This window comes from Balaenoptera physalus, assembly GCF_965194825.1.
Source record: "Balaenoptera physalus genome assembly, chromosome: 19".
In the NCBI taxonomy this organism is placed as follows: Eukaryota; Metazoa; Chordata; class Mammalia; order Artiodactyla; family Balaenopteridae; genus Balaenoptera; species Balaenoptera physalus.
Window position 1 is genome coordinate 7,658,045 of NC_138900.1, and position 101,400 is coordinate 7,759,444.

General features: G+C 49.0%; 7 protein-coding genes and 1 long non-coding RNA gene across 20 annotated transcripts in view; 4 read left to right on the forward strand and 4 right to left on the reverse strand.

The window, feature by feature from the left end:
• NUCB1 (nucleobindin 1) overlaps positions 1-5,352 on the reverse strand; it is a 20,004-nt gene extending 14,652 nt beyond the window's left edge. The window contains exons 1-3 of the mRNA XM_082439798.1: positions 5,124-5,352; positions 4,599-4,735; positions 1,784-1,891 (exon numbers count right to left, since the gene is read on the reverse strand). Coding sequence (XP_082295924.1) covers positions 1,784-1,891; positions 4,599-4,724 — 234 coding nt within the window. The 5' untranslated portion in view covers positions 4,725-4,735; positions 5,124-5,352. The remainder of the gene's footprint in view (positions 1-1,783; positions 1,892-4,598; positions 4,736-5,123) is intronic.
• Positions 5,353-6,935: 1,583 nt separating this feature from the next.
• TULP2 (TUB like protein 2) lies at positions 6,936-16,432 on the forward strand (the record flags this gene model as incomplete). 3 transcript variants are annotated; one of them, XM_082437421.1, is made up of 10 exons in its annotated part: positions 6,959-7,341; positions 8,025-8,162; positions 8,406-8,522; positions 12,679-12,800; positions 13,448-13,759; positions 14,672-14,784; positions 15,308-15,422; positions 15,508-15,606; positions 15,844-16,015; positions 16,299-16,432. In XM_082437421.1, exons 1-10 carry the CDS (start codon positions 7,230-7,232, stop codon positions 16,430-16,432), a joined length of 1,434 nt encoding a protein of 477 aa, XP_082293547.1. In that variant the 5' UTR covers positions 6,959-7,229. The 3 variants fall into 3 exon arrangements, 2 of the variants coding, with proteins under 2 accessions (XP_082293548.1, XP_082293547.1); XR_014256736.1 differs by lacking the exons at positions 15,844-16,015; positions 16,299-16,432 and adding an exon at positions 14,317-14,519 and having other exon boundaries at positions 6,942-7,341; XM_082437422.1 differs by lacking the exons at positions 15,508-15,606; positions 15,844-16,015; positions 16,299-16,432 and adding an exon at positions 14,317-14,519 and having other exon boundaries at positions 6,936-7,341; positions 15,308-15,494.
• On the forward strand, positions 16,306-48,159 carry PLEKHA4 (pleckstrin homology domain containing A4). Of its 5 annotated transcripts, none has more exons than XM_082437370.1 (20): positions 16,306-16,424; positions 23,939-24,028; positions 25,289-25,396; positions 27,122-27,194; positions 27,309-27,409; positions 27,559-27,668; positions 28,252-28,461; positions 28,821-29,100; positions 29,725-29,811; positions 30,788-30,835; positions 30,957-31,037; positions 31,208-31,357; positions 32,959-33,057; positions 34,935-35,075; positions 36,360-36,459; positions 36,531-36,607; positions 44,596-44,757; positions 46,813-46,871; positions 47,281-47,393; positions 47,695-48,159. In XM_082437370.1, the coding sequence occupies exons 1-20, from the start codon at positions 16,410-16,412 to the stop codon at positions 47,955-47,957; spliced, it is 2,367 nt and encodes a 788-aa protein (XP_082293496.1). In that variant the 5' UTR covers positions 16,306-16,409; the 3' UTR covers positions 47,958-48,159. The 5 variants fall into 5 exon arrangements, with proteins under 5 accessions (XP_082293496.1, XP_082293500.1, XP_082293498.1 ...); XM_082437372.1 differs by lacking the exon at positions 16,306-16,424 and adding an exon at positions 22,813-23,355 and having other exon boundaries at positions 36,360-36,465; XM_082437371.1 differs by lacking the exon at positions 16,306-16,424 and adding an exon at positions 22,815-23,476 and having other exon boundaries at positions 36,360-36,465.
• On the reverse strand, positions 18,290-21,494 carry PPP1R15A (protein phosphatase 1 regulatory subunit 15A). 2 transcript variants are annotated; one of them, XM_082437392.1, is made up of 3 exons: positions 21,256-21,494; positions 19,142-20,522; positions 18,290-18,709 (listed from the first exon to the last, which is right to left on the reverse strand). In XM_082437392.1, the coding sequence occupies exons 2-3, from the start codon at positions 20,516-20,518 to the stop codon at positions 18,365-18,367; spliced, it is 1,722 nt and encodes a 573-aa protein (XP_082293518.1). In that variant the 5' UTR covers positions 20,519-20,522; positions 21,256-21,494; the 3' UTR covers positions 18,290-18,364. The 2 variants fall into 2 exon arrangements, with proteins under 2 accessions (XP_082293518.1, XP_082293517.1); XM_082437391.1 differs by having other exon boundaries at positions 19,142-20,527.
• Positions 48,160-48,170: 11 nt separating the features above from the next.
• On the forward strand, positions 48,171-65,206 carry HSD17B14 (hydroxysteroid 17-beta dehydrogenase 14). Its single transcript, XM_082437464.1, has 9 exons — positions 48,171-48,725; positions 49,235-49,273; positions 49,464-49,546; positions 50,066-50,132; positions 53,500-53,591; positions 64,146-64,250; positions 64,503-64,570; positions 64,687-64,783; positions 64,874-65,206. Exons 1-9 carry the CDS (start codon positions 48,638-48,640, stop codon positions 65,045-65,047), a joined length of 813 nt encoding a protein of 270 aa, XP_082293590.1. The 5' UTR covers positions 48,171-48,637; the 3' UTR covers positions 65,048-65,206.
• On the reverse strand, positions 55,557-65,752 carry LOC309648629 (uncharacterized protein). 4 transcript variants are annotated; one of them, XM_082437470.1, is made up of 4 exons: positions 65,525-65,752; positions 65,155-65,194; positions 62,666-62,707; positions 55,557-60,969 (listed from the first exon to the last, which is right to left on the reverse strand). In XM_082437470.1, exon 4 carries the CDS (start codon positions 58,775-58,777, stop codon positions 58,118-58,120), a length of 660 nt encoding a protein of 219 aa, XP_082293596.1. In that variant the 5' UTR covers positions 58,778-60,969; positions 62,666-62,707; positions 65,155-65,194; positions 65,525-65,752; the 3' UTR covers positions 55,557-58,117. The 4 variants fall into 4 exon arrangements, with proteins under 4 accessions (XP_082293596.1, XP_082293598.1, XP_082293599.1 ...); XM_082437472.1 differs by lacking the exon at positions 62,666-62,707 and having other exon boundaries at positions 55,557-58,993; XM_082437473.1 differs by lacking the exons at positions 62,666-62,707; positions 65,155-65,194; positions 65,525-65,752 and having other exon boundaries at positions 55,557-57,908; positions 58,081-61,271.
• Positions 65,753-66,179: 427 nt separating this feature from the next.
• On the forward strand, positions 66,180-81,159 carry BCAT2 (branched chain amino acid transaminase 2). 3 transcript variants are annotated; one of them, XM_082437444.1, is made up of 11 exons: positions 66,180-66,203; positions 70,491-70,565; positions 70,893-71,096; positions 76,981-77,091; positions 77,169-77,288; positions 77,445-77,608; positions 79,031-79,173; positions 79,343-79,428; positions 79,673-79,813; positions 79,889-79,963; positions 80,747-81,159. In XM_082437444.1, exons 3-11 carry the CDS (start codon positions 70,914-70,916, stop codon positions 80,783-80,785), a joined length of 1,062 nt encoding a protein of 353 aa, XP_082293570.1. In that variant the 5' UTR covers positions 66,180-66,203; positions 70,491-70,565; positions 70,893-70,913; the 3' UTR covers positions 80,786-81,159. The 3 variants fall into 3 exon arrangements, with proteins under 3 accessions (XP_082293570.1, XP_082293569.1, XP_082293571.1); XM_082437443.1 differs by lacking the exon at positions 66,180-66,203 and adding an exon at positions 66,450-67,028; XM_082437445.1 differs by lacking the exon at positions 66,180-66,203 and adding an exon at positions 67,141-67,216.
• On the reverse strand, positions 67,223-70,483 carry LOC309648640. The gene is made up of 3 exons (XR_014256739.1): positions 70,108-70,483; positions 68,959-69,079; positions 67,223-67,620 (listed from the first exon to the last, which is right to left on the reverse strand). It is a non-coding gene; the product is annotated as an uncharacterized lncRNA (long non-coding RNA).
• Positions 81,160-101,400: the final 20,241 nt, after the last annotated feature.

Here is a 101,400-nt window from a genome sequence, read left to right on the forward strand (position 1 = left end):
CTGTCAGACGGACTGGGTCCCTCCTCCGGGCTACCCCAGCACCCTGCACTGTCTCAGATGGCTTTCTCAGCCACTCATTTGGGTCTCTCCAGCCTGCAGGGGGCGTGGCCTTTGCAGAAGCAGCAGGACAAAGGGACTGCAGTGCCAGTCATGTTAACCTCAACCAGTCAGGCACCTACGATGAGTCAAGTCCTGCACTGGACTCACTGAGTCCGTCCTCTAATCTTGCCCACAACCCCATTTTATAGATGAACAAACTGAGGCTCAGGAGGAGAAGCCCCTGGCCCAAGGTTCCTCAGACAGTGAGGATACGAGGCCAGTTTCCAGCCTGGTGACATAGGTGGGGTCATGTCTCCCCAGAGTGAGAGTCCTGGGGCCTGGGTTCAAATCCCAGTCCTGTCACCACTGCACTACGTGACCCCAGCACACTGTTTCCCTATCCTGGACCTCAAAAATGGGGCTGAGATTATCACCACCAGTGACAAGGACAACTGACATTTATTGAAGGCTGATGACAGGCTGGACCAAAGTCTCAAAGTGGGGATTATCGCTGATTCACACAACCCCACCCCCATCTCTCCCCAACAGTGAAAGTGCTGCATGAGCCTCCCCGTTTTCTGAGAAGGAAACCAAGGCACAGAGGGGTGTGACCACTTGCACAGAAGAGTGTGAGGTGGAGCTGGGACTGGAACCTGCCACTGTCCCACTCCAGAACCTGCCTGCCTACGTGGCCACCGTTTCTGATGTCATTTCCCACTTGTATGACCTTGGACAAGCTGGGTGGCCTCTAGGGCCTCCGTTTCCTCAGCTGGGCAGTGGGATGGGCTGGGCTCAGCAGTCTCTAGTTATGCCCGTCCATTGTCAGGGGCCAGGTGGATGGGGATGGACAAGAGCCCAAGGAATGCTGGGAGGTTTTGGGGAGAGCAGGGCTGCCCTCCCCCCATCAGTCCCAGGCCCTGGGGCCTCCTCTGGGCCAAGGTGTTTGGAGCACTCAGGGTGGATCCCCCAGGTGGGATGTTCCAACATGCACCCGAATGGGGAGGGGAGTCTAGGTGGGGTGGGGTGGTGGCAGGCAGTGTTGTCTCCTCATGGCGTGTGTGTGTGTGTGTGTGTGTGTGTGTGTGTGTGTGTGTGTGCGCGCGCGCGCGCATCCTTTCCGAGGAACACTGCTTGGGGGATGGGGTGGGATATGGGCTCTGGGCTCAGTCAGTCCAGGGATTGAGACCCAGGCCTCCAGGAAGGAAAAACACTGCTACTAGGGCCTCAGTGTCCACCTCTGTAAAATGGGGAGAATCACAGCTCCTCTAGAGGCCTAACATGAGAGTTAGAGGTGATGTGAGTGATGACAGCATCTCCCGTGTTTTGAATTCTTCCTGTGTAGAGAGCACTATGCTGAGAATTCGCAGAACCAGCCCTCACATTGCGCTTACTGAGAATGGCCACTGTGCACATCCATGCCTTTTACACGTCTCACCTCGGATAGTCCTATGATGCAGGTTCTATTATTACCCCATTTTACAGACGGGGAAACTGAGGCACAGTGAAGGGAGGCCACACAGCTGGTAGAGCTGATACTGGGAGGCATGTACCATCCACAAACACACTTAACCACACATTCTGTCTTCCCCAGATCCCTTCCCAGCTATGTGACCCCGAGAAGTGACTTCTCCCCAGTCTCAGTTTTGTGATGGCTGGAAGGTTCCCCTTTAGGGAACCTGGTCCATTCTGGAATTCTGCCCTCTGAGCATGCATGCCCTCCCAGTGTGTTCGCACCCAGCCTCACCTTGATGTCCTCAGCATTGGCGGCCTGCAGCTTTTCCCGGAAGTGTCCGTCTGTCTCCAGCACGTTGATGACTTCCTGGAGGTACCGGTGGTAGTACAGGCCTGTGTCCTGAGGCAACAAGAATGAACATAGTAGCCTCAGCCCTGGTCCCTCTCTGGTTCTTCCCTGCAGGTAGGACCCAGGCTCTGCTCCCCTGGGCACCTGCTGAGGGACCCAGAGATCAGCCCCCAACCCTGAGCAGGAGCCCTGTACCATGGGATAAAGGCTCTAGAGCCAGCAGACTCTGGTTGCTCTGTCACCCCAGGCAAATTGCCTGATCCTCCGGGCCACAGCTCTTACCTCTTCCCAGGTCTGTCTGCAGTGGAGATGAAATTAAAATCACAAGGGTAAACACCCAGCCCAACACTGCCCGTAGAGTGGACACACTGGTATTTGTTGGAAAGCAGTGAAACGTACATTCATTCATTCAACAAGCATGCAGCGAGCCCCTACCATGTGCCAGGCACTGTTCTATGGGGCACAGCAAGTAAACAAGACAGACAAAAATCCCTGGGCTCCTGGTCCTAGCCCTGCCACGTGTAGGTGGCTGGCACTTTCCTCTTCCTGGGCCTCACTCTTCCATTTGTAAAATAGGCAATAAATTTCTTACCTCTCAGAGCTGTGGTGAAAAGTAAGAGATAAAAAGCCTGGCACCAAAAAAACCCCACAAAAGCCTGGCACCATGGTAAGTCTTTAGAAGATACTCAGTCTACTATAGCTATCATTACATTTGCTGAGGAACACACCATAGGTGATAAATGGGAGCAGATCACCCAGCTATGGCACTGTGGGTGTACTAATCGCCTATTGCTGCTGTAACAAAGTATCACAAACTAAGTGGCTTAGAGCAATAAAAATTTATTCTCTGAGAGTACTGGAGGTCAGAAGTCCAAAATGGTTCAGCAGAGCTTAGCTTATTTTGGAGACTTTAGGGAACAATCTGCTTTCTTGCCTTTTCCAGCTTCTAGAGGCTGCCTACACTCCTGGGCTTGTGGCCTTGCATCACTCTGACCTCTGCTTACATCATCACATCACTTCTGACCCTGACTTTCTTGCCTGGCTCTTATATGGAACCCTTGTGATTACATTGGGCTCACCTGGATAAGCCAGGATAATTTCTCCACCTAACTCAATCATACCTGCAAACACTCTTTTGCCATATACTCACAGGTTCTGGGGATTAGGGCATGGACATCTTTGGGGGCCATCATTCAGCCAAACACAGTGGGCTGGAATCCCAAATCTGCCGATTACTAGCTATGTGACCTTGTTAGGACCGCTAGGATGCCTAGTTAAATTTAAATTTCAGATAAAACAATGAATAACTTTCAGTATATTATACTAATGATTATTCATTGTTTATCTGAAACCCACTCAATTTTAACTGAGTGTCCTGTGTCTTTATGAGCTAAGTCTGGCAATCTTAGTCCTTGGGCAAGTTACTTAACGTCTCTGTGCCTCAGTTTCCGCACCTGTAAAGTAAGGTTAGTGAGCATCCACCTCATAGGGACTGTTGTGAGGATTAGAGCAGTTAATATCTTTAAATATTTAACTCGGCACTTAGTAAGCGCTATCAATGTTATTATGATTGTTGTTACGGACACTTATAACCCTCTAGTAGCCTCAGAATAAAGAAAATCTCCACCATGGCCCACAAGGTCCCATGGGATCTCCCCCTGTTCCTCCTCTGACCTCATCTCCCCCTCGCTCACTCTGTTTCAGCCACACTGGCCTCCTGTAAGTCCTACTCTCTGTGCTCTCCTCCACCACGCAGCCTTTGCCCAGGCTGTTCCTTTTGCCTGGAATATTCTTCCCGGCACTTCAGATCTTAGCTCAAATGACCCTTCCTTCCTCTCTGACCATCATCCCTGGTGTCCATTCTCAGAGGGCCCTGCCGTTTGTCTTCCCAGCGAACTAAGCTGGTCTGTGAGGGCAGGGGGCTTGCTCTAGCACTGTGCCTGGATCCTAGAAGATGCTCAAGAAATGTGTGGAATGAATGAAAGGCAAGGGGACTCAAGCTGCCTTTCTGTGTCTGCAAAGATTTCACGGAGCAAAGGCCTCACTTGCTGGGTGGGGACCTGTCATACAGGAGCATGGGATGATTTGTTCCAGAGACAGTGGTGTGTCCATTCCTAGTGGGAGCTGTAGGATTCGGGCCACAAATCAGGGCACTGGCCTTGAGGATCTTTTCAAGTTCCAAATTCCCTAAGACCAAAGGTTTCATAGTGTTCGATAAACACACGTTGGAATAAATGAGCAACTCCCATGAGCTCCATGATGTGAGAACACCCCAGTTAGCTAACACCACCTGCTCAAGATGCTACTGGGAAATGTAGTTCTTTTTTTTCCAGAGTCCTTCTTGAGGGGAGGGCGTCTTAAAAGAGCAGAGAGGTTGGGGGGCGGGTGATGCAGATTTTTCATCTAAAATCTGACCTGATTTTCCATATCTCAAAGTCAGGGGCTTAGAAATCTCTCTCTCCCTCTCTCACTCACACACACACACACACACACACACACACACACACACACACACACACACACACACACACACACACACACACACACACACACACACACACACACACACACACACACACACACACACACACACACACACACACACACCCCAAGTTTTCCACCACGTCAAAACCCTGGGACGGCAAAGAATGGCAGGCAAACTCCAAGCCGCATCCGTAGCCAGCCAGGGGCCACGGGGGCACGGGAATTGTAGTACCACTGCAAACACCTGGCTGGCGAGCAGGGCAGGGCCACTTACGGGGCTTTCGGTCGCGGGATTCTCCTTCTTGGGCGCCCCCCGCTCCAGGGGCACGGTCAGAATAGCGCGCAGCAGCAGCAGAAGTGACAGGAGAAGGAGGGCTGCACGGGGCCCAGCGGGAGACATGGCGGCGTGGTCTGTGGGGTCGGAGAGGTGGAATAAGTCTGTCCCAAGCCGCCTTCTCCCCTGGACCCAGGAGTCTGGACTCCCGGCGCCGCTCCCTGCCCCCTTCCAAGAATCAAGACGCAAAGCGTCTCGTTTCCCGGGAGCCAGGATTCCGAGCCTCCAGCCTTTCCTTCCTCAGACCCAGGAGTCCTGACTTCCAGCACCCTCTTCGCTTAGACTAGGAATCCGGGATCTCGACCCCCTCTTTCCCCAGGCCCAAAGGTCCAGGGCCCCAGCCTCCTCTTTTCCCAGGATCTGGAGGTACCGGTGTCCTCCACCGAGACTCAGTTTTCCAGCCCTCTCGTGCCCCGCTTCCCTTCTCCCCAGGACACAAGAGTCCAGAACCCTCCAGCCCCTTACCTCTCCTTCACCGCAGAGGGCGTTTTCCGGGGCTAGGACCTCCGGTGTGTTCTCTGCGATTTCCCCCCTAGGCCACGCCCACTTTCCCCGCAGAGGATCCGCTCTCAGCAGCCTGATTGGTCCACGCTGGCGCCAGGTTTCGGGACCCTGTGTAGCGGCCCCGCCCCTTGTCGGAGTCGCTGGCCTTTTCTCGAAAGCCGAGCCTCCTTCCTCGGAAGCCCTACCTTTTGACGCCGCATATCCTGCTTTTTAGGCGAAAGAACGGAGACTTTCAAAGAGAATTACAACTCCCTGTTGGGCCGGGGGAAAATTAGTCAACTTCCGCGGGCATCTTGGCCTCTTCGCCTCATGGGAGTTGTAGTTTTCCTATTTATTTTCTCTCCTAGAAGTGGCTGTAAATTACAGATCGGTAGTAGTTGGCACAGGTCACGTTATAAGTTTCTTATATAAGAGAGAGGTGTAGAGCGAGCCTGCGATGCGGCCTCTGTCAGGTCCCTTTAAGGAACACCTGCATGCTCTTCCAATTCAGAACCCCTGGAGCAGGGTTGCCTGGCTGCAGCAGAGGCCAGGGGTCATTGCTTTGTTGGAAGTGGAACGTGGGGAGCCAGGAGGGAGGGGCTTAGGGCAGGTCCCAGTGGGAATCCCCCCTCCCTCTAAGTCCTCTTTTTCCCCCCTGCTTACTTCCCAGAGACCCAGAGATTACGTCACTGGTTCCCAAAGATAGGGTGCGGTATGTTGAGAAATTGGCCAGAGAGGCAAGGAACTGAGGTGTGAATGTGAAAAGCCTCTCCAGGCACGAGAGGAGGAGAGGGAGTCTCCAGGATCCTAGGTAGGTGGGTGCTGGGGGGTCTAGGATCACTGGTGATGGGGTGTTTGGGGTCCAGAGTCCTGAGTTCTCATGCCTGGGCGAAGGAGAGAGTTAGGTATTTGGGGAAGAGAGAGCTGGACTCCTGGGCTCCTGATAGTGATGAAAGCTGGAAACAGGCTGCTGGATCCCTAGCAAGTGTTGGTGCTGGAATTCGGGCTGCCTGGGTCAGGGGAAAGTTTAAAGCTTAAGATCAGGTGTTGAAGGGAAGAGTCCATTGGGATGTTGGGTCTGGGTCCTGACTCCTCATTTTGCTTCTCCAGGATGTCTCAGGAGAATGACGCATGGAAGAAAGAGTGAGTGGGGGAAATGAGATGGGCAGGGGTGGAGATGGAGGTGCAAGGGGGAACTCAAAGTTTGATTATGCCCACACCTACTCAGCTCTGGTCTCATAATGATGTTTGCAGGTTCAGCACCATTGGCCTTGCAGGAAGGGCCTGGGGGCTTGGATTTCTGGGTCCTACCTAAAGGGAGGGAGCTACAAATGAGGACTCCTGGGTCTGAAAGAGGAAGGGATGGGGGGTTTGAGTCCTGGGACAGGAGGGGCCTGGGATCTCTGCCTCCTGGATTCTAGACAGGCCAGTGCTGTGAGAAAGAGCTTCAGAACTGGTGGAGCAGGCTGGGGTTCTGCCTCTTCTGTGTCCTCACAAATGTTCAGAACCCTAAGGTGGGCAGGGGGAAGAAGGGGAGGGGCTCTTGGGCAACCAGGGTGCCCTGCTTGCTGTCACTATGAACCTGCACCTCTCTCAGGGCCCTGGGGGATGTGCTTGCCGCCATGAGGCTGCAGAAGCTGGAACAGCAGGTACTGTGCCCAGGAATCCTGCCACCCCCGACTCTTCCATCTTCCATACCTCCCCAGAAGCCCCACCCCCAGGACTTGCTCTGGGACTCCTGGTCCTCGTTGGCTCTCTCGGAGCCTCAAGTGTTGCAATTGGGAAATGAGAAAATAGGAATTTGGGATCCTCAAGAAGCAAACCTTGGTGATGAGACTCCAAAATTTCTAAGGAACAAGGGTTCTGGAGAGCAGGACTCCTAGGTCCTGAGGGAGGAGGGGCCTGGGAGCCAGGACTCCTGGATCTAAGGAAGGAATTGCTGAGGGACTGAAGGCCTGGAACTCTCCCACCGATGCAGGACGCCCCTTGCCCCAGGCCCCCTTTCACCCATGTCTTCTGGTCCGGTTCCAACCCTCCCATTCCCGCCCATACACCCTTTTCCCGCTCCCGCAGCGGCGGCTGTTTGAGATGAAGCAGCGACGGAAGCGCCAAGAGCCCCTCATGGTTCAGGCCAATCCTGACGCTTCCCTGCGGCCCCGGCGACCGCGGCAGCGGGAGGAGCGCTTCTCGGGTGACAGCGGTGAGGAAAGGTTCCCAGGGTCGGGCAGGAGCACAGCCCTGGAGGGAGGGGTCTGTGGGAGTGCGGGGCCTAAAGGGCTTAGAGGGGAAGGGCCTGCCGGAGCCCTGGGGTGGGGACTTTTAGAGCACGGGAGCGGGGCCTGACAGAACCCTTGGGTGGAGCCCAGGAGAGCCTGAGTGCAAGGCCTGTGAGGGCCCAGGGGCAGAACCTGTGAGAGTTCGGGGGCGGGGTCAGGGAGAGCGCGGGTGCGGGGTGTGGTGCAACTAGAGGTGGGGCCCGAAAGAGTCCTGTGATTGGGCTTGTTAGAGCTCCGGGGCGGAGCCTGGGGGAGCCGGGGACCGCCCAGAGAGTGCTAGGCCGGGGCCTGGAAAAGCTCCGGGTTGCAGTTAGGCAGAAACCTCACTGCTGAAGTAGGCAAAGCCCGAGGGCCGGGACTGGGTTATTTAGAGCCGAGGTACTGGAGAGCCCGCGTGGGATTGTTTACTCGCGGAATCGAGACAATTTAGCGGTAGGGCTGTGCTTGTTTGAGTCTTGGGATGGAGTTAGGGTTCTGAGTGGGTCTCGAGGGTTTGGGTGGTCAGTCAATCAGGGACGATGTCTCGGAGACCAGTGAGGAGGCGGATCTTCTCAGATGACCGGAATTTGTACATCGTGTTAATGGGCCTCGCCGCACCTTCTCCCAGGCCCCGGGAACCCTTTCCTTCAGGAGAAGGTGCCAGAGGCACATCTGCACCCTGGTGCCCGCAGTGTCCTGAGCACCGTGAGCTGCGGTGGAGATGGCAGTGGCGAGCGTGGACCCCTGGTATCGCCGACAGAAGCAGGTAATCTCAAATCCTTGGGCCGCCTATACACTAGAACTCCACTCCCACTAGAGCCCAGGAGTCTGGAACCTCAGTCCTTGCTCTCCAAAGGACCCCCAGGGGCCCCGTTATCCTTCACACCAAGGAGTCCAGGTCCCGAACCTTCTCCTTCTCCAACACGCAAGAATCTGTATCTCCAGCCCTCTCCTCCCCCAGTGTTCAGAAATCCCAGTCTCCAGACCCCCTCCCTATCCTGATTACCAGACAGTTCCGATCTCGAGTTGGAGGAAGTCTCCGTGGAGTATGTTCCTTCCTCACCACCTCCTTATGAAGAGCCTCCGGGGACTCGACGCAGGGGTTGGCCAGCCCGCCAACGACCTGGTAATTTCTGGGACATTGGGTGAAATCTGGCCCCCTGGTCTATGTGGCAAATCCTCCCCCTTTTTGGTAACAGCTTTGTTGAGATATATTTCATATACTATACAATTCACTCATTTAAAGTTTACAATTCCATGGTTTTCAGTATATTTACCAAGATGTGCAACAATCACCACAGTGAATTCTAGAACATTATCATCACCCACAAAAGAAAGCCCTATACCTTTTATCAGTCAACTCCCCGCCCCCCCCAGTTTCTCCCAGACCTAAGTAACCACTAATCTAATTTCTGTATCTTTAGATTTGCCTATTTTGGATATTTCTATCTTCATATATAGAATAATACAGTATATAATCGTTTGTGATTGGCTTCTTTTGCTTAGCATGCTTTCAATGTTCATCTATGTTGTAGCATTATCAGTATTTCATTCCTTTTTTTTTTTTTAAATATGTCATTTGTGATAATATTTCTAGTTTGTTTTGGGGTTTTTTTTGTTTCAATTTGCCTCAAGACAATTTTACACTATAATAATATAATCTTTTTTTTTTTTTCCATATACCCCCTGCCTTCACACAGGCATAGCCTCCTTTATTACCAACATCCCAGTCCAGAATGGTATTTTTGTTACAGTTGATGAACCTACAGTCACACATCCTTATCAAAGTCTGTAGTTTACATGAGGGTTCATTCTTGGTGCTGTACATTCTGTGGGTTTGAATGAAAGTCTAGTATAGTAACCATTATACTATCATCCAGAGTATTTTCAGTGCCTTAAAAATCCTTTGTGGTTTGCCTACTCATCCCTCCCTTCCCCATACTTTTTTTTTTCTTCACACACACACACACACACACACTGTATTTTATTTTTACAAGAGATAAATAGACTGACACCAAGCATTGTACATGGATGACCACAACAAAAGCAACAATGATTGCAATTACCAAACATGAAACACACTCATACTATGTCATAATATTGACATTCAGTCCGGTAATCCTCCACTGTAACAGCTCCTTTAATTTGCAGTGAAAATTGATTTGTATATTCTTTGCCTCTGAGTCCTTGTGGGATTTTTTTTTTTTTAATTCAAACAGAAAGTCACAAATATTATACTCATCCTCATCAGTTCACTCAGTCCCATGTAATTAATTTTTTTTTCATCTTGATCTTTTGTTAGCACTTTTATGAGTTCATCAGTTTTTCATTAGAGTTCTGAAAATGCTTATTCATTCAGTTCAGCAGTACAGTCAGTTACCAGAAACCTGTACTTGTCAGAATCTTTTCCATGAATTTCTTGAAGATGAAACCCTTTTATAGGAACATATTTGCAAAAGCATCAGAGTACACCCAGAACTGTCTGTAAATGACAAAAGACTTAAAAATGACCACGGTTAAAGATTTGATGAAAGTTCATAATAATGCAGTTGAAAAGAAAATTAGTTACTTCTGAGATATACATTTTAAAGTAATAACTAGGATTATGACTTATAACATTATACCAGAACATATAAGATTTTTAGAAATTTCATGTAATGTCTGAAACATTTATATTAACATATTTCCATACAAATAACCCAATGAAAGTTTAGTATTAGTTGCTTTGTTTGTTTGTTTTTTTATACTGCAGGTTCTTATTAGTCATCAATTTTACACACATCAGTGTATACATGTCAATCCCAATCGCCCAATTCAGTACACCACCATCCCCAACCCACCACAGTTTTCCCCCCTTGGTGTCCATATGTCTGTTCTCTATATCTGTGTCTCAACTTCTGCCCTGCAAACCGGCTCATCTGTACCATTTTTCTAGGTTCCACATACATGCGTTAATATACGATATTTGTTTTTCTCTTTCTGACTTACTTCACTCTGTATGACAGTCTCTAGATCCATCCACGTCTCAACAAATGACTCAATTTCGTTCCTTTTTATGGCTGAGTAATAATCCATTGTATATATGTACCACAACTTCTTTATCCATTCATCTGTTGATGGGCATTTAGGTTGCTTCCATGACCTGGCTATTGTAAATAGTGCTGCAATGAACATTCGGGTGCATGTGTCTTTTTGAATTACGGTTTTCTCTGGGTATATGCCCAGTAGTGGGATTGCTGGGTCATATGGTAATTCTATTTTTAGTTTTTTTAAGGAACCTCCATATTGTTCTCCATAGTGGCTGTGTCAACTTACATTCCCACCAACAGTGCAAGAGGGTTCCCTTTTCTCCACACCCTCTCCAGCATTTGTTGTTTGTAGATTTTCTGATGATGCCCATTCTAACTGGTGTGAGGTGACACCTCATTGTAGTTTTGATTTGCATTTCTCTAATAATTAGTGATGTTGAGCATCTTTTCATGTGCTTCATGGCCATCTGTATGTCTTCTTTGGAGAAATGTCTATTCAGGTCTTCTGCCCATTTTTGGATTGAGGTGTTTGTTTCTTTAATATTGAGCTGCATGAGCTGTTTATATATTTTGGAGATTAATCCTTTGTCCGTTGATTCGTTTGCAAATATTTTCTCCCATTCTGAGGGTTGTCTTTTCGTCTTGTTTATGGTTTCCTTTGCTGTGCAAAAGCTTTGAAGTTTCATTAGGCCCCATTTGTTTATTTTTGGTTTTATTTCCATTACTCTAGGAGGTGGATCAAAAAAGATCTTGCTGTGATTTATGTCAAAGAGTGTTCTTCCTATGTTTTCCTCCAAGAGTTTTATAGTGTCCAGTCTTACATTTAGGTCTCTAATCCATTTTGAGTTTATTTTTGTGTATGGTGTTAGGGAGTATTCTAATTTCATTCTTTTACATGTAGCTGTCCAGTTTTCCCAGCACCACTTATTGAAGAGACTGTCTTTTCTCCATTGTATATCTTTGACTCCTTTGTCATAGATTAGTTGACCATAGGTGCATGGGTTTATCTCTGGGCTTTCTATCTTGTTCCATTGATCTATGTTTCTGTTTTTGTGCCAGTACCATATTGTCTTGATTACTGTAGCTTTGTAGTATAGTCTGAAGTCAGGGAGTCTGATTCCTTCAGCTCCGTTTTTTTCCCTCAAGACTGCTTTGGCTATTTGGGGTCTTTTGTGTCTCCATACAAATTGTAAGATGATTTGTTCTAGCTCCATAAAAAATGCCATTGGTAATTTGATAGGGATTGCATTGAATCTATAGATTGCTTTGGGTAGTATAGTCATTTTCACAATGTTGATTCTTCCAATCCAAGAACATGGTATATCTCTCCATCTGTTGGTATCATCTTTAATTTCTTTCATCAGTGTCTTATAGTTTTCTGCATACAGGTCTTTTGTCTCCCTAGGTAGGTTTATTCCTAGGTATTTTATTCTTTTTGTTGCAGTGGTAAATGGGAGTGTTTCCATAATTTCTCTTTGAGATTTTTCATCATTAGTGAATAGGAATGCAAGAGATTTCTGTGCATTAACTTTGTATCCTGCAACTTTACCATATTCATTAATTAGCTCTAGCAGTTTTCTGGTGGCAGTTTTAGGATTCTCTATGTATAATATCATGTCATCTGCAAACAGTGACAGTTTTACTTCTTCTTTTCCAATTTGTATTCCTTTTATTTCTTTTTCTTCTCTGAATGCCGTGGCTAGGACTTCCCGAACTATGTTGAATAATAGTGGTGAGAGTGGACATCCTTGTCTCGTTCCTGATCTTAGAGGAAATGCTTTCAGTTTTTCACCGTTGAGAATGATGTTTGTTGTGGGTTTGTCATATATGGCCTTTATTATGTTGAAGTAGTTTTATTTCTTAATATTCTATTGTGGTGACATTTCCTTTTATTCTCACGACATGACCAACGATTTCAATAACAGGACTCTGGGTTATCACCCCAAACTCCGCTCCCTCCTCCCATTTTAGTTCCCCAGTCTCCCGGATGCTCTCTCTGGGACAAGGGAAAGAGAGGACTCTAACCCCTCCCTGTCCTTAGATCCAGAGCAGTCAGAGACTTCTCAGCTTGTATAGACCCCTGTGCACATGGGGGAGGAGGAGGACCTGGCAAGTGAGGTTGATGAGAAATAAGTAGGGGTCAGAAACCCAAGAGTTCTGGCCTTTTCCAGCTAGCACTGATGACCTTGTCCCGAGCTCCTGGGACCCAGGTGTCCTGAGCTCAGTCTTCTTCGGGCTTCTTCCACCCCTTAGGGGGCAGTGCTGAGGACGAGAGCGAATCCCAGGATGTTGGAGATGAATACGAGGTGCCCACTCCGAGACCAAACCCTGGAATGGATGTTGTCGGGGGCCATGGAGTCTTGGCCTCCAGCAAGGTGGGAGGTGGCACAGGCAATAAGGATATAGGAGGAGGAGGGCTAGTTTCGGACTCTAGGGGGGACGGGACTCTAAAATTCTGCAGCCCAGTCAAGGGCCCTTTTTACTGGTGAGTGGAACCTGTTATGTTTGTGCTAGCAGAGGCTCTATGGGTGCACCATTTATTGAGTCAATCTAGAGGATTTGAATTGATGTGAGCATATACATTAAAACCCAGCCCCTCGAAAGGCAGCGAGCTTTGGAGAGGGTGAGAAAGGGGCAAATGACACTCACTTTGCTACTGCTGAAAGTGAGATAGTTTCAGTTGAGTAGCTCTGGGCGGTACTATATGTTATCTAGACCCAATGAACATTGGTATTAGAGGAATGGGCAGTGCTTTCAAAGGGATTCTCCAATCGGTAGGTGGAATGGGTGTGGCTGCAGAGGGAGGCTAATGGTGCTGGCCAATCAACACATGAAGAGGGCTTGGCGGGGTGGGCCCCTTGAACGTACTGGCCAATCAGCAGGTGGCTGAGATGCTTGACCAATAGAAAACTGGGTCGGGAGAGGGCGTAACCCTGAGCTGGGGTGGCCAATCGCTAGTTGGCAAGGCGGGGGGAGGGCGGGTCTCGGCTGTCCCTCAACTTGAACTTGGCGCGTGGGCTAGGGCGAAGACCTGGAAGAGAAGAAAGAGGAGTTGGAGTCTACAGTGAGGAACTCCCCATGGGCGGCCGACGAGGAGGTGTCCGAGGCCCCGGAAGGCGCGGGCGGCGCGGGCAACAGCGATGTGGGGAGCTCGCTCCGCTCGCCTCCCTGCGCCCCAGGCCCTCGGCTGGGCGAGGACATGGAAGCGTATGTGCTGCGGCCAGCGCTGCGCGGTCTCACGGTGCAGTGTCGCATCAGCCGCGACAAGCGCGGGGTAGACAAGGGCATGTTCCCTTTCTACTATCTCTACCTGGAGGCGGCCGACGGCCGAAAGGTGCGGTCTGGCAGCCTCGGAAGCAAGTCCCACCTCCCAAGGGCAAGTCCCGCCCCTTTCTGAGCGAGGTCAAGACTTAGGCGAATCCAGGCCTTGCTCGTCATTGAACTAGGAATAGTCAGCTCCAGCGCCAAGTCCTGCCCTTCACAGCACTAGGCTTCTTTCCTCTCAGAGCCCGATAGGCCCTCCCCATCCCATAATATAGCCCTGTCCACTCTCGAGTTGGGCCCGCCTTTCTCAAAGCTAGGCCACGCCCTGTTGGGAGGTCCCAAGCCCCACCCCTTACAGACCCTCGTGAGGTACTGGCCCCATCTTTGTCGATCCAAGTCTGGCCCCTCAATGAGCCTTCTGTGTTATCAGGCCCCACCCAATCCTGGGACAGGCCCCGCCTCTCAGGAGCCAAGCCCCTTCCTTCGTGGATTTTCCACCCATAGCCAAGCGACTCCCCTCTCAGTCTGGCCATTCCTCTCTCAAGTGTGGCCGCTTCTCCTCAATTACTCATTCTCTCCCAGAAAGAGGCTTTTCCCCTACTCAGTGCCAGACCTGGTTTTTCCCAGATGAAACACGTACTGAAGTCCTGCTGCGATGTTCCAAGTGAGGCTCTTCCCTATTCTCCAAAGCCAGGCCCTGCCTGCCAGTCAGGCTGGCCCCTGCCTGGGCTCAGCCCCAACCCTGCACCCAATGGCCGAAGGAATAAGGGGGAGATACTAAGATGTGAAATGAAGCTCCCCATTCAGGACCCAGCTGATGACTTCTTTCAGTGAGAACCGCATCTCCCAGCAAGCCTTGGGACGCTTATTGCTCCATTACCCTTTCTTCTGTCTTGGGGACATGGTGTTTCCTTGCTTTGGACCCCTCACCCTAGCCAAATACCAGAAATCGATTCTAATGGGCTGTTTCTCACATCCACAGTACTTCCTTCTGGCTGGGCGCAAGAGAAAAAGGAGCAAAACCTCTAATTACCTCGTCTCCCTGGACCCCACAGACCTATCTCGGGATGGGGACAATTTTGTGGGCAAAGTCAGGTGGGCAGAGTCCTGATGTGTGTGATAAAACAGGTGGCAGAGGGCCAGGGGTTGCGGGGGGGAGGGGACAATTGAACTACATTTCCCAGCGGGCTGTAGAGTACAAGTTCCACCTTCCCTAGAACTTTTTCTCTTGGGGACTGATGGGTTTTGTAGTTCTTCAAGTTGCAACCCCGGGGTGGTTGGGAATAGAACTGAAGGCTTTGGAGCAGGGGCTGGCATTTAAGACATTTGACTTCTTGAGAGACACGGGGCTGGCATTCCTAAGTTCCTGTGGGAGAAGAGAGCTGGGATATGTGAGTTCTTTTGTCTTGGAAGAGCGTTCCTAAAGGGCCAAGGCAGGAGGCTAAAATCATGGCTCACCAAAGAAAGAGAGGGGGCTGGGACTGGATACATGGAACATAGAACATGAGTCTTTTGTAGAGGATTGATAGGAAGAGTTCATGAGATGACATGGGAAAGCAGTTAATGTAAAACAGGAATAATTATTATTTTTATTCTGACCACTTCCCTCCTGGAGCAGATCTAATGTCTTGGGCACCAAATTCACCATCTTCGACAATGGGGTGAATCCAGAAAGGAAGAATTTTGTCCCAGAGACTGCTCGGATCAGGGAGGAGCTGGGGGCTGTGTGTTATGTGAGTGTCCGGGAGACGAGAGAGAGTGGAGCAGGACGGTGGGGAGGGAGAAAGAAGCAGGCCAAATGGAGCATACTACCCTCAGGAGACCAACGTCTTGGGATTCCGAGGGCCCCGGAAAATGACTGTGATCATTCCAGAAATCGACGCCCAGAACCAGAGAATCAGTGTCCAGCCACAAAATGTGAGTCCGCCAAGGTTGAGTGTCTCTGGGTCAATGGGGAGGAAGGGCTGGGGGACCGGCCATAGGTCCTAAGGGGAGAGGGAGCCGATGGATTGCATAAGGTCATATATGAAGCCGGGAGGAGTTTGTCAGACTTATGTTTCTCAGGAAGGAGAGCCTAGGGACTCAAAATTCTGCGTCTGGAGGAAAAAAGCTGGTTGGTAGTTGGTTAACCACGTCCCCTACTTTACCCTCTAGGAACAGGAGTCGCTACTGAGTCGCCTCCAACGGGGGGCCAGCCAGGGGCTGGTCCTGCTGCAAAATAAAGCCCCATCGTGGAGCGACGAGAGCGGCGCCTACGTGCTCAATTTTCATGGTCGCGTCACGAGAACCTCGGTCAAGAACTTCCAGATCATGCATCCGGATGACCGTGAGCTCCTAGGAACTGGTTTACCTGGGCAAGGGAGCAGGACGAGAACTACTTCTCCCATTAGCACTTGAGCGATTTTCTAGGCAGGGCCGACTCCACGCTATTGCAAAGCCTATTGGGAAGTGTAGTTTACGAGGCCCTCTGCATGTAAACTGCACTTCCGGAGGATTCCGCGCATAGTGAGGGCGCCGCACAGCCTCTCGGGAGTCGTAGTTCTCGCGGCTCAGAGGCCCGCGGCAGGGAAATGACACCCGCTCCTCTTAGTTCCTGACTTCCTTCTCAGCGGACTACCTGGTGCTCCAGTTCGGTCGCGTAGCCCCAGACACGTTCACCATGGACTTCCGCTTCCCACTTTGTCCGCTCCAAGCCTTCGCCATCTGCTTGTCCAGTTTCGATGGGAAGCTGGCATGTGAGTAATTCAATGAAATACTCTCATCAGCTTGTGTGCCTGCTCATTTGGAGAAAGGGCCCCAGTGTGCCTTCTTTTGCACCAGTTTACTAATAACCAACACTTATTAGACGCCGCCTGGGTGCCCCGTCCTGTGCTCTAGGCAGTGGGCTGTTCGGCAGCACTTGCTCTCCTGAAATCACAGTCCGATCATGGGGAATGGGTCTTAAACAACAAAAAAATCAAAATGCTCATCTGCTATGAACGAGGAAGGCACACAAGTTGGCTGGGTCAGAGCAAGATATCTCTTTAAAAAAAATTTTTTTTCATCTACATCTGAAGAATCACAAGGAACTAGCTGAGCCAGAGGGGTCAGGGACGGGAACAGACAGTAGCCACAGCTCATACAGAGGTGTTAAGGTGGAAGGGGGCTTGGTCGGTTTGGGAATGAAAGGATAGTGTAGCAGGAGCCTGGGGAACCAATGGGGAGGGGCAAGGTATGAGGCTGGATAGGGTGCAGGACATTTGGGCCACTTTTTAAAAAAATTAACTAATTAATTAATTTTATTTATTTATTTTATTTTTTATTTTTGGCTGCGTTGGGTCTTCGTTGCTGTGCGCCGGCTTTCTCTAGTTGTGGCGAGCAGGGGCTATTCTTTGTTGCGGTGCGTGGGCTTCTCATCCCGGTGGCTTCTCTTGTTGCGGAGCATGGGCTCTAGCCACATGGGCTTCAGTAGTTGTGGCACGCAGGCTCAAGAGTTGTGGCGCACGGGCTTAGTTGCTCCATGGCATGTGGGATCTTCCTGGACCAGGGCTCGAACCTGTGTTCCCTGCACTGGCAGGCGGATTCTTAACCACTGCGCCACCAGGGAAGCCTGGGCCTTTTTTTTTTTTTTCCAAGCCTCTGTTGTTGTTTTTTTACTCTTTAGTTCTTCTTAATATCTTTTTATTATTATTTATTTTTTGGCTGTGTTGGGTCTTCGTTGCTGCGCACGGGCTTTCTCTAGTTGCGGCGAGCGGGGGCTACTCTTTGTTGCGGTGCGCAGGCTTCTCATTGCAGTGGCTTCTCTTATTGCGGAGCACGGGCTCTAGGTGCGCGGGCTTCAGTAGTTGTGGCACGTGGGCTCTAGAGCACAGGCTCAGTAGTTGTGGCGCATGGACTTAATTGCTCCACAGCATGTGGGATCTTCCTGGACCAGGGCTCGTACCGTGACCCCTGCATTGGCAGGCAGATTCTTAACCACTGAGCCACCAGGGAAGCCCCCCGGGCCACTTTTGTTTGAACTGCTGTGAAGAGTTCTAAGCTGGTGAGGTAAAGTAGGATTGGTAGTTGAAGACACCCCTGAGAGTGAGAATAAATACTAGCCAACGCTTATATGTTATTTGACAAACATTGTTTTAATTATGACTTCCTTTGGGGCCTTACAAACTTATAAGGTATGTGCAATTGTTAGCCGCATTTTACAGATAAGGAAACTGAGTCTATGGACACAGGATTTATAAATGTGAAATCAGGCCCACTCATAAATGCGAAAGCCTTGAGGAACTCAGCACATCTGCCAGTAGGAGGATGAGTCTTTGTATTACAGGGACACACAGAAAACTGGAGCTTAACCCTTTTTTGGTGAGTCCAGTTCCCAGCCGCCTTGGGGAGATAACTGTCCGGGGTTTAATCAAATTTAGGTGGAAGCCAAAGAAAAACGACAAAACCCACCCGTCCTTAGTTCAAAAGAAGCCTCGGAATGGGAAGAGGCAAATTCAAGGGATGATGGGAAATGTAGTTTATCCTCTATTGAGAGGCTCGCCTTTATGCTGTTCCCCCGCAACTGTTTTGGGGACCCAGGACTAGTGGATGGTGTCAGTTCAGACACACACGGAGACGCTGCTCACTATGAAAAGCTTTATTCCTTATATAAACCAACACTTAAAAAAATAGTTAATAACACGAAAACTACTTCATCTTAGCCACGCCCCCCACTGAAGTCCAGGCAAGGAGACACACAGGGAGGAGACGGAGAGGCCAGAATGTGGCTCAAAGGCGTGGTCTGCATGGGCGACATGGGTAAGGTCGGGGTAGGGGCAGGTATGGTGGCCAGAGAAGTGGGAGGGTTCCCGAGGCGTGCCCAGGCCCTGGCCCGGGCGGCAGGGGTAAGGTAGGGACCCAGCTCCTCTTGGGCTTGGGCGATGCGTCGGGCAAAGCGGCTGCGATCCCGGGCGAACTGCTCCCAGGGGCCTCTGCGGGCAGCCTGGGCGGGTCCCGCCCAGACAGCCAGGAGATGGACGGAGACCTTCTCAGAGAAGCGCACCTGGAGATGGACCGGCACAGACATGGGGAGACACAGAGATACAGACACAAGATACAAACGGCCACAGGTTGGGGGGTGTGGGGAGAGAGAGGGAGAGAGAGAGAACCAAACAAAAATTAGTTGCACAACAACGCTTGTTATCTGGCTAGTCATTCACCTGCCATTGGATCCTCCGTCTGACTCACTGAAGATGGAGGTAGTTCCCTGGGGTTGACATCAGCGCAGCTGCTCCTCCCTCCCACAAGGGCCCAGCCTCTTGCGAAGGATTGCATTACAGTGAACACAGCCGTCCCAACGGAGCTCACATGCAACCCTCTGCAACACGGGGGACCCAGGAATCGGGGCCTCCAGCCCTTTGGCCCCCAGGCCCAGGAGTTCCAGTTCCCAGCCCTCTCCTCGCTAACCTCACGAATCTGAGCCCTCAGCACCCACCTTTCTGGTCTTTAGGGGAGGCTCAGGGTCCCGATGCCTGGTGGGGGTTTCTGCAGACTTTAGCCGCGTTTGCAGACGGAGGGGCAGCGGAGGAGGAGCCCAAGGAGGTGGGGCCTTCTCTCCAGGTAAATAGATGGCCACTCGGAAGGGGCAGGGCTCAGCTTCTCCCCACTCTGTGGCAGCTTCCCCTCCCTCTGTTTCCTCTCCAGGCTGATATATCCGGTCCCTGAAGAGGGCACTCTGGGCCTGAAGGGAGGGACTTGGTTCGAAGTCAGCCGCTTCTGATTCACCGTCTTCATCCTCATTCTCATCCTCACACTCACTTTCCTCCTCTGTGTCCTCTCCTGGTCGGTACACCCAGGCCCTCAGGAAGGCACTTGTGGGTGGGATGGAAGAGGAGGCCTCAGCCTCTCCTGCATCACGGTCCTCCTCCTCCTCTTCTTCCTCTGTGATCGCACTGGATTGATGCTGCCAGGTCCTGAGCGGGGGCCTCTGGGCTAGAATTGAGGAGTGTGGCTCTGGGTCAGCCTCTCCTTTCTCAGCTTTTTTGGCCTTCTCCTCCTCAGGCTCCCCTCCTGAAGAGCACTCCCGGGCCCTGAGGTGGGAGCCTGCAGATGAGGGGCAAATGGAGGTCTTCGTGGCCGCTTTAGTCTCTGTTCTTTCTTCCTCTGTGGCTCCATCCACGGGGCAGCACACCCAAGCTCTGGGCTTGGATCCCAGAGCTAAGGGAGAGGTAGATGTTCTAGGAGCTTCTTTATTTACAGCTTCTTCATCCTCCCCCTCCCCCTCCTCTTCCTCTTCCTCCACCCCTGGACAACACTCCCAGTGTGATGGAGGAAAAGAGAAGGTGATCACTTCTTTATCTTCAGTAACCCCTTCTTCCTTAGATTCCTCCTCCCCAGGAAGGTCTTGCAGGGATGTTACCAGAAGGCTGGGGGACAGGGGAGCAGGCTGGCCATCCCTAAATTCACTTCCCTGCTCTCTAGGGACACTGGTTGCTTCTTCCCTGCCATACTCTTCGTCATCATCATCTGAAAGTCCCCAGCCTTCAAGAAGAGAACACTTGGTTTCCAGGTCAGGGCAGGCCCCCCGGGATGCTTCTCCATCCTCCTCAGCTGCTCCACTGTCTCCAGTCTCCTCTTGAGGGTGCCTGACCTTGGGGACATGGGGAGTGGCCAGAGAAGCCTTAGCTTCTCCCTCCGGGACAGCTCTCTGATCTGTTCTGGTTACTGCTTCCACCAACCAGGTCTCTGGAGATCCTGGGCCTCTCAGGTGGCTCCAGGCCCGGCTGAGAAGGCCCACCAGCGGGGACAGGAGATAGAAGGGGTGGGTATCCCTCCAGGGGGCAGGCTGATGGGGCACTTGGCCTGGGGCCATCTGTCTAGACTGGGAAAAAGGGAAAAAAAAAAAAAGGAATCAAGTTTAGAAGCCATTTAGGAGATAGTATCAGAGGATGACCTTGAGTCATAGCAACGGAAATAGTAACAAATAGCAAAGTAACAAATAGCAACAGGAGAGTCCCCGCCCCACATTCCTTTCCGATCCCAGCCACTCCCATCTCTGTCCCTTGTTTCGCCACCTCCTCTCTCAATACCCAAGAGTTTGGGTCCCCATTCTCTCTGTCCTTAGCTCAACAAGCCCCTAGCCCCATCTGCTCTCAGACCCATAAGTCCTAGTCCCAAGAAGAGAGAACACAGGTCCTCTACTTGCTTCTCTTGGGGACAAAGTCCTGGTCCCTGCTTCTCACACCCTCCTGAGGATTGACAAATCAGACCCCCATCACCCTCCTCCCTCGGAGACTCAAAAATTCCGATCCCCAGATGGTTCCTTCATTGGGGACCCAAGAGCCTGGCTCCCAGACCCCTCCTCCGTCTGGCTCAGAACTCCAAGTTCCCAATTCCTTCTGCTTCCTAAGTCCGAGCCCTGGGGTCCGTCCCACCCCTCCATACACAAGAGTTCAGGTTCCCAGGCCCTCCTTAGGACCCAGGAGTCCGGGCCCCGAACCCTCCTATTTCGGAACCCAGAAGTCTGAGCTCCCTCCTCATAACTGACCAGCAGTCTGATCCCAGCTCCCAAATCCCTGGGGACCTAGGTGTTCCGACCCCCCAACTCACCGGCTCGGGACCGTGAGTCACCCCGGGGGGAGGAGCGCCTGCTGGGGTTGCCACAAGCGATCACAGGTTCGGACGGCTCGGGAGGCCAGCGCGTTCATCTCGCTCTCCGGCGTTGGGCTCGGGGACTCAAGTTGTCACCGACTGCTGCAAGTGCTATCGCGACAAAAGGCCGCGGGATCGTGCCGGGAGACGCATAAAGACAAACAAGTGGGCTACTGAACGGGTTTGCGCTGACGCTACCCGCAGGGTTTTTATAGGCCAACGCAGCCGGACGTGCTAACGTCAAGAGGGGAGGCGGGGTTTCGAAACGTAAACGTGAGGATCTGAGCGGAAAACAAGGTTGGACTTCTCGCGGAGATTCCAGGCTTTGTGACGTCATGGCGGCGGCGGCGTTTCCAAGCGTGGCCACGCCCCAAGCAAGCGAGCTGTCACTCAAACACGTGAACTGCTTAAGCAGTGAGGGAGCTCGCTTAACCCCTGTTCCAGGCAAATGCCTCTCCCCTATTTAACCAGCAGGCCCCAGTCTAGCGTCTCCCACTTTCCCATCCGGTCGGCTTCTTACCCGGTGTGGGAGAGTATTATTGTTTCCATTTCACAGATGGAGAAACTGAGGCTTGGGAATGAAATCACTTGCTCAAGGTGGTCACAGCAGAGTCTAGATTCATTGTAAAAGACACAGAATGTGTAAGCCCCCTGAAGGCGGGCACCTTGCATTGCTCACTGCCTGGCACATAGTAAGTGCTCAACAAATATGTGGTGAGGGGCTACTAAACCAAAAACTCAGACCCCTTCCCTGTCTCAGGCACAAGGTTCCACTCTTAGGTTTCACCTGCTTCAAATTTGTACAAAACCTCTGCTTACACAAACTGAAATTCTGGCTGGGGAGCACCAACGGAACCTCATGGGAGAGTGGGGTCTTCTGCCACAAATTCCAGGCCCAGGGACACAATCCCAGTCAAGCCGCACCACCCACCCCTGACCTGGTCCGTAATGTTTTCCCTCAAAATACACCCAGAACCCATGTCTCCCTCCTGAGGGGGTCAACCTCAGTCTAGAAGAGAATTCTCATCTGAAACTGAGGTGGAGATTGGCACTGGCCATTTGACCATTCTCTCGCCAGCACCCAGGAATCCGGGGCCACTCTCTCCTCACTGGAGGACTTGGACCCATCCACTTAAAGCCACACTTCCAGACCCCCAGCTCTATTCACAGCTCCGGAGTCCTGACTCCTAGCTCACACCTTCCCAGGTACCCAGGAGTCTCAGCCCCCACCCCTTCCAAGATCCTAGCCATCTCCTTTCGGGGGAGGGGCGTGGTGCCCATGACTTAGGCCCCTGACTACCACCAGCCCACTGAGGCCCTGGAGTCCAGGCCCAGCTCCTACTCTCCAAACATTTAGGAATCCCAGCTTCAGCCTTTATGGGACCCTGGCTCCCCAGGCTCCAGTCCAGCAGGGACCTAGGGATCGGGGAAGGGGGTGTGTGTGGCCCCTCAGCATGGGGTCAGCTGAACCAGAGGTCAGGCTGTGGTGGGGAGGCCAAGAGGGGCGGGGTCAGCCGGGATTGGGAGGGGAGGCAGCCGCGTGGGCGGCTGGCAGACGGAGGGAAGGACCCGCAGAGAGGAAAGAGAAACTGGGAGAGCGGGGAAGAGAGAAAGTGAGAAGGGAAATCTGAGCGAGGAGGAAACAGTAGACGTGGAGGGCCACGGAGAAAGAGAAAGAGATTGAGTGTACGGGAGAGAGAGAGACAAGGGGGAACAGAGAGGGAGAGAGCGAGAGGGAGAGAGAGCGAGAGAGAGCGAGAGAGAGCGAGAGCGAGAGAGAGAGAGAGAGAGAGAACGGGATGGAGACTTAAAGAAGAGACTCCATGAGTCGCAGAAAAAGATTTGGACAGAAACAGAAAGATTGGGAGAGAAAGTGATGTGGGGGTGGGGATGCTGCCGAGGAGGGAATGAGTAAGAGAGAGACTGGAAGAGACAGAGATTAGAGAGTGAGAGAGACAGAAGGTGAGACTGGAGAGAGAGACAGTATAAGAGGAAGGTAGAGCGTGAGAGGAAGACTCACTATCAGAGACAAAGAGACCAAAGGGTGTGAATGAGCAGGTGAGAACTGAGGGCTATGAGAGGCATCCCCTAAGGGGCAGAGGAGGAGGGGCACTGTGCCTGGGTGTCCCAGCATCCGCGCTGCCCTCTTGTGCTCTCTGCCCTTGGGACCCCAGAGCTGGTAAGTTCCCTGGCTGGGCTGGGAGGGAGGAGCTGCCTGGGTGCACATTCCTGGTGCCCGGGTCTCAGTGGGGATGTTCTGGGGGTGCACGTGGGAGGGCAGGAGACAGGTAGCTGGGGGGACAACTGGAAAGAGACAGGGAATGGGGGGTCGTGAGCACAGAGAGGGTCAAATTCCTGGCCAGTGTGTGGGGGCGGGGGTCAAGAATAAAGGGGCTCCTATTCTCTGTCTCTGGCTGCAGACAGCTGCCCCCTCCCCGCAGCTGCCAGTGCCGCCCACCTCTCTTGGCATCACTCTTGGTATGCGGTCCCGGGCCGGAGCCTCCCCCGGTCCCCCCAGGCCCCAAACAACAGGCTCTTTCTCCTCCGCCTCCTCCGACCTGCAAGCCCCTGACCCTGTCTCTGTCCCCGGCCGGGTCATCTGCAGAGAGGCACACACAGCCCCTTTTTTTCTCTCCCCAAGCCCTTGATGGAGGAAGGCAGACCTCGGAGCAGCCTCAGCCTGGCCAGCAGCGCCTCTACCATCTCCTCGCTCGGCAGCCTGAGCACCAAGGTTCGAGCTTCTTGGTGGGGCTGGGGAGGAGGGGGTGCTCTGGGCTGCCCCATCCTCCTGTTTCCGAACCCTGGTTTCGGTGCCACCCGAGGGACTCTGGTTGTCAAAAGCAAGGATCTTTAGCAACGGGGTGTGCCGAACCTAGCAAGGTCCCAAATTTCCCACCCGCCACAGCTAGGAATTCAGAGGCACTCCCAGCTGTCCCCACCCCTTGTATTTTCCTAATTCGAAGCCAGAGTAACAACCCTGCTTAACTCTGGTTGCTAAGATAAGGCCACTCCCCAGCCGTGACCTCCCCTCTCCCCAGCCAGGAACTCAGTGGCTACTCTTATTAGGAATGAGAAATCCGTGTCCTGTCTCTAGCCATCCCATCTACCCAATTCTGAAATCTGATAAAGGAAAGACCCTTCTCCAACAATAAATATGCCCCATGTGGCCTGAGATTCTTGCATCGTAAATCATCACCCCAGCCCAAAGTTCAGTCATGACATTCATTTTCTTGTCCTCCAGACATCCCCTCAGTCATTTCTAGCTTCCCAAGTTCAGATTCTGGAGATTTGATCCTGACCTGTATCAGCATCATCACCAAGGAGGGGCATCCTGTGGGAATCTGGCCGTGGGTGCCTGGGATATCTGTGTGGACAGGAGAGGGAGGCCCATCTACTGGGATGAAGGGATTTGGAGCTCCCACCGCCACCCTGGACATGATCGCTAAGGAATGTCATTCCTTGGCACTGAGGTATCCTTTGATTCCAGCTGACCCACCACCAGGGACTCAGCACAGAGGTCCTTCCTGATTATGGGGACCTCCCAGGCAGTATTGCCATCTCGGGTCCCAAAGGCTCTACTACATCTCTGGCTCTGGTGGCCAAGAGCATCTTCTCCTTGGCAGTGGACCCTTGATTCCCAAATTCCCTCCGCAGTGGCCAGTAGCCTCTTCCTTGCCTCCAGACACTTCCCTCCACGCATGAAAAGTGTCTGTCAACTCTGCACTATGCACATGCAATTCTCATCCCCAAACTCAGATCCCTCTTTATTTATTTTTTAATCTCAGTTCCCCGACCAGGGATTGAACCCGGACCACGGCAGTGAAAGCGCCGAATCCTAACCACTAGGCCACCAGGGAACTCCCTCAGCTCCCTCCTTGACCCAGTTTATAAAGGAAGCTGAGGAGGGCCTCGGGTTGCCTGAGTCCCACTGCACCGCCTCCCCAAGCCCATCCCAAGGCCATGTTCACTTCTGTCCTCCTTGTCTCTTCAGAAGTCCACCCGGGCGGTAAGCAAGGTGCATGCCTTCGGGAAGAGGGGCAATGCGCTCAGAAGGGACCCTAACCTCCCCGTGCACATCCGAGGCTGGCTTCATAAGCAGGTAGAGTGAGCGGGAGAGGGGAAAGGACACTCCAAGTGATGTTAGAGGCTGTGCCCCTGGCTGTCCACTGTTTCTCTCCTTCCAAGTCTTCTCCAAATATTTTTTTTTTGATCACTGCTTCCTCCCTTATTCTGTCGTTTCTTTCATTCATTCATTCATTCAATGACCACTGTTTTTTTTCATAAATTTATTTATGCTTTATTTTATTTTTGGCTGCATTGGGTCTTCGTTGCTGGGTGCGGGCTTTCTCTAGTTGCGGCGAGTGGGGGCTACTCTTCGTTGCGGTGCACGGGCTTCTCACTGCGGTGGCTTCTCTTGTTGCAGAGCACGGGCTCTAGGCGCGCGGGCTTCAGTAGTTGTGGCTCGCGGGCTCAGTAGTTGTGGCGCACGGGCTTAGTTGCTCTGCGGCATGTGGGATCTTCCCAGACCAGGGCTCGAACCCGTGTCCCCTGCATTGGCAGGCGGATTCTTAACCACTGTGCCACCAAGGAAGTCCAATGACCACTTCTTGAACATTTACAATGTGCCAAGCCCTGGGTCACATACCATGCAAATAAGACAAATAAGTATCTATCTACATTCAAGATGGGGGTGGGACAGGGATGGATAATAAATTAGTATAAAACAAGTGGACTAAATGATTTCAGGTGGTGGGAAATGAAGCACTGTGAAGAAATAACGCAGGAGAATGTGCTGGAAAGTGGCTGAGGGAAGAGAGCTACTTTTGACTGTTGGTCGGGGAAGGCGTCTCTGAGGAGATGACATTTGAGCTGAGAATTATATGTCAAGAAGGAGCCCATTGTGTTACGATCTGGGGGGCAGAGGGAATCTGAAAGCAAAGGGCCCTGCAGCAGGCCAAAGTTTGGTGTTTGGAGCAAGCCAAGGTGAGAGAGAGGAGGGACGGCAGGGCGACAGGGCGAGTTTCTCTAAGTGTGGTCCCAGACCAGCAGCACCAGCATCACCCGGGAACTTTCTAGAAATGCAAATTGTCAGCTCCCACCTCAGATCTACTGACTGGAGAACTCTGGGGATGGGACCCAGGAATCTGTGTTTTAATGAGCCCTCCTGGTGATTCTTATGTGCACCCAAGTTTTAGATTCCCTGTAGGCCAGCAAATTAGGGTAAGGAACTTGAGATTCATTCTAAGTGTGACGGGAAGCTCTGTTTTGAGCAGGGGACTCACATGGGCTGATTTATAATTTTAAAAGATCATGCTGCTTCTGTGGGAATGGATTGAAGAGGAGAAGAGGGGCACCAGGTTAGAGATGGAGCAGTTCTGGAGGAGGAGATGGGGAGATGCAGGACTCAGGCTATGGCTCCGCACCACCTTCCTGGCCTCTCTGTGTCTCACACTCCGTAATGATCGGGCCACGTCTTCCTATATAAAGCCGCTGCCCGTGTGTGGTACAGTATCTGTCCCAATCTTCCTGTAACTTCTCAATCCCCAACTGACACGTGAGGAAAAAATGAGCTTCCTAGTGGGGAAATGACTTGCTTAAGGGCACAGTTTGAAAGTGGTGGAGCTAAGAGTCAAACTCAGGTCCACCTGTGTCCAGAATCTATGTCCTCTCAACTGCAACCCACTGGTTTCCAGTTCTCCATCTGAATCTATTGCACCAAACATGTGTCTCTGCTCCTCTCCTTTCTTTGGGTCTTTGGCCCCAAGTGTCACTGTCTCCATCTCCTTTTTTCCCTCCCCCCTCTACTCCCACTCTGTCTCTCCAGGACAGCTCCGGGCTCCGGCTCTGGAAACGCCGCTGGTTCGTCCTCTCTGGCCATTGCCTCTTCTATTACAAGGGTCAGTGCCCCAGCTGGCATGGGGTGGGCGGGCCCCCCTCCCACCCTCCCTTTCCTCTAGCCTCTTGGCCTCTAGATCCCTGTGTGACACTTGACCCCAGCCTGTCTTTTGCAGACAGCCGCGAGGAGAGCGTCCTGGGAAGCGTCCTGCTCCCCAGCTACAGTATCAGGCCAGATGGTCCAGGAGCCCCCCGAGGGCGGCGCTTCACCTTCACCGTGAGTCCATCCAACCCCCATGGGCACTAAGGCACTAGGCGAAGGGGCAGGCATGGAGCATCCATTATTGGAGATAAAGACCAGGGTCCACGGCATCCTTCTTCTTAGAGGACCCGGCGGCCGGGCCCTCCAGCTCTCTCTTCCCGCAGGCGGAGCACCCGGGCATGAGGACCTACGTTCTGGCGGCTGACACGCTCGAGGACCTGAGGGGCTGGCTACGGGCGCTGGGGCGGGCCTCCCGCGCGGAGGGGGACGATTGGTGAGCATAAGTACAGGCCACGCCCCTGACGCTCTACCTCCAGTCTGGATCCTGCAAATTATCCGGCTAACCCCTCCCCTTGAGGCCCTGCCCTCTTCAGTGTCCAATCACTATTCTTCTAGCTATGAAACTCCGCCCTTCAGGCCCCACGTCCAGGGGACTTCATCTCCAATCAGCAAAGAGTCTATCTCTTGTAAGCTCCGCCCACCACTTGGTCCATCAGTATTGCTCATTCTCTAACTGGCTCCCGCAGAAGTCTCCACCCCCTGAGGCTGCCACCTAAAAAATGTCAGATTCAAAAAAAAAGGAAGGCTCCAGGCTCTGTCTGCCTGACCGAATTTTCAGGCTGGAGACGCATAGCCTAGGGCATTGGGCCCAGCGACCTGGATGGACCTTGTGGCCATGCACAAGTCACTGCCAACTCGGGCCTCAGTTTCCCCATCTGCAAAATGGGGAAAACAATTTACAATGCACTACCTCCCCTTTTTTCTTTGTAGGTTCCTGTGTCCTTATCTGTGAAATGGGAATAAGGGCTGTTATAAAGTTCAAAGGAGTGATGTCTTTTTCTGTGTCCACTCGTTAGTGGGCAACCCAGGTTATCTGCACGTCCCCAGACTGGGGAGGGCCCTGGCGGCCCCGGTGGTCCCCCAGAGGTGAGCAGAGGGGAAGAGGGGCGTGGCTCAGAATCACCGGAGGTGGCTCGTCTCTCCAGAGGTCGTGGCCGGCTGCTCACTCCCAGCCCCATGGCTGACCTCCAATCTGGACCCCGAATTCGGAGGACAAGGAGCCCAGAGTGAGTTGGACGAGGGAGTCTGGGACGAGAAGGTTCTATAGGGCTGAGCTTCAGAGGAAATGCTGTGGGCGTGGCCGAAGGGCGGGGCTGGGACTGATTAGAGGAGTGACTTAGTGCTTTCTCACTGATGTGTGTGACTTGCTGGGTTCTTGTGGGGTCAGTGCCTGTCGGGGAGAAGTCTCAAGGAAGGGATGCCACAAAGAGGGAAATTATTCAGGATCTGGCTACTAGAGGAGGGTTCTACTCCAGAGGGATAGTGAGACACCCTGAAGGGAGACACATCTTTGAGGCTGGCTTGATAGGTAGTGGGATGAGGGGGCTCTAGTTGACGCAGTTCACCTATTCTCTCTTCCCTACAGCCTGTTCACACCCTTCTCTCGCTCTCCCTCCCCTCTGAGCCTCCCCCGGCCCCGTTCTGCTCCTGCGCGCAGACCCCCTCTCTCCTCTGGAGACACAGCACCTTCTGCCAGACCCCATACCCCCCTGAGTCGCATCGATGTCCGGCCTCCCCTGGATTGGGGCCCCCAGCGCCAGACACTCTCCAGGCCCCCCACTCCCCGACGAGGACCCTCCTCCGAGGCTGGGGGAGGAAGGGACCCTAGGAGTCCCCAGCACTGGAGTCAGGAGGCCAGAACACCGGTGAGCAGAGGTGATGGGGAGAGGGACTAAATCTCCCATTTGGCCATGGGGCTGTCTTTCCAGGCTGGTCTCTAGGCCACTGGCCCCTGGGTATCATGGGGATTGTAGTTCAGCATAATCACAGCTGGGTTCAGATATGAAAAGGAGAGTGAACTTTACCTCCCATGAGTTTTCAGGGCTCTCTTCAGGCTGGTCTTTGGCCATTACCCATTAAGCATTATGGAGATTGTAGTCCAGAATACTCTCTTCTAGGACAATGCTGTGAGCGGTAGCGTCGATTGCATCTGCCTTGTGTCTCCAGTTTATCTTTCCAAGTTGGTCACCTACTATTTCCTCTGAACATCATGGGACTGTAGTCCAGAAAAATCCACAGCTAACCATGAATGTGAGAGTGAGAGTAGACTGCAACTTCCATTGGTCCCTGGGACTGTTTTGCCAGGCTTTCCATTTATTATCATTCTCTGTGTCCCCACAATGGCACACAGCTGGAGAGCAGATAGTTGAGGAAGTTCTGGGGGCCCAGTTCTGAACCTCAAAGAGTCTCCTAAGGCACTGCAATTCAGGACACAGCCATTCTAATATTTGTTACTAAGACATGCCAATTTCTAAACATCTCTATTTCAGTATTCCTCCCAGGCCCCCTCTGGTTCCTCCACATATCTCCAGCTCCCTCCGAGGCCTCCTGGGACCCGGGCTTCCATGGTTTTATTGGTAGGTATCCTGGGGTACCTCGAATCTGCCAGAGCCCCCTCCCTTGCTTTCTTTGCTATGGTGAATGTCATCTCCTGGATTAGTGTGCCTAGAGAAGACTGGGTATTTCAAGGTGCCTGGATATATATTAGTTTCCTAGGGCTGCTGAAAACTGGGTGGCATATATGTATAGAATATCTCTCCATTCATTCATATAATTTTCTAGGTCTGTCATTTGAGTTTTTCCATAGAGATTTTGTGTGCTATTAGTTAAGGTAATTCCTAAATTCCTGATAGTTTTTTGGGTTTTTTTGGCCACGCTGTGTGACTTGAGGGATCTTAGTTTCCTGACCAGGGTTTGAACCCAGGCCACTGGCAGTGAGAGCACCGAGTCCTAACCACTGGACCACCAGGGAATTCCCTCCTGATAGTTTTTATAGTTATTTGAATGGTATATTCTTCTTTTTTAAAAAATATTTTCTAGTTATTGATGGTGTAGAGATATGCTATTAAAGTTTGTAACTTCATTTTACACCTGGCATCCTTGCTGAATTCTCTTATTTATTCTAATAATTTTTTTATGCTATTGTTATTTGGGGGGTAGATGAGCACATCATCTATAAATAATGATGGTTTTATCATTCCCCTTCCTATCCTTACACTTTTATTCTTTTTCCTATCTTATAGCATTGGTCAAGATCTCTAATACTGTGTTAAACTGTAACAGTGGTAGTGAGCATCCTTATTATATTCTCAGTCATAAAGGAACTCTCTAAGTTTTCTCCATTAATTATTTATTTACTATAGCTATTTGGTAGCAAAGACCACTTCCTAAAGCCAAAAGTCTGGCAATTGGTCTACTGAGGTTTGCTAAAGCTTGGAACAAATCTAATAAGGACAGGGGTGTCTGTTAGTAGAAACAGGGCTCAGCTCAGTGCTGAGCTACAATAAGGACCTGTTTGGGCATGTGACCTCCAACTTTTCTCTTTCTCCTCAGCCGGGTCCCCCTCTAGACTCAACCTTCCACCAAAGCTTGGAGACAGATGTAAGTTCTCCTGATCGAACCCTTGCTGAGTTCCCAGAGCTGGGGAGAGAATGTTTAAATTGTGGGGCAGGGGGAAGAGCCAGATCTGGTCCGTAAATAGCTCCTGTCCTCCTTTCTCCAGACTCTGTTGACCAAGTTGTGTGGGCAGGACCGGCTCCTGAGGAGGCTGCAGGAGGAGATAGATCAGAGGCAGGAGGAGAAGGTACAGGGCTCTGGGACAGGGGAGGAACATCTGGCCTCTCCACCTGCCCTGGGGATCAGGATCAACCATCCTGATCCCCAGCATACCCAAGGATATGGGAAGACACCTTTTCTCTTTTCCTGAGGCTGGGGGTGGTTTCAGAAGTCTAACCATCTTTCCTTTCGGTGCAGGAGCAGCTAGAAGCAGCCCTGGAATTGACTCGACAGCAGCTGGGCCAAACAACCAGGGAGACTGCAGCTCCTGGGAGGGCTTGGGGGCGCCAGCGCCTCCTGCAGGACCGACTGGTCAGTGTAAGGGCCGCTCTTTGTCACCTGACCCAGGTGAGCATCTGGGAAGGGGCATACCTCCAAGGAGACCCCAGGATTCTACAGGTTGTTACTAAAGGGCACTTGCCCCCAAAGGCTCTTGGGAAGGTGGTTCTTGAGAATCCCCCCAATTTTAAGCCAATGAGCTTGACATTCCTAGAGGGTGAAGGGCAAGCAGCCAAGAAACAGTAGTATTTAATTTAGCCATTTAAGGGGGAGATTTTTTTTTTGAGATAGATTTAGTTTCCAGTCTAGTAAGTTCTTTTTTATTTATTTATTTATTTGTGGCTGCGTTGGGTCTTCATTGTTGCGCGAGGGCTTTCACTAGTTGCGGCGAGCGGGGGCTACTCTTTTTTTTTTTTTTAATTTTTATTTATTATTATTTATTTTTGGCTGTGTTGGGTCCTCGCTTCTGTGCGAGGACTTTCTCTAGTTGTGGCAAGCGGGGGCCACTCTTCATCGCGATGTGCGGGCCTCTCACTATTGTGGCCTCTCTTGTTGCGGAGCGCAGGCTCCAGACACGCAGGCTCAGTAGTTGTGGCTCACGGGCCCAGTTGCTCCGCGGCATGTGGGATCTTCCCAGACCAGGGCTCGAACCCGTGTCCCCTGCATTGGCAAGCAGATTCTCAACCACTGCGCCACCAGGGAAGCCCACGGGGGCTACTCTTCGTTGTGGTGCACGGGCTTCTCGTTGCGGTGGCTTCTCTTGTTGCAGAACATGGGCTGTAGGCGCACGGGCTTCGGTAGTTGTGGCATGCAGGCTCAGTAGTTGTGGCACACGGGCTTAGTTGCTCCACGGCATGTGGGATCTTCCCGGACCAGGGCTCGAACCCGTGTTCCCTCCATTGGCAGGTGGAGTCTTAACCACTGCGCCACCAGGGAAGTCCCAAGGGGGTGATTTTGATACAGACTTCCTGGCTTTGAATCTCAGTTTCCACTCATAGTTGCTGTGTGACCTTAGAGAATTTACTTAATCCCTCTGGGCCTTAGATGCCTCTCATATAAACTTGAGATAATAAAAATAATATTTACTTCATAGGGCTATTGTGAAGTTTTCATAAATATATGTAAATGAATGAATGCTTAACACTTTTGTACCTAGTATATGGTAAGCAATACTTGTGTTAGCTGTAATTATTACCATCTGTAAAATGGAGACATTAATAGTACCTACCTCAAAAGAATTAAATGAGAGCTAAGAACAGTGCCTGGCACATAGTAAGTGCCAAGTAAATGTTAGCTGCTATTGTTATTGGTATTGGCAAGGAAGTTTCTGCTGCCCAGGGGTGTATAGGTCTCGTGGTCTTGTCTGTTTCAAGAATTCATTAGATCTGTAGACTCTGCCATCCTAGAGGAGTGCAGAGGTAATCCAGAAGATTCAGGGAAAGCTGTTATTTGTCTACACTAGCAGTTCATTGGAATGGCAGGTTCAGTACAGACTCTGGGGTTCCCAGTAGTCTGAGCAAAGAGGCCCTTGGGAATTGCAGTCCATATACCCCCCAGGGCACCTGGGGCCAGGCCACCCTTCCTCCTGCTAATCTAGGAAAAGATGGGATTGGGAAAGATCTGGTGGGAGGGCATGCTAACTCTGTGTCTCCCCCTTTCTGGGACCTGAGGAGCGAGAGCGGGTTTGGGACACGTACAACAGCCTGGAGCAGGAGCTGAGCACCTTGAGAGAGACCCTTGAGTACCTGCTGCACCTCGGGTCCCCCCAGGTACACCCCTGCCCCAAGCCCCCAAGCCCCACCCTGCACTCCAAGATCACTCTGAAACCCTTTTGGCATTTAAGCCCCTCCCATAGAATCAAAGCCCCTCCCATGTTATCTTTAGCCCCTCCCCCTCTGCCTTTTCCTTTCATTTAAAACCCAATAATTAAGACAGTGCTCTTAATTTCAAGACCTATCTTCAGATTCGGAACCACTGCCCTGTCTGGTTCTAAATCTCTCCTCTTACTTTGAAGCCGTACCCTTGGGGTCAAAACTCTGCCCTTCAGCCCTGTCCCATCCTGCAAGTTCATCTCTTGCATTCTGCATCCTGACTTTCACTTTTAAATTTATCCTCTGGAGGCTCCAGTTCTAAATCCAATCCCTTAGTTCAAGCCCTACTCCTGAAGCCCCATTGCTTGGCCTCAGACCCATGTCTTCATTCTAAGCCTAGCAATAGAGTTTCTAAATCATATACCTTCAATTAAAAATTCTGGCTTCTAGTATTAAATGCGTACTCACAGGTTTAAGCCCCACCCTCTTCATACTAACCCCCTCCCCCTTCCTCCTAAAATCCACCCCTCAACGCTAATCCCCCACCTACTGGTGTTAGATATTCCTCAGCACCAGCAATATATGAAAAGAACAATACATCACAACCAAATTAGGCTTATTACAAGAATGCAAGGTTAATTTAACACTTGAAAATAAGTTCATGTAGTTCACTACATTTAATAAAATAAAGAAAAAAACCCACATAGTCATCTCAATAAATGCAGGAAAAACATTTTAAAAATTTAATATCCATTCATGATAAAATCTCTCAGCAAAGTAGGAATATAAATCAACTTCCTTAATCTGATAAGGCATCTATAAGAAACTTAAACTTACAGCAAACATTATTGTTGGCAGTGAAATGTTGAAAACTTTTCCCCAATATTTGGAATAAGACAAGAATGTCTGCTATGGCCAGTTCTAGTCAGCATTGTCCCAGGGATCCTAGGCAGTACAAGGGAGTCTGAGACATAAATCAAAGGTATAAGGACCAAAGAGGAAGACATAAAGCTGTTTTTATTTAAAGATGACAAAACTGTGTATGTAGAAAATCCAAAATAATCTCCAGAAAGATTGGTAGCATAAGCCAATCCAGCAAGGTAACTGAATGCAAGGATAACATGCAAAAATCAATTGTCTTCCTGTATGCTAATAACAAACAATTAGAAAATAAATATTAATAAACAATAGTGTTTACAATTAACATAAACAGATTAAATATCTAGGGAGAAATATAATGAAAGATATGCACAACATCTACTCTGAATGCCACAAAATGTCATTGAGAGAAATTGAAGACCGATATAAATGGAGAGATGTACCATGTTCGTGGATAGGAAAGACACTAATGTAAAGATGTGGTCTCCCCTAATTGATTTCCCCAGTGGGGATATTCGATCCCAATACAAATCCAGAAGGCTTTTATGTGGAGTTTGACAAGCTGACTCTAAATTCTATCTGGAAGTGCAAAAGGCCAAATGTAGACAAGGCAACCTGCAAAAACAAAGCTGGAGGACTAACACAACTGGATATCAATCAAGTCTGACTGTAAAGCTATAGTTAATAAGAGGGCAGTATAGTATTGACACATTAGACAAATGGAACAAAGGAAAGAATAGAATATTCAGAAACAGACTCACATATATTTCTATGGTCACCTATTTATAACAGAGGTAACACAACAGAGCCATACAGAAAAAACAATGTTTATGATAAATGATAATGGGTAAGGTGGATATCTAAATGGAAATTTCAGACCGTTTCCAAGGCCTATCAACTTTAACCCTCCTTGCATTTTCCCACCTGTGAGTAACAAATTCCTTTCCTCTCCCCAGGACAGAGCGTCTGCTCAACAGCAACTGTGGATGGTGGAAGACACACTGGCAGGTCTGGGGGGCCCCCAGAAACCACCCCACCACACTGACCCTGACTCCCCATCCCCTGCACTCCAAGGCGAGGAGTCCTTAGAGAGGGAGGTGAGACTCACCTTTTTCTCACCCCCAGCTTCCTGTTCCATCTGCCCCTGGCCCAACTCATTACCTACTCACCTCTTTCTCTCTCCCTTGAGCAGCTAACCAACCTCAGGCACGTATCCTAAGCTCTGGAAGCCTTTGTTATCTTATTCGTTATACTATGATAATTGTCCAGTGGTGTGCTGGACCCAGTTCCCAACACCTCCCAAGGTCCAATTGCCTGCATCTCTTCTCAACTCCACATTCAGTGATGTCATGTTGGTAGCTTGAAATTGACCATGGTGGGAGTATTTACACCATGGAAATTGGCAAATGCTACAAACCAGGGCTCTTTTCTCCCAGAGGGCATTTGTTAAACATTTACCAGACACCGCTGATCTTAACCCCTACCTTGCAGGGTACTGTAAGAAGGAGAAACTGACTAGAATGTGCCTGACATAGAGTAAGCCGACAGGAATCAGGAGCCACAATGGTCATAGCTGATCATCAGATCATGTATCCGGGAGACCTGGGTTTAGATCTCAGCTTTGCTATCTTTGTGATATCAGTCATTGACCTCATTCTCTGAGCCTCAGTTTCCCCATATATCAAATAGGGATAATAATAGCTGTCTCGTAGATTTACTGAGGGGATTCAATGAAATAATGCTGGTAAAGTACTTAGCAGATGCGTAATCATTATAAAACCTCACATGTATAATGCCCTGCCATGTTCCAGGCACTGTTCTAAGTGCCTTACTTGTATCGATTCAATCCTCAAATCAGGGACTCCCCTGGTGGTCTAGAGGTAAAGAATCAGCCTTACAATGCAGGGGACGCAGGTTTGATCCCTGGTCAGGGAACTAAGATCCCACATGCCACGGTGCAGCTAAGCCCTCGCGCCACAACTACAGAGCCCACGTGCCCTGGAGCCTGTGCGCCACAGCTAGAGAGTAGCCTGTGCACTGCAATGAAGAGCCCACGTGCCACAAGGAAAGATCCCGCATGCCTCAAAGAAGATCCTGTGTGCTGCAACTAAGACCTGATGCAGCCAAAAAAAAAAAAAAAAAAAAAAAAAGCCGTAGGTTAAAATCCTCATATCAAAAGGTGAAATATGGCACAGAGTGGTAAAGTAACTTGCCCAAGGTCACACAGCAAAAAAAATGGCAGAGCTGAGGTTTGGAAACCAGATCTGGCTCCTGGTTTTCAATCTTAATCCTACTTATGCAGTGTCTCAATTGTTAAGTGCTTGAAAATGGTAATAATAGTGGTAATGATAATTATTATTCCCCTTTCCTGACCTCTCCAGAGCCTGCCTGAGTCCTTGGAACTGAGCCTACCCCGGTCCCCTGAGGCTGACTGGGGGCGGCCCCCAGGGGGCGACAGAGAGCTGGCCAGCCCTCGCTCAGGTGAGCGTCTGGAGTCGGGAGGGACTTGCTCGGCATTCCTGGTCCTCACCAGTCCCATTCTGCTCCTCCAGGTCTTGGATCGCCAAGGGTCTCCCGGGCTTCCAGCCCTGAGGGTCGCCGCCCCCCTTCGCCACAGCCAGGAACCAAGGTAGGCAGTCCATCTGGCCTCCTCAGGTCCACTGTAACCCTTTGACCACCACAGGAAGGACCCCCTGTCCCCACTCTTGGGGAAACATCTGGGAGAGAAGAGTTTTAAGGCCACACCCCAGAGCAGAGACAGCGAGATTTGTTAAGAGCGTTGGGACTGAATTTTGTCTCTGCCACTTCCAAGCTGTGTGACTTTGGGTCAGTTATAAAATCTCTCTGCCTCCATTTTCTCATCTGCAAAATGGAGCTAATAGTGGTGTCTACCACCTAGGGCTGATGTGAAGAGTCAAATTAGATGAATGCCCATAAAGCTTGAAAGTAGTGCCTTAGAGCAAGCACTTCATTCATTCATTTATCAATCATTCATTCAATATATACTTATTAAATACCCTCTTCACTGTCTAATAAGGTAGCCAGTAGTCACATGGGGCTATTTAAATTTAAATGAATTTAAATGAAATAAAATAAAAAATTCACTCTCACTCGCTAAATTTCAAGTGTTCAGGAGACACAAGTGGCCAGTGGCTACCCTGTTGGACAGTGAAAATAGAGAACATTTCCGTCATTCAGGAAAGTTCTGTCACATAGAGCTGTTTAGGTGCTCAGGACCCAAACGTGAACAAGATGAGAAAAAAAATCCTTCTCTCATGAATCTGACATTCTAGTGGGAAGAGGCAGGTAATAAATAATTTACTATAAATTATTTTATATGTTCTAAGTGCTAAATAAATAAAAACAGCACGGTGAGGGGATTTGGGATACTTGGAGAAGAGGTGCAATTGTCAATGGCTTGGTCTGGGGAGGCTTCTGGAGAGGTGATGCTTGTGCAGATACCCGGAGGAGGTAAGGGAGCAAGCCTTGGGGGTGTCTGGTGGAAGAGCATTAGCGGCAAAGGGAACAGTGTTTGCAAAGGTTCCGAGGCAGAAGACTCTGGCGTGTTGGAGGAGCAGCTAGAAAGCCAGTGTGGCCGTAACCGAGTAACCGAGCAAGAGGGAGAGGGGTGCTGATGAGGAGAGAGGGGTAATAGGGGCAGATCGTGCTGGGCCTTGTGGTCCAAGGTGAGGACTTAGCTTTGACACTGGGTGAGCCCAGAGCCATGGAGATCTGAGCAGGCACTGAGATGCTGTAAATGGGAACTAACGCCCTCTGGCGGCCACATGGGGGAACAGACAGTGAACAAGGGCTGAGGTAGGGAGCCAGTGAGAAGGTGAGTAGGCTAGTCCAGGGGGGAGAGAACAGTTGTTTGCACTAGGTTAGAAAAAGTGGAGATGTCGAGACAGAGTCGGATTCTAGATATACCGGTTTTCAAACCTTGTTCAAAACCCTTGGGACCAGATGTTGTTTAAAATGCAAAGATTTGCAGATTCTAGTAATTCGGTGCCTATACTGTGTACTCTGCGTTCTATAACACCGCCTGCCATGTCTGGAGCAGCACACTTAAGCAAACACATTACCATTTCTCCAATAAAATGTATGAATATACATATGAAATGGGATAAAAGCTATAAATAACATCACCATTTAAATGTCAAGTTTAAAAAAATAGCAATGAATTACTTAAATGGAGTCAGGGGAATAAAAATAGCTTATAAATATCAGGCGCTTTTTATTCTTTTATTTTTTGGAGAGTTATTTATCTTTTTGAATTTTTGAATTTTATTTTATTGATTTTTTTATACAGCAGGTTCTTATTAGTTATCCATTTTATACATATTAGTGTATATATGTCAATCCCATTCTCCCAATTCATCCCACCACCACCACACACCCATGCCACTTTCCCCCCTTGGTGTCCATACGTTTGTTCTCTACATCTGTGTCTCAATTTCTTCCCCAGGCGCTTTTTATTTCTAAGGAAAAGGTCCTGGGTTCCAGATGCCTGCAGCCAGCACGCAGTTATTGTTTTTTGATTTTTTTAAGGCGGTGGGTGGTTTATCCTTGCTCTTCACGGAGTGTGAAATTCTATTGTTACAAGCTGTATGTAGAGAAGCCACAATTTCTTTTTTAAACTTAAAAATTTTTTTCTATCGAAGTATAGTTGATTTACAATGTTGTGTTAGTTTCAGGTGTACAGCAAAGTGATTCTTTTCCATTACAGGTTATTACAAGATATTGACTATAGTTCCTTGTGCTATACAGTAGGTCCTTGTTGTTTATCTCTTTTATATACAGCAGCGTGCATCTGTTAATCCCCAATTCCTAATTTATCCCTCCCTCCCTTTTCCCCTTTGGTAACCATAATTTTGTTTTCTATGTCCGTGAGTCTGTTTCTATTTTGTAAATAAGTTCATTTATGTCATTTTTCAGATTCCACATATAAGTGATATCATATGGTATTTCTCTTACTTCACTTAGTATGGTAATCTCTAGGTCCATCCTTGTTGCTGCAAATGGCTTTATTTCATTCTTTTTTTTTAAATAGCACTTTTATTTTTTAAAATAATTAATTAATTAATTTAGTTTTGGCTGCTTTGGGTCTTTGCTGCTGCGCGTGGGCTTTTCTCTAGTTGCGGTGAGCGGGGGCTACTCTTCATTGCGGTGCACGGGCTTCTCATTGCGGTGGCTTCTCTTGTTGCGGAGCACGGGCTCTAGGCGCACGGGCTCTAGGCGCACGGGCTTCAGTAGTGGTGACACGTGGGCTCAATAGTTGTGGCTCGCGGGCTCTAGAGCGCAGGCTCAGTAGTTGTGGCACGTGGGCTTAGTTGCTCCGCAGCATGTGGGATCTTCCCGGAGCAGGGCTCGAAACCGTGTCCCCTGCACTGGCAGGCAGATTCCTAACCACTGTGCCACCAGGGAAGCCCCTATTTCATTCTTTTTATGGCTGAGTAATATTCCATTGTATATATGTACCACCTCTTCTTTATCCATTCATCTGTCGATGGACATTTAGGTTGCTTCCATGTCTTGGCTATTGTGAATAGTGCTGCCATGAACATTGACGGGGGGGATGCCACAATTTCTTGTTTGCATAATAATAATGCCCAGGAAAATCGTAGACATGTTCCAAACATTTCGGATGTCGGCTTTTTCCAGGCACTGCCACCTGTGTCTTGTGTGTGTGCCTGTGGCTCCAGCACGCCCATGAGCAGGCCACCTGAGCCTGGCATCCTTCAAGCCTGTCATTGTTATCTCTCATTGCTGTTGGCGATTATTATTATTATTTTTGGCTGCACCGTGCAGCTTGTGGATCTTAGTTCCCTGGCAAGGGATTGAACCCGGGCCCTCGGAGTCCTAACCACTGGACTGCCAAAGAATTCCCTCGGTGACATTTTTATAGGAGCGCAGTGACATTATGGAGCTCTTTGATCCACCATATACATTTTTTTCAGAACTCAGTTTTCATCAGCTGTTATCTTAGCAAACTCATCAATTGTAATTTCTGACCTGCAGATGCTCTGCCACCCAGGTATTAAAATATTTGACATCATATCCTTCTTTAGTGTTGCCAGCTGATGCTCAGGATCAATGTTCTGGTCTTCATGGAATGTTCTAGCTTGTTTCATAACCAAAGGCCATTCAGGGGGCATCCAGTTACTTCCTCATGAACACAGGGTCCGGGTCTTCAGGTTTTGCCCTCTGCAGAGTTTCTCTACTTGTCATCAGTTCCTGCTGTCACTGTCCCAGTAAAACTTCTGCAACGTGTCTTTCTGTTTGTGTCACATCACATCTTGAGGGTCCTATTTAGTGAGATGTCCCTGCAGAGGCTCCACAATCCTGTTCCTGGCGTGATTCTACTTTCTGAGCTCTTGGAAGTGACAGGTGCTTCTGTTTCTTTCCACTCTCTTTGGGGCGATCTTTGGCTCTTTTTGACACCTTCAGAGAGCAATTAAACTAGAAGTCATAAGTAACAAAACAAAACACAAAGCAAGAAAATTGCAGTTGATGGCAGAAGCCCGATGGGTGTGATTCAGGCGATGCCTCACATCACGAACACTGGGTGCATATTGGCACCGATTTAGAAAAACAAATGTCAGTTTCAGATTTTTTTTTTTTTTTTTTTTGGAAATGACAGATAAGAGATTTGGGGAACTGACTTTGAAGGTGGAGCCAACAAGTTTGCCATTCTCATTGGTGCTGGGGTGGTCCTTGGCCTCTTGTGGACTGGGTTTTGTCCGGCCACTGGGGTTCCTGAACTGAATCAGGCCAGATCCCAGGCACCAGGAACCTCAGACACAAGTACTATCAGAACAGGCGGAGGCGTGTGCTGAGATGGGGAAAGCACGAGGCATTGGGGGACTTCAGGGGACAGTTCCCAGGCAGCCTGGGCATGTTGGGGATGGTTTCCTGGAGGCAGACAGACCTTGAAGATTGAGTTAGAATTTATCCCTGGCAAAGCAGGGAAACAGCTAGTGCAAATGTCCAGACTGAGGTGGGGAGTTAGGAAGCCAGGGCTTCTGCTAGCCTACAGAATGCCTTTTTGTGAATTAGAGACAGGCGCCCCCTTCTGCGTGGACGGAACCTGGCGTGGTCAATGGAGGGCTTAGCCCTTGGGCAGTGAGCAACCCATGCAACCACACGTGGTCAGTTGGGAGCACAGAGCTCTGACCTCTGGAATGCCATCTGCCAACGGCAGGGTTGTTCAGTCCAGGTCCACGAATTCCTCAGACCCTTCTTGACTGCCAGGCTCTACAAGGCGAGGTCCCCAGACCAGTCCCTGTTTTCAAGGACCTACTCTTCCGAGTTTGCCGTGTAGTGAATCTCTGCACCACAACCCCTATTTTTCTGTGGCTTCCCCCATCCTGAAACTGGCAAAGGGCTCCGGCAGGAAAAGTATGGCTGATGGACTTGGCAGGACTACTCCGATGCCCACTAAGCCATCAGCAGATGACCAATCCAAGTAGAGTGACAGGAGCAGTTGCTATGTCTCCCCTTCTCCCTAAACTTTGGCCAGTGCCGGAAGAAATCCCGAATTCCCTTATTTGCTCGTCATACTGGTCTTCTAGGGACCAGCCCCTGTGGAAGGTGTTGGGGGGCGCCCTGCCATGAATTAGTCCTGGTGCTGGAGTCTGATGGGGGAGAGGCATGAATGCAATCCTCATACACATCCGACAGGGATGAGCAATTTCATAGGCGGGCTCAGAGCATTGGGAAGCCTTTTAAAGGTTAGGTAAGGTGAGTCTGGATGAATGAAAAAAGTTTGGCCATGCAGGAAACAGTACTCCAAACAGGGAACAGGCTATGTACGCAAAGGCATGGAGGGGATAAAGAAGCTGCAGCTCTGTATCGGAAACAAAGCTGAATTTATTACTTGCTTAAGCAAGACAGACCTCTTGTAAGAGACAGTCGCTCTGAGCAAAGCGGAGAGCTGACGTCATATGGCGTAGAGCTCGGAAACCGGTGGACTTTCGGGTTTAGGAGTTGTTCGACCTTAAGATGCGGAAGCTTTGTGTCTTTTGTTGATTGGCTGATTTTCAGAAACGCGGGGCCATCGCTGATTGTCTGGCTTTCAGGAGCGCGGTTCCGGGGATGCCAGTTACGATTGCTTGTTCGAATAGGTGGTGTTGTTCCCCCCTCCCCCCACCTCCCTTGGCAGTGCCACGCAGCATGCAGGATCTTAGCTCCCCGACCGGGGATGAAACCTGTGCCCCCTGCAGTGGAAGCGCTGAGTCTTAACCGATGGACAGCCAGGGAAATCCCCTCGAATGAGTTTAAAAGCATTTTTGGTGCTTCCTTATTATCCGTGGAAACCAAGTAATCAATCTGTCCTTTCTTAGGAGGAGAGGAACTTTATTCTCAGTGGTGTGTATAAAGGACGTGGATTGTAGGAGCTGCGCCGAATAACACTTAATCTTGGGACTGGCTCCTGCCTCAGCCGTACCGCGGCCAGCATCCAGGGGTGGTGTAAGGTTCTAGGTATTTCACAGCTGATCAAGGAAAAAGATATGACCACTAGGTGGCAGTAGCACACAGAGCTTTAGTTGGTCCACACTGACAGATTTGCCTGTGGGAAAAGTCCCTCACAGCATGAGACCCTCCAGAGGTTACTGCTTGGGGGCCACTGCCCAGGAGGGGGTGGGGGGGCGGGACAAGGGAACACCCAGGAGAGAAGGAGATTAGAGAAGGGGCTTAAGGGTCTAGGTGATGTGCTTAGTAGCACAGAGGGGAGTCTCTGGGTCAGAGAGCTCCTAAGGGCAGCAGCCTGTTGGGGGCTTTTTTTGTTTGTTTGTTTTGGTCCCGCCGCGAGGCATGCGGGATCTTAGCTCCCCGACCAGGGATGAAACCCGTGCCCCCTGCAGTGGAAGCGCGGAGCCCTTAAAACCACTGAACCGCCAGGGAATTCCCCGGTTGGGGGCTTTTATAGCTACAGGTTGATCTTACCTATGGCTAGCAGATGCTGGGTACAGCTTCACGGAGTATTCAAAGCAGGCAGGCTCTAAATGGCTAAAAATATCCGTCTGCTTGAGCTATCTTTGAAACAAGAGATGTGTAAAAGTTTCAGTTTGGCCCTAGCACGCTTTCGGGTCAGTGGTCTGGCCTGCCATGAAGAAATAAATGACATAGGGTCAATTTACAGGGACCATGATGTATCTAACAGGTGGGCATGTGACTCAGGATCGACCAAATCAGAGTCAAGTAGAGTAAACTGCAGTGATTGGTCCTACAATAGCAACAGATCTAAGCTGTCTGCCTAGAATGTTCTAGTTGGAGACTGCAGTGGAGAGTTCTCTCCCCACCCCCATCCCCTTTGTTTTTTGCTTAAACAATAAATTTATTGTCTTACTGTTCTGTAGGCTAAAAGTCTGAATCAAGGTGTTGTCAGGGCCATGCTCCTTCTTTTTTTTTTTAATTTAATTAATTTATTTATTTGGCCGTGCTGCACGGCATGTGGGAATCTTAGTTCTCTGACCAGGGATCCAACCCGCACCCCCTGCAGTGGAAGCTTGGAGCCTTAACCACTGGACCGCCAGGGAAGTCCTGGGCGATGCTCCTTCTGAAGCAGCTAGGGAGGGATCCGTTCCTTGGCTTGTGGCATTATAACTTCAGTTGTCACGTGGCGTTCTCCCTAGGTGCATGTTTGTGTCCAAATTACCCCCTTTCCGGAAGGATAACACGTTTGCAGCTCTATTGGCCAGTTTCCTGCCTGTAGCATCCCAGATGTCTGACAGCCTTCCTTCATTTTGTCCCATCTCTGTCCCCTTCAGTTTGACTTGGCAGCTTTTCTGCTGAGTTGGTTTACTGGGTCCACACATCATCACATGCCTAATCTCTCAGCAAATGGTTTTCTGGACACACCCTTGGTGTTCTCTTCAGAACAAGCTTCCTTGCAATACACATAGGCTGCGAATGTTCCAAATGTTCAAGTTCAAGTTCCCCCTTGATTTATCTCCATCCTCTTGCATTTTAAGTTCTTAAGGCTATAAGTAAGTGATCGTGATCAAGGTGTCATCAGAACCATATTTCTGATAGCTTCTGGTAAAGTTCCTTGGCTTGTGGCAGCATAACTGCAATTGTCACATGACAGTCTCCCTGTGTGTCTCTTCCCTCTGGTTTTGAGGGCGAGAGAGAGCCTGTAAAGTCCTCCCTCAGACAAACCCAAAGTGATCCTCCTGACGATCTAGTTACACGATAAATCTCATTCTTCCTTTTAATGTTTTCAAAGCTGATTCAGAGTATTTTTTTGTTTTTTTTTAATCACAAGCAACCCGGAGTCCTGACTACCACTGCAAAGAGACTTGATCTGTCCAGGGAAGTGCGGGTGTTTGTCAGTCTGGGGCTTCGGGTTTGAACAGGGCAGCTGATGGAGTTGAGGCTGGAGAGGTGGGTAGGGACCAGGCCACAAGGGGCCTCCAATGCCTTTGTCCTGAAAGCGCTTGGGGGCCATGGAAGGACTTGAGCAGCAGAGGGACAGCCTGTGCTCTGGGTGTAGAAGTAGCCCTCGAGATCCGGGGTGAACTTATTGGGAAGGGCAAGGCAGGGGGCTGAGAGGTTTAGGGAAGAGAGAAAACAGAGGCCAAGGTTGGAGTATCGCGGTGTTTCTCATCTCCCCAGGTCCCCCTGGCCCGGCCCCGGATGAGTGCTCAGGAGCAACTGGAGAGAATGCGCAGACACCAGGAGTACGGACGGCCTCTCCCTCGCCCAGCCTCCCCCCGGCTCCTCACTCTGGGGAGGACACTGTCCCCAGCCGGACGCCAGCCTGAGGCAGAACAAAAAGTGAGGGAAACGGGTGGGGCGGTGAAGCAGCAGTGGGTTCTTAGTTCCTAGTTGGAGCCTCAGTTTCCCTCTCTGTAAAATGGGGATGTTTCCTTCCTCCGTACCCAGAACAGGTTTCCAGATTTTACCCCGCTTGTACCTGTGCTGAAATCAGCATCCTGGCTCCCTTATCGGTGGAAGACAGGGTGGGCCAGAGACAACATCTCCACCTCACCAGCGTTCTCCCTCCTCGGGGAGGGGGTGGGGGGTCACAGGTCTGGATTGGAAGCCCAATTTTCCTTTTCAGTTACTATGAGTTTTCAAAGGCAAAAAAAGAAAAGAAGAAAAATTGATCAAGTAAGGAAATAGATTTTATTCACGTTATGGTGATGGGGAGAGGACTCCAGATCCAAAGATCAGAGTGGTCGGGGCAGGATGGTATTTTTTGTTTGTTTGGTTGGTTTGTTGTTGGTGGTTTTTTTGTTTGTTTGTTTGTTTTTGGCCACGCCATTGCGCAGTGGCTTGTGGGATTTTAGTTTCCCCACCAGGGATTGAACCCGGGCCCTCTGCAGTGAGAGCGCAGAGTCCTAACCACTGGACCGCCAGGGAGTTCCCCATGGATGGTTTCATCTTAGACTTTTCTAGGGAGGAATTAGACAAGTGGGATGATTTTACAGTTGGGATTGTTTTTGTAAACAGGGAGCATCTCAAGTCAGCTGAACACCAAACATTTATCTCTATGTCTAGCTAGTCTGGGGGCGACAAAGAGTTCAGCTAATCATTTATGACAAAAGGAATGTGAATGTGGAGGGTCTGTTTCTGGCCTTGTCACAGGTAAACGGGGTGGGGGGGTCATCTGTGAATCTTGTCGATGAAAATTCTATTAAAAACAAGTTAACAAGAAAAAAAGGGAATTTTATTTGAGCCAAACAGCATTGTAACCTGGGAGACTCTCAGAAAGCTCTGAGAACTGTTCCATGTGTTAGAAGTCAAAAGGCACACTCATATCCATTTTTCAGACAAAGGATCGTACATCAAAATGACATACTGATGGGCTTCCCTGGTGGCGCAGTGGTTGGGAAGTCGCCTACCAATGCAGGGGACACGGGTTTGAGCCCTGGTCTGGGAGGATCCCACATGCCGTGGAGCAACTAGGCCCGTGCACCACAGCTACTGACCCTGCGCTCTAGAGCCCGCATGCCACAGCTACTGAGCCCACATGCCACGCCTACTGAGCCTGCGTGCCACGGCTACTGAGCCTGCGTGCCACGGCTACTGAGCCTGCGTGCCATGGCTACTGAAACCCACGCACCTAGAGCCCGTGCTCCGCAGCAGGAGAGGCCATAGCAGTGAGAGGCCTGCGCACCGTAACAGGAGTGGCCCCTGCTCACCCCAACCGGAGAAAAGCCCAGCACAGCAGCGAAGACCCAATGCAGCCAAAAAACTTAAGATAAATAAAATAAATAAATGTAAAAAAATAATAATAACTTAAAAAAAAAGACATACTGATATTTTTACATAAAAAGTTCACCAAGGATACATAGTCTAGGGAAGAACATACAAAGCCAGCAGCAAGTCACCATGATCTTCTACAGAGTTGGGAAAGAATACTGTTCCTTTAAGAAGTTACGTTGGTAGTGTCGAAAGAAAGGGGGAAAAAAATGATCTTTACGATAGAGCAGGCACTGCCATCTCTGAGGAGCTCTGGTTAATGTGTAATGCAGATGCACACTGCACGTTAGGGAGGGAGGGAGGAGACTCAAGCACACAGAGAGAATTTTATGTTTAATTTTTCTTGTCCTGTCTTAAAATAGCAATTTTACTTCATCAGTCTTATCTAAGTCATATAGAGAAGAGGGGTTCTTTGCAGTAAGCCTTTTACCAGAATGCAAAAGGGCTGGAGGGGTGGCGGGCGGTGATTTTCCGAACTCCCCTTGTTTTCCAGGAGCTCAGGTAAAGTTAAAAATTGGCAGTGTCTTTGGGGCAGTTTTATTCCCTTTCTGAGCCCCTTCACCCTCAAAATGAGAACATGAGGACTTCCAGATGAGGAATTCTAATGCCCCAATTCCTTTGCAGCCTGTCTTGGGACACTCAGGAGCCCAGAAATGGCTTAGAAGCTCGGGGTCCTGGAGCAGGTAAGGAATTGGAGATCGGGGCAAGGAGCAGGGAAATCAGCAAAGGGGAGGAGAGTAGCATTGCTATTAATGTCTCCTGAGTACTCGTGAGTACTAAAGTACAGATCGCAGAGTCTTTTAGAGACGCTTGAGTTCCTGAGGAATCAGAAAGCCCTAGTTCGCAGTGAGACCTGCAGTTCCTTGGTCGATATCAAACTCCGCCCCTCCGTCAGGAAATCAGAGAAAATTTCCGGCAACCGGACTACAAATCCCACAATGCACGCGGGCTTTTTAAAAGAGGGTCGCGCCCAGTTTAAAACCCTTTAGAGACACGTGCTAGGGACTACAACTCCCAGAAGGACACGCGGGGCACTGTGGTCCTTACTGTACTGGCTAACTATACAAGTTCCCCAAATCTCTTTCTTTCTAGTCCAAGGAACACCACCCCTTATTTGCCGACATCCGAAGGGCACCGGGAGCGAGTTCTCAGCCTCTCTCAAGCCCTGGCCACTGAGGCGTCGCAGTGGCACAGAATGATGACAGGTGAGAATGGGCTGGGGACTTTGGGCTCCTGGGTTTTAGGGAAGAGGGAGTCGGAGGCCTGGAATCGTAGGTGCTGATGGGTAGGAGTCTGAGGAATCCTTTATCTTTATGAGGAAAGAGCTGGACAGGGCTTGGGAGTTCTAGATCCCAGGAAGGAGGGGCCCAGGGTCCAGGAATTCTGGGTCTGGGAGAGGAGGGAGCTGGGAGGTCGGACTCCTAGGTCTGAGAGGAAAGGCCTGGGGGAGTCTGGACTTCTGGGTCCCAGAGTTTGCCATTCTCATACCCCATTCGTCCTCTCCAGGTGGAAATTTGGAGTCTCGAGGAGACCCTCTTCCCCCTGCCCCGCCGCCTCCGTCAGAGCCCCCGCCCCAGGTGTCCTCCCCCCCAAGATCTCCTCCAGCTGCCAATTCCCGCTCCTCGGGGTTCTCCCGCAGAGGTAGTGGGCGCGGCGCAGGCCCCGCCTCCTGGGAGCCGACGTGGGGTTCCGGGATCGCCCCTCCCGCCCTAACCCAAGACGAGGGGGCGTGGCCTCTTCGAGTCACTCTGCTGCAGTCCAGCTTCTGACCCGCCTAAAAGTGGCAAACAATCAGAGAGTGAGGGCGTGGCCTGGAGGTACCTCCCGGAGATCTGGAGCCTCTCCGGGAACCTGGGGGCGTGATCTGGTCCCCTCAGGTGGCCTAGAAGGGGAGGGGTTTCTATGGCCAAAGTTTGGTTTTCCCAACACTTGTCCAGATTTGGATTAAAACTTTGAACTTTTAGTCAAGAACTTTCTGTCTGTTTGAGGTTGTTACACTGGTGTCTCTGAGGGGTAGAGCCGGAGTCGTGGGCTTCTGGGCCCCGAGGGAGGAGGGGACAGGGACCTCGGACTTGTAGGTCTGAGGAAGGAGGAAGCTCGGGGTCCAGATTACTGGTTCTGAGGGAGGAGGGGGCTGGGGACCCGGATTCCTGGATCTGAAAGAAGAGAAGACTAGGGACCTGGAGTTTTCGGTCCGAGGGCAGAGGGGGCCAGACGCCAGGAGTCCTGAGTTTGAGGGAGGAGGGGTTTGGGGATCCGGACCTCTGGGTCTGAGGGAGGACGGGGCTGGGACCAACCTTCCAGGCTTCTGGCTTTCCTGGCAACGCCCCCCAGGGCCGGGCTTCCAGGATCCAGCCCCTATTTACCGTTCGACCCCACGACCTCACCGGACTTTGAGGTGGATAGAAGCCTGGAGCGAGTGACAGAGGGAGAGACAGTCTCACGCGGAATGGCAACGGGAACGCGCTATGCTGGGAAGGTGGTCGTCGTGACCGGGGGCGGGCGCGGCATCGGAGCCGGGATCGTTCGAGCCTTCGGTGAGTGGGGTCTGGCTGGCTCTGAATATTGGGAGTCTGGGAGAGGAGGGACCCTGGGGGGATAATTAATGGGTGTGGAAAGAAGTATCTTCTGTACTGGAATCTAGATTCTTATCTTATAAAATCCCATTTGCAAAGTTAATGAAAAGATAGGCAGTGGTAGCCTGGGGCCTGAGATTTTGGCGGATTTCCAAACGCCATTGACTCCCTTTCTGCGGGTCTCAGTAATAGCTACAAAACGGGTGGTTTGGGGGAACATGCCTCTTGCAGATTTAGGGTTTACTCTGAAACCCAGGGATGGAGGCTCAGGAGCTCCAGCAAGCACCTGGAGCAGCCAAGGAGAATATCTGTCAAAACTTCTGCCCTTTGTTCTAGGGGATTATCATGAGACTTTGGGGTCACGAGGGGAGCATAGTGGGAGACGGCCCCACTTCAGGTGGCCACTAGAGGGCAGCAGAGGGCTTCGCAAAGGCCTGTGCTGGGGTAACCTGTTCTCTTCCCATCCTCAGTGGAAAGCGGTGCCCAAGTGGTTATCTGTGACAAAGATGGTGAGTGAGGGTCCCTCAGTCCTCACCCCCACCCCTCCAGTAGGAGTCCAAGCCCCCAGACCCTTCCTCTCTCAGAGCCAGGAGTCCAAACCCCTGGCCCCCTCCTTCCTCAGGCCCAGGAAACCAGGTCCCCAGCCTCCTCCTCCCTCAGACCCAAGAGTCCAGACCCCCAGCCCTTCTCTTCCTGCAGAGTCCGGGGGTCGGGCGCTGGAGCGGGAGCTTCCTGGCACTGTCTTTCTGCTCTGTGATGTGACTCAGGAGGAAGATGTGAGGGTGAGCGTATTTTCTGTCCCTACCCCCGGTATCTCCAATTGTTTCTCCACCCCGCCCCAGGCTTTTGCACATTCTGTTCCCTCTGCCTTTCCCCCTTCTCCTGGCTAAACTGTACCCGTCCCAGAGGTTTCAGCTCAGTATCATTTCAAGGCTTTCCCTAACTCTGCCGGCCAGGTCTTGTGTCTCCTGGGAAGATTCTCCTTTATCTCCCACTCCTTCAAGGCTCTTGTCACACCTGTCATGTGGATTGGGACAAATAAATTCCTCACAGTGGGTCTCTTTCTGTAAGAGTTTTTCTCTTTCCTCAGGGTTTCTAGTCCTCTTTAGCCAGTATCTCTGACATCTGCCCCTGCACCGCAGCCCCAGGTCTCTGGAGTAGTGACCACAGTGTGAATGTCACCAGCCCTCTGGTCTCTGGCCCCTCAGCTGTGACTCCTGTCCCCACCTCGCTTTTGGGACCCTCGGCTCCACAAGGCCTGGTGCCAGCACTGCTCACTCACAAGATATCTTTCTCCCCAGACCCTCATTTCTGAGACCATCCACCGTTTCGGCCGCCTGGATTGTGTAGTCAACAACGCTGGCTACCGTGAGTCACGAGTCCTGAGGGCTGTTCTCCACTGGTGTCAACCCACCTCCTGGCTTCCCACCCCAATGCTGGCTCTGTTCCATCCCTACTGTGTGCCCCCAGGCCTGTGCCCTTAGCCCTTTTATGCATCCGTTTCTACATTTCTAAAATGAAAATCACCATCCTTGTCATCATTATAGGGTCATTGTGAGTATTGAATAGTGTAGCTGCTCAACCTCATAATTACCGGAACTGTCTTGGGCAAATAGCTGCCATCTTGTAGCCTCAGTTTCTTATCTATGAAGTGAGACTGATGGCCCTTCTCTTTTTCCATGACTGAGAAGATGTACTCTCTACACATGGTCTATAGGGCTTGGTGTGGAGGCTTTGAAGGGAAATTGCCATCAGCTTCATGCTTACCCTTCATAAGAATGCCTCACATTGGTAAACCGAAGCTCAGAGAGGTGAACTGATTGGACTGGGGTCACACAGCAAGGCCATGGTAGAAAGAAGCCTCTCTTATTGGCTGGGCAACTTTGAGCAATTGACTTACCCTCTCTGGGCTGCACTTCCGTTCTCTTGTTGTAAGAATTTAGAGACGGCAGATACTAGTGCATCTTTTCTCTCTGTGTCCTTGATCCTTTCAACAGATATTTATTGAGCATCTACTATGCCGCACATTCTGTCCTAGGGACTGGGGATTTAGCAGTGAACAAAATTGACCAAGCATTCCTGTCCTCATGGGATTCACATTGTAGAGTAAGGAAATAGACAAGAAAAGACAGATACAGTTAATCCTCATTATTCGCGGATTCCATATTTGCGAACTCACCTCCTTGCAAGGTGGGTTGTAACCCCAGAATCAGTACTCACTGCGCTTTCCCGGTATTCACGGACATGCACAGAGAGGCAAAAATTTGAGTTGCTCGTAGCACATGTTCCCAGCTAAGGTCAAACATGGTGATGCTCTGCCCTCTGGGTTCAGCTTTCAAACAGAGAGGGCAGTGTCTGTAAGGAGCTCCCTCTGGGGCCAGCTGGATGGGTTTGAATCCCAGCTCTGGCATCTGTGAATGGGGCAGCCTCAGGCAAGTCACTTAACACTTCCTTATTTGCAAAATAAATAAAATAGAGTCTGCCAGTATGGGTTGTTTTTAGGATTTAAGATTATAATATTTATGTTAGATAGCCATATAACTATATACATATACATATGTACATATATACATACACATATATGTCCTGTCTTAGTCTGTTCATGCTGCTATAACAGAAATACCATGGGCTGGGTGGCTTAAATGACAAACATTTATTTCTCACAGTTCTGGAGGCTGGAAAGTCCAAGATCAAGTCAGAAGCAGATTTGGTGTCTGGTGAGGGGCTGCTTGCTGGGACCTCACATGGTGGAAGGAACGAAGGACCTCACGGGGGTCTCTTTTATAAGGGCACTAATCCCATTCAAGAGGGAGCCATCCTCATGACTTAACTCCCACAGAACCCCACCTCCAAATACCATCACATTGGAGGTTAGGATTTTAACATATGGAATTTGGGGAGGGGGACACAAACTTTCAGTTAATAGCATATATGTTATAATGTAATATTATATGTATGTATTTCCCCTAGGAGCAATGGGTCAATAGTCACTAATTCAGTGTTCACTGTGACTTTGTGGACTACAGCTGCCTCAAATAAGGAGAATTGATTGTATATATTAGCATGTCTGGTAGTGATAAAGGCTATGAAGAAAAATAAATCTGATTGAGGGCTTAGAGAATGGCAAGGGCTGTTTTGGACAGAGGGTCTGGGGTGGATTCTCTGAAGATGTTTGAACTGTTCTCTGAAGGAAGCAAGGCCATAAGCCCTGGGTCTCCAGGAGGAATAATCCAATATTTCATTAACTTTCCATTGTCTTGTTTCCCATCTCTCTGTCCCTTCATCCACTTTGACTCTTAAAGCCTTTGGAAGGTTCAGGGTCCATTTTTCCCAGTTTCTTTTTTTTTTTTTTTCCTGTTCTTACTCCTATCTTTCCTGCTTCTTTTCTTCTGAATGTTGCTTTGTCTATCCCTCTTCCATCCACCCAGTTCTTTCTATTTTTTTAAAAAATATTTATTTGGCTGCGCTGGGTCTTAGTTGCGACACGTGGGATCTTTTAGTTGTGGCTTGTGGGATCTAGTTCCCTGACCAGGGATCGAAGCCAGGCCCCCTGCATTGGGAGTGCAGAGTCTTAACCACTGGACCACCAGGCAAGCCTCCTCTTTCTATTTATTTAACAAACACATTTATAGTACTAAGTGTCAGGCACAAATATTGACTTGTGAAATTTCTAAGCCTGAGAACAAAGTGTTATCCTCATTCTGCAGATGAGGAAACAGGCACAGAGGGGCAAAGTGACTTGCCTAAAGTCACACAGCCAAGAAGTATCAGAGCTAAGATTTGAACCCAGGCCTTCTGGCCCTGAGACTGGTTTTTTGTTTGTTTGTTTGTTGTTTTTTCTTTTGCTGCTCCTTTTAATTTTTTAAATATTTGTTTATTTATTTGGTTGCACCAGGTCTTAGTTGCGGCTCCAGGGCTCCTTTAGTTGCCGCTTGCCAGCTCCTTAGTTGCTGCATGCAAACTCTTAATTGCGGCAGGCATGTGGGATCTAGTTCCCTGACCAGGGATCAAACGTAGGCCCCCTGCATTGGGAGCGCAGTCTTATCCACTGCGCCACCAGGGAAGTCCCTGCTCCTTTTAATTTTTTTTATTGAAGTATAGTTAATTTATAGTCTTATGTTAGCTTCAGGTGTACACCATAGCGATTCAGTATTTTTGCAGACTGTATTCCATTACAGGTTACTTCAAGATAATGGCTATAATTCCCTGTGCTATACTGTATATCCTTGTTGCTTATCTACTTTATACATAGTAGTTTGTATCTGCAGTAGTTTGTATACTCCTAATTTGTCCCTCTCCCGTTCCTTCCCCCCTTTGGTAACCACAAGTTTGTTTTCTATATCTGAGTCTGTTTCCATTTTGCATATATATTTACTTGTATTATTTGTGAGATTCTGCATATAAGTGATATCATACAGTTTTTATCTTTCTCTGACTTATTTCACTAAGCATACTCTTCTCTAGGTTCATCCATGTTGCTGCAAATGGCAATATTTCATTCTTTCTTTTAAGGCTAATATTCCAAGTGCACATACAAACCACATCTTCTTAATCCAATTTTGAGACGACTTTTTAAGTAACCACTATGCAGCCTCCTTTCCTTTTTAGGACCCCTGACCCTCTTGTCTGCCACTCCTCCCCCCTGCACCCCGCAGTGCCTATCTCCCTTCCCTGCTCTCCTGTCTTCGTGGTGCCCTCATCCTCTCCTCTCTCTCTCTTCCTCCCCAACCCTTAGATCCACCTCCGCAGTGGCCCGAGGAGACCTCTGCCCAGGGCTTCCGGCAGCTGCTGGAGCTGAACCTGCTGGGGACGTACACCGTGACCACGGTGAGCAGCCGCCTGACAGTGAGATTGTCAGACCCACTTTGTCTCAGAGCCAAATGTTTTCTGTGCCTTGCTTTGATCTTATTCCGGAAGGACTCCATTTCTGTAGAAAAGAAATGCATGCAGATCCCTACATCTGGCCAAAGCTACCTGTGTTGCTACATAGCCCGGTCTTCTTAGGAACCTTCCAGAACCTTCCAAAGTGGTGTGGTGGTAGTGGTGGAGGGTGTTAAGGATCTGAAGAAAGGAGTTAGGACAAGGAATCAGTAATAGACAGTTACAGCTTTGCTACCCAGTGAATAGCTATTAGGAGCAAAGAGTATCTCCTTCTACCTCTACGCCTTTCCTCTGAATCTTCCCAAAATCGCTTCCTACTTACTATCTCAGTTCAAATACCATCTCTTCAGAAAGGCCTTTCCTGACTACCCTTGCTCATATGGCACCTACATGTACATATTCGTTCTCTACGATAATAACGTATTTTCATCAAAGTGCTTTTTATTTATTTATTTAATTTATCATCATAATACTTTTTTTTTTTTTTTTTGCTGCGCTGCGGGACTTGTAGGATCTTTGTTCCCCGACCAGGGATCGAACCCGTGCTTCCTGCAGTGGCAGCGCAGAGTCCTAACCACTAGACCGCCAGGGAATTCCCCATTATAATACTTTTAAAAAATAATTAATTAATTAATTTATTTTTGGCTGCGTTGGGTCTTCATTGCGGCGCGCCGGCTTTCTCCAGTTGTGGCGAGTGGGGGCTACTCTTTGTTGCAGTATGTGGGCTTCTCATTGCGGTGGCTTCTCTTTGCTGCGGAGCACGGGCTCTAGAGCGCGTGGACTTAGTTGCCGCGCCCGCGCGGGCTTAGTTGCCCCGCGGCATGTGGAATCTTCCCGGACCAGGGATCGAACCCGTGTCCCCTGCATTGGCAGGCGGATTCTTAACCACTGCACCACCAGGGAAGCCCCCATTCTGTCATTCTTGCTTCTTGTTGACTCCTCGCTTTTTCTTTTCTTTACCTTTTCTGGAGTATTTGAAAGCAAATCTCAGATATCATTATTTCACCCATAAATAAAATAATTCAGTATGATCTTTACTAGATAAGGTTTTTTTTTTTTTTAAGTGTGTATCTGTGTGCTCTTTTAGACAGGGTGGGTGGTCAGAAGGCTTCTCTAAGAGGTGACATTTGAGTCAAGACCCCAAGGAGGTATGTGGGCAATTGCGGTCCAGCAGAGGAACAGCCAGTGCAAAGGCCCTGGGGTGGGAATGCTTGGCGTGTAGGAGGGACAGCGAGGAAGGCAGCGTGACTGAAGCAGACGAAGCAGCGAGAGGCTGGAAGTTGAGGGCAGATCGTGCTGGGTGTTGTAAACCACGGAGAGGACTTGGCTTTGACACTGTCTGAGCTGGGAGCCATAGAGTGTTTGGAGCAGAGGAACTCGAACTGCTGTTAAGTGGGATCTGGTGCCATCTGGTGGCCGCGTGGGGAACAAAGTGGGGGGCAAGGGCAGAGGCCAGGAAGCCAGTGAGGAGGTGACAATGGGATGGTCCAGGCCAGAGGAGGTGATGTTGGATCCCACCAGGCTGGTGGCTGTGGATTTGGTGAGAAATGGTCTGATTCTGCATACATTTTTTTCATAAGTTTTTCTGTTTATTTATTTATTTATTTATTTATTTTTATTTGGCTGCCTCGGGTCTTAGTTGTGGCACGCGGGATCTTTGTTGCAGCGAGCGGGCTCTTCATTGCTGCTTGCGGGCTTCTCTCTAGTTGTGGTGCTGGGACTCCAGAGTGCATGGTCTCAGTAGTTACCGTGTTAGGGCTCTCCAGTTGTGGCACGCGGGCTTAGTTGCCCTGTGGCATGTGGGATCTTAGTTCCCTGACCAGGGATCGAACTCGAGTTCCCTGCGTTGGAAGGCGGATTCTTAACCACTGGACCACCAGGGAAATCCCTGGATGCATTTTAAAGGTAGGCTTGTTAAGATTTCCTTATAGACTAGATGTGGCGGCAGACTTGAGAAAGAAAGGAGTGGGTGGGGTTTTTGTTTGTTTGTTTGTTTCCCCCAACCCCAATCCCCAGCAACCGGCAGGAGGGCGTTGCCATCTGCTGCCCTGGGGAAGCCCGGAGAGGAGCAGGCGGGGTGGGGGGCTGTCGAGTGAGAGATGCTGCCCAGACATCTGCGTGCGGGCCATGGGTCTAGGGCAAAGGTTGAGGCCTGGAGACATCAGTTTGGAGCGCACCAGCTTGAGGCTAGAGGAGCTCAGGAAAGCGAATGTAAACAGAGGGGAGAGGGGCATGGAGTGGGTCAAGGGTCACCTGTGTGGAGAAGCTCAGGTGCTTCCCCAGATCTCATCCGAAATCCAGGTGAAATATCCCCGGGCAGTTGGATAATCTGTCTCTCAACCAATCAACCCTGGCTCCTGTCCCCAGCTGTTCACCTTCTAAGATTGGCACCTCCTGGGAATTCCCTGGCTGTCCAGCGGTTAGGACTGCGCGCTTTCACTGCGGAGGGCACGGGTTAAATCCCTGGTCTGGGAACTAAGATCCCACAAGTCAGTGGTACGTGGCCAAAACAATAATAATAATAATAATAAAGATTGGCACCTCTGTACAATAAGGCATGCACACACCACAGCCCGTAAAGGGTATGTGTGTGTGTGTATTCTTTTTTCCCTTCCTTGGCCATGCCGGCAGCATGTGAGATCTTAGCTCCCCCACCACGGACCGAACCTGAGCCCCTTGCATTGGAAGCACGGAGCCTTAACCATTGGACCACCAGGGGGTTTCCCGTGTGTGTGTGTGTGTGTGTTTCTTTCTCTCCCTCCCTCATTAATTGCCAGCATTTTTAAAAAGAGAGAAATTTCTCACAAACAACTGGATTTCTGGTTTCTCTTGAAAAGTTGTCCAACTGGACCCATGGCAAGGGCGACAGTCTGCTAAATGTGGCCTGGCTCCTCACTGTACCCCAATCCCCAGCTCTCCCTCCTTGGCCTCCTGACTCTGTTACCTGTGAGTGGCTGGTGCAGAAGCCTCACATGAGGGTCTAGATCTGGGGTCCACCTGCCTGGGTTCTCTGTCACTTCCTACTTGTAACATCAGGCAAGATACTCAGTCTCTCTGCACCTAGGTTTTCTCATCTGTAGAAGAGGCTAATAGTGGTAGCTTATTTACAGCGTTGTCCTGAGAATTGAATGAGATTAAATTAAATACCCACAAAGCCCTTAGAACATACCTGGCACAGAGTTTACTGTCTGCAAGGTATTATTGTTTATCGCGAACCTTGCCCCATTCTGTTTCTTGCGGCCAATCCACCTCACTCAGTTTGCAGTCTCTGAGATACATATTGGGCAAATGAATCCTGGGAGAAGTAGAAGGGAAAAGGTGAAGTTTGAGCTGAACCTTGAATGGGAGGGAAGGAAGTAGAGAAGTAGGACACAGGGTGTTTCACTTGTCAAAAGAGTGTGCAAAGGCCCTGGGGCAGAAACCACCTGGGTGTATTTTAAGAACAGGAGAGCCTCCATCTCCATGTCCCTTTAGCAATTATAAGCATTTTGTTAAGCTTGTTCTATCCATTGCCTCCTGCCATCCCCTACCCAGACATCATATAATTTCATTAGTAAGAATTTCATAAATACTACCAGTAGATTAGAACGTTTATTTATTTTTATTTTGGCATAATTTAAGACTTACAAAATATTGCCCGGATAATACAGAGAAGTCCTGTATACGCAGACTCCCCGTTGTTAACATTTTACCACATTTGCTTTATTCTTCTATCTCTCTATTTGAGAGTAAGTTGCAAGCATGATGTCTATTTACCCTTCAGTGCTTTGGAGGGTATTTCCTAAAAACTAGAACATTCTCTTACACAATCATAGTAACATTAACATTGATATCATGATCTTAGCTAATCTAGAGACTTTCTTATTCAGATTATTACAATTCTTATCACAGTACCATTGCCACACCTGTGTTAGTTGGGGTTCCCCCAGAAGCAGAGTCCAGGTGGGGATTGAAGGGCAGGATGGATGGAAGGCGATCCCAGGAATCGCTGCCTTCAGCCTGGGGAGTAGTTGCCAGGCAGCTGATGAAGGGCGTCACCAAGCAAGTTACCACCAGGTGGGGCACCATCCCCTGGGGGCACTCTGGGAGCAGCGAGAAATATCCACCTCAGAGTTATCCCCCCATCTAAGAGGCAAGGGAGAGCCAAATATTGTTTTAACTTAAAAATACACTTGGGGGTCTTCCCTGGTGGTCCAGTGGTTAGGACTCCATGCATTCACTGCCAAGGGCCTGGGTTCAATCCCTGGTCTGGGAACTAAGATCCTGCAAGCAGTGTGGGGTGACCAAAAAAAAAAAAAAAAAAAAAAAAATTTAACTTCATGTTAATAATTAAAATTAAGACTTTTTTACATGACCAAATTACTATTAGATTTCCTAAGAAAATTAACAGTAATTTCTTAATACCATTTAATACCCAAGCCCTATTTAAATTCACCTAGTTGTTCCCAAATGTCTTATTACAGTTGGTTTGTTCACACCAAGCTCCAAAGTCTGCCGATTGCATTTGGTTTTTCAGAGGGCAGAGACTTTTGTCTGCTTCTTCCTGCTTCTATCCCAGTGCCTGTTGTAAAGAAATTTGTCAACATGTGTAGGTTGCTGCCATTATCACCATCGTCATCATTATAGCCATCACCACCATCATCATCATTAACATCATCATAACCATCTTCACCATCATTGCCGTCATCACCATCATCATCATCATTCCCATCACCACAACTGCCATCATCATCATCATCATCATTTACCACCATCATTACCATCTTCACCATCATTGCCATCATCACCATCACCATCATCACCATCATTATCATCATCATCATCACTGCCATCACCACCCTCATCATCATTATAATCATCACCACCATGACTGCCATCACCATCACTGTCATCATTATTAAACCATCATCATTACCATCTTCACCATCACTGCCGTCATCATCATTGTAACCATCACCACCATCACTGCCATCACCATTATCATCATCATTATTTACCACTATCATCATGACCATCTTCACCATCATTGCCATTACCACCATCATCACCATCATCGCCATCATCACCATCATCGCCATCATCACCATCATTCCCATCACCACCATGGCTGCCATCATCATCATCATCATCATTTACCACCATCATTACCGTCTTCACCATCATTGCCATCATCCTCCCATCATTATCATCATTACCTTCATCACCATCATCATCATCACCACCACCAATATCCCTTGAAAGCTCTTTAAATGTTGATTCTGGGACCCCAGGCCTCCTGAATCAGAATCTCTGGGTCTTTGGCCTCCCTGGTGGATTCTGACACAAGCCAAAGTTAGCCATTACCTAGGCTAGAGAAAACAACAGAGGAATTAGGGATATTTATATAGTTAAGGAAATGAGATCTTGTCAGTAGGGATCACAGAAGATGTTTGAGCACAGGAGTGTCCATTGTAGACTCTCAGAGCTGGATTGGTTCTTAGAGACCTATCCATTCGTTCATCTATTTAGTCATCAAAGACTGACCAAGCATTTGTAGGTGCTGGGGATACACCACGTGGTCTTTGCCCTTGTGGAGTTTATAGTCATGGGGCAGCCAAGTGTTACTAAATAAACAAGAGACGAGTTTATATGGGTGACTGTGTTCTGGTGCTGGTTTGTTCTGGGGGTCAGGGTAGACTTTTTGGAGGAAGTGAAACATGAATGACATTAACTAGGGGAGAGGTGGGGCACAGGGAGGGAGTCAGGCCATTAAGAGTCCAGTGGGTCCTTGATGGAGCTACACGGAGATGCAGGTGTTCCTGGCAGAGAACAGCCTGTGCAGAGGCCTGGCCGTGGGAGAGAGTTAGGAGCTCTCAAGGTGCTGAGTGCAGTGAGTGAAGGGGGTGGTACAGGAGGGGGTTGGGGGGCAGATATATCAGGCTTGGATGGCCATGCTGAGGCATCTGGTCTTGACCTCAAGAGCAAAAGGAAGCCATAGAAGATATCTGAGCAAGGAAGTGATGTGAGCCCATTAATACTAACAGATCATTAGTAGTAACAGATCATTCTGTCTCTTGTATGAGGAACAAATCTGTGGGCAAAGTGGGGTGAGAATTCGTATCAGGAGATGATCGCACTTGTGCACGTGAGAAGAGGTGGCCTTCAAGGCCTCACACACTCTGGCCCCTGTTGCTCCTCTGATCTCACTTCCCACCACAGTGGCCTCGTTGCTGCCAAACACACCCAGCCTTGTTCTGCCTCAGGGCCTTTGCACTCGCTGTTCCCTCTGCCCAGCATGGTTTTCTCTAAGAAATGCCTACAGCTCACACCTGGACTCAAAATGCTCAAATCTGGGACTTCCCTGGCGGCCCAGTGGTTAAGACTCCACGCTTCCACTGCAGGGGGCATGTACGGGTTCAATCCCTGGTCCAGGAACTAAGATCCCGCAAACTGTGAGGAGAGACCAAAAAAAAAAGAATGAAAAAAAAAAAATCTCAAATCTCACCTTCCCAAAGCCCTCCCTTGGGCATCCTGTTTGAAACTGCACCCAGCCCAACACTACCATTCCCCCTCCTCCTGCTCTCCTTCTTGTTTCATATCCCTAATTACACTCTAGAACATTCCATAGTGCACTTGCATCTGTTTCTTGCTGCCTCCCCATGGAACTTGGGCTCCACGAGGGCAGAAATCTCTCCCGGTCTTGTTTCCTGCAGTATCCCCAGCATTTACCCCAGTACCTGGCACATAATATATCCTCCCGAAATGTTTGTTAAATGAATTAACGAGGCGGAGGGAATTGTAGAGATTCAAGAGCTCCTTGGTGATGGGTCTGATGAGGAATTGAGGGTGAGGGAGGCTCCAGAAGACCCCCAGATCTCCCGGGTCTCCGGCTTGAGAAACTGCGTGGGAGTGGCGGGCCCCATGTCAGAGGCTGGGAACCAGGAAGAGGGGCAGATTTTAGGGGGAGACAATGGGGTAAGTCTTGCACTCGAGACATGGAGATGAAAATGCCCGAGGGGGCCAGGTCAGGAGCTCCAGAAGGGAGCTCCAAGGAAGATTTAGGAGATGCTGGTGGAAACCCAGCAAAGTGTGAGGGGGGAGGTCCCATGGCAGGGCGTGGAGAGCGAGAAGCAGACCCAGGAACCTGAACATTTAGGAGACCTGGAGTCAGGCCAGGGAGAGCCTGCAGGAGTTCTCTGAGCGAGCCAGGCTGTTTCAAATCGGTCGTCTGAAGGGAGGAAGGGAAGGAGGGACACAGGGAGTCAGCAGGTCTCTTACCAGCAGGTTCTTGATGCAGCTACACAGAGGTACAGGCGACCTTGGCAGGAGGAGTGGGGGAGGATGCCTGCCAAGGAATGCCTGGGTTAGGGTTGGAAAGGGGCCACAAGGAGTGTGGGACAAATATTTATTGAACGCTAGCTGTGTACCCAGTGCTGGGATGAGGGTGGTGAATAAACCCGTCTCAGCCCCCATGGACCTCACCTTTGCAGGGTGGGGGAGGGGAGGGAGTTAAACAGCTGGGCAGGGAGTGAGGAGGGTTAAGGAGAGAAATATGGCCAGGGCAGGGCCTGGGGAGGCAGGGTTTCAAGGCTGGTGAGAGCGAGGGGAGGCAGGGAGGAGAACAATTAAAGTTGTCAGAAGTTTCTTTTTTTATTTTTTTTATTTATTTTTTTTTTTTTTCCACACACACACACACTGTATTTTATTTTTACAAGAGATAAATAGACTGACACCAAGCATTGTACATGGATGACCACAACAAAAGCAACAATGATTGCAATTACCAAACATGAAACACACTCATACTATGTCATAATATTGCCATTCAGTCCAGTAATCCTCCACTGTAACAGCTCCTTTACTTTGCAGTGAAAATTGATTTGTATATTCCCTGCCTCTGAGTCCTTGTGGGATTTTTTTTTTTTTTAAATTCAGACAGAAAGTCACAAAAATTATACTCATCCTCATCAGTTCACTCAGTCCCATGTAATTAATTGTTGTTTTTTTTTTTTCATCTTGATCTTTTGTTAGCACTTTTATGAGTTCATCAGTTTTTCATCAGAGTTCTGAAAATGCTTATTCATTCAGTTCAGCAGTACAGTCAGTTACCAGAAACCTGTACTTGTCAGAGTCTTTTCCATGAATTTCTTGAAGATGAAACCCTTTTATAGGAACATATTTGCAAAATCATCAGAGTACACCCAGAACTGTCTGTAAATGACAAAAGACTTAAAAATGACCATGGTAAAAGATTTGATGAAAGTTCATAATAATGCAGTTGACAAGAAAATTAGTTATTTCTGAGATATACATTTTAAAGTAATAACTAGGATTATTACTTATAACATTATACCAGAACATATAAGATTTTTTTTTTTTTTGATGTGGACCATTATTAAAGTCTTTATTGAATTCGTTACAATATTGCTTCTGTTTTATGTTTTGGTTTTTTGGCTGCCAGGCATGTGGGATCTTAGCTCCCCGAGCAGGGATCGAACCTGTATCCCCTGCAGTGCAAGAGTGGAGTCTTAACCACTGGACCGCCAGGGAAGTCCCAAGTTGTCAGAAGTTTTTATTTGCTTATGGGTTTTGGTCTCAGATGGCCAAGCCACAAATACTGGCTCGTGACCGATCACGTGACCTTCTGAACATCAGTCACCCTTTCGCTCCTTGGTCTCCTCACCTGGAGGAAGGGGCTGTCAACTAGACCTTATTTTGGGGTTGTCGTGAGGATTAAATGAGCTAATCTGTGTAAAGAGCTGAGAACAGGACTTCCCTGGTGGCGCAGTGGTTAAGAATCCGCCTGCCAACGCAGGGGACACGGGTTGGAGCCCTGGTCCAGGAAGATCCCACACGCCGCGGAGCAACTAAGCCCGTGCGCCACAACTACTGAGCCTGCGCTCTAGAGCCCACGTGCCACAACTACTGAGCCCGCGTGCTACACTACTGAAGCTCGCGTGCCTAGACCCCATGCTCCGCAACAAGAGAAGCCACCGCAATGAGAAGCCTGCGCACTGCAATGAAGAGTAGCCCCCGCTCACCGTGACTAGAGAAAGCCCACGTGCAGCAACGAAGACCCAACGCTGCCAGAAATAAATAAATAAATTTATTTAAAAAAAAAAAAAAGCTGAGAACAGGGGCAGGCACATAATAGATCCTCAATAAATTTCATTCATTGATGCCAAAGATATTTATTGAACACCTACTATGTGCCAGACACCTTAGTACGGGGGATGAATCAAAATAAGAAATTCCAACCGTCCCTCGTGGGTTTTTGCATTCTGGTGGGAGAGACACAGAATAAGCAAATAAGTAAGTAAAGAAAAATATATGGCATGTCAGAAGGAGGTGTGTGACACAGGGAAAAGGAATCAGGAAGAGGGCTGGGGACCCAGGGGTAGGCAGGTTGCAGTTTTAAATAGAACAGTCAGGGAATCCTCACTGAGAAGATGACATTTGAACAGGATTTGAAGTTGCTGAGGGGATAGTATTGTCCCACTTTAGCCCTGAAACTGTGGACTGAATGTCCCATGTCCCCAGAAACCCTTCAGTCCTGGGCAAACTGAGGAAAGTTGGTCACCCTAGGAGTGAGTCACATGCTATGTCAGGAGAAACATTCTGAGCAGAGGGAACAGCAAATGCAAAGGCCCTGAGGTTGGAACTCGGGGAGTGTTTGAAGATACAGCACTGGGGACAGGGTGGAGGCCGTTTCTGAGGGAGTGGAGGTTAGAAAGAGCTGGTGGGGTGAACCGGAGAGAGAGAGCTAATTTAGCTTCCCATTCTGAGTATCCCTTGGGTGAGCCAGCTTGTGTCCATTAATCTTTCGTGGCAGGAACAGTCCTTGCCCAAGGCAAGCAAGGGGAGGGATAGAATTTGAGTTTATTCAAGGTCATGTGTAATGGAAGAACAGAGAGACCAACTGGGAGGGAGAGAGAAGGAAAGGGAGAGGGAAAGAGTTGAGAGTTAGTTTAGGGACCTCCGGATAGCCAGGGGTTGCCAATTCTGTTGGCAGAATACGGAGTACATTTCATGAAGTCTTCCCATGGCACATTCTGACCACAGAGCTTTCCCTAAAACTCAGAGAAACCATCTTCCCCTCCACGGATAAAAGAGATTCCTCCCATTTTTGTAAAATATGCAGCCATCTTGGTCTCTCTTGCATTTTCCTATCTTGTTATGGACAGGAGTTTTGAGTAATATACAAAGGCCTAGAGAGAGAGACACAGGGACCCTGAGAGAGGGGGACAAGGACACAGAAAGGGGAGGCAGAGACAGAGAGAGAGGCAGGCAGTAGAAGAGACAGAAAAATCCCTTCCAGACAAGGAGAGACTCCTTAAGGGGTGAGACCCAGAGACCCTGAGGCAAACCAGAGAAGGTGCACCCAGAACCCTGGCTGCTGTCCCTACAGGTACCCAGATCAACTAGTGAGCATACCTGGGAGATGGTCATCAGGATGCATTTCAACGGGGCAGGGGGAGATCCAGGGGCTTGGGTGGCTTACTCTGCCTTCTGTCTCCCCAGCTCGCCCTCCCTCACCTGCGCAAGAGCCGGGGGAATGTCATCAACATCTCCAGCCTGGTCGGGGCAATTGGCCAGTCCCAGGCAGTTCCCTATGTGGCCACCAAGGTACACCACCGAGGTACCCTGCCCCTTCCTTCAGGAGCCTCAGCCCTGAGGCACGGCCGCCACCTGTGACATGTTGTTATACATCAAGCGTCTCCCAAGAGACAGAGCCTGGTGCAGCCCAATGAAACCTGCAGGGAGAGCGTGACTTCCCTCTTCTGATGCCCCTGCTTGATGCCCCCTGGTTGGGAGGAGAGGACAAAAGGAACCTCATCTTCTCTGGTCTGAACTTTCTCCATGCCCCGTCTTCTGTAGGGGGCAGTAACAGCCATGACCAAAGCCTTGGCCCTGGATGAGAGTCAATATGGTGTCCGTGCCAACTGGTGAGCAGCTCCACGTGGGCTGAGAGTCTCCTGGGGGAGCTGGGAAGACTGGGAGTGAGCCCAAGAGGCAGTGTTTGCGGCAGACTTCCCTGACCCCCTCTCCTGCCTCACCCCAGCATCTCCCCAGGAAACATCTGGACCCCACTGTGGGAAGAGCTGGCAGCCTCAACGCCTGACCCCACAGTCACAATCCGAGAGGGCACGCTGGCCCAGGTAGGGGTGGGGGCCAGGGCCAGGTGGCATGGGGGTGGCGGTCAGGTGGTGGCTCCTCTTGACCCTCCTTTTCCCCTTGTCTCTCCCCAGCCCCTGGGCCGCATGGGTCAGCCAGCGGAGGTGGGGGCTGCCGCTGTGTTCCTGGCCTCCGAAGCCAGCTTCTGCACTGGGATTGAGCTGCTAGTGACTGGGGGTGCGGAGCTGGGGTATGGGTGCAAGGCAGGTCGGGGCGCCCCCGTGGAGGCCCCCACCATCCCTTCGTGATCTCCCACATTTCCACTTGGGCCTCCCTGACTAGGGCTCTCCCACCCAAAACTCAGTCTCCCAAATTCCAGTTTTCCCCCCCAACTCTAGACATCAAGCCCACTTACCAATGTGCCAAACCACCGCACAGGTTCCCATAAAAGCGCTCTGCAGCCAGAAGGAGGAAGCCATCATTACATTTATTTTCGGCCCTTTATGAGTCCTACCACACCAGGACCCCGTCCCCCCGCCCCACCCAGCCCCACGCATTCCCACGCGTGGCCTGGACCCGAGGGACTACAACTCCCGGCAGGCTTTGCGGCAGGAGTCTGTAGCCAGGGTCTCCTGGGAAAAGTATTGCAGGTCGGCTTCGCCAGCACGCTCATTAAAAAGGCTCGTAGGGGAGAGTAAATTAAGCTCCGATTAGGAGATAATGGAGGCGGTAAAGCAAAAAGATCTGCGCTTTATTCTTGGCCCTTAGGGAAAAGGAGTTTTGACCTTGCTGCCCGCGGAGTAGGAGGGTGGCCAGCACCAAAAGTCCTGATGGAAGAGAAAGCCGGGCGTTGAAACTCCCGGATCAGAAGGAGGAAAGGCTTGGGGGCCGGACTCCTGGGTTTGGGGAGGAGGAAACTAGGGAGGAGGGAGGAGGAAACTAAGGGGCGTGGACTCCCGAGCTGGGAGGAAGCGGACTCGGTTCCCCGAGGTGGGGTGAGGGGCCCAGTTGGGGGTAAGTCCCCCAGGTGTGGAGGTGGAGCTGCATCGCTGCTGCGGATTGGCCGCGGCGGTGGGGGTGGTGGGGGCGTGTGAGGCAATCGCTGATTGGCCGCGGCGGAGGCGGGCGCTGTCTCGGCGCCGCGCCCTGACTGCTTCCAGCCGAGGAGGTGGGGGAGGACTGGGGAGGAGGGAAGGAAAACAGGGAGGCACCCTGCGGGGGAGGGGTCAGAATTTGACTGGCTGGGCCTGTGGCTTTTAGGACTGGGGAACAGAATTTGGGAGCAAAATGTCCCAGGGTAGAATTACGCAGACTCAGTGACCTAGGGACCGGAGTTTGAGGATAGAGGAGGAACAATATTTTGGTGTCACAGTAACCTGGATGCAGGAGTTGGGGGAACTCTGATCACGGAAGGTTTGGGGGGCACAGTGACCGCGGAGCACGATGTAGGGGGCACTGGTGCAGGTTTGAATGCTAGCGATTAGAGGGATCCTGAGGGACTGTAATCGTCTAACTCTGCCTCTGGGGGTCATGAAGTTGGGGAGACACTCTTGAAGGGGAGTAACCAGGAAATCCTGCTCTGCGGGCTGCTCATTGAAGCTCATTGATGAACTGGGGGATTGAAAATTTTCGGGTGTCACTGATGAAGGGAGCTGGAAGGAGGCATGGTGAACCGAGTGTGTGTTTATACCTCAAAAAGTTACAAAGAATACACATATATCTTCTCGTTGGAAAGAAAACCTATATTCAAACAGGGAAGTATCTGGACAGAGTGAAGCTCCCCCTTCATCCCTACCTGCCACCCTCTTCAGAGTCCTTTCCCTTTAACGGTGCATTTTTACATAATATCTGCGCCCACCGACATTTATAGTGTGCTTTTGCTTTTCACCAAGAATCGTGGTATGTGAAGGTTTCTGCTCCTTGCCTTTCCCCTCTTTTCCCTCGGGTTGCTTATCCTCTTCAGCGCTCCACAACAGTACTGTACTTACTGAAATGCATTTTTGAAAACCTTTGAATGCACGCTCTAGCGTGGGGGCTGGGAGGAGGGTGTATTTCCACGTACTCCTTTCGCCTCGCGGGTTCCAGCGCATGCGCTCTGCAGCAGGGCCCAGCTCCCCGCGGGCGCCCTGTAACGGGGAAGGCCAGGCCGGCCTTTGGTGGTAGGCGGGCAGCCATCCCACGGGAGGAGGCGTGAGCGGGGCGGGGCAGGAACGTCTTTCTCCTGGGCCGCGCCCTGGGCGGGCACAGATACCTGCCTCACAGACCATGGCTGCAGCGGCGTTGAGGCAGGTGGGTTCGCGGCCCAGTGCCGGGGGCTAGGGAGCCCTGCGGTGCGGCGCACTTCCGGGTGGACCCCTCTCCGGTGGCCAGTCCGGCGCGGCGCCGCTCCTGCCGCACTCGGGTTCCGCTGCGGGGCCGAGGAGGAGGGGGCCCCTTGGAAGGAGCACGAGGCTTTAAGAGGGGGTGAAGGGAGAGAGGTAATCGGTGGGAAGGGGACCCAGATGGGACATATAAGGAAGGATACATGGAGGAGGAGACGGTAATGGGAGAAGCATGGGGTTGGGTTGGCGGGATGGATTAGGAGGGAATAGTCAGCCTTTGGGAGCGCCGGGATAAGGCGCCCAGAACTTCTGGAGTGGGAGTAGGATGAAGGCACAGAGTTCAGTCTCAGGTCTGGACTGGGAATTGGACCCAAGGCCCTATTTTCTTGGAACTAAAGATAGAAGTAGAATGTTGTGTCCCCGAAACCCCTTATCTGAAACTCTGCACCTGGGTTGGAAATCGAGGCAGCATCTCATTGTCAGTGACGGAGATCCTCCAGGCGAGAGTGGTACCCTCCATTATTACTGATAGGATGTCAACAGGCAGAGCTTCCGAGAGTCTGTGATTTTAGAGAACAGGACTTCTCAGTGAGGAAGAAAACAATAACACCTGAAAGAAGGGGATCTTTACAACCCTTGACAGCTGTAGCATAACGTTGGGAGAAGTGGTTCCTGTTAACTTTGCACCTGACTTTATCTGGGACTTTTATCCCAGCCTGATGGATAGCAGGACAGATGTTTACTTTCTGAGTCTCAATGACTGAGACAGGCCTGGGCTGTGATTGGGACGATCTAGGCTTTGATGATGACACTCCTGGGCTGTGTTGGTAGGTCAGCCCTGGGCTGTGACTGGGTCAATGGAGGTTCCATCATATTACAGAGCCCTGCCCTGTGCATACCCCACCACACTCCGAACCATTTCTCATTTCCTGATTCAGCCCCAATCCTTACACTCTTTGTCCCAAAGGCTCATCTATCATCTGAGATCTCCTTTGGGCCCAATTCCCTCCCCCCATGGTTTGGGGTATCAGTTGGTGGGGCACCTTCCCTGAACTGAAGTGAGACCCCTGCCCGCAGAAAAATGTCCTGGGAGGATGAAGGCAGGTTCTCCCAGTGTGACAGGGTCTTTATGGCCAGTACAGATTTATAATCTGGAAACAGTGCCTGGCACCTTCTCTCTGCCTTGTGGGTGTCTTTTTCTGCCTCTCCTCTCTGTCTCTCCTGGATATCTCTGTCTCCAAGTATCACTGAGACCGTTTCTCTCCAGCTGTTGGCATTGCTCTGTCTCTCCCAGTGTTTCCTCATTTCCCTAGGTCTCCCTTTCACTTCGTGCTGTCACCTGAAGTTGCGTCTTGGTCTGTTTCTCTCCTTTTTCCTGTTCCCTCTCTCATGGCTTCTGTTTATCCTGCCTTCATTATTTTTTCTTGATTTCTCTGGGCTTTACCTTGTCTGAATTTCTCTCCCTCTTGTCTCTTGTCTCAGTTTCGATCTCTCTTTATGATCATATCTATTTTGGCATCTCTTGGCCTTGATTTCTGTTCTTTAAAGTTTTCTATTTCCATGCCTCTCTTTCTCATTCTTGCGCTTCCCTATTTTTTCCCATTCGGCCTCCCTCTGAGTCTGAGGGCTGCTTTCCTGCCCACATGCTGGCTGCCTCCGCCCTGCATATCCCAATTTTCTCCATTCCGTGGGTGTCCTGTCCCCTCTTGGAAAGAAGCTGGCCAGTGGCTTGGGCAGGCTACACAGCGCCACCTAGAGGCCATGCCCAGGACCCACACCCACACTCTGATCATCCCAGAAGCTCTTGGGCCCCATACCATTCAGGACCACTCCTCAGACTTCATGGCCTAGACTTTAGGACATTACAACTCCGCAGCCCCCCTCTCCTCATGACTCACCTACTGACCAGTGACTTCTGCCATTCACATCTGTTCTCAGTTCCCCCAGCTCACAGGGCAGGAGCAGGCTAGGCTGTTCTGTCTCCCCCAGACCTCATGACACAACTGCCTTACCACCAGGCTGGGGAAAGCAGTATTATGAGGTCAGAGACCACTGGGGAGAAGCCATCCTGCTGGACACAGCCAGACCTGCTCTCCCCTGCTGGCCTCGGGCAGGACCACAAGGGAAGTGTTCATCTGAGCAGTGTCTCTTGATGACCGGGGTGGTCCTCAGGTCCATGTGGCTGCCCCTCAGCCCTGGGAACTGAAGGGAATTGGAACTGCTGGTGTCCAGGGTGTGGGATTGGGGCTTCAGGTAAGCTGAGCCCAGTTGGTCTAATACCCTGAAAGAGAAGGACTTGGACTCCTGGGTCTGAGGGAGGAGGGGCGGGGGGGGCCTGGATCCTGGGTCTAGGGGGGAGGGGCTGGGGGCCTGGATCCTGGGTCTAGGGGGGAGGGGCTGGGGGCCTGGATCCTGGGTCTGAGGGAGGAGGGGCTGGGGGCCTGGATCCTGGGTCTGAAGGAGGAGGGGCGGGGGTGGCCTGGATCCTGGGTCTGAGGGAGGAGGGGCTGGGGGTCTGGATCCTGGGGCTGAGGGGGGAGGGGCTGGGGGCCTGGATCCTGGGTCTGAGGGAGGAGGGGCGGGGGGGGCCTGGATCCTGGGTCTGAGGGAGGAGGGGCTGGGGGTCTGGATCCTGAATCTGAGGGAGGAGGGGCTGGGGGTCTGGATCCTGGGGCTGAGGGGGGAGGGGCTGGGGGCCTGGATCCTGGGTCTGAGGGAGGAGGGGCTGGGGGTCTGGATCCTGGGGCTGAGGGGGGAGGGGCTGGGGGCCTGGATTCTGGGTCTGAAGGAGGAGGGGCTGGGGATCTGGATCCTGGGTCTGAGGGAGGAGGGACTGGGGGCCTGGATCCTGGGTCTGAGGGAGGAGGGACTGGGGTTCTGGAATCCTGGATCTAAGGGAGGATCAGGCTGGGGGCCTGGAATCCTGGCTCTGAAGGGGGAGAGGCCTGGGGGCCCTGCTCCTGGGTCCTGGGGAAGCATGACCTATAGGCCCATCACTTCTCTAACTCTTTTCAGGATTTGGGTCCCCCGGGGAGGCCTTCACGTACCTGCACACCTTCCTGTGTCGTCCTCTGTCTGATCTGGTCTCAGGGCTGGGGCTAAAGTTCCCTGTGGTAGGAGGCGCCTGTGTTTGACTTTGCCCCAGCATGGAGGAAGGGATGGGAGCTGATTCAGCCCTTTATCGGATGGCCCTCGTGGGGGTAGGGAGGGGACTTGGCCTCCTTTGGGATTTCCTCCTGCTACATGCTGATCAGCACGGGGGAAGGGACTTGGCCAGGGCCACGTGCCCTATCTAGAATGTACTGGGCCTGGGACAGAGCCAGCCGGAGGGACCTGCCAAGTGCAGGAGGTGGCAAAGATGGTGCCAGGGGCCCCTGCCCTCTCTGTCTGCTGGCCTCACCACCTTTCTTACTTCTGTCCCCACCCCCAGATTTGGACCCGAAAACTTCTCCCTGTCCCTTGGCTTCTGTGTGGTCCCAGAAGATATGACTCATCCAGCTTCAAGGTGACAGGAGGGGACTATACTTTTGGATCTCAAGGAAGAGGGGCTGGGAGCCTGGACCACTGGGTCTGAGGGAGGCAAGGGCTGGGGGCTGGATTTGGGCATCTCCAAAAGGTCCAAGGTCCAAAGGTGAAGGTGGGTGGCAATGGGGTAGCCTAATTGCCCGCCATCAGGCCGTGGGAAAGAGAAGAAACCACATGTCCCAGAAGCCTCTGGGGCTACAGTTCCCTCTTCTCACTGGGTCTTAGCCCCAGGGATTCGTGGGGCTAAGTTTTCAGTTTTTTAGATTGGAGGTTGTGGTTGGATTCCAGGACACCTGTCTTTTCTCAGGCTGCAGACCTGCAGCTGGAGATGACACAGGAGCCTCATAAGAAGCCTGACCCCAGCAAGCCCCTGCTGTTCGGCAAGACATTCACCGACCACATGCTGATGGTGGAATGGAACCGGGAGAAGGGCTGGGGCCAACCCCGAATCCAGCCCTTCCAGAACCTCACACTGCACCCGGCCTGCTCCGCTCTCCACTACTCCCTGCAGGTGGCAGGGCGGCTGCCCTCCATCCCCATCTCTCTCCGCATCTCTTCCCTCTTGCTGTGTCTCTTGCTGGGTTTACCTCCCTGGGTTTGCTTTTTGTGTGTTTCTCATTTCCGTGCACTCCTCATCCGTTTTCTGAGGCTTTTCATGTTCCAGGCCCCGTGTTGGGTGATGCAGGGTTCCCCGAGATGAGCAGACCCAGCTTCTTTGCTTGAAAACCCCACCCAGTGGGATCTGTGCTCAGATGGAGGCAGCCGAGGCATTGTGGGAGACCAGAGGAGGAATGCCCACCCTACCTCTAATTTGACAGGAAGTGGGGTCTTTCCTGCAAAGAGGGGAGCTTAGGCTCTTAGAGGGAGAAGAGACATCAGTACAGACATAGTACAAAGAAGAGCCCAGCATGTCTGGGGGGAAGCATGGGGTTGGAGCCTGGTAGGGCTGAAGATGTCATCAGGACCACAGAGGAGCTGGGATCTTGTCAAGGGTATTGGGAGCCCTGGAGGGCTCCGAACAGGCATGGAGCAGGTAGAGAAAGACCCCTCTCAGGCCATGTGGTGGATGCGCTCGGTCCAGAGCTGGGGGGGTGGCCAGGAGGCAAAGAGATTCAGGGGCGGAGAGATTCAGGGACACGAGGGATTTGGCCGGTTGGGCGAGAGAAGAGCAGGGAGGGCCGAGGACAGTGCTCAGAGGTTTAGTCAGGTGACCATGTAGACCACGGGACTGTCCCCATACGGGGACACAGGATGAGGATCGACTTTGCAGGACTTGGTGAGGGACCCGTGAGGAGAGACCCAGAGGCATTTGGTTTCAGACTTCATGCTATGGCCGAAAGCAAGGTCTTTCTGTGGAAGCTTTAATTGTGACAAAATTTGAATGAACACGTTGCAGTTCTACTAGCTGGTTTGCAGGTTTTGTCCCTTAGGGCATTTGGTTCTGTGACATTAGGGATGTTTTCCTTTTTTTTCTTTTCCTTTCATAATTTTGACAGTGTTCTTCTTCCCACCTACTCGGGACATTTGACTAGAACCGATCAGTTCTGTGCAGAGGAGACCCAGCTTGGAGAGCAGTTAGATGCGAAGGACGGGACAGTCAGGACATGTCCACAGATCCCCCCAGGAAGGTGGCTTTTGGAGACCACCATTTGTTTACCTCCCTTTTCAGCCCAACACGCCAGGATGTTCTCCGGCTGGGGACCCAGTACTTTTACTTTAGTAGAGTGAGTGCCGATGAAGGGGTTGAACTAAGGCCCTGGCATCCAAAACATAACGTTCTTTGTGATGCCTCTCACACAGGACGCCTGGGGACCTGAGGCCAGCTGAGGGCACGGGAAATTACATCCTCATGTCATCCTGACTCTGGGGACTGTGTAGAATAACACCCAACCACTTGTGTTGTTATTTTTTATTATCGTGGTAATAATGCACATACATAATAATACAGATAACATAAAATGTACCACTTTAACCATTTGAAAGTCTACAGTTCAGTGGCGTTTAGTACATTACCCATGTTGGGCAGAGAGCATTTCCACTCTCTAATTCCAGAGCTTTTTCATCATCCAAAACAGAAACCCCACACCCATCAAGGAGTCACTTCCCAAGCCCCTGACCCCAGCACCTGCCAACCATTAATCTGCCTTCTGTCCTTATCTCCCCTTATTTTTATTTTTATTTATTTATCTGTTTATCTATTTATTTATTTATTTGGCCACGCGGCTTGCAGGATCTTAGTTCCCCGACCAGGGATCGAACCCGGGGCCCCAGCAACGAAAGCGCCGAGTCCTAACCACCGGACCGCCAGGGAGTTCCTCCCCATATTTTTAAACTTTTAATTTTACTTGGAGTGTTTTTCAATTAAAAACACCTCTTTTGAAAAAGGGGTCATATAGTCATATATTTACACAGTTCAGAAAAGAGGGAACAAATATACCTCCCCAGCCCCCCAGCCACCTCACTGCCCTCCCTGAAGCAGCCCCCCCACCCAGTTCCAGTGCCTGGGTCCTTCCAGAGTTCTGCTTTCCGAATGGCAACACGGATGTGTATAACCGTTTCACTCCATTCTTCCCCCATAAAAGTCAGCATATGGTACGCTCACTCTTTGGCATCCTGCTTCCTTCTGTTAATGTAGCCTGGAGATTCTTGAGCAGCCCTTGAAGAGCTTTTTCCTCCTTTTTGCTGCTGTGTAGTATTCCATCCTAACAACGCCTTGTTTAGGCAGTCCCCGATCGTTGGACACTTAGGTTGTTTCCAGTCTTGTGCTATTATAAACAGCATTACAATAAACCAGGAAACACCTCACTTCCTTAAGAGCAAGTGTGTCTCTCCTCTCAGTTTCTGCAACTGTTGGCTCAAAGGGTATGTGTGCTTGTAATTGTGACAGATGTTGAATCGTAACCACCTCTACAGAAGTTGTGTCGATTTCCACACTTAACCAGCCGGCCCTGTTTTCCCCATACCCTGGGTGACCCTTGTCAAACTTTTAGATCTCTTCCAATCTCCTAAGTGGTTTTAAAGGTACCTCAAAGTAATTTTAAGTTGCATTTTTCCCCTAATTATGAAGTTGACCATCTTTTCACAAGCATAAGAGCCATTTTTAGTTCCTTTCTGTGAACTGTCCATTTTCTTGGCTGATTTTTCTCTCAGGGTGGGTTTCAATATTTGTTTATTTGTAGGAGTACTTTGTATATTAGCTAAACCATTTGTGATATGTGTTGAAAGTCTCTGCCCAGTTCGTTTTATTTTTATGCAGTGAGATGTATCAATCTTTTCTTTTTGGTTTCTGTGATTTGTCTTATTTAGAACACCATCCCCAATTCAAAGTATAAAACGGTCATCTTTTGTTTTCTTCTGTTGCTTTTATGGTTTAAAAAATTTTTTTTCATTTAAACCTTTAATCCACCTGGAATTTTTCCTGATGTGAAGTATGAGATAGGGATCCAACTTAATTTTTGTTTTTTTCCAGAGATGGATATTTGGTTGTTCAGCACCATTTAACTGAATTAATCATGTTTTTAAAATTTTTATTGAAATATAGTTGGTTTTCAATGTTGTGTTGGTTTCAGGTGTACAGCAAAGTGATTCAGTTACACTCTAATGCACTTTCTAGTCTCTTCCATTGTTCAATCTGTCAATTCATATATCAGTTCACTTTGTTTTAAGTGTTGTAGGTGTATAAGCTGTTTTAATATCTGATAAGGCTACTGCCCCCTCCTACCTCTTGCCCTTATTTTAAAATTTTTTCCAAAATATTCCGACTATTCTCGTTTATTTTGCATTTTTTTTTAATTTTTAAAAAAAATTTTTAATCCTCATTCTTTATTATTTATCTATGGCTGTGTTGGGTCTTCGTTTCTGTGCGAGGGCTTTCTCTAGTTCCGGCAAGTGGGGGCCACTCTTCATCGCGGTGCGCGGGTCTCTCACTATCGCGGCCTCTCTAGTTGCGGAGCACAGGCTCCAGACGCGCAGGCTCAGTAGTTGTGGCTCACGGGCCCAGCTGCTCCGCGGCATGTGGGATCTTCCCAGACCAGGGCTCGAACCCGTGTCCCCTGCGTTGGCAGGCGGATGCTCTGCCACTGCGCCACCAGGGAAGCCCAATTTTGCATTCTTTATTCATTCGTCTATTCATTCAGTCAACAGAAGCCTACTATGAGCCAAGCACTGCCCTGGGCATAGTGGGGTTGGGAGTGGTGGTTCTCTAGCGACACTTCAGGTCTGGTCCCTGTCCCTGGCACTTCGGGTCTCTAGTGAAACAGACATGAAAGAAGCAAAATGAAACCATGGGGGAGGAATCAGTGTGCCCTGACCTGTCTGGGAGTGAGGCTGCATCATGGTGGCAGCAACGGAGGCCCAGCAGGCAGCGGTAGTCGTTGAGTATAGGAGGCTGGGGATGAGAGAGGCCAGACCTTGTGGGGCCTGGAAGGCCAAGGGGAGGTTTTGGGCTTTCTCCTGAGAACAATAGCGTGGGGGTGGGGACCAACTTTTAAAAATTATTCTTTTAAAAAGTTTTCATTATGAGAAATTTCAAAACATAAAGGTATAATAATAATTCCGCCATCCCCCCAAACCCCTGCTTCATCAGTTAGCACTGGTTGGTCACAATCTTCTTTCATCTGGACTTCGCTAACGCTTTACCCTTTCTGTATGATTTGGAAGCAAATCCTGGCTGTTGTCGTTGTTTGTTGTTGTTTGGCCGCACCACGTGGCTTGTAGGATTTTAGTTCCCCAACCAGGGATTGAACCCAGGGCCTCGGCAGTGAGAGCGTGGAGTCCTAACCACTGGACCGCCAGGGAATGCCTGGACATGGTATTTTTTTAAATTTTATTGAAGTATAGCTGATTTACAATGCTGTGTTAGTTTCTTGTGTACAGCAAAGTGATTCGGTTATATATTAATGTATATATGTATATATATATATGTTTTCCATATTCTTTTCCATTATGGTTTATTACAGGGTATTGAATATGGTTCCCTGTGCTATACAGTAGGACCTTGTTGTTTATCCATTCTTATATATAATATTTGCATCTGCTAATCCCAAACTCCCAATCCATCCCTCCCCCACTCCCCCTCCCCCTGGCAATCACAAGTCTGTTCTCTATGTCTGTGAGTCTGTTTCTGTTTTGTAGATAAGTTCATTTGTGTCATATTTTAGATTCCACGTATAAATGATACCATATGGTATTTGTCTTTCTCTTTCTGGCTTACTTAACTTAGTATGATAATATCTAGGTCTATCCATGTTGCTGCAAATGGCATTATTTCATTCTTTTTTATGGCTGAGTAATATTTATATATATATATATATATATATATATATATATATATATATATATATATATATATATATATACCACATCTTCTTTATCCATTCATTTGTTGATGCACATTTAGGTTGCTTCCATGTCTTGGCTATTGTAAACAGTGCTGCTATGAACATAGGGGGGCACGTATCTTTTCGAATTAGAGTTTTGTCTGGATAGCTGGATGATACGGTAACTCTATTTTTAGTTTTTTAAGGAACTTCCATACTGTTTTCCATAGTGGCTGCACCAATTTACATTCCCACCAACAGTGTAGGAGGGTTCCCTTTTCTCCACGCCCTCTCTGGCACTGGTTATTTGTAGACCTTTTAATGATGGCCATTCTGACCGGTGTGAGGTGGTACCTCACTGTAGTTTTGATTTGCATTTCTCTAATAATTACTGATGTTGAACATCACTAGTGATGTTGAATCCCCACAAAGGCTCTTTAAAAATGTAACTTCTGGGATTTCCCTGGTGGTCCAGTGGTTAAGACTCCCCGCTCCCAATGCAGGGGGCACGGGTTCGATCCCTGGTCAGCAAACTAGATCCCGCATGCCGCAACTAAAGATCCCGCACACTGCAACAAATATCCTGTGTGCCACAACTAAGACCCAGTGCAGCCAAATAAATAAATATTAAAAAAAAAAAAAAAGACTCCGTGCTGTCACTGTTGAGGGCCTGGGTTCAATCCCTGGTGGGGGAACTAAGATTCCCACAAGCCCTGTGGTGCGGCCAAAAAAAAAAAAAAATAATAATAATAATTAATTTTAAAAAGAAAGTAACTTCCACATCATCCTCATTCTTGAGAAATAGTCCTAATAACATGGGAAGGGTTTAAGCAAAGCATTCTCCCTGCTCTGGGTCTCTCTGTTCTGCTTTCTCTGGCCTCTGCCCTTTGCTCTCTCCTCTCTTGGTCTTTCTGGTTCTTTTCTCTCTCTTTTTTTCCCCCCTCTCTGTGCTAGTAGGTTAGTCTCTTCCGCCGCTCTCTGCCTTTTTCTGTGTCTGTATCCCTGTGTATCGGCCTCTGTCCCTGGCTGGCTGAGCTGGTCCCCGAGCCCTGATCGCCCGCCTGCCTGTCCCTGCAGCTCTTTGAAGGCATGAAGGCGTTCAAAGGCAGGGACCAGTGCGTGCGCCTCTTCCGACCTTGGCTCAACATGGACCGGATGCTGCGCTCGGCCCTGCGCCTCTGCCTCCCGGTGAGCGGGTGGGAGGGGGAGCGGCGGGCTGGGTCCAGGGTCGCGAGGGCCCCCTGACTCGTCTTCATCCCGCCCAGGGTTTTGACAAGGTCGAATTGCTCCAGTGCATCCGCCGGCTGGTGGAAGTGGACAAGGCCTGGGTTCCCGACAGCTCCGGCACCAGCCTCTATGTGCGGCCTGTGTTAATTGGGAACGAGGTGGGCTGGCTCCCAGGGCTTGGGGTGGGGTGGGGAGCCACGCTTGGGGGAGGGGTGCATTCCTGAAGGAGAGGGCTGGGGACCCAGACGTGGGTCAGGGGAGCGGCCGGGGGCCTGGACTCCTGGATCCCTGATGCCCGCTTCTGCCCATCTCAGCCCTCGCTAGGTGTCGGCAAGCCCACGCGAGCCCTCCTGTTCGTCATTCTCTGCCCGGTGGGCGCGTACTTCCCTGGAGATGCCTTGAGCCCCGTCTCTCTCCTGGCCGACCCATCATTCATCCGGGCCTGGGTGGGTGGGGTCGGTGACTGCAAGCTGGGGGGGTAAGTAGTCCCTCGCCCCCCGCCCGCGGGTCTGGGGCACTGGGTGTCAGAGACACAGGTGTGTCTTTGGATGTCCACCGGCCTTCTCGTCCTGTTTCACGTGGCTGGGGACCGCTGTGCTTGCATGTTGGGGTGTACTGTCATTGGCATCGTGGTGCGGGGATGGAGGGGCGGGTACCAGGGTGTGTGCTAAGTGCTGGACAAATCGGCCCAGAGACTGGAAGGGGTTGGGTGGAGGTAAGTGGAGAGACTCGGACTGGCCCTCAGGGAAGTCTCGAGAAATGAAGTTTACACTTAGCTCACTGGTCTCTCCTCCAGGTAGCCTCCCCTGAAAACCCAGGCTCCGCCAGCTCCCATAGTTCCCTGGGGCTCCAGCACCTGTCACCCTGTGTGTGGACTTTCTGTGTACATCTGTCTTTCCAGGGTCCTTGGCTCAGCAGGGCAAGGAGACTTAGGATGGGGATAAGGCAGAGGGCGGCGTAAGGGTGTGTTGGGACAGCAAGTGTGGCCCCAGCTGGGAGTTCATTTGGGTCCTTTCAAAATACATCTTGTGAGGTCTCCTGAGGGCCAGGCCCTATGCTGGGTGAAGCTGGGGGACACAGATGAATCAGATCTGGGCCCTGCCCTCCCTCCAGGGGCTCCCAGGCTGGTGGGAGCCCCAATATCTGGGGCAGCATGTACTCTGGTGGAGGTGACCGGGACATTGTGAAAGTCTTCACAGAGGAGGTCTGATGGGTACAGAGGAGATGGTTTCCTGGATACAAAAATGGTAAACAATTTCTAATCCTCGGAACACATGTGTGGGGGCAGGGAGGAGGGGCAGAGTCAGGGAAGGAAAAATGAGTCTGGTTTTTGCAAAAGGCTTAACAGGTAGTCCCAGACCAGGCCCAGCCCTGAACACTGGACTGAAGGGCTGGGATCTTGTCCCAGAGGCAGTGGGGAGCCATGGGAGGCTTGTGAACAGGCAAGGGGTGAGGTCCGCTCTGGGTGAGAGACAGTGAGTGTTAAAACAGGGCGATATGGGAAAACACAGAGGTGGCCCAGTTTACTGGGAGAACCCAGAGGAGGCCTGAAACCCATCCTGGAGGTTCAGTAACGCCTCTCAGAGGAGGTGACATCACAGGTGGTTTTGAGGGACATTGGGGGATTTGGTCAGTTGAGAAACTGGGTGAGGAGGTTGATCTGCAGAGGAAACAGTGGTGCATTTGTGATCTGGAGAGGGGAGAGATGGAGGAGGGGCGATTGAGAGCCTTGACCCCGGGCTACTGGCCAGGGGTTCTGTCCTGGGGCCACTAGGGAGCCATGGAAGGGCTGTGAGTGGGGGAGGAGCAGGGTCAGCCCTTGTCGGGAAGGACCCATGTCGGCCACGCTGGGGGAGGATGGGAGTGCCTCACCCTGGTCCACCGTGTTGCCGTCCAACAGGAATTACGGGCCCACCGTGTTTGTGCAGCAGGAGGCCCAAAAGAAGGGGTGTGAACAGGTCCTGTGGCTGTACGGGCCTGACCACCAGCTCACTGAGGTGGGCACCATGAACATCTTCGTCTTCTGGACCCACGAGGATGGGGGTGAGCCCACCCATGACCCAAGCCCAGCCCTGGCAGAAGTGGGTGGGAGCAGAACGCTTAGTGGATTGCAGGTCTCAGGGGTTAGGGGTGGGTGGGGTGGCTCCTAAGAGGATGGGAGGGTGTGCCTGAGGGTGTGAGGTAACGCCCCCATCTCGCACACCTGACCCAGCGCTGGAACTGGTGACCCCCCCACTGGACGGTGTCATCCTGCCTGGAGTAGTTCGACAGAGTCTGCTGGACCTGGCTCGGACCTGGGTGAGGGCACGGTGTCTTTGGGTGGCTGGCGTGCTGGGGTACTGCTAGGTTGGGGGGCCAGAGTATGGGAGGGGCGGTCAAGGGGAGCTGGGGCACAATGGCATGTCTTCCCTCCCCCGCCCCCCCGGCGGGACGGGGCGGAGGGGGGGACTCTGTCGTTCTCACTGTCCTTACAGAGGGAGCGACAGGGCTCTGCAGCAGGGCAGCCCACCGGGCTCAGACGTATCTGTGTCTTGCCTCGCAGGGTGAGTTCCGGGTGGCAGAGCGTAAGATCACCATGAAGGAGTTCCTGCAGGCGCTGGAGGACGGCCGGGTTCGAGAGGTCTTTGGTTCAGGCACCGCTTGCCAGGTCTGCCCTGTGCACCGAATCCTGTACCAAGGCAAGGTGAGGAAGGGCTGCCCTTGGCCATGAGAGAGAAGAAGGGGGAGGGACACCTCCTCATGGCCCTTTCTTCCCCAGCACCTCCACATTCCCACCATGGAAAACGGGCCTGAGCTTATCCTCCGCTTCCACAAGGAGCTGAAGGCGATCCAGGTGAGGTGCACTTGCTGGGAAATGGGCTGCATGCTTGTTCCGCAGAGAAATTCACGTCCCGTGAGCCTCTGGACTGAGGCTCCCCTCCCCCTCCCCCATAGTCCCACAGGCTGATAATGGCTCCTCCCATCAGCCTCTGGGCCCGGGATTGAGTTTGCTTTCCTTGAGCCTCTGTGGCCTAGCACACTTCTTGGGGCTAAATGATCCTTTTCTGTGCGCCTCTGGAGCCCTGGCTTGAGAAATCCCCATCCCATGAGCTTCTGGGAGCTTAAGCCAGCCTTCTGGCCACTGAGGTCGGATCCCCAAGGATCCCCAGGAGCCCTGGGCTACTCCTCTGGCCTGAAAAATCTTGCTCCTACAAGCCTCTGGACCGTGGCCCCCTCTGTGGCCTAGGAATGTTTCCTCTCATAAGCCTCTGGAGGTATCTTCATTCGTCTGGACCGAGGTATCTTGCCTTTCTTGGCACTCGTGTGAGCGTCTGTAAACTCCGGTGCATCCGGACCTAGAACTACACCTCTTGACTCAGCTGAAAACGACTTTTTCCCAGAGCCTTCAGGGTCTTACAAGAACTCCTCTTTGCAGAACTACATCTCCCGTGAGCCTCTGCGCCATCCTTGCCACGACTCCCCCTCCCCGTGATTGTTGGTGGGCTTCTGGGAAGTGGACTACACTTCCCATGAGGTCCTGGGGCGCAACTTCGCCAGCACTCAGCCTGGGACGCCGCAGGGCCTGCTGGGAGTTGTAGTGTGGCTTCCTCTCACCTCCGCCTGTGTTATCCCGCAGTATGGAACAAAAGCCCACGAGTGGATGCTGCCTGTGTGATGCTGCGGGCTGTGCCGGACCGCTCCACGGATCCACCGACCTGTAGCATCCAGTCCCTGTTGGACCTTCGCCTCCGTACCAGTGATTCACCTGAAGTGCAATATGAAATAAAAGGCGGCGGGCCGGGACGCCTGGGTTTCCGGTGCCCCCACGTTACACTCCCAAAGCCATAAGGGCCCGACCCAGGCGTCTTGGCCCCTAGCCCTGCCACTCAGGCCTTGGGGACCAGGACTCCCCGCTGCTCCGTGTTGTTGGGTCAAGGATACACCTTGACTCGGACTCTGCATCTCCGTTTTCAGGCCGGATCAACCGGTGCTGCCGTTGATTTTTTTTCCTAGCTGCAATTTTGAAATAAAATGCCAAAGAACAAGCCATTAGGTGTCATCTCCAATGATGCAACTCAGGGACTCTAGGGCCTTAACCAGGAATCCCCGCGTTCAGCCCATTTCATTTTCAAGGGCCCAGAAATCCAAGCCCCCAGTGTCCTGGCGGTTTCTCTGACGGGAGAGATTTTTCCACTACCTCACACACTGAGCTTAGCATCTTCCCCCACTAAGCCGTGCCTCCCCTGCTGCCGCATCTTGGGGACAGCCCCCTAGTATATTCCAGTCACTAGGCCAGACCCCTCAGCACTGTACCCCTTCCCCCAAAGCCCATGAGTCCCCAGCCCTGTCCTCTTTCCCCAGACTCTGCCCTGTCTCTTCTTGGCTTCAGCTCAGAACTTGTCTCCTGCCTGGACCCTTCTCCTGGCCTCCAGTTTGACCCAGAAGGGGTGTTTCTACACCCAGAGCCTCCCCTGCAGGACCAGGTATAACTGGTTGCAGATCTGGCTTCAAACCTGCCTCTGTTATCTGCTTGGTGTGTAACCTGGGGTCTGCCACCTGACCTCTGATCCAGTTTGTTGGAGGGAGACCCCGTGGGACTATTGGGCAGACTCTGTCTGTGGCCTGTCCGGCAGCCATCAACTTTGGGACTAGAATTCTGATTTTGGGGGCAGCAGCCAACCAATGCCACACCCCCTCATTCCCTTTTGTCAATCGTTGCTCAAGGGAAGGCCACAGGCCAAGGGGACACAGGGGGAAATTTGCCTGGAGGCCTCTGGGAAAGCTGTCTTCCCTCGATGAAACACTGCAGAAGGGCTACCTCTTCTTTTCTTCTCTACCTGCTTTGTCTGGGATTACCTGCAAGTGTGATGCTTGGAGCTGCTGCAGCCATTTCTTGGCCAAGAGTGCCAAGGCCCGCACACTGAAAGTGGCAAAGCACGAAGAGAAGACCCAGCTCCTCCAACTGGGAAATGTCTGATTTCTGGATTGTTTTGTTAAAAAAAAAAAAGCCAAAACAAAAACCCATGTAAGTCACTTTTGTCAGGTCCTTTATCTTTTGTTATTTGCAGTTGTACTTGTGTGTGTGTGTGTGTGTGTGTGTGACTTGCAGTCAAAAGCTTCTTTGCTTCCGTGTATCTCCGGATGGCCAGAGCTGACTGCATCCAGGGAGAATCCCTGATTCTAGTAGCCAGTTGGGTTGCTGGCCGGTGACTTGGTCCCAAATGAAGACCTAGGCCAGATTTTTATCTTAGATTTGAATCCTAAGGGAATGATCAGGAAGGGGTAAGTAGCTGTTGCCTGGGGAAAAAAATATGCAAACTAAAAGTTGAGAATTATGTTTTATTTGGCAGACAAAACTGGGGACTTAAGCCAGAGACACAGCATCTTAGATCGCTCTAAGATACTGCTCTGAAGAGGCAAGGGGGTGTGGGGAGCCAGGATATATAGGAGTTTTTGCAACGAAGACGGGGTAGTCAGAACACCAAAAGATTACTGTTAATTAAAGAAAACCAGGGACTTCCCTGGAAGTCCAGTAGTTAAGACTTTGTAACAGGGAAGAGTCAATTTTGACTCCACTTTGGATCTGTTTCTTTGACTTTGACCTTTGCTTTTCGTTGCTTTTGTTATTGTAATCATACATAATGGCCTGCCTCAGGGAACCCGGCCCCTCTGCCTGAATGTTAGACTAAAGTGCCTTTGTTCAGCTCACAGGGAGACAACCTGACCCTGCCCACCTGTGAGTGGCTGCAGGAAAGAAATTAATACATCCCCTCCCCAGGCTGGCCGAGCCAGGCCAAATGAATGGCCTTTTTACTTTACTTCCTCACCCCCTCCCCATCTCTGTTCTATAAAAGAAACTGGCATTCAGACCCCAATAAGATGGTTATTTTGAGACACTAGTCTGCCACCTTCTCAGTCTGCCAGCTTTCTGAATTAAGTTGTTATTCTTTGCCTCAACACCTCGTCTCCGATTTATTGGCCTGTCGTGGGGCGAGCAGAGCGAGCTTGGATTCGGTAACAACTTTGCCTTCCAATGCAGGGGGTGCGGGTTCGATCCCTGGTCAGGGAGCTAAGATCCCACATGGCTTGTGGCCAAAAAACCAAAACATAAAGCTGAAGCAATATTGTAACAAATTCAATGAAGACTTTAAAAATGGTCCACATCAAAAAAAATCTTAAAAAAAAAAAAAGAAACCCAGCTACCTCAAGTTAAGGAATTTAGTGCCTTGTTTTTGTTTTTGTTTTGCCCAGCCATGCTGGCTTGCAGGATCTCAGATCCCCAACCAGGGATTGAACCTGGCCCACGGCAGTAAAAGCCCGGAATCCTAACCATTAGGCCACCAGGGAACTCCCACACTTTTCTATGTATGGGAAGATGCAAGAGTCTGGGCTCATTGAAATCATTCCTTTGATATGCACCTCAGCTATCTGGGGCCAGTATCCTGTGCTTTCTCATCCTGAGTCTCCTCTGGGTGCACCGTCAGGGGGGTGGGGCGTGGGGTGGCGGCAGCTGTAGACTGCTCGATGGCTGGCATCCTGTTTCTATCTTGAGATCCCTCAGGGCTCACCATTAGGGAGGCTGTAATGTAACGGCTTGATGGCTGCAGCATCCTTTATTTACCGATATGGCAGGCAACATTTTTTTTAATTGACATAGCCATTGTTATGAGATAAAAAAGGCAGAGGCCCTCCTGAGGAAACAGGCTCAGAGAGGTAAACTCACTTTTTATTTCTTTTTTAAAATTTTATTTATATATGTATATTTATTGAAGTATAGTTGATTTACAATGTTGTGTTAATTACTGCTATACAGCAAAGTGATTCAGTTATACATATATATATTCTTTTTGTAAAATATTCTTTTCCATTATGGTTTCTCATAGGATATTGAATATAATTATCTGTGCTATACAGTATAAACTTACTTTTTTTTTTTAGCTGTGTCGGGTCTTAGTTGCTGCAAGCGGGATCTTCTTTGAGGTACATGGGATCTTTTGTTGCAGCGCGCGGGCTCCAGAGCACGTGGGCTCTGTAGTTTGCAGCACACAGGCTCTCTCATTGAGGCATGCGAGCTCAGTAGTTGCGGTGCGTGGACTGAGTTGCCCCGTGGCATGTGGGATCGTAGATCCCCGACGAGGGATGCAACCCGCCTCCCCTGCATTGGAAGGCAGATTCTTTACCACTGGACCACCGGGGAAGTCCCTAAACTTACTTTTTTTTTTTTTTTTTTTAAAGAGAGCGGTTGCTTGAGGATAAACAGCTAGTTTTTTTCTTTTTTTAATTAATTAATTAATTTATTTATTTATGGCTGTGTTGGGTCTTCGTTTCCGTGCAAGGGCCTTCTCCAGTTGCGGCAAGCGGGGACACTCTTCATCGCGGTGCGCAGGCCTCTCACCATCGCGGCCTCTCTTGTTGCGGAGCACAGGCTCCAGACGCACAGGCTCAGCAATTGTGGCTCAGGGGCCCAGCCGTTCTGCGGCATGTGGGAACTTCCCAGACCAGGGCTCGAACCCGTGTCCCCTGCATTGGCAGGCAGACTCTCAACCACTGCGCCACCAGGGAAGCCCCCCTAAACTTACTTTTTAAAAGTCACTTGAGGCAGAAGCACCTGAGAGTAAACAGAGACATATGTTGACATGCAGTAGGTTAACTATTGTTATTCTTAAGTGAATGAATGAATATCTTGTTAATTTTCTGTCATAATTTCTAATTCTATAAATATGGATAGATGTAACCCACATAAACCAAAGCTCTTAAATGTTCTCAGTGATTTTTAAGAGTGTAAAGTGATTTTTGGTCTCAGGACCAAAAGGTTTAAGAACTGCTGTCCACGGACAATGCCTGGCACTTAGCAAACTGATGTCAGTGTTGGTTAAATAACAAAATAAGCAACAAAACTGATATGGTTGCAATTTATCACATAAGAGAACTTTGTTTCTTGTTTTGCATTCGTAGACATTTTAAAGGGTCCAAGCTTTTTCTGTTAGAGACAGACATTCTGTAGGAAGATTCCAGCAGCCTTACTTATCATTATTGCTTCATTTGATCACTTTTCAATGTGACTAAGACACTTAGGTTGCAGATGAGAATTACTGGGGTACACACATTCACATTTCAGATAACCCTCATATGTTGCCTAATTAAAGATCAACTTTTTTTTTTTTAATCCCCTAACTGCTGTGTGATGTTGGGGAAGTGAGTGCACCTCTCTGAACCTCAGTTTTCTCGTTTCTAAAATGAAGATCATAGTACCCACCCATTAAGACTATACTGAGGATTAAATGAGTGATTAAATGTAAAGTGCTTAGAACAGGGCCTGGCATGTAGAAAGCACTATAAAATTGCTCTTATTATTTTTGACAACTGAATTTGCCTTGTGATTCTGAGTTTTCAGCTTTATTGAAAAAGTTGTTGAATTCTGTGGAAAAATGAACATTTGTATAGATTAAGGTATTTAATACAGCTTAATACTTAGGGGACTGTAGATCTTAATGGCTGTAGAAAATTGATTTTGTTCAAAATATTATGTCATCTTCATGCTTAAGGATGTTCTTCATTAGAAAATAATAAATATACACTAAGTGGAAAGAACCAAAATGAGAATCTTCGTTTAGTTTAATCAGAATTCTGAAAAGGTCACCAAAAAATCCTTGGATTCATATATAATAAAGCCATTTTGTAAATTTGATTATCTGAAGCTGTAAATGCCTCAATTTCACTAATCATGTTTGACAATCATGCTTTTGGATGCAAACATTGTTACTGGTTTCTAAAAAGCAAACAATAATTAATAAGTCCAAAAAATCAGATTTAGTCTAACTGTGAACGCTAAACACCAATTCTAAGTGATGAAACAATCAAAGAAATTTATAAAAATCACTTATGTTCTACGCAGGAACATCCAGTAATATATAAAAATGATGGTGTGAATATTCAATAAATAAATAAATAAGCAAATAAATAAATAACTCTTCCTTGTTATAAGACAAAATAATGAAGAATAAAATTAAATTGAGGGGACTTCCCTGGTGGTGCAGTGGTTAAGAATCCGCCTGCCAATGTAGGGGACACAGGTTCGAGCCCCGGTCCGGGAAGATCCCACATGCCGCGGAGCAACTAAGCCCGTGCGCCGCAACTACTGAGCCTGCGCTCTAGAGCCTGCAAGCCACAACTACTGAGCCTGTGTGCCACAACTACTGAAGCCCGCGCGCCTGGAGCCTGTGCTCCGCAACAAGAGAATCCACCGCAATGAGAAGCCCGCCCACCGCAACGAAGAGTAGCCCCCGCTCTCCGCAAATAGAGAAAGCCCGCACGCAGTAAGGAAGACCCAGTGCAGCCAAAAATAAATTAAAAAATTAAAATAAATGGTAAAGAAATCTCAGCTAAATTAGTAGCAATCACTGCGAGCTCCGGTCTCAGGCGCTGCTGCGAGATGCCTCCACCGCCATCTGGCGGCCAATGTTGGGCTAAAGCCTCAAAGGTGGAAAGAGCAGAAAGGGGATCTACAGTGGAAGCACCCAAAAAAATTTCAGCAGTTTTCAATGTGATTGGCTAAAAACAGTTTTATTGCACTATAAAAATTTACAAACATCTGGAGGGACACCTGTTTGAGAAGACTCCTCTTAGGAGGCGTTTAAGAAACACTGGCTTGAGGTGGGGGTGGGGGAGGAAGGATTGCGAATTTGGGATTAGCAGATGCAAACTACTATATATAGGATGGATAAACAGCAAGGTCCTACTGTATAGCACAGGGAACTATATTCAATATCCTGTGATAAGCCATAATGGAAAAGAATATGAAAAAGAATGTATATATTATATATGTATAACTGAATCACTGTGCTGTACAGCAGAAATTAACACAATATTGTAAATCAACTATATTTCAATAAAATTTTTTTAGAAAAGAAACACTGGCTTGGGTATTTAAGAAAAGCCCTCAGCATATATCGCACTCAATGGTGGAAGAGTGAAAGCTTTCCTTCTAACATCGGGAGCAAAAAATGATGCTGCCTTTGCCTCTTCTATTCAAAAATCTAGGGGAAGTTCTATCCGGAGCAATTAAGCTAGAAAAACAAATAGAAGGCAGTTAAGTTGTAAAGGCAGATAAGACTATCTTTATCTGCAGATAACATGATCTTATACATAGAAAATGCTAAAGAATCCACACAAAAAAACCTGTCAGACCCCTGCTCGCTGAAACTAGAGAAACATGCGCAACGAAGACCCAATGCAGCCAAAAAAGAAATTAAAAAAAAAACCTTTTAGAGCTAATAAATAATTTCTGCAGAGTTGCAGATACAAGAGCAACACACAAAAATCAGCTATATTTTTTACACTAGCAATGAACGATCTGAAAAGGAAATTAAGAAAGCAGTTCCCTTTACAATAGCATCAAAAAGAATACAATACGTATAAATGAATTTGAGCAAGGAGAGAAAAGTCTCATGCACTGAAATCTGACAAACATGGCTGAAAGAAATTAAAAGCAACATAAATAAATGGGAAGTTGTCTTGCATTCATGGATTGGAAGACAATATTATTAAGATGACAATACTCCCCAAAGAAATATAGGGATCCAATGCAATCCTTATCAAAATCCCAAAACAAGACAAAACAAAAACCCAGCCTTTATTTGCAGAAATGGAAAAGGTGACACTGAACTTCATATGGAATTGCAAGAGACCCCACATACCAAAACAATCTTGGAAAAGAACAAAGTTGGAGGATTCACACTTCTCGATTTCAAACCTGACTACAAAGCTACAGTAATCAAAACAATGTGGTACTGGCATAAAGACATAGAAATCAGTGGAGTAGACTGAGAGTCCAGAAATCTATACATCAACAGCCAATTGATTTTTTTTAAAAAAAATATTTATTTATTATGGCTGCACTGGGTCTTAGTTGCAGCATGCATGCGGGCTCCCCGACTAGGGATTGAACTTGGGCTGCCTGCATTGGGAGCGTGGAGTCTTATGCATTAGAGCACCAGGGAAGTCCCAGCCAATTGATTTTTGACAAGGGAGCCAAGTCCATTCAATGGAGGAAAGAATAGTCTCTTCAATAAATGGTGCTGGAACAGCTGGATATCTCCATGCAAAAGTCTGAAGTTGTACCCCTACATCATACCAGATACAAAAATTAAATCATCAAAGTCTTAAATGTAAGAGCTAAAACTATAAAACTCTTAGAAGAAAAAATCGGGATCAATCATCATGACTTTTGATTTGGCAATGGTTTCTTAGGACACCAAAAGCACAGGCAACAGAAGAAGAAAATAGATAAATTGGACTTCATCAAAATTAAAAATTTTGTGCATCAAAGGACACTATCAGGAGCGTGAAAAGACAACCCACGAATGGGAAAAATATTTGCAAATCATATATCTGATAAAAGTCTAGATCCAGAATCTATAAAGTCTCCTACAACTCCCTGCTCCTCCCACAAGATTCCTACAACTTGAGAGACAACCCAAATCAAAAACAGGCAAAGACCTTGAATGGACATTTCTCCAAAGAAGAATACAAATGGCCAAAACATACATGAAAATATACTCAACACACAAATCATTAAGGAAATGAAAATCAAAACCACAATGAAATAGCACTTCACCACCACTAGGATGGCTATAACAACAACAAAAAAAAAGGAAAACAAGGTTGGTGAGGATGTGGAGAAATGAGAACTCTTAAGCTTTGCCAATGGGAACGTGAAATTGCAAAATAGTGCAGCTGCTGGGGAAAAGTGGAATATTATTCAACCTTAAAAAGGAATGAAATACACACACTACATCACAGATGAACTTTGAAAACATCAAGCTAAGTGAAAGAAGCCAGAAGAAGGCCACACGTTGTATAATTCCATTTATATGAAATCTCCAGAATAGGTTAGTTTATAGAGACAGAAAGCCGATTAGTGTTTTGCAGGAGGGAGGGAAGGAACAGAGGAGTGACTGCTTAATGGGGACAAGGTTTCCTTTTGGGATGATGAAATGTTCTGGAATTAGATAGATAATAGGACAGTTGCACAACATTGTGAATGGACTAAATGCCACTGAATTGTATACTTTATTTTTTTATTGTTTATTTATTTATTTTTTTGGCCACACGGCTTGCGGGATCTTGTTTCCCCAACCAGGGATTGAACCCGGGCCCTCCGCAGTGAAAGCGCCGAGTCTTAACCACTGGACCGCCAGGGAATTCCCAGAATTGTATACATTAAAATAGCTAAAATGGTGAATTTTATGTTATATGAATTTTAACACACATGCACAATGTGTTAAATGTACAGAATGCTAAAGGCTGCCCATAATAGTCAAATAATAGCTAGCATTTTTCCGAGGCTTTCTCTGAACGGGTACTAGGCACCTACCCTACAGTATTTCTTTCCTCTCCATTTACAGATGGGAATGCTAAGATTCAGAGGTTCTCTGCCCATGTTACTTCAGTGATAAGGGGCTGGGTAACTCAGGATGTCTCTCCCCGCAGCCCCTCACCAACCCGCGCCTATATCCTAAACCAAGGTTTATGCTATATGCCCACAATTTGCATGTGATTTCAAAAGATTTAGGAGTCCAGCCCTGATCTATAACTCCTGATTAAGGATCCCTATTCCGCGCTTTCCTGGTGGCGCAGCGGTTGAGAATCCGCCTGCCAATGCAGGGCACACGGGTTCGAGCCCTGGTCTGGGAAGATCCCACATGCCGCGGAGCAACTGGGCCCGTGAGCCACAACGACTGAGCCTGCGCATCTGGAGCCTGTGCTCCGCAGCAAGAGAGGCCGCGATAGTGAGAGGCCCGCGCACCGCGATGAAGAGTGGCCCTCGCTCGCCGCAACCAGAGAAAGCCCTCACACAGAAACGAAGACCCAACACAGCCAAAAAAAAAAAAAAACCTTTAAAAAAAAAAAAACCCCTATTCCAGCCCACCCTGCCAATTTCGGCGAGCCAATCGGATGGCGGAAATCTCATGACGTCAGTGGTCGCTAGGCTTAGGCCTCAGGTCGCGGCTCTGGGTCGGTGGAAATCTGCGGATGCTGAAAGTGACCCAGGTGGCATTGGGCCTTCGTTAATGGGAGACAGTCCAAGCAGCCAGGGAGGGTTAATGGGATCCCTCTCCACACACATACTCAAATCCCAGTGGCCAGGAAATGTTTCTTCCAAGAAACTAAATTTATTAAAGGCAAGAAGGTGCAAAGCACGTTAGACTTAACCCACACCCCTCCGCGCGCCCTCCCCAGGAAGTAAGGTTTAGTGGTTAAGAACGTGGACTTCGCGGCTAGACTATGGGTTAAAATCTTAACTCTTCCGTTTTCTAGCTGTGTGGGTTTGGGCAAAGTGACCCCTTCTCTGAGCCTCAGTTTCCCCATCTATAAAATGGGAATAATAATAGCACTTCGCTCATGGGCTTGTTGGGAGAATAAATAGGACAATTGTGCCTGTCACACTGTCCGCGACCAGGCAGCGACCGGGAGCAACAGGGCACTAAAAGTTGGTGGGGCCCAGCTAGACACACAGAGAGCAGAGGAAATGCGGCCTTGCCCTCTGGGCACCCTAACATCCCAGGTGATCAACTACCTGCTCCCAGGGAACTTTGATCCTGCTCCTGAGGCCCGGGAAGGGGAATTAATTCATGCCACAAATGTTGTTTAAGAGCTTACTGTGTGCCAGGCCCTTAAGCTGGGATTGGAGATCCATCAGGGGACAAGAGTAAATACCACACATTGGTAAAATTACTATTACAAGTTATATACTTTCTATTGTATATTTATATAAGTATATTTATATATTATATATTTATATTTCTTGTAAAGTATATATATGTATATTATAAAGTCTGTATTTATATATTATATACTAGTAAGCATTTACATACTTATATACTATTAAGTATAATATGTTTAGGTGTTATATCATGAAGTTCATTTATATTTCATGAAGTATAATATGTTTGTACATTTAAATGTATATATTTATTATAAAGTATATACAACTCATATGCATGTATGTTAAAGATGAGTGCTATGGAAAAAAATGAAGCAGGGAAAGATGATGGAGTATTGGAAGAGAGTATAATTTTAAATACTGTGGCCGGGAAAAGCCTCACTTAGGTGTCATTCAGAAAACCTTTTTGTTACGAAAAATGTCAAATGTACAGAAAAGTAGAAAGAATAGTACAGTTCACTCCTATACCCACCACCAGCATTCAGCAATTTGCCACATTTGCTTCTTCTGTCTGATATTTCTATATTTGTTGAACCAGATTAGAATTCATTTCACACGTCTTCACTCCCTCCACCCCCCCAGCCTCACTTTGTATTTCCAACAATGAGGACATTCTCCTCTGCTATAAATCCTTTCACCACACCTAATGAAATTAACAGTTACCTAATAGCATCTCATTCCCCGTAGAAAGTGGCATTGGAGAGGCTACCTGAAGCAGGTGAGGGGTGAGCCATGAGGGCTTCTGGGGGGAAGAGCATTCCAAGCCAAGAGAACAGCCAGTGCAAAGGCCCTAAGTCTAGAGGGTGCCATATGTGTCCCAGGAACTTGGAGGAAGCTAGTGTGGCTGGAACGGAGTGAGCGAGCCAGGAGAGGGTGGAATATGAGGGTGAAGACGAGAGTGGCCAGATCCTTCAGAGGCTTGTAAGCCCACGGTGAGCATGAAAGCTTTTCTAGGAATGAGCCCAGAGCCAGGAAAGAGGTCGGAGCGGAAAAGGACCTTGACCTGCTGTAAATGGAAAGAGTCCAGGTGACGGGGGTGGCAGCAGAGCCAGGCTGGTAACTGTGGCAGGGGCAAGAAGTGATTGGATTCTGGGTACAGGTGAAAGGTCAGACCAACAGGATTTGCTGATGTATTAATTCACACCCCTACCAGCCACGTATGAGAGGCGAAAGTGAAATAAAATAAGACTTCTTTCACTCAACACTGTTTTGTGAGATTTTTTTTTCATGCTGTTTTGTATTAGTTGGCTCATTGAAAACTTGAATTTGCTGCGTGCTGGCAACTATTAACACAGCATTTACATGGTATTTATTTATAACTATTTACATTGTATTAGGTATTAGAAGTAATCTAGAGAGGATTTAAAGGAGGAGGAGGTTGCAGCCACTGTGGAAAACAGTATGGAGGCTTCTCAAAAAATTAAAAATAGAACCACGTTATGACCCAGCAATTCCACTCCTGGGTATATATCCCAAAAAAACAAAAACACTAATTTGAAAAGATACATGCACCCTGACGTTCATAGCAGCGTTATGTACGATAGCCAAGATATGGAAACAAACTAAGTGTCCATCAACAGATGAATGGCTAAACACCTGGTGTTTTCAGTTTTGTTTATATTTTTAGTTTAGTTTAGGGTTTTGTGTGTGTGTGTGTTTTGTTTTTTCATTTTTTCCTTCCATTCTGGTGGGATACTGATTTTTTTACAAATCAACTTTTCAGTTTGGAATAACTTCATATTTACAAAGTAAATTTGCAGAGCTAGTACAGAAACTTCCTGTACCCTTCACCCAGCTTCCCTTAATGCAAACAAACTATATAACAATGGTGTATTTGTCAGAACTAAGAAATTAACAGTACGATACTATTAACAAAACGACAGGCTTTATTTGAATGTCATCAATTTTTCCACAATTGTCCTTTTTCTGTTCCAAGATCCATCAAGGATGCTACATTGTATATAGTTGTCCTATGTCCTTAGTTTCCTCCAATTTGTGAGTTTTCAGTTTTCCCTTGTCTTTCATGACCTTGACAGTTTTGAAGGATATTGGTTGAGTATGTTGCGGAATGCCCTTCAGTTTCAGTCTGTCTAATATTTTCTCATGCTTAGACTATACAGCAATTTTCCTCTGGTGAGTGTGGGAAGAAATTGGGTCAGGCAATGTTCTATTGCTTAACCTGGGTGGTGGTGGCTAAGGAGTTTGCTTCATACTTATTTCTTAAATTGTACGCGGTAGGTTGAAAAATGTCCTTATAAATGGTATCCAAGTCCTAATTCCTGGAACCAGCAAATGTTACCTTATATAACAAAAAAAGATTATTACAAATCTGATTAAATTAGTGATCTTGAGATGGGTGATAATCTTAGGTTATCTGGGCAGGTCCTAAATGCAATTACATGTATCCTTATGTGAGGGAGGCAGAGAAATATTTGACACACACAGAAGAGAAGGTGATGTAAAGATGGAGCAGAGAGAGATTTGAAGATGCTGGCCTTGAAAATTGGAGTCATGTGGCCACAAGCCAAGGACTGCTGGTAACCATTAAAAGCTGGAGGAGGTAAAGAACAGATTCTCCCTTAAGACCCTCTGGAGGGAGCATAGCCTTGCCCACACCTTGATTTCTTTCTTTCTTTCTCTTTTTTAAAAAAAAATTTTTGGCCTCACCGCATGGTGCTGCGGCATGCGGGATCTTAGTTCCCCCACCATGGATTTAACCCATGCCCCCTGCAGTGGACGCGCGGAGTCTTAACCACTGGACCGCCAGGGAAGTCCCCACACCTTGACTTCGACTTGGTGATTCTGATTTTGGACCTCCGGCCTCCAGAACTGTGAGAGAATAATTTCTTGTTATTTTAAGGCACCCAATTAATAATACTTTGGTCCAGCAACTTTAAGAAACGAATCTACCATACATTTCAGTTTTATTTATGTAGTAAGTATTTATGCTATATGTCAGGATAAAAAGTTTAAAAATTAACCTAACAGCTTTCCCTTTTCTTTCATTGGCAAAAGTAATGTTGACAGTTCTTGTGATAAGGCAAATGGATTTTAACCCCAGTGGAACTTTCTCCTGCTGAGTATTTCAAAATATTGACGCTCTAATTTACAACTCAGTCTTGCATAGGTAAAGCAGCCACCTGCTAGCTTGGATGCCATGAAAGGGCAAAATGAATCAAACAGGCAGAATATCTGATATACCCTGCTTCATTGATCTAAGGGGCGCATTTTAACCTCTGAAATAAGGATGCATCTTTTTTTTTTTTAATTTAATTTATTTATTTAATTTTGACTGTGTTTGGTCTTCATTGCTGCACACGGGGTTTCTCTAGTTGTGGCGAGCGGGGGCTACTCTTGGCTGCAGTGCGCAGGCACTACTCTTCATTGTGGTGCGCTGGCTTCTCATTGCGGTGGCTTCTCTTGTTGTGGAGCACAGACTCTAGGTGCATGGGCTTTAGTAGTTGTGGCACACGGGCTCCGTAGTCGTGGCCCGCGGGCTGTAGAGCACAGGCTCAGTAGTTGTGGCACACAGGCTTAGCTGCTCCGCGGCATGTGGGATCTTCCCGGACCAGGGCTCGAACCCGTGTCTGCTGCATTGGCCGGCGGATTCTTAAGCACCGCGCCACCAGGGAGGTCCAAGGGTGTATCTTATAATCCATGGCGTCTTACAAGTTTTCATTGCCTGCCTGTGTGTGAGCATCAAAGGTATGAGCTTCACAGTGCTGAGTGGAGATCAGCAGCTTGGAAAAAAAATCCCAGAAGCAATGCTGAAACACACTTTTAATGCCCCAGGAAACAGGGCTGTGGGGAGGATGTACAGATGGATGGTGAATCCGATATGTTTAGCAGCAAACCCAACCCTGACCCCAATTTTACACATTTCAGTGAGGATCTAGTAGAGTGAGAGTTGTCATTGAGAGGTGGTGTGGGCTAATGGACTGAGAAAGTTCTCAAAGAGGTGACATTTGAACTGGGTCATGATGGAGAGGAATCCTCCAGGCAGAGGAATGTTGGTGGCAGAGAAGTCAGCTGACCACCAAGAATTTGTGTTCCCTTTCCATAATGCCCAAGGAGAGACTACATTTCCCAGCCTTCCTTGCATGAAAGTTGGGTCATGTGAGGTCATGTGACTGGTTCTGGCCAATGGAATACAAGCAAGAGAGCTCTGCTCCACTTCCAGGCCTGGTTCATAAAAATCTCCCAATGTGTCCATATCTCTCTTCTCCACCTGCTGATTGGATGTGGATGCTAGTGTATTAGTTATCTATTGCTGTGTAACAAATTACCACCCCCCTCCCCTGCCCCAATTCCTCACAGCTTAACATAACAAACATTTATTATCTCACTGAGTTTCTGAGGGTCAGGAATTCAGAACAGCTTTAGCTGGGCGGTTCTGACTCAGGCTTTCTTATGAGGTTTCAGTCAAGCTGTTAGCCAGGGCTGCAGTCATCTGAAGGCTCAGTGGGGCTGGAAGAGTCAGTTCCAAGCTCACTCGTTTGGCTGTTGGCTGGAGGCCTCAGCTCTTCTCTGTCTGAAGGTGTCTCCATAGATTGTTTGGGTGTCCTCATGGCACAGGAGCTTGTACAATAGGGAAGAACAAATCTGACTCCATATTGGACCGGTTTCTTTTACTTTACTTTAACCTTTGTATTCTGTTGCTTTTGCTACAAGTTAATCACTAAAGGGATGTTGCCTATAACCTTAAATTATACATAATGGCCCATCTCTGGGAACCCTGCCTCCCAGGTAATGAACATTAAGCTAAAATACCTTTGTTAAGCTCATAGGAAACCTCCTGACCAGGCCCACCTGTGAATGGCTGTGGGAAGAAAGAAATTAACACACCCCTTCCGGGGTCTGACTGGAACGAGGACTTTACCCTCTCCCCTTTTAGTATAAAAGAAGCCTAAATTCTAACTCAGGGGAGGTGGTTCTTTGGGACACTAGTCCGCCATCTTCTCAGACTGTGGGCTTTCTGAATAAAAAGTTGCTATTCCTTGCCCCCAAAATGCATCTCTCGATTTATTGGCCTGTTGTGCGGTGAGCAGCATGAGCTTGGACTTGGTAACACTAGCTTCCCCCAGGGAAGGCGATGAGAGAGAAAGAGCCCAAGATGAAAGCCACAGTCTCTATAACCTAGTCGCAGAAGTGACATCCCATCACATAAACCAACCCTTCTTGTGGGAGAAGACTACACAGCATGTAGCTGTAAGGAGGTGGGAATGATTGGGGTTCATCTTGGAGCCTGGCTACTATATCCAGGGAGACCTTGGGAGATACATGTTAAGACAACACAGCTGCCATCAGCCTGGGTTCCTGTCCCTCTTCCTCTCTGCTGATTGGACTTTACATGAAGGAAAATTAAAAATCAATTGCCTAAACCATTGATATTTCAGAGCTTACCTGCGTCAGTGATTAACATGGTTTTCGCTAATTACAGGGATCAATTGCCAAAGGGACAAGATGTGGACGTTTAAACAGAACACATAACACTTTGTGACTTTACCAGGTACATATATAACTTTGATTAAAAAATAAATATGAAAAAAGGGGAATAAAGAAAACCCCATAACCCAACAGAAGCGAGGAAGAGACAAAATAATACACTGGATAAACTCCAAATGGCTCAAAGATTTCAATGTAAAATATGAAACCATAAAAGAATGAAAAGTAAACATGGGAAAATTCCTTTATAACCTGGCTGAGGAGAAAACCTTTGAACCATGACTCAAAATCTAGAAGCCATAAAAGGAAGCACTGAGGGACTTCCCTGGTGGTCCAGTGGCTAGGACTCCTCTTCCAATGCAGGGGGCCCAGGTTCGTTCCCTGGTCAGGGAACTAGATCCCACATGCATGCCACAACTAAGAGTTCACATGCCACAACTAAAGATCCTGCATGCCGCAACAAACATCTCACACGCGGCAACGAAGATCCCACGTGTGGCAACTGAGACCCGACACAGCCAAATAAATAAATAAATACTTTTTTTAAAAAAAGAAAGCACTGATATATTTAAATGCATGAAATAGGGTCAAATATTCTTCCTCTTCCCTTTCCTTTTCTTCCTAAACAATACAGTCCTAAGGCTCTTGTTTGAGGCAGGCAAGGCCAGCTTGGAGTGGGGGTGGAGACAATGGCCCAGAATGGGGTGTCAGGACCTTAGTGGGGTAAGAAGGGCATCTACTTCTGGAGCACCTCAGCACAGTGGGAGCATCCCAGTGGGAGGTGTGCTGGGAGAGGGCTCTGGCTTGGGGAGTAAAAACCCCAGCTGTATGATGAGGGTATGTGTGGGAGTTGGGGAGGGGAAGGATAACATACAGGGGAATTGATCAAAGAAGTAAATTAAGGAAAACGGAAGTCAGATTTCTCACTGCGGAGGAAGGAGGGTGTACATATGGAAGGGAGAAAACTAGAGGTATCAGACTTGAATTGGCTATATCATCGTAAATTCATGGTTTTCAACATACATAAACAGATACCAAATTATATAAATAATAATATAATAATATATACGCCTAATATATATGTGCGTGCATATGTATATATACCTAATGTATAGATGTGTGTATCTACATATATATACACACCCAGTATATAATACATACATTATATATACGTATATGGTATACAAAGCTTCATGTTCAAAAATACTGTCTCTTAATGGATAAAGAAGATGTGGTACCTATATACAATGGAATATTACTCAGCCATAAAAAGGAACAAAACTGGGTCATTTGTAGAGATGTGGATGGACCTAGAGTCTGTCATACTGAGTGAAGTCAGTCAGAAAGAGAAAAACAAATATCGTATATTGCATATATGTGGAACCTAGAAAAATGGGTACAGATGAACCAGTTTGCAGGGCAGAAATAGAGACACAGATGTAGAGAACAAACATATGGACACCAAGGGGGGAAAGTGGCAGGGGTGGGTGGTGTGATGAATTGGGCGATTGGGATTGACATATATACACTAATATGTATAAAATAGGTAACTAATAAGAACCTGCTGTATAAAAAAATAAATAAAATTAAAAATAAAAATACTGTCTCTTGACATTATATTGTTTGCCTGGGTATGAAAGTTTAGGATCACACTTTATTTCCTTGTGGTCATGACAAGCATTGCTGCAATTTCTTCTTGAAGTAACGCTTGCTGTCTAACAGTCTGAGGCCATGGTTGTCTCAATTTCTTTTGGTAAATTTACGTTCTTCAGTAGTTCTTTCAGGGACTGGTAGAGTAAACATTTTCCAGGTTTTTTTTAAAATAAATTTATTTATTTTATTTATTTATTTTTGGCTGCATGGGGTCTTTGTTGCTGCATGCGGGCTTTCTCTAGCTGCGGCGAGCGGGGGCTACTCTTCCTTGTGGTGCGCGGGCTTCTCACTGCAGTGGCTTCTCTTGTTGCGGAGCACGGGCTCTAGGTGCGCGGGCTTCAGTAGTTGTGGCACACAGGCTCAGTAGTTTTGACGTGCAGACTCAGTAGTTGTGGCACACGGGCTTAGTTGCTCTGCAGCATGTGGGATCCTCCCCGACCAGGCCTCGAACCCGTGTCCCCTGCATTGGCAGGCGGATTCTCAACCACTGCACCACCAGGGAAGCCCCATTTTCCAGTTTTTATTTGTCTGATAATGTCTTTAGTTTGTCCTCATTTTGGGAAGTTGATATGGTTTATATTCAATCTGGGTTTACAATTATTTTCTCTCAGCACGTTGGAGATATTATACCACTGACTTCTGGCTTCCATTGTTGCTATTAACAAGTCCATTGTCAATTGAATTGTCTTTTGTAGGCATGTTTTCCACTCCCTGGCTTCTTAAGTGTGTCTCCTCTTTGTCTTTGATGTTCTGCAGATCATCTAGGTGTGCATTTCTTTTATCCTGCCAGGACACGTTGTGCTTCCTGCATCTAAGAAATCACTTGTTTCATCAATTCTTGAAGTGCTCAGCCATTATCTACTCGAAGCTTACTTCTCCCTCATTTCTACCTTTTCTTCTGGAAGTTTATCGGACCTTTTCATTCTACCTTCCATGTCTCTTAATTTTTTCTTCTCTTTTCCATCAACGTGCCTCTCAGTGGTGCCTTCTGGGTGATACACTGAGATCCATCTTCCACTTCATGAGATCTCCCTTTTGCTGTTTCTAACCTGCTGTTTGATTCTTCTGAGTTTTTCCTGGCTTCTCATTGCGGTGGCTTCTCTTGTTGTGGAGCACAGGCTCTAGGTGCGTGGGCTTCAGTAGTTGTGGCACGTGGGCTCAGTAGTTGTGGTGCACGGACTTAGTTGCTCCGCGACATGTGGGATCTTCCCAGACCAGGGCTCGAACCCGTGTCCTCTGCACTGGCAGGAGGATTCTTAACCACTGCACCACCAGGGAAGCCCCACTCCAGGTATTTAAAATACAGGGAGTTCATTAAAGGGAATTGGTTACACACGTGCCAGGAGGCTGGAAGAGTAAACAAGACGTGCTCTCTGAGGTAGTCAGGAGTGACCTGAAGCAGCTCAAACCCCTGGGGTTGCAGGAGCTTGGAGGAATGCTCTCTGCAGGGTAGAACTCAGACCTCTGGGGCGGGGGGTCCAGGCAGCAGGTGCTCTGGCCTGTGAGGGATAGTACCTCTGTCCAAGGAAACTGGAAATCTCCCTGCCAAGGCCATGCAGCTGGCTGTTGCTGGAAGTGCCCAAAGCAGCAGGAGCCCTTGTTGCCTGTGGCTGCTGGCAAGATGCAGACTGGAGCTGGAAAAGAAGTTCCTTGGCCCCTCGTCCTGGCTCCCAGTCTCCTGCCAGGTCCTCCCTGCCACTCTGGTTAGTTGTCAAAAGGGGTCACAGAGTTGGAAGGTGAGATTCACACTAAAGACACAGCAGCACAGCCTCCCGCGAACAAACAGAGGGAAAACAGGCTCACTGTGTGCGCAAAATAAAGAGGACATATTCCACACATTTAACAGGGAAGGCTCCAGAACAAACAGCTGCTAAATAATAGCCTATTAAAATGATATGATTCTTGGGACTTCCCTGGTGGCACAGTGGTTAAGAATCCGCCTGCCAATGCAGGTAACTCGGGCTCGAGCCCTGGTCCGGGAAGATCCCACATGCCGTGGGGCAACTAAGCCCGTGCGCCACAACTACTGAGCCCGCGTGCCACAACTACTGAGCCCACGAGCCACAGCTACTGAAGCCCACGCGCCTAGAGCCCAAGCTCTGCAACAAGAGAAGCCACCACCATGAGAAGCCCACGCACTGCAATGAAGAGTATCCCCCTCTCGCCGCAACTAGAGAAAGCCCGCCCACAGCAGTGAAGACCCAATGCAGCCAAAAATAAAATAAATAAATTTATAAAATGATATGACTCTTAAAACATGTTCTTCAGGCTGTACTACAAAGTATGACACTCTGAACAAACAGCTGTGGGAAATAAATCAGGATCACCCAAGTCAATTTCCTAACTCATGCAGTCATGGGGTCATAACAAAGTCTAATTTTCCTGGAACTCAAGCTTGATGAGAATCAATTTAGAAGGGACCCCAACCCCAGGCCTGCATCTTCAACCATCAAATGGTCAAACTGTTAACTCAGCTGGTAGAGGAGCAAAGATTAACTCTCTTGAAGGTAAGAAGTATCACAGGTAAGTATCAAGATTGTTGAATCAAAATCTTTGATCAAAATCGAGGTATTGAAGAAACAAATTTATATCCATGATATAAATATGATATAAATATATTTGTAACCAGTTTACTGTAAGGAAACCGATCAATGTGATAATCATTGTACTCCTACTTGTCTGTCTTTGAGGGTATTTAAAGCATTTGTGAGAATCTGTTATATTAGACTTGCGAAAAATATGATCCAGAATGTATCACTCTGGGCCTCTCTCGCCTCCTGAGAGGGACCGCATTCTGCCTATGGAATGCGTATCTCTCTCAATAAACTTGCTTTCGTTAAACAACAAAAAAAAAGGATTGTATTACTCTTTTTCTTCTTTTTCAAAATAAATTTTAAGCTACACTAACTCTCTCTCTCTTTTTTTTTTAATATTTATTTATTTAGGTTGCACCGGTCTTAATTCCGGCATGCAGCATCTTTGGTGCGACATGTGAACTCGTAGTTGCAGCATGTATGTGGGATTTAGTTCCCAGACCAGGGATCGAACCTGAGCCCCCTGCACTGGGAGCCTGGAGTCTTAGCCACTGGACCACCAGGGAAGTCCCTACTCTTTTTCTTCTCTTTAAGGTTCTTAACTCATTTAAGGGAATCTGAGATCCCAGATTTGTGGTTTGTTGATTAAATTTGCAATCCGTGTTCAAATGTTTTGGGAAATCTGAAATTGTGAAACTCACAGCTTGCTATTTTTAGCTGTCAAAGTAGTCAGTGAATGTTTAGAGGAAAGTTGATTGTTTGAAAATTAATTAATCATTACCAAAAAACTAAATAGTTGTGAATATTTGTGCCTGAACACAAAAGCGCTTCTGACGTTAAAAGATCTCATCACAAGGGACTTCCTTGGTGGCGCAGTGGTTAAGAATCCGCCTGCCAATGCAGGGGACACGGTTCCAGCCCTGGGCGGGGAAG

What these genes read in the sequence shown, in the direction of transcription:
- PLEKHA4 (XM_082437370.1), top strand. An exon ending in CGGAGGACAAGGAGCCCAGA is followed by an intron (nt 28,462 to 28,820) that starts GTGAGTTGGACG and finishes TCTTCCCTACAG; the next exon opens with CCTGTTCACACCCTTCTCTC. An exon ending in CGCCACAGCCAGGAACCAAG is followed by an intron (nt 36,608 to 44,595) that starts GTAGGCAGTCCA and finishes TCATCTCCCCAG; the next exon opens with GTCCCCCTGGCCCGGCCCCG.
- PPP1R15A (XM_082437392.1), bottom strand. Translation starts at nt 20,518, where the DNA reads ATGGCCCCAGGCCAAGTGCCCCATCAGCCTGCCCCCTGGAGGGATACC. An exon ending in CTCCCCTAAAGACCAGAAAG is followed by an intron (nt 18,710 to 19,141) that starts GTGGGTGCTGAG and finishes GTCCATCTCCAG; the next exon opens with GTGCGCTTCTCTGAGAAGGT.
- HSD17B14 (XM_082437464.1), top strand. Translation starts at nt 48,638, where the DNA reads ATGGCAACGGGAACGCGCTATGCTGGGAAGGTGGTCGTCGTGACCGGG. An exon ending in GGTTATCTGTGACAAAGATG is followed by an intron (nt 49,274 to 49,463) that starts GTGAGTGAGGGT and finishes CTCTTCCTGCAG; the next exon opens with AGTCCGGGGGTCGGGCGCTG. An exon ending in AGTCAACAACGCTGGCTACC is followed by an intron (nt 50,133 to 53,499) that starts GTGAGTCACGAG and finishes CCCAACCCTTAG; the next exon opens with ATCCACCTCCGCAGTGGCCC.
- LOC309648629 (XM_082437472.1), bottom strand. Translation starts at nt 58,777, where the DNA reads ATGATGATGATGATGATGATGGCAGCCATGGTGGTGATGGGAATGATG.
- BCAT2 (XM_082437443.1), top strand. Translation starts at nt 67,005, where the DNA reads ATGGCTGCAGCGGCGTTGAGGCAG. An exon ending in ATGACTCATCCAGCTTCAAG is followed by an intron (nt 70,566 to 70,892) that starts GTGACAGGAGGG and finishes GTCTTTTCTCAG; the next exon opens with GCTGCAGACCTGCAGCTGGA. An exon ending in CCCTGCGCCTCTGCCTCCCG is followed by an intron (nt 77,092 to 77,168) that starts GTGAGCGGGTGG and finishes CATCCCGCCCAG; the next exon opens with GGTTTTGACAAGGTCGAATT.